Below are 144,179 nucleotides of genomic sequence, written 5' to 3' on the forward strand. Positions count from 1 at the left end.
CATCAAAAGGACATTCACAGAGATAAAGGCTAGAAATGATCCACTGAGGCTGCAGATTTACAATAAATATCTTAAAATGGCCCCCGCAAAACAGCAAAGATTGATGTTTGCCTATGACATTAAAGAAGGGAAGATGATCATGAATTATTTCAAGCCCAAGGTGTAGCAACCACAATCAGCAGCTGATTATATCAGGACAAATCTGGAGGTCTTGGCCAAAGACATTCATCCAATAGACCAGATTGAGGTGCACAAACAGACTAGAGAGATGGTATATTCCACGCTAGCTGATAAAGCTATGTTAGCTCATAAATTGAAAAACTCCTTGAATAATATCTCTGCTTAGTTAGATTTGGAGAAAGCTTCTTCTCTAGCAAAGGACGACATGATCAAATCCTTGGAAGAAATTATCATTAAGCTAGGACATGATCCCAAAGATGCCAAAGGCATAAAACCATTAATGAAGAAAAAGGAAGAGGACATTGCTACCCTCAAAAAGCAGCTTAAAATACCTCCTTCTATGCATCCATAGACAATAGATGTTGTACAATAGAAATCATAAGAAGACATGATGGACCTGCTCATGAGACTAAATGAAAGATTAAGTGAGACAGAGAAGGCATTGGAGAAAGCTATACAAGAGAAGCAGGGAGAGTTGACCTCCTAGCCACTTGAAGTAGCTCCAACAGTAACTACTGCCCCCTCCACACTTATAACAACATTGCCTCCCACAGTCCCGACATCAACAATAGAGGTCATCATAGGAGCAACATCAACAACAACAACATCAGGTAGCAGTACAGGTCTGAGCACAGAGCAATTAATAAAAGCCATGGAGGAATTGAAACTCCAAGTGTCAGAGCTGAAGCAAGTCAAAGAAAAATTGGCAAAAGTTGAACAGAGTTATGATAAATTCAAGATGAATGTGGCAAAGAAAACAAGGGAGATCAAAACTTTGGAGAACAAGGTGAGAGCATTAGAAAAGGACCTCTATCTGCATAAACCTCTAGCAGAAATCAGGGGAATTTTGTGGACCAACATTACTCATTGTTGAGGTCTATCCAAACTATTTATGAGTAGATTGACTTGATAAGAGTGGCCCATTTAGAGATTCAAAAAACAAGAGCCTTGTTGGGACAGATGCCTGAGCAAGCTAACTGGCTAATACATTTTTTTAACACCAAGACCAGATGTTGTAGACATTTTTGTGCCTTAAAGCATGAAGCATGAAATGTCCATAATCTAAGGGATCCAAAGTCCCTAAACATGTTGTTCCTACCCCTAGAGGAACAAGGTCAGCAAACCACAGCACTGAATATCAGTTCTCCACCTGAAAACACTCAAAAACAAGGCAATTCTGGATCATGTCAACTGCTCCACTGAGCATCTGCGCTGAATGTCAACTGCTCCACTGTCTACCTGCACTGAATGTCAACTGCAAAGAAGGCTACCTACGCTAGGCGAGTTGGGACATGTGGCACAATCATTCCTCAAGGTGTCAATGCCCAGGAAGCTTCCAAAATGACACTTGGATCAAGGAATTCGACTGGTGATGAGTAAGAGGGTCTAGATCTCCAAGTGGAAGCAAGAACCTCCAAGTGGACTCAAGAACTGAAGAATAACTGAAGTGAGAGAGGACACTAGTCAGCTTCATGCCAGCCTCAAGCTGACTCATCCTTTCTCCAAAACTCCTATATATAGAGCTCTCTCATGAGGTCTAGGGAGGCTGGAATCTTGTGAATGTAAGGAAGTGCTGTTGGTTTGAGTTTAGAACTATTGGGTGATTTGCTTTGAAGGAGGTGAAGAGGAGATTTCTTTCTGCTGGGAGGTGATGCTGGATTGGGCCTCTTATGGTTGTATCACTTCCTGAACTTTACTTCTTCCATTAATAAAGCATTTGATGTTCTTCTATATACATGTGTCTCAATGATGTGTTGCTATACTTGTTTATTTGATTTATTCTAATCCTTGAATCAATTATGAATGTATGCTTCTTGTAGTTTCCCTCTCTTGCCATTTTACAGGATCTTGTTGTAGCTGGGCCAGTGAAAGAGCAAGGAGCTGGGAGCAAGCAGCAAGGAGAGAAGATTGGATCAATCATTAGCGGAAGACATCGGTTAGTGGATCTCTTTCTCCCCTCTTTTACATCTCATAAAGAAGTAATCTCAAATAGCTTTGCTTTGATTGTTGCTGAGGTACTATCACCCTTAGAGTGGGATAGGGTCATTCCGTATTGGATACTTTTCCCAACAACAAATTGGCGACTCCGCTGGGGATCGTATCTTGTTGGTTGTTTGTGTTTTTGCTATTCATTTCCTAAACAAAGGGAGTACCGAATCGAACTGCATTTGAATCTTTCAAATGCAAAGTAGAAGGCAGCTACTCTAGCTCAGTTTCTGGGCAAGTTTATGATTTGAAGAGCTGATCCACAAGGACTCTGAATAGCTCTTAGTGATAGCTTTTCATCCTCCTAATTACCCTTTAGTGTGTACTTGATTGATAGCTTCTGATTTGGCCAAAAACTGTGAATTTTTGAGCAATCTGTGACCCGGAAACTGAGAAAAACGAAAGTTTATCTCTTCATTGCAGGCACTGTGAAGGCAGTCTGCATTTCATCACAGGTCCCGAAGGGGCTACCTGCGCTGAAGGTCAAACTGGCAGTGTACTACCTGCGCTGAACCAGTTTTGCCTAGTGCTAATGGGGTTCCATCCTGTTCATTGCCCTGTTTTCATCCTTATTTTTGCAGCCTGTTATCAGTCAATGTGCCTATCTGAAACCAACTTTCCTTGCCACTATTCCGCCTCGGTTGTATAAAGAAACTGTATTTGTTCTTTGTGTATTTCTTACATCATTTGCAGTTTCCCATAACGAAAGTGAACTAGTCTTGCTGTGGCCTCTTAGATCTAGACCTATGATAAGTGTCGTTTTGATCTTAAGAGTTAGTTTGTTTGCTGTTCATAGCTGATTGAGCTTTTGCTTTCATCATATGGTTTGAATTTATGTATTTCTAGTGTCGAAACAAGTAAATCTTAAGGTGTCTTTTGATTTTGGACAAAATCTTGTTTGCTTTCACTTGAAATTGAATTCAAAGTTATACAACAGCTTTCTTTTTGTATTACATCAACATTTAGAAAGAGAAAATAAATACTTGCATTGTCCATGTGCATTTTGACAGCTTGCATGTTGATTTAGGGAAAAGTGCATTAGTGTGTGCTCTATGATCTGTGTGAAAAGATGATGTCTTTCTTTTCCCTCAGTAGTTAAGATTTTCAAAGTTGAAAGATTGAAAAGCTTGCTTATCATCTTAGACTGCATTTAGGAAGTTGTATTATACATCTCGTGGTGATCCATAAAGGCAAACTGCTAAACAAGATCAACATTAAAATAAATTGAATTTACATAACAACGCATTGAAACATAACACAAACACATAGAGGTCTAAGCTAGAGACGTGTTCCGGCGTCGTTAAACGTGATATCTTAGCGTTGAGTGGTTGGGTGATTCCTCCACGGTGAAGCGATAAGTATCAATACGGACTTGTGCTCCCATGTACCGTCGCGTATATATTGGGAGACCCCTATAGGAACAAAGCTTTTATCCATAGGAAGCCGTGTCGGCCGCCCTACTGATCGCAATGCAGTGAACACAGCATTCACGAAGATCGACCACTCGTACCGTAAAACGTATTCCGTGGTTTTGCGAAAGGTTTCACACACCCTCTACCTAGATCTCCAGAGCAGTTTCTTTTGGCCTTTTTCAAACTCTATAACTGAAAAAGTCCATCCGAGCATTTGTCACTTCGGGCTCGTTAAAACATCGAAGGAGACTAGAGTCATCTTTAGCTTTTTCTCGACTCTTAAAAAGTGAAAAAGCAAGTTGTGTCTAAAAGCGTCTAATAAAATTCATTCAATTCGGAAACACAAATTTCCCCTTTTAATATTTTGGTTGATCGAGTAATCCGCAATCGTGGAAGAAAGTCAATTGAAACCCCGTCGTTCGCGGAGGCTTACGAGTCAACCGTCTTTGTCTCCGGAATCGAAAACAGTACGGACAAAGCAGACTCGTTTAACCGGTTCAAAATCTCCTATAAAAGTTAGAACAAGTGTTCCAACTACATCTAAGGTTCCGGTTACTCCAAACATTTCTGGAAACCCTGCCTCTATAGAGGAAGTTCAATAGCCACAGAAGGACAGTAATACTGATCCTAGTGTGGGGGAAAATACTTGTATAACTGAACCAGTTCCATCTGTAACCGGTCCAGAGAGTTTTGTTCCTCAAACAACTGTCGCTGCTGAAACAACCACTTCTTCGGCACCAGAAATATTTTACGAACCTGACGGTCTTCCTCTTCCACCGGGTTTGATTGCAATAGAGGAAATTGCAGAGGATTCGCAAGCAAGTACTCCAACCCATTTTGGAGTCGGGGTCACTCTATTTCCTTCATCAGAAGTTAATCCACCACAAGTGGAGGTTCCTATAGAATCGCTAGGCAATCTATTGGATAGACTTAAAATGTCTGAACAACAGTCATCATCTAGGACTGTGTCAAACGACACAGCGACAGCAGAAGCCCCTGCCGTCACTCCAACAATGTTTGCCGGCATACCATCTGTCCCGACTAGCTCGCAACAGCTAGAAGGAGTCCACCAAGGGACTATTTCGACAGTATGGTCTGTTCCAGTTTGTTCATCCGGAGTAATATCTGGCAACTCTTATGTTGAAACTCGCCAAATTGATCCATTTGGAGGTCAATTTGGGCAATCCAGTCCCCAAGGACAATCAATCCCCTTGAGTTCCGGATTGCTACCGTATGGGGGGCAGTATGCCCTTTCATTACCCCCTCCGGGAGGGAGCCCATACGTGAGTTCACAACAGTATTCAGGTTATACTGGAATTGCATCAAGTAGTTGGGTACCTATGCTAACTCAACAACCAAGGGTTGTATATTCTATGCAACCGTGTGTACCTATGACGAACATCCCAACCACACCGGCTATTGTAATAGTGTCACAAGTTCAAGCAATGTCTGTTGCATGTCAACCTCAGATTTCTCAGGTTGTAATGCAACAACCACTTGACCATGGGTCACAACCACAATCGCCAACTGGTGGGGCGACACAGGTCCAAACGGGTACAATCACCCCACACCTTCGTCCAACGGTTAGCATAGCACAGCAGAACATGGCTTCACAACCATGGCTAGTGCAATACCAACAACCACAATTCCAGCAAGTGTACCAAGGTTCTGAACAGCAGATCTTTGCGAACAGTGGACAACCGTATATCCAAAACGGTCAAAAACAACCACTTTACAGTGGTCAAATCCACCAACCGTATCAGTCATACCAACATCAATTACATTATGCTGGTATGCAAAGGCCCACTACTCAAGCGATTCCATCGTACCTTGGTTATGCTTCGCCTAACCTGAATCAACAGTTACCATTCGTGGCAACTTTAGAGTTACCCGATTTACACCGGTTAACCAATGATCCAATTGCTTATGCCCCTTGGTGGCCAGCGATTCCCCATAAACTTCCATCTGACATTCCTAAATTCAATGGAAATCCAGGTGAAGACCCATCGAATCACGTGATGACTTTTCATCTGTGGTGTTCGTCGAACACCCTGAACGACGATTCGATAAGGCTTCGCCTTTTTCAGAGGACATTGACAGGTCCAGTGGCTAAATGGTATATTGAATTACCTAGAGCCTCTTTCGACAATTTTAGCTCCCTAGCCACGACTTTCTTTACCCATTTTCAATTACCGATAAGGTATGAAACGGGACCAGAAATATTAACCAACTTCAAGCAGACAACTGCCACCCATATATCTGATCATATACATGAGTGGCGTCGTCGTCGTAGGATGGTGAAAACATACGTTCCCGATCAGCTGTTAGCTAAATGGTTTATAAATTTGTTACTTCTGGCTATAACGGAAGATGTGGCAAAGGGGGGAGTCGTAACAGAGGAGCAAGTTATCGCTCGTGCGCAGTATTTGGACTTAGTTTATACTCAGTCCGGCACGCTCTACGACAAAATACCTGATGCCCCTAGACCAGAATTTTCAATTCCTCCTCCTCCTAAATCCAATAGTGACTCTCATGCCAGTGATGGCGTGATTGGCACGGCAAACGCGAAATCGATAAAGTCTTCGTCAAAGAAAGCCCGTAAGAATTCGGATCAAAATGCAAAAGAAGAAATTCTTGCTTCGGAAGTAAATGCCGTATCAGCAGATAAGGGCAAAGAAACCAATCAACCAGGAAGCAAGAAGAAGCAAAACAAAGGGAAGAAGAAGAAACAAGGTGAATCATCTCCTCGAAAAAATTCTTCAAACCCTCCTGGGCAAGGGAAACAAATTTATCCATGTCAAATATGTGATGAAGAGGATCATTACACAAAGAATTGCCCATTCAAAGTTGAGTTAAAGAGGTTCTTTAAAAGTTCCCAAACCTCAGCTGTGTTAACTGATCCATTTCCCAACCCAGGTCAAAATCTGGTTGATAGTGGAAATGCTTGCCCGTCGCAAGTACTTATGCTGTCGGTTTCAAAACAGCAGAATGATGCTTTGATTTCGACAAGGAACAAAGATTACGAGAATCCTCAGCTGTCGAACGAAAAAGGTAAAGATCAACCAAGTAGTTCGACAACAACTTCGACAGAAGTTGTAACGCCCACCATTCCTGAATTAACAATAAAACCGCCAAAGGGTGTAGTACACAAGTCGACATTTAATCCTCGCGCCAGAGCGGTGCAGCATTATAACATAGTGGAAGATTTGGCTCAATCGCCATCCGCTATGTCAACTCTTGAAGTATTACAAAATTGTCCATCCCAAAGGCAGGCGTTGTTATCAGCTATTGGTGGGGTTGATCCTAAGGATTCCAATCTTGTATCCTTTGATCACAAAGGATACGATCCTCAGTTGCCAGCTCAACTAGCTTTCCTTATTCAAGTGAAAGCCCTCAACAAAACTGTTCATAGAACAATTATTGATGAAGGAGCATCAACATGTATTATGTCGATGAGTTGCTGGAAAACTTTAGGATCTCCAACATTGTCACGATCTTCGACAACATTAAAAGCTTTCGACGGAAGGACTTATACCCCATACGGTATCCTTAATAACTTGAAAGTTGAACTGGGAGGAAAAACAGTAGAAATTGATGTTGAGGTCATCGATGGAAATCTTGACTACAACATCCTACTGGGTAGACCATGGATTTATGCCATGGCGGCTGTTGTGTCGACTTATTTTAGGAAGATCGCATTCCCGTTTGAAGGAAGGATTACGATCGTCGACCAATAGAACTTCCTCCCTAATGGTTCACAAGTTACAGGAAGCATTCCCATGATCCATGAGCGCAACCATTCGCTTCAAGATATCGGAGTAGGATTATTGAAAGACCCCACATTGATGGGGACTTTCGCGCTACCACCTCCTATTTACATAGGAAATGTACCGTTTGTAGCAACCTGCAACATGATATCTTCCACGAAGGTCGCAAAAGTCAATGTCAACATGGATCATACAATGGTTTTGCCCCCAAGCCCTTTAGAAATATTGTAGCAATCAATGTTTCAAGCATGGGAGGCGAACCGAAGTCAACGCTCGTCAAGCGTTTGGGTAGATAGGTCTAGAGAATATGGAACCCCATTAGATCCTTGGTTGAAAGTACATGGGACTGACGAAGGAATCTTACAATCAATGTTGATTGAGGGGGCACCATGGAATGATCACCACCATCGTTCCCTTCTTCCGGAATATGAAGAAGATACTCAAAGTGACCTTTATCACCCTTCAGTTTTTGAATTCCTAACAAATACTGTAAATACGGTGGATTCCGAGCGAAACTTATCCAATATTGAAGAGACTATAGCCATAAATATCTCGACTAAAACAGATGTTGTAGCGAATATTTATGTCGGCAAAGGTTGTTCCCCTTCAGAACTGGAAATATATAACGCTCTTTTTCGCGAATTCAGAGATGTCTTTGCTTGGTCATATGATGATATGCCAGGCATTGACTCGAGTATCGTTGAACATGAAATTAAAATGTATCCTGATGTCAAACCAGTAAGACAACGGCTTCGGCAGGTGCACCCCAAGAAAGCTGCTGCCATTAAGGCAGAAGTTGAAAAACTTCTCCATGCTGGATTCATCTACCCAGTTCCTCTAACCGATTGGGTATCGAATATTGTCCCTGTTATGAAGAAACAAGGGACGATTAGAGTGTGTGTCGATTATAGGGATGTAAACCAAGCTTGTCCGAAGGACAACTACCCTACACCCTTCATCGACCAGATAATTGATGAATGCGCCGGATGTGAAATCTTTTCATTTATGGATGGATTTTCCGGGTATAATCAAATAAATATCCGCCCACAGGACCAGTCAAAGACTGCATTTATTTGTCCGTGGGGCACATTCGCTTATCGAAAGTTACCCTTTGGTTTAAAGAACGCAGGGGCGACGTTTCAGAGGGCAATGAATTATGCCTTCAATGACATCAAGAACATTGTTCAACCTTATCTCGACGACCTTCCGGCTCATTCGCGAAAGCGGACTGATCATCTGTAGCATTTGAGAGCGATATTTCTACGTTGCCGACACTACAAGATAAGACTCAATCCACACAAATGTGTGTTTTGTGTCGGTTCTGGTCGTTTACTTGGCTTTGTAGTCTCTAAGGATGGGATTCGTCTCGACCACTGTAAGGTTCAGGCAATCATTAATTTTCCTCCACCTTCAAATTTGCTTCAGATTCAGAAACTCCAAGGGAAAGCAAACTTTCTGAGGAGGTTCATTCCAAATTACGCAGAACTTGCTAAAGGTTATACTCGTCTTTTGAAAAAGGATGTACCTTTTGTCTGGGACCAGGTGGCGCAAGCTTCCTTTGATGCTCTAAAATATTGTCTAGTAAAAGCATCATTAATGTACGCCCCAGACTATCAAAGAGATTTTAACCTGTATCTGGCTGCAGCGGATACGACCATTGCGATGGTTTTAGTTCAAGAAGTCGACAGAATTGAACATCCTATATATTATTTAAGTAAAAACTTAAATGATACTGAAAGTAAATATTCTTACGTTGAAAAACTAGCGCTTGCAGTTGTTCAAGCGATTCAAAGGTTTCGACATTATGTCCTCTTTCGGAAAACTACCATCTTGTCAGATTGCAACCCCATGACTTATATACTATCGCGACAGTTGCTGGGGGGAAAATATTCAAAATGGATAGCGATCCTTCAAGAGTTTGATCTGGAATTTGTGAAATCCAAATCAAAGAAAGCTCTAGTTTTTGCAGAATTATTGTGCGATCTCCCATCATCGTCCAACGATGAAACATCAGAAGAGTCAATCATGGACGAAAGTTTGTTTCTGATATCTGCAAGCGATGAGTGGTATGGAGATATCATAGTTTATCTCCAAACCCAAAAATTCAGGCCAAACACCTCTCACTCCGAACAAAAACGTATACGATACCAAGCAAAAGACTACATGATCGTCGGTGATACACTTTACTGTCGTGGTATCGATACAGTTCTGAGGAGGTGCCTTACCCATGAGGAGGCCGAAAAAGCCCTGAATGAGTGTCATTCAGGCGCGTGTGGGGGGCATCAATCTGGATATGCAACAGCACAAAAAATCTTACGAGCAGGATACTTCTGGCCAACCATGTTCAAAGATTGCATAATCGCAGTCAGAAGTTGCCATGCTTGTCAAATTTTTGATAGCAAAACCAGACGACCACCCGCACCTTTACAGCCGATAGTTGCTGTTGGGCCCTTCGCCAAGTGGGGCATCGATTTCATGCAATGTAACCCCACCTCGACCGGGGGGCATGGGTATATTATAGTCGTTGTTGACTATTTTACCAAATGGGTCGAGGCGATGCCTACATTGGATAACACTGGTGAAACAACTGCCCTTTTTTTTTTTAATCATGTAGTCGCCAGGTTCGGCATACCACGGGCTATAGTGACAGATCATGGGTCGCATTTTCGCAATCACATGATGGTCGAATTAGCTACCAAGCTAGGGCTATCTCACGACAGCTCTACCCCATATTATCCGCAAGCCAACGGACAAGTTGAAGCAATCAACAAGGTCCTGAAGCGTATGTTGCAAAGGATGATCGGGGTTCATAAAATAAGGTGGAACCTAATCCTATACTCAGCCTTATGGGCTTACCAAACGTCGGTAAAGAACGCAACTGGGTTCACACCTTTTCAACTTGTGTATGGCCTGGAAGCAGTCTTGCCAATCCAGTGCGAAATTTCGTCGCTTAAACTCGCAATTTATCTCCTCCCCGGAACTTCAGAAGAAGAGGCTCATTTCTTGGAATTAATCCAATTGGATGAAACCCACCGTGATGCCACTTTGGCTAATGAAGCCCATAAGAAACGATTCAAGGCTCAGTTCGACAAAAGTGTCAAACCCCGTGTCTTCTCAGAAGGTGATTTGGTCTTGCTTTATGACCAAGAATCCGATAAATTGGGAGCAGGAAAATTCAAATCCTTATGGATGGGCCCCTATATTGTTAAAAGGGTGTTAGCAAAAGGAGCCTACGAGTTAATGGATTATGACGGAATTCCGCTGGCGCAGCCCCGTAACGGGCTGTACCTCAAGCGTTACTATGCTTAAATAGTAACCTGCATGCTTTTGTTGTATTTTGTTTTCGTTAAAGTATTTGTTCTGGGCGAGTGATCCACCTTTTTCATTTGTTGCAGATGTCGAACCTTCTGGAGACATGTGTTGGATATGCCGACGAAGCGAGTCGTAGTTCGCGGAACCTATCCTCCGCAGCCTGGGCCATTTTTGATCCAAGCGGCGAGTTAGGAAGTTTCAGAGGTGTGTGTATTGGGAAATCAACGAATAACATCGCTGAGTATAGCGCGTTGATAGAACTACTCTCTGATGCCATCACACATGGCATATGCCGACTAATTGTCAGGCTAGACTCACAGCTCGTAATATTACAACTCAACGGTATATATTCCGTTCGCAATCCAGCTATTTATCGCATGTTCCTGAGGGTTAAGATTTTGGAAATACAATTTGATTCAATTAAATATCAACATATTTCCAGAAACTTAAACACATTAACTGTCTCATTAGCGAACTATGTGTTAGATAGACATTTGCAACGTTTATAAAAAGAGACACATCATCAATGATTGTACATATGGATCATATAACTCAACCAGAATAAAACTCGAAAATCAAAATATATATAAGTTGTTTATAGTTCATACATAATGTTCTGTAACCAAGACAAAATTGGTCATATGACCTAAAACTCAAAAAGATGCTAGAGGGCACCCTAGCCTAGTGGTGCTCATGATAGCACGTCACGGCCTGTGCAATCATGCGCAAGAGACGAGTCCATCATCTAGGCACGCCAGTAGTATGCCGCTGCAGCTGTAAAGGTAACTCATCAATCCTCACATCGGGAATGCCGAGAGTAAGGCTCTCAACCTGCTCCTGCACAGCTGTAAGGGTCTCAGTATCATCAAGGTCGCGAAGAATAGCTCTCCTAGCAGGCTCCACTGTCGGGGCAGCAACCGACGGTCTCGGACAAACTGTTGGACGAACAGGACCAACATTTGCATGCACCCAAGAGTATGATTAAAAGTCTTGATAGAATAAAGCACAGCAACATTATGAATAAAGAATAGTAAACAGTGATATGGTCAAAGAGTTTACCAATAGCGCCCCACTATTCGCCATCCGGTAGCACCAAATCCAGATCACCTCGGAAATCCATACCCACATATGGATACTCAGAAAAGACCATCTCCTGGCGCTCGAACCACCTGAAGAAGGCTTCAGTAAATGTGATCTGAGGCTGACCAGCATGCCTAGACATGTGATCAACCCACCTCTGCATGCGTGGCTCGGTCGGAGAAGGTAAGTCGAGTATAATGTACTGAGGCTGCATCAGTGGGATTTTCTCCAAGGCGAAGGCAGTCAGAATAGAACCAAATCCAAAATTCTTCAGCTTCCCGTCCTTCACCTTGGTCAACTGACTTTTCATCTGAACAAGTACTGCATCACACCAGTTGAATACTTTCGGTTGGAGACACTCCAAGGCGTGCTGCATATAAGATCTGTTAGCAACATGTAGAGATGCGCTACCGGCCATCCTACCAATGGTATACAGAATGGACCTGAGAGACCTATCAGTAATCTCACGGATAACAATCTTTCCGTCTCTACTCGGCTGAGAACCTTCCCTGCAATACTGGCGGACATAATCTCTCACGGAATCAGTCCCCCGGGCCGTACCTGACAAGGAAATGGGGACACCTCGCCTTGACAATCCAGTCAAGAAGTACATGTCCTCTATGGTCAAGGGGATGGACTTTCCCCTAATCTGGAATACTTGGTTAATAGGATCCCAAGAATCAAGCATATACTGCAGCAAAGTAATCTGTGCTCTCATGCTAGAGATACGGAAAAACTTCAGCAGGCCACAGTTCCGCAGCGCGTTCACCGTGACAGGGTCATGGAGGGAAATCATGTCCTCCTCTTCATGTTCTCGTTCTCGCCATGTAAGGGACATTTTGTTCAAAGTTCCCTGCAAAACAAACAAGAGAAGGAGTAAGTTCCTGATTTTGATGAGAAACTGGCGAAAATTCATCAAAAAATGAGCTGGAAACTCAGTTTTCTGAGCCCAACGCAGGCAAAGAGTGTCCCACCTGCGCTGAAGTTAGGGCGCCCTGGCAAAACCCCTGAGGCTCAGAAAGACTGAAAAACAAGCATAAAACTGGAAAAGGAAACCATGAAAAGAAAGAGCTAGGGTTTAGCTCCTACCTGGTCCAGACGGCACCGAAAATCGTCTGCAGAATCTCCCAGAATCAGCTGGTGAAAATCAAGGGGGAAGAGGCACCTCCAGAGCTCCAACAGACCAAATGCAAATGAAATGGTAAAATGAGAGGTAAAAACACCTTTTAATGGCTTTTTACGTAGTTCAAAGCGAAATATTAGGGTTATAATCTCATTTTCATGCAAATATTATTCATTTCTAACAAAGTTTGTTGCAACAATCAAGAATGCAGTACTATCTTTGAAAAGAGAAAAGCTAGTAATGGTAAAAAATCAAAATTTGACCATATAATCGAGCAGTTTTAGCACAAAGTTCATGCTCGTTAAAAAATAAACGCAAGATTTGAGCAGTTTTACCGCGGAATTTATGCTCGTTAAAAAATAGAAAAGCGAGATCCGAGCAGTTTTAGCACATAGTTCATGCTCGTTAAAAAATAAACATAAGATTGAGCAGTGTTTTGGTGCATTCAAGCTCGTTAAAAAATGAACCTATCCCGGTAAATAACCACTGTGATCGTAAATTTATCAGCCATAAAAGCCTTGGTCGTGTTTGCACCTGCCACCTCCACCGTCATTTGGCCGATCGTTCACCTCCATATGATTGTTTACCCATTTTGAGGAACAGCTGCGAAGAGTGATTTCACCTAGCCATCCTTGTGACACTGTCGTGATTGGAAAATTCCAACCTGTACCTGGAATCTGCTGCTATCCCTGTTTACCACTCGTTCCTCAAAAGACGAGTCTTCTTTGAGCTCTTTTCAACTGACTCGTAAAATATGAAAAGTTTGCCGAGTTTTGGCCTTCCAGCTCGTTAAAAGGACTGGAAGAGCTATCCCTCCTCTAGATTTTAATCTTTTTGGACCTAAGGGATTATTGCACAAAAAGGTCGAGCGCTTGTTTTAATTCAGCTCGTTAAAGTTATCGAAAACTCATCCCTTCTGTATTGTTTTATACTTTTTCGGACTTAAGGGATTAGATGACGAAAAAGGAATTTTGGAGTTAACTTTCTGTACCTTTTCAGACTCTCTAAAAATGAAAAGGACCGAGTTTTCCTTGTCGTTAGACTAGTCAAAATGATTAAATAGCGACAAACTTGTCTTTAGACGAGAACGAGTTTCCCTATCGCTAGGCTCGTTAAAACATAGCGATGGGCTTGCCCGAAGGGCAGGTTATAGAACAAGCATATGTTATCCTCCTCAAGCTTGACAAAAATAAAGAGGTACTGGTCAGAAATGACTGGGGAAAAATTGGGAGAACCTCAAAGCTTTAATGGTAGCAAGTCACTCTTGAACATGACACTTTTCCTCCGTACCACATCGGGTTGGGTTGTTTCATTCACCGATCTCATCACCATGGTCTTGCCAAACCATCCACATTTGGGGTAATGCTACCGATCCATCGCATCAGTGTCATTATATGTTCAAGAGATGTTGTTCAAAAAGAGTCAACCGTGTCCCATCCACTGCCATACATTATCCTTCATCCATCCATGATCGCCACCCTGAATCATCTGTCACAGATTGTTTTCACCTCCACTAAAATCATTAGCTCCGTTCCGTGTCACTGATGTGGGATTCATTAAGGCCCTCCTTTGACGGATCGCTTCTTGTCGACTTCAGCTCATTATCCAAGAAGTTGATCTAGGAACAACCCCCTCAGTACTTTGAAGCTTGCATGCCTCAATGGCAAGTTTCTCACTTCCGGCGACAGGTATACATCAATGACCTTCGACCAGAAGATTTTGCGTGGTGTTCAATGCCAAGTCCTATATTCACACCATGTGAATTGTACTGCAGTACCTTGAGGGTCATTATCATTATCGGTGATTCCTCTCGCGCTTGTTAACGGTTTACATCATTGACCGGTAATCAAGCGATGTCTTTCCATGTTCGACTTCAGCGCAATTCTCACATGGATCAACTTGTACTTAGAGTGAAGATCGAACGAGTTTGAAGACCCCGGATCTAGTTTCATCCATCCGGGCTGCGATATATATTCAGGAAATATAAAGACATTTGACATGTACATCATTTCAGCAGATGATCATCCTACTCAAAGGATGATAATTTCAGCAGAGAATTATCAGTCTATCATTAGACGATCGTCTGTTCTATGTACCAAAATGAATTTATAAAGCTGAGCATGGGAATGCCCGCCTCAGCTAGATCATGAAATCAGAATGAAAAATAATGTATTGTATTGTATTTTATTTCAGGTCACCTCTCCGCGATTGAATGAACTTCGGATCCTCCTGATAAAGCATTTCACCCGATAAACGGCCTCATACTTTAGGGGGCAACTGTTATAGACATTTTTGTGCCTTACACCATGAAGCATGAAATTTCCATAATCTGAGGGATCCAAAGTCCCTAACATGTTGTTCCTACCCCTAGAGGAACAAGGTCAGCAAACCACAACACTGAATATCAGTTCTCCACCTGAAAACACTCAAAAACAAGGCAATTCTGGATCATGTCAACTGCTCCACTGAGCATCTGCGCTGAATGTCAACTGCTCCACTGTCTACCTGCGCTGAATGTCAACTGCAAAGAAGGCTACCTGCGCTGGGCGAGTTGGGACATGTGGCACAGTCATTCCTCAAGGTGTCAATGCCCAAGAAGCTTCCAAAATGACACTTGGATCAAGGAATTCGACTGGTGATGAGTAAGAGGGTCTAGATCTCCAAGTGGAAGCAAGAACCTCCAAGTGGACTCAAGAATTGAAGAATAACTGAAGTGAGAGAGGACACTAGTCAGCTTCATGCCAGCCTCAAGCTGACTCATCCTTTCTCCAAAACTCCTATATATAGAGCTCTCTCATGAGGTCTAGGGAGGCTGGAATCTTGTGAATGTAAGGAAGTGCTGTTGGTTTGAGTTTAGAACTATTGGGTGATTTTCTTTGAAGGAGGTGAAGAGGATATTTCTTTCTGCTGGGAGGTGATGCTGGATTGGGCCTCTTATGGTTGTATCACTTCTTGAACTTTACTTCTTCCATTAATAAAGCATTTGAGGTTCTTCTATATACATGTGTCTCAATGATGTGTTGCTATACTTGTGTATTTGATTTATTCTAATCCTTGAATCAATTATGAATGTATGCTTCTTGTAGTTTCCCTCTCTTGCCATTTTACAGGATCTTGTTGTAGCTGGGCCAGTGAAAGAGCAAGGAGCTGGGAGCAAGCAGCAAGGAGAGAAGATTGGATCAATCATTAGCGGAAGACATCGGTTAGTGGATCTCTTTCTCCCCTCTTTTACATCTCATAAAGAAGTAATCTCAAATAGCTTTGCTTTGATTGCTGCTGAGGTACTATCACCCTTAGAGTGGGATAGGGTCATTCCGTATTGGATACTTTTCCGAACAACACCAGTGAAGAACTGGAAGCACTGGAAATTAGTTACAGAATAGGCACCATTCTAGACACCAAGAGAGTTCTAACCATGAGAACTTTAATGCAAAATTTGGATAGAAGATGCCAGGACATGCAGGTAGAGATTGATTCTTTCATGGGAAAGTTTACAGTCCTACATCAAAATGGTTTGCCAAGTCCTTTGGGAAGTAATGATCATCTGATGAAACAGAAAGACTATGTATATAAACTGAATATATATGTTTTTGATCAACTTAATACATCATCAAGTACTTCAGGAGAGAAGGAACTTCCATCTGGCCAAGCCCTCTGTGACAGCCTGGAAAATTTGTTCTACATTGGGCACGAGGTGAAGCATCTGTTCACCATCCCAGCTAATTTCTTCAGGTACACAGACACTGATGAAACTTTGAGGAAGCTTCAGAGACATAAATTACCAGGACCAGAGTGGTGGAAAAGTATGTTAGAGATCCTAAAAACTTATCTTTTGTCAATTAAAAATTTTGGATCATCTACTATAATGCAGAGAACAGAAATGAATCATAGTCATGCGGGTCAAAGCACATCACATCAGAGTTAAAGAAAGTCCAGCCAAGGCAGAATAAGCACCACAGAGTATCAGTAGAAGACAACTGTGAACCGACTTGCAGCACCTACCTCTAGTACATCTCATAAAGACGGAACAACCATCACAACATCAAATTTATTACATCAATTTATTGATCCCCTGTTTTTGATACTGTCTGTCTCTATCTTTGTAAAACACATTAATGATCCCCATATATTATCTTCTTTAGATATTTTGTAAGATATTTTATTTTTTTGTATAAATACCCCCCAAAACGAAGTATTTGGGGTTGGTTGATTGGGAAGCATTCTTAGACTTTGCTGTAATTATGAAGTTTTTGGAATAAAAGGTTGTTCGAACCTTTTTGTGTGGCTTACTGAATGAGGAATTGCTGCTAAGGACCATGCTACAAAATTCTTGAATCATCTTATGTATCAATAAGTCCCTTCTAACGTGTGTTTTATAGTTTCTATGTTTTGTCATCTATGTTTCATGATCTGAATAATAGAGAGAAAGAATAACTCAGTATTTGCTTGATTGCACTCTGTGTTCAGTCTTTGTTATTATCAATGTTTTCTTCAAAATTAGAATAAACAGTGAATTCTTAATTGCTCCTGTTTCCCCTGATTCTTTCATCTTGAATACTTGCTAAGGAATTCTTAACTACTCCTTAACAGTACTCTGCCATTTTCCCTCTGTCAACATGATGAAGGATTCTTAATTTCCCTTCACCCATTGGCCCCATTCCATCTTATTTCAACCTACAAATTGTTCCATGTTTGAGTACCTTGCTCTATGACACCTTTCTCTGTTCAGAATCCCAATCCAGGAAGCTATCCTCCTTTGACTCCATCATGCCCAATGGACTGAAACTCTTTAGTTTTACCTCACTATTCTGTTGAATCTCCATTCCTCCAACCAAACACAAAACAAAACCCTTGTACTTCATAACTAGCCTAACACATATCAAAACAAAGCTAAATCATAAAGAGAGAGCCCTCTCTGGATGCAGATTGGCTAGAATTTGTATCTAAAAGATTGGTCTGTGGTTACCTCATTCATATTCCCTTTCTTACAACTTTGGGGAACAAACTGAGCGATAACACTCTCAATGCACAACGTAGTGTAATTTTGCACTGCTGAAACCTCCCGACGCGCAGCGCCCAGCTCAGATGCGCAGTGCCACCTCCTGAACGCACGGTGTTGCTTCAAGCTGACTTTTGACTACCTTCCCAGTGTCCAAATTAGGCGTATAATATCTCCTTCGAAATCTTGTCATGTATACTTTCCAGAAGTTATTGAATTTTTAAATTTGGAGCTGATTTTCCTTGTCAAATGCTCAATCTCCTAAGACTGGTCAAAATGTGCAAAATGAGGTTGCCAAAATGTAGAGTGTTGTTTTAGTCAACTTTTGGAGGTCTTCCTGAACTCCAAATTGATCTCATGATAGCTCATTGGAAAGATATATGTGTCTAGCTATCAGTTGACTCATCAATTAAGTCATTTGGTCATTCCAACATGGAGAAATCTGGATGTTCCCATGGTCACTCTAGAAGTGCATCAACTCTCTTGAGGCAAATGATGTTTTGGACATTTATCCAATACCATGAGACCTATGTAAAAAATGAAGGAGTATTTTATTCTGGGTTCTACAGTGGACAACAACTTCTCTCACTTTTTTCAAATTCATCTTTTCTTACTCAGAAACATTGTTTGAAAAAAAACTATCCCAATATGTGGAACAGGGGATTTGTAGAAATGAAGGGAAATGAAGCGGATGATGGGCTTCTAAATTCTTGAGAAAAGTTTTGAAAGTAGGGAGGGATATTAGGAAGCAGGGGAAAGTGGAATTTCAAGGATTGAGAGAGGGGAAGGGGTCCAAAAGGGCAAAACACAGGCCTAACCTAGAAAAGAGTCAAATTGTAGCAATATGCTAGAGTTTGTGGGAAAATGATGAATTTGAGGGATATTAGTGATGGGAAGTGTTTAAGAAGGTATATTAAGGATAGGGTAAGGTGTATGAGCATCAAGATACAAGTTTTGTTGATTATTTGACTATCGAAGAAAAATTACCTTCAAAACCCTAGGAGAGGGAAATGAACCTTACCTAAGCACAAATGAACCACAAACAAGGTGTAAAATGACCCATTGGAAGTTGAAATAATGATGAAAAATATTTTAATGATGGTACACTCAATCGAATGGTGACATAGATCAATATTTGGAAAACATAGGAAGGAGTGAAAACAATCCTAGACCTAATACCTAGTGACCAAATTTTACTTGAAGACTCACTAAAATGAAAAAAATGACTTTGACACCGTAAGACCACTTTGTAAGAGCATGTTTGATCACTGGTGGAAGGCTGCAAAGACTAACACTAACAATCTCCATATACAAACTCTATATTGAATCAACTACTGCAAACTTACTCATCATCGTAACTAGTTGACAACTGGAGGGATCTATCCAAATAATCAAATAGTTGTCTCTACCATGGAAACATAACATTCCTTCTTTCCTACAAAGTACCACAATTAAAAACAATGTTTTACATATGGATCTAATAATAATGAGTAGAAATACTTGAAAATGAATCAAATCCTACATAAATCCAATAGGGGAATCCATAGAAGCACTACAATTTTCATATCACCTAACTAATTGCAAACAATATTTTCCATAGTCTTCTAGATTGAAATTCGAGAAGCAACCAAATATTTTCCAAGGAGAATTACACTATGGAATCATACCATATATGGGAATTTATAGTGCTTCATTGTGCAAAGCTTACATTTAAATCTTTCATTATGCGGAGGAAGCTTCATTTGCACCTTTGAACTCCACATTGGTTTAACGTTGGTTCATCTAAAAACCTCCATGTCGAAATCCATTATGACTGTCATTACTAAATTCAAACAACTCCTTCTAACCTCTTGCAATTTTTTTTTCATCTGCCGCACCATCTAAGTCGGTTAACTCAAAATAAATAAGAGAAAGATTGTGTGGAGATTTCCTTGCATAGTTTTTTCCTTGTGTGGATATTTCAATGAAATATTTTCACTACATATCCAACACAAGAAGTGCTCATTCACAAGTTGAGCACAATGTCTAATAATTAAATTCTTACCACTTCCATTACATCTTGTTATCATATCCCATGTACTTTCTTTAAAGTTGTAAACAAAAGTGATAACTCTATGATCTAAGAGGTTTCACGCGAAGATGAGCTTGCGGATGCAATTGTTTATCTCCACATTTATGCATTATTATTGAGTTCATAATACCTTTAGCACCAGATTTTTTCCCTTACTATCTACATTTTCTATTACTGACATTGCTTGTGTATTGGACATAAATCTTTGCTTTCAACATGTATTTTGGTCCTGGAAAAAAAATGCTACAAACACATATTTCATTAAATTTGGAAGTATTCTATTACAAGGCCTTCAACAACATTCATTCTTTTGTAAATCACCATATTAACTTAATTCAAAATAAAAATAATTTAGTAATTTCAAACCAAGTAGAGATCATGAATAGGTTAAACATGAGCTGTTATGTACAATAATATCAATACACAATAGGAATGTGAAATCAAACTCTTAGAAGCAATTGATTCAAGCTAAATCATATTAGTATGTCTAACATCCAATAAAGATATTATAGTTATGGATAACGAACTAGATTCCTCGATGTTTGAATTTTGTGTCTGACGACTCTAAACCCCTTTCCCACAACCTATGGAGGATTTGTTGATTGAATGATGTTGATGCGAGGATCTTAGTGTAAATGGAAAGGATGTGCATCCCTTGCATTGCATTGAAACTAGTCTACTAAAAACGTAGTAAAATGTTTTTGTGCTCAATTTCCTATGGTCCCTTTGTGCCCTTATGAAGTACTAATGAGGGGGTGATCATTCGTCTTCATAGCATACAAGCATCCATTATAAAACTTATGCATTTTTGATCTAGGTATTTCAAGAAGGTTAGGCACCATTGATATATCTCCACTCAAAGCCAAGTACATCAAATGAGATTTCTTAAATGGGTATTCGAGTCATTCCATTGTGATGGAAAATTTCACAAATTGAAGTAAACAAGAATTAGCTGTCTTCTTGTAAGTAGTGGAGGCAAGGGTTTTCAAAGATTAGTATAGTTGACGGTAGTGTGGATATTTATCTCTCCTTGTCAACATTGTCAAAACCAATAATAGTCTCGATGTAATAGCACCAAGAAATTGTATGGAAAACCATGATCAATCATTACTTTCACTAAGAGGAGAAATGATAAGAATTTTTAATGAGGATGAAATAATTGTGAAACATAACTCATGGATTTTAGTTGAAATTTATATAAGTCCCCGTGTTCTTTAATTATTAAATACTTAATCTAAATACAAATAAATTATCATTAAGATATTGCTTTTGCATATTAAATATGTATTAAAAGACATTCATCTATGACACTTGATTTTTCATGCAGTTTGAATAAACCACTTAAAGGTCATTATCAATTAATTCTAATTAGTTTTGTAAAAGATATATCTTTACTTACGTTAAGAGCTTTTTTTCAAAAATAAATTACATGTATAAACTTATATTAATACATATAATTAAATGGAATTGAATAAGTAGCTTCTAAGTCTTGTTGGATTCTATGAGATTATTTTAAGTACAAATAATTTATTTTAGAATTGAAATTTACAAAGTGTTAATCTTGATGGGAAAATCATGTCATAAGGTGAAAAATTTTAAAGACATCCATTTGTGGCCCATCTCTTGAATGAGCTTAAATAGTCTCCTTAATGCTCATTGTAAATTCATTAATCCATGTTTTATTTGAAAATTCATTTTGTTTACATGGATTTTTATTCTAGAAATAACAATGTCACATTTATACATTCATATTAAACCACATGATAGTTAAATAAAAATCAATTAATGGTTTCTTGACCTATTGAATTATATGGCATGATTTCATATAGAAATAATTGATTTAAGAATGCATAGTTAGAAAAAGTCGATTCAAAATAAAATAAACGAGTTAGAACTCATTAACAATTGATTTTAAATTATTAATTTTCTAAAAAATATTTTTACTTACATTAAGAACTTGATTTCAAAAATAAATTTCATTTATACATACATACATAGTAAATAGAATTTAATACATACTTGTCTTGTTGGCTTCTATGAGATTATTTCAATTACAAATAATTTATTTAAGAATTGAAATTTACCAAATGTTAATAGGGGTGGGAAAATCAAATGTCATATGTCGCAGAAAGTTTAAATTCATTTATTTATAACTCGTATACTAAATGAAATTGAACGATATATTTAACATTCATTACCAAATAATTATTCCATGTGTTGTTTTGAAAAACATTTAATTTTACATGGAGTTTTATTTCAAAAACAAAAATGTCACATTTATACACTTATATTAAACCTCATGATAGGAAAATAAAAGTCGATAAATGGATTTATATAGGGCACTTAGAACTCATTATCAATTACTTATAATTTGCTTTATAATATATATATATATATATATATATATATATATATATATATATATATATATATATATATATATATATATATATATATATATATATATATATATATATATATATATATAGATATATATATACTTACATTAAGAGCTACATCTCAAAATTGCATCACATTTATAAACTTCTATCAATGCATATAATCAAATAGAATTCTTCAAGCCATATTGGTTTATATGAAATTATTTAAATCACAAATAAACTATTTAAGAATTGAAAACGACAAAATGTTTATATGAATGAGAAAATCAATGTCTTATGGTGAAAAAAGTTTAAATGCAACTATTTTTGACCCATATCTTTAATGGGTATAGATCATCCACTTAACACATTGTTAATTAATTATTCCATGTTTTATTAAGAATATAATTTTTCTTTCAAAGAAATACTATATGACATTAATACACTCTTAATAAATTAACTGATAATGAAATACAAGTCAATAAATCGATTCCTTATTAAATTATGTGAGATGAGATGGCTGCATATACAAATAGTCGAATTAAGAATATATAAAAAAAGTTATGGATTAAAAATCGAATTCCCAACAATTTAATGAGTAGTATTCACCTATGAGCCATCACCCATTAGCCTAAAGTGTCCACTCAATACTTATTATCAACAAATTATAAGACTTATTTTTGGAAGAAATGCATCATAGTATACGAATATTATATATCACATTTATATAATCATATTAATGGACATAGCTAAGTACAAGTCAATAATATAATTCTAGCTCAAATCATATGATTTCAATTTATTTAAAATAAAAATATACAAAAAATTAACTTTAAGTAATGAAATTAGATACGTTACAGTTCAAAGACATAAATCATCCATGATAGTGTCTAATCAAAACTTGATAGTCCACTTAACAATCATTATCATTAATTATATGTTTTTTTAAGAAAAGAAAAATTATTTACAATAGTTTTTTTTATCTCAAAAATTACAGATCACATTTATGCACTCATATTAGTGCATTTTATATGTAAACAATGAGTAACTCACTTTGTGCCTTATTGATTTTCAATATGATATGATTGCAGTCACAACCATTAATTGATTTAGGCATATAAATTTATGAAAATTATGGATTAAGAAATCACATATCTTTTGCTTCATAAATTTCAAATCGTTCACCTATGACATATTTCCCCTTGGCCTTAATAGTCAATAATGCATTGTGAATAGTGAGTAATGCACATAACATTTATCAAGTAATTATTATATTTTCTTTCGCAATAATTACACCTTTGTTTGCAAGGATTTCTATTTCAAAACTTATATTTCACATTTATATATTATGATTATTAATGCATATAAGTAAACAAACATCATTAAAAATAAAATGCCTCGATGGTTCATGCAAGATAATTTAAATGACAAACAATTCATTTAAGAACGCATGCACACATCTTAGAAAAAAATCGATACAACAAATTCATTGCAAAAGAAATTACAAATAATAAGAAATATTCATATTAATATAATTGGCAATTCCCATATATTTCAAAAAGTATAAAATCATACAAATTGATTCAACAAAAACTATGTCCAAAATGTATCAAAAATCTGGAATGTACTTTTCAACAAATTTATAAAGGAAATTATCTCCATACAATGCAATGAAGTACATGTTCTATTGAACATTCGAATGTACTAATGTTTTTTTTATTGTCAAGATGAAGTGTCTTAAGAAAGGGGAATAAAACTTGCATAAGCCAAGTATCTTGCTCTTTTCCTGTATAGGATTTTGTCAACATGTGGTTTGATCAATATCCAATGAATTAAGAAGTATGCTGTTATGAAACCAGCTCAAGAAAAGATAGAAAAGAAAGATCAACGCCTTAGAATTCAGCCTCTTCGAGGGGGCAACCTCCTTTACATTACATAAATGAACAATTCTTGGATGATACAAATGACAAAACCTCCTTTCTATATATAGGAGTCTAAGGAGTCACAATATAATCCAGTTGAGCTAACAATAATAATATAAAGCCACAAAAATAACAATAGAGGGATTCTAAGGGGCACAGAAATAACAATATGGGGGTAATAGGGGCACAACAATATAAATAAGGGGTATAACTACAATAGTAATGGGGTAATCACTAGTATTATAGGGACCCAACATGCCCCTCTCCTTCAAAAAAGTGTTGTCCTCAACGCTTGAGTAGTTCTGGATACTTCTGCATAAAATTCTCATCCTCCCATGTGGAATCTTCAGCGGATAAGTTCTTCCACTTGATAAGATACTCTGAAATTGATCGATTTCGTAGCTGTCGAGTTCTTGTTTCTGTGACTGCTTCCGGTTCCAATATAATTTTTCCTTCCTCGTCAAGTTCTGGCAATATTGTTTGAACTGGGAGCTTGTCGCCTATAACCTTCTTTAAACATGAAACATGGAAAACTGGGTGCAATCGAGAAGCTGCAGGAAGCTCCAATTTGTATGCCATAGTACCAATCTTTTCCAACACCTTGTACGGACCATAATACTTTGGTGATAATTTATTATCCTTCTTAGCTTGCTTTAGGGACATTTTCTTATATGGTTGTAGCCGTAGGAATACCCAATCACCTACATCAAAACTTCTTTCACTGCGATGTTGATCTGCCTGTTGTTTCATTCTATTTTGTGCCAACACGAGGTTATCCTTTAAGAGTTGGAGGACTTGTTGTTGATGTTCGATGTGATGTTCCACTACCTGAACCTTAGAATTTTCTCTTAAATATGATGTGATTGATGGTGGTTGGTACCCATAAAGTGCCATAAATGGGGTCATTTTTGTTGCTGTATGGAAGGAAGTGTTATACCACCATTCAGCCAGAGGCAACCATTTGACCCATTGTGTCTGTTTATCAGATACAAAACAACGAAGATATCCTTCCAAACATTTGTTTACTATCTCAGTTTGCCCATCAGATTGAGGATGATAAGATGAGCTATGAGCTAACTGAGTACCAAGACAAGAAAATAATTCTGTCCAAAAATTTCCAGTGAAAATGGGATCTCTGTCACTTACAATAATCTTTGGATTTCCATGTAGCTTTTGAACTGTTTCCATAAATGCAGTAGAAACTGTACTGGCTTTAAATGGATGTGATAATGCACAAAAGTGTGCATACTTGGTAAGTCTGTCAACTACCACCATGATGACACTCTTTCCCTCAGACTTGGGTAAACCTGTGATAAAATCCATTGAAACCTCCTCCCAACGTTGGCTTGGAATGGATAAAGGTTGTAATAGACCCGGTGTCTTAATTGTTTCAACTTTATTTTGTTGGCAAAACAAACATTCCGCCACAAACTTTTGAATATCTGATTTAAGGCCATCCCAAAAAAATTCCTTCTTAACCTGTGGTAAGTTTTTAAAAATCTTGAGTGCCCTCCTAAGGGAGAAGTGTGCAATTCCATAAGAATCTTTTGTTTTAGCTGGGAATTCTTACAGAGGTATAAGCGATCTTTGTACCATAACGAATCATTTTGCCAGCTAAATGTATCAGAAGTACTGGAATCTTGTTGTAGCTTTCGAATAAGTGCCCACACTTCTTCGTCATTCTTCCATTCCTCCTTTGCTTCATTTATCCAATCTGGTTGGATAATAGAAATGGCACACAACAATGCTTCCATATCCTCATCCTTTCTTGAGAGTGCATCTGCCACCACATTTTGCTTCCCTTTTTTGTAGATGATTTCAAAGTCATAACCCAACATCTTTGTGACCCACTTTTGTTGCTCTTCAGAGGATAATCTTTGTTCTAAAAAGTATTTAAGGCTATCATGATCCGTTTTTACCTTGAAGTGTCTTCCCATTAGGTAGGGTCGCCATTTCTTAAGTGCATGGAGTATTGCCAACATTTCCTTCTCATAAATAGCTTTGCTTAAAAGCTTTCCCTTGATTGGACGACTTTCAAAAGCAATGGGTCTTTCATCTTGCATTAGAACAGCACCAATTCCATTTCCTGAAGCATCACATTCCACAATAAAGGTTTTTGTGAAGTCCGGTGTAGCTAAGACCGGTGCTTGGCACATTGCCTCTTTAAGATGTTTAAAGGCCTTTGTTGCTTCCGGAGTCCATGAAAATGAATCTTTCTTCAATAATGTTGTTAGAGGTGCTGCTATTCTCCCATAATTCTTAACGAACTTGCGATAATACCCTGTCAACCCAAGAAATCCTCGCAGATGCTTTATGGATGTGGGGATTTTCCATTCCTTAATGGCTTTAATTTTGCTAGGGTCTACCTTAACTCCTTCATGAGATACAATATGACCCAAATATTCCACCTCCTGGACTCCAAAGAAACATTTGGATCTTTTTTCATATAATTGTTTCTCCTCCAATAGTTGTAGCACCTTGTCAACATGTTCAACATGATCCTTCCAAGACTTGTTTTAGATTAGTATATCATCAAAAAATACTAACACAAATTTTCTAAGGAATGGTTTGAAAATTGAATTCATCAAACCTTGAAATGTTGAAGGTGCATTGGTAAGGCCAAAAGGCATGACCAAAAATTCATAATGACCCTCATGAGTTCTAAATGCCGTTTTCAGAATGTCTTCAATCTTCATTCTGATTTGATGATATCCCGAATGAAGATCCAACTTGGTGAAGTAAATTGATCCATGCAATTCATCCAGTAATTCATCAATGATAGGAATGGGGAACTTATCTTTAATAGTGAGCTTGTTGAGCTCCCTATAATCTGGACACATGCACCATGATCCATCCTTCTTGTGCACCAATACTACTGGAGTTGAGAAAGAACTTTGACTCGGTTGAATTATACCAGCCTCTAGCATTTCTGCAACCATACGTTCAATTTCACTTTTTTGGACATATGGATATCTGTACGGCCTGATGTTTGGAGGAACACTTCCTGGAATCAGATGAATAGCATGATCATGATCACGCATAGGTGGGAGACCTTTGGGAGTCTCAAATACCTTGGAATGATTGTCCAGGACTTTTTGGAGATCTGGAGAAATAGATGATTCCAATGTGGAAACATCTAGCGAACATAATTGTGCAATTACACCTCTTTGCTCCTTTGTCATGCCATTAGAGCTGATTATCTTTCCTGGTTTCCCTGCAATACCCCTTAATTCAACTTCCTTTCCTTCCACAGAAAATTTCATGAAAAGTTCTTGAAAATTAAAAGCTATTGTACCCAAGGATTGTAGCCATTGGACTCCTAGTACAACATCAGCACCTCCCATTGGAATGGAAAGCATTGGGCTAGTCAATACATATTCTCCCATGGATAGCTTGATATTATGGCACTTTCCAGAACAATTTATTGTTCCTCCATTTGCAATCATCACTTGACACTCTGGTGCTGGATATAGGAAGCAATTCAATTCTTTTGCTACCCTACAATGAATAAAATTGTGGGTGCTTCCTGAATCAATCAACACTATTACCTTTTTCTTCTTGATTTGTCTTTCTATCTTGATGGTTTGAGGAGTGGTAATTCCCGCCAATGCATTACAAGATATGGTCGGATTTATTTGTTCTTCATCTAGGCTTTGTTCCTGGAATATATCCTCTTCTTTTGACCTTTCTTGCTCCTTTTCTTCTTCCTCTTCACAATCTATGTAGAATAATTTCTTCTCAGCACACTTATGACCTTTTGTGTATTTGCTATCACAATTGTAACAAAGCCCTTTTGCTCTTTTTTCTTCCAATTGTTGTGGTGTCAACCTTGTAGGTTGTGGAAGACTATGGGCAGCAACACTTCCGTCTTTATAGTTGTGAATGGTATGCTTCCTAGTTGCCATAATTTTTCTTTCCATTTTTCTTGCTAACCTGAATGCCTTCTCTAATGAATCAGGTTCCCAAAGGCGCACATCATGTTGGATATTATCCTTTAAAGACCCTATGAACACATCAATCCTATGCTCCTCTGGAATATCTTTTACCCTTATGTTCAATTTTTGGAACTCCTCAATGTGCTCCATTATTGAACCCTTTTGTTTGAGACTTATCAATTGGCTAAAAAAAGTGTTGCTTTTTGTATCCTCATAATGTGCTATCAATTCTTCCGTAAAAATTGCCCAAGTGATAAATTGTTTACGAGAGCAAATCCATTGATACCATACAAACTGATTTGGTTCCAAATATAAAGTTGCCATACGTACCTTTTGTGTGTTTTGCACATTATTGAGATCGAAGAACTGCTCTCTGTAATATCCATGTGGCGAGATCCTTGCCATCAAACTTCCTCATATCGATTTTTGGAATATGGTGGGTCTTCGATCCAACATTAGAGTCTATGGAATCATGATTAACATTTCTTTTGTTCACATCATGAGTTTCCTTTACAACCTTTTCACCATTAGTAAGTATTTCTTGTAGAAAATTTGTCAAATCTGTCTTCAAATCTACCATGTCTGTCTTCAAATCTGTCCTCAAATCTGTCTTCAGATCATCCATCTTAGATTCCATGCCCTTTATCTTAGATTCCACACCATTTATCTTAGATTCCACGCCATTTATCTTAGCATCTATTAGCTTTTGTGAGCGTGACATTTGTTACACTTGTTCTTGTAATTTTGATATATCATGTAGCATTTCTTCCTCTTCTTCATGAGTAATGCTAGAGCTTTCAGGTTCCTTACTAGGTGTTTGCATTTTCTTTCCTTGGGGCATAAGTTACTGATAATAATGCTTTACTATGCCCTTTGAATTCCTTCAAACCAAGCTTATGCAAAAATTAAAAAAAAAACTACACACTTTTTTTTTACTTTGTAGAAGCCTGATATTGAATCTGATGTATCTCTGTAATTTCGAATCATCCAGTTCTGAAACTATGATCTAAAGTAGTCTTCTACGTCCTCTTTCCAATGCCACTAGTCTGATCCAAATTAGATTCTCCAAGAAAGAGTTATGAACAATCCCCCGCAGTGGCCTGATTATAGACTAGTTCCCTAGAGCGAAATTGTATGAAGTGCCACGTGTCACTATTCAAACCTTTGACTCTGAAACATATATAAAAGAAAACTACAGTCCGTCCTCTTTCTATAACTTCTTACGAAATTTCAATCCGATGCTCAGAAAGAAAGTTATGACGATTTTCCCCAGGTCACCTGTTTTGAATGTAATTCAGGAGTCTTCAAAAAGACCAACTTCCTCAGATCATATCTCCGAAACCGTCGTGCGAAATGCTATGAAATTCGGACCCAAGGTTCCACGCGATGTCTTCTCAAATGGTTTTTTTTTGTGACTTCTGAAATGTCACAAAACAAAAGTTATAGCGAAAAGGCCACGATGACCTGTTTGGAGCAGCGAAACCCTAGAATCCAAAGCTCTGATACCAAATGTTATGAAACCAGCTCAAGAAAAGATAGAAAAGAAAGATGAACGCCTTAGAATTCAGCCTCTTCGAGGGGGCAACCTCCTTTAGATTACATAAATGAATAATTCTTGGATGATACAAATGACAAAACCTCCTTTCTATATATAGGAGTCTAAGGAGTCACAATATAATCGAGCCGACCTAACAATAATAATATAAAGCCACAAAAATAACAATAGAGGGATTCTAAGGGGCACAGAAATAACAATATGGGGGTAATAAGGGCACAACAATATAAATAAGGGGTATAACTACAATAGTAATGGGGTAATCACTAGTATTATAGGGACCCAACATATGCTTTGTTGTATCTATTAGCAATACATTTGATTCTTCATAATTATCTCCATATTGGGACCACACATCAGTCAACAATTTCTCATAAAATTGTCTTGTTCTCCCTACATCTAATTTTGTTTGAAAATGACAATGAGACATGTCCCATGAAAATTTAAAGTCTTCTATATCAATATTTGATTTTTCTAGTACTTGTTGGATGTACTTGTCAGTGAAATTTAATGTCCATATTGTGACATCATAAATTTTTAAGCAACATTTTCATACTTCACTGAAAAGGACTTAAAAAATAGGACCCATCACCAAACTGCGAATCTCGTTCTCTTTGAACATGAAAATTTAGTTCATATTTGGTGTATGATTGGAAGAATACTCCTTCCATTTCAAATCTCACCATATTTTGACTTGTAGTAATGCTCATCTGCATCTACACTGCAACCACATGTATGATATTAACACATCTCCACTTCAACACTTTATTGATTAAGGACATAAATACCTACCAATTTAAAAATGATGTTAATATTTATTATGAATTATTTCCATTTGTATGCAAAGGGAATTTTACAATGAGTTAATAGTAATCACAAAATACAAATACAATGGCCCCATTAAAATGAACAAACTAATGATATGTTTACTTTATACATACAACATAATACCTTTATTTAATTTGTATGGAATAAAAATATTCTAAGAACACATTGGCCCACCATTTAAATCATTGATTTTAATACTTATAATGATTTCTTTAATTGCAATTGAAAAATATAATTACAATGGTCTAGTGAAAGTAAACAAATAAATTATATATTAATTTCCACATACAATAAAATACAATTTTAAAATTTCAAACCTAGTTATTTATATGCTAATTTCTAGAGTCTCTACCTTAGCTTCTTTTGGTGCTTCTTTTAGTGAAAATTATATGTTTATTGTTGGTGCTGCGTACAACTTAATATAGTTTTTCAACTTATATGGATTAAAAAAATGTTATAAAAATAGAATGGGCCATCCTTCACATTACTAATTTCTAAGAGGTATGATGACAACCTAAGCCAAAATTGAAACAAATAATTGTAATGATCTAATTCAAACAAATATACCAGTTATCTATTAATTTTTACATTTAATGTAATCCATTGTAAAAAGTTCTATATCATGGGAAATTTTGATATGGAAACATTAAATGGCCATTCAAATCAATAACTATTATCAACACAAGATCTCACCACAAACAAGGAAAATAAAAGTATTTTGCTTTTAGTAATGACAAACCAAATCAAAAATTATTTTATTAGTGTTGTGAAATAAAACTAATAATTCGTGATTTCATGCATATAATAACATGAAATAGACATCGATCATATCAAGGTACTTCTAGATGTAATTGAACATCTTTAAAAGTAGCTCGCACATCTGTAACCTTCTTGAGTTTATGCAGCATTCTCCATAGCTCATCAATTAACCAATTATCCTCTTGATTTGTTCCAATGAATGGAGGGGAAAGAATCACTTTTTCTTTGGGATTATCTTTCACGCTCTCAAGTGAACAATCCACTATAATAGTATTGGTTGCATCATGTTGGGTATGCATTTCCCACACTCTTTTCAATGATTTAGTGTGTATAACTTTGCTTGGGTTGTCAATGACCTTATGTCCCTTTAGTGGTCTACAATCTTAAGAATTCCACATAAACACAAGTTTATCTTGAATGTTTCTGAAAGCAACCTTTTTAAAACTCTTGTTTTGCTTTCTTTCAAAGCTGTCATCCAAATTGCAATGTCAAGATATTCATTTTTGAAACACATTTCAAAAAATGTTTTTGCATGTGGATGAATCCAAAATAATTTTTTCTCTATTGTGTAATCAACATCAGTTCCCATTTTTCGGGAACTTTTTGAACATTGGAAGTGGTTGTTTCCCAGTGAGAAGATGAACAAGGGTTTTAGTGAGTTGTAGGAGGTGTTTCACATGGAGGGTCACAGAGGAGGGAGTGCCACTCCCTCCTACAAGGAAGTATTTTCTAGGAGAGGGAAGAAACCTGTAGAAAATGCTAAAGAAACTTTAGAGGAAAAGAAATGAAATAGGGAAGATGAGACAACATGAGCCAAAATACAGGAAAACAATGGTACAGAGAACAAGGAGGAAGAAGATAAAAAATAGGGGAATAAAGACAAAAAGCAAAAGGGACCCTGTGAACCCACAACTGAGATCACACCCAGAGTTATTTTAAATGATCATGCCCTACAAGAACATAGGGATCACATGTGGACATATGCTATTATCTGTAAGTTCATGGGACTATGGCTCACTGAAAAAGCATTAAAGAATTGGATCAAATATCAATGGAAACCTAAAGGGAGCATTGACCTACATCTTGGGTCAAAGGGATTTTTCGCTGTGGTCTTCATGAACATTGAAGACAAGGACATAGTATTTGAAGGAGGACCCTACTTCTATGCAGTAGCTGGACTCTACATGAGACAATGGATGATGAATTTTGTCTCGGAACAGGAGACTTTCACCTCAGTACTAGTGTGGGTAAGACTTTATTTTTTACCTTTGGACTACTGGAAAAATGAATCATTAACAGCCATATGCAATAAATTAGGTCATTTTGTCAAAGCTTATGAAGCCACCAGAAGAGGGAAATACAATTCCTTTGCTAGGATATGTGTGGAAATTGATATATCAGGAGCTCTCCTAGATGAAGTGATCTTAGAGGTTTTTGATGAAGAATGGGTGCAAACAGTAGACTGTGAGCATATTCCTTTCATATGTTGCAGATGTCATGAACATGGACATCTATTTAGAGACTGTCCACTAGCTAAAGTAGTAAATAATAGCAAAATAAACACAATGAAGGAAACAGACAACTTCCAGAAAGTGGGAAAGCGAGGAAAAGGCAGAAAAGTAGGACCAAAGCATCATCAAGATGAAGGGCTACAAGTTAGCCAAAATAAATTCCGATTTCTTGAGGAAAACTAAGAGACTCCTAAAGAATATCAAGCCATGGAAGAAAATTCTTAGGAAAAGAGAAAAGAAAAAGGCACTGAACAAACAAAAAAACTAATTATCAGAAAGAAACTATAATGAGTGACACAGAGCTTGAAATGGATCAGGAAATGACCCAAAGTGAAATGGACCTTGAGGAAAATGAGCTATAGGAGATTCTGGACAAAGAAAACATGGATCTGGAAGGGTTCTCGATTCAGGGAAATACAGAAGGAGTAGATTCTGTGCCTCAAGAAGAACTCAACAGAAGACAAAAGCTGTTCTTATGGAAAACACCAGAAAATAAGTTGGAGAAAGGAAAAAACATAAATAAGCAGGAAATCAAAGGGGTGAAGACAATGAAAACAACTTCGGGACTAGCCACAAGAAACCAAGGCAAGAAAAGAGGCAGGAGAAAATAGAATGAACTCTTTATGAAGTGTGGAAAGCTAATGATAGATTCAGGTAAGATGAAAGATCTAGCCAGCTACTGCTTCACAAATCTCTAATTATGAAGTTAATATCTTGGAATATCAGAGGTCTAGGGAGTAGGAGAAAGCAGAGAATTCTTAGTAATAGGATGAAAAAAGAAATGTCGAATATAATATTTATTCAAGAAACGAAATGTTCCATTCAATAATTAAGAAAAATTCATAGAAAATGGTTTAGTAGATATGAATTTCTAGAAGTCAAAGAAGAGAATATAGCAGGGGGAATTCTTACTCTTTGGAACCCTAAAATAATTAGCATAATAGATGCTGAGTCAACCAGGAACTATTTATCTGTAGTGGTCCAACCTGTAGGAGACAGGTTCACCTATCTGGTCACAAATTTATATGGCCCTCAAAGATTAGACGACAAACATAGGTTTCTAGATTCCCTGGTTAGCTTAGAAATAGACAGGCAGGAATACCTTGGATCTTGGGTGGGGACTTCAACATAATTAAATCCCTTTCGGAGAAAAAAGGAGGAATCAGAACTCTTAGTAAAGACTCTTTAGAATTTCTATCTTTCATAGATGAGATGAACCTAATAGATACTAAAACGAATTCTGGTCTCTTTACTTGGAATAACAAAAGAGGAGGCGAGTTTTAGGTAGCCTCAAATCTAGATAGATTCATTATCTCAAGGGATCTTATGCTAACAAATAAGGAAGTAACAGTGAGAGTTCTCCCCTTTGGTGGCTCATCTCACTGGTCGGTCCAATTGGAGATCAAAGGAATAGGTACTTTCAGAAACAGACCTTTTAGATTTGAAAATATCTGGCTTTCCCACCTAGATTTTTTCAACAATATTAAGAAATGGTGGTCAGAATATCTTCAGATTCAGGGAACAAGAATGTTTCTTCTCCACAAAGATTAAAGCATATCAAAATTAGACTAAAGTATTAGAACATAAATGAGTTTGAAAATATTTTTGTGGAAAAAAAATATGTTGAAAACAAAATGAAGGTTCTTAACCAAGCTCTAATCATGGATGGATTTGATAGAGATAATAGTAACCAAGTGGATAAATATCACCAAGAATGGGATAATTTGTGTAAACAAGAGGAAATTTTTTGGAGACCAAAGTCTCGAGTTCAATGGCTAAAAGAGGGAGAGAGAAACACGAAATTTTTTCACAGATCCACTATGGCAAATAGAACTCACAACAGAATATCTTCAATCAAAAATGAAGAAGGAATTCTTCTCACTGCCCATGAGAATATTGAAGCTAAGTTTGTTCAGCATTTCCAAAGAATCACACAGGAAAATATTACAGATAGGGAGCAGTCTATTAGTGAGGTAACTAGAAACATACCAAAGCTGGTAACCAAAGAGGACAATTTCAATCTAAACAGACCGAATTTCTGAAGAGGAGGTAGGGGATCTCCTCAAAGAAATGCAGAATGTAAAAGCACCAGGCCTGGATGGTTTCAATGTGGATTTTTTTAAAGCATGTTGGAATATTTTCAAATAGGATGTGTTGAATGTAGTGGAGGATTCCAGGCTGAACAGAACTATTTTGAAAGTGCTCAATACCTCCTTCATCTCCCTTATCCCTAAGAAATATTTTGCACAAACTCTAGATAAATTCAGACCCATAGCTCTCTGCAACGTGGTCTACAAGATAATATCCAAAGTAGTGGCTAATAGACTTAAACCTCTGCTTCCTACCCTAGTGTTAGGGGAACAATCAGGTTATGTGGAAGGGAGACAAATTTTAGACAACATGATTCAAGCCCAATAGGTGGTGCACTCGTTAAGTAGCAAAAGGCAGGCTGGAATGATCATGCAATTAGATATAGCCAAAGCTTATGATAAGGTCAACTGGACCTATATAAAGAGGGTCCTTATTGCTTTTGGATTTGATCATAATTGGGTCAGGTGGGTTATGGCCTTAGTGACCTCCTCCAACTTTTCAATCTTGGTGAATGGCTCTCCCTTAGAGATCTTTCATCCTTCCAGAGGTCTCAGGTTGGGAGATCCACAATCTCCTTTCCTTTTCATTCTCATGATGGAAGTACTTGGTAGATCTATCAAGCATGCTAAAGTTAGAGGTAAGATTAAAGGTCTTCAACTAACTGAGAATGGGCAGGCTCTGACTCATCCAAAATTTGTTGATGATACCATGCTACAGGGAATCCCTACAGTCAAAAAAGCTAATACCTATAAACAGTTATTGAACATCTTTGCCAAAGCCACAGGTATGGAAGTCAATCTATCCAAATCAAAAATCTTTTTCTTTAATACCAATATTGTGATTCAGAGAAATATTTCTAGAATCCTAGGCTTTCAAAGGGGCTCCCTCCACTCAAAATATTTAGGAATCCCTCTTACTACTAAACCATTGATCAAAAGCATTTGGGAACCATTAATCAATAAGCTACAGGATAAAGTTAAAAAGTGGACCATTAGATCTTTGAACCTAGCTGGTAGGCTGGTTCTCACTAAGGTAGTTCTGCAAGCTATTCCGATTTTCATGCTATCAGCCCTCCCGGCTCCCAAAGGGATCCTACAACAGTTCAGAAACATACAAAGATATTTCCTTTGGGGTAAGGAAGAAACAAGGAAAAAGTGGGCCTTAGTTTCTTAGGATAAAATCTGTAGGCCCAAGAACTATGGAGGCCTAGGCTTGGATGACCAAGAAATTCTTAACAATGTTCTAGGGGCCAAACTCTAGTGGCATTGGGTACAAAATCCAAAGGCCTAATGGGTAAATATCTGGAAGCAAAAAATATGCCAACTCATGGGACACTAGTGAACTGATAAGAATGTTTGGAAACATATGAGGCTAACATATCTGGAACAAAGCCTGGTAGAATAGGAGCCTCATACAAGAAAATAGTTTCTGGGAGATCAGAGAGGGAAACTTAGCTTTTTTCTGGGAGGACAAGTGGCAACAAGAACCAATACTGCTTAATGAGGACTTTTTAGACCTTAAGCATGAGACAGATATACAAGGACTAATTAAGGTAAAGGACTTCTGGGAGCACACTCAACATACAGAAAGTGGAGAATCTGGAAGAACATCGTTGGCAGAGAGGGGAGCCCCTTGAATAGAAAAGCAAAGATACTAAGGAAAACGTTGGAGCAAAGGAAAATCTTAGTAAGAGGAGGGCAAGATCAGCTAAGATGGGGCAATAATAATGAGGGCACCTTCAATCTTAAGGAAGCAAAAGGAATTCTACTTAAGCTAAATTCTCTTATACCAGACAAGACTTGGCCAAACCTATGGAGGCACCATGGGTGGATGAAGATCAAACTCTTCATGTGGTTAGTTCATCACAAAAAAATCTTGATGTGGGATAATATTAGGAGGAGGGGGGTTCTGGGGCCTTCTAGATGCCAGTTCTGTGAGGCTCAAGAGGAAACAATGCAACATTTACTAAATAGTTGCAGGTTTACCTCCTAGCTATGCGATTCTTTTGCTATCATTTTTCATCAATCAGATAGAGACAAAGGGAGTATAATCAAAATCCCCAATAATTGGAGAAGGAACTTTTCTGATAATGATTGGCTTAACTCGGCCTGCACCCTTATACCAAGTTTTATTATATGGAATGTTTGGAAAGAAAGGAAAAAGAAAATATTTAAAGAAGAAAAGAAATCCTCTCAACTCCTGCTTGAGTTGATTTTAAAACAGCTGAAGGAAATAGTAGGATCCACAGTGAAGAAATATCCTAATAATCCTCCTTCAGAGGTAGATTTGAAAATTCTCAGGCAATCGGGTATTCAGGGAATCATTCCTCTAAACCTGGACAGGCAAGTGATTTCTTCAAATACAGAGAAAATTGACTGGTATACCCCCCTGGCAGGGTATTTGAAATACAATATTGACGGAGCTTCCAAAGGCAACCCAGGAAGCACTGGCTATGGTGGGGTTTTAAGGGATGAAAGAGGAAGTATTATCTCCATCTTCCATGGTCATTTAGGTAAAGCTACCAATAACATGCCACAACTAATGGCTATGGAGCAATGCTTAGAGTGTCTGAAGCAGGACAACCGCTTGAATGTGATCATAGAAGCAGACTCAGAGTTAATTATTAACTCGGTAAAAAGAATTAGCTGTGGAACAGAGCCAGAGAAAGTTTCAAATCACTGGAGGCTTATCCAGGTTCTCTAGATAATTTAGGGTCATCTCCAAGGTCTTCGTACTATTAGTTTCAACCATGTTTGCAGAACGACCAACAATTTAGTGGATCTACTGGCCAACCAAGGTGTGAATTGTCCTGATAGTAGGGTTACAATGAATTCTCATTAGTGGCCTCAAAGCAGAGTGAAAACTCGGTGTCGTGAACAAGTGGAAGAGGACAGGGACTTAGCAGCTAAGTCCTAAGTTTTGCATGACTAGCCTTCTTCTTTATGGCTTGTCTGGGTATGGGTGGCAGACCCTTTTCGACCCTCACACACAAGTAAAGAATTGGTGCAGAGAGCCCAGGGGGAAACAAAAGGGGAGTATTAGTTTATCAACAGTAAGGTTGAATGGTGGTGACAGTTTCAGATACGATTTCAGGTACAGACAAGGCGGAAAGTGAAAATGCATCTGTCTCAGGTTCTGATTTTGGGCGGTATTACCCCCTGTTTTATTCCAAAAATCATCTTTCCATCTTGGGGGAGGTTTTCCAGTGATCACATGCGGTGTAAGCGGGAAGCGGTTTTACAATTTTCGAAGTGATCCCACTGAACGGATAACACGTGGCAGTGGGGCTCGAGGAATTACCACCATTCTTGCACAGTGATTTTCAGTAGGGTTACACTACGCGAAATGATCTGTAGCCATCGGATCAAAGATAGCGGATTGATGGTCAGCATGGTGTGAGCAAGTCAGTGGGACCTGCGGGTTAAATGTTGGGCTTCTTCCTATTGCGAATTCCTCTACAATTGTTGGAGTGACCACGGGGATCCAACGGTGGAGATTAAGGAAGTGAGTAGGGCGACGCAAGGTAAAGAACTATTCACGGCTTTCTGGGTCTCAGAGTCTTTACAAATTCTGATGCTTTTTGCATTGAAGGATTCCTTGATACCTAGAAAGATAACAGTTTATGATTTAGTAGTTTGGAGACCAAGTATTCCTTTTAGGAGGTATCAATGTGATATGTAAGGGGTGGGACTTCAACCTTGGGTTGGGTAATTGGGAGTCTGGGGTTTTTTTCCACATTTTTCTTAAGTTCCTAGTGAACAGTTGTACATTATGTAATGAATTTTTCACTTTAATGAAATAGAAGGTTGGACTCTTGCTTAAGCAAAAAAAAACATCAGTTGCCATTTTCTAAACATGCCCTTTGTTTGTTGCTTCATCATCGATGCTATGATTTAAAAATGTCCTTTAGTTTAAAAATAACTAATTTATTTTCAATTATTTTGGCGGCAACACAACGGCAAATAATCTAGTCAAACTGCTTGCAACTGACGTTGGAAAAGAGTGCAAAGTGTTGACAAAATATCAAAGCCCCCAAAATGACAACCAAATTCAAAATTGTTGTCAACCCATTGAACACTTGTTGATCCATTTATCATTCTGTCAAGGACTCCACATGCTTGCTGAGAAAGGGACTCTATCTTTGTATTATGTGTTCTTTTTGCATAAGTAGACCCCTCCACCATGTTGCAGAAGTTTGAAAATATAATATTTTTAATTTCATAATTCTTAAGAATGTTGAATGTGGTAAAAGTATTCTCATTCAATTTCTCATCATGAGTTTGACAATATGTAACCATTGCCTCGAATAATGTTCTGTTTGTTTTCAATTTAGAACAATAATCTTTTAATTTTGTGGCATTTGTTGGGTTATTAAGTGGAATAAAAAACCAAATGGTTTCATCCTATAGCTTATCTACTACTGAAGAAATTTCTTCCATGGTTAATCCCTGATGGGCTGAAGGGTACATGTTGCCAAATTGTGTAAACTATTTCTCTTGTATTTCTCAAAATCAGGTTGACTTGGATAACACTTTAATGTTCCTAGTTGGTAACAGTTAAAAACATTGTACCATTTATCCCAAATAGGTTGATCAAGATATAAGAGAATGTTTTTTTTAGAAAAAATTCTAATTGGACACTCGAAGAAGGTGCACAACATTTCATCATCAGCCTGATAAAATAATAAATATAAGCTAATTAACAACCATTTATTAGCATAATGTCTAACCATTGTAACAAAGTATAAACTAATTATAAAATTGTCATACCATTTAAATATTTTGGTGCCATATTTCTTGAACATCCTTTTTCCTTCGATGCTTCGTTTGAATTCTCACTAGCTTCATAATCTATGGTTTTTGATAATAATAAATAAATAAAAAAGTAAAAAATTATTAACATAGTTTCTAATTACTGAAGAAAGTATGAATTTATAAATACTATAACTAATCACATCATTATATTTGTAACAAAAATGAACAAGAAAAATAACAATTGTAAAACTCACAATAATAGTTAATCATGGTGTTGATTAGAAAAAGGGAAACCCCAAATAATTTATTATGTTCTTTTAATCATGACTATAGGCAAGTTATCACCTACTAGCTTTCCTTCTAGCACGAGCATAAACACATTTCTACAAAAAATTACATTTTGAATAAATAAATAAAACTATAGAGACTACAACAACATCATATTTACAGAAAATTTATCTTTTATAGTCATGTATATTCTTAGCTTGATTTAGAAACCATAAAATGAAAACACAATGAAAGAACATTAACTATGGCAATTATTATATTTTCTTCTAGATCTTCATCTAGCACAAAGAAAAACACATAGCAACATTGCAAGGTGAAAGAAATAGAGAATGTGATAGAATTACTTCTAGTAGAAACACAAGCATATTGCCAACAAGAATGTTGCAAAGAAAAAGAAATATTTGTATCCTAGATTTCCTTTTATCACAAACACATGGATATTGCCAATAAAAACATTGTATGGTGAAATAAATCTAGCACATGATAGAATTATTTTGAGCACAAACACATGCATATTTCCAAGAAAAACATTGCAAACCGAAAGAAATCTAGCACAAGCTAGCTTTCCTTTTAGCACAAACACAAGCACATTGTCATTAAAAACATTGCCAAGGCAATGGAAATGTAACACATGCTAGACTCTCTTCTATCTCATAAAAGATGAGTGCCAACAACAACATTGCATTGTAAAGTAAATGTAGCGCATGTTAAATTTCCTTCTATCACAAACACAAAAACATTGTCAATAAAAGCATTACAATAATAATGTTTCTTGAGACATCTCCATGCTTATGTAGTTTGACATTGCCTTTTAGAGACAATGAGATTTTAGTCCATGCCTACATAAACTATTGTTACAATATAAAAAATGTTAAACCCTCAAATGATTAGAAGGCTCTTCATATGGAATATGTGGCCTAAGAATGGGATATGGTATGAACATGTTATGAAACCAGCTCAAGAAAAGATAGAAAAGATAGATCAACGCCTTAGAATTCAGCCTCTTCGAGGGGGCAACCTCCTTTACATTACATAAATGAACAATTCTTGGATGATTCAAATAACAAAACCTCCTTTCTATATATAGGAGTCTATGGAGTCACAATATAATCCAGCCGACCTAACAATAATAATATAAAGCCACAAAAATAACAATAGAGGGATTCTATGGGCACATTAATAACAATATGGGGGTAATGGGGGCACAACAATATAAATAAGGGGTATAACTACAATAGTAATGGGGTAATCACTAGTATTACAGGTACCCAACATGCCCCTCTCCTTCAAAAAAGTGTTGTCCTCAACGCTTGAGTAGTTCAGGATACTTCTGCATAAAATTCTCATCCTCGCATGTGGAATCTTCAGCGGATAAGTTCTTCCACTTGATAAGGTACTCTGAAATTGATCGATTTCGTAGCTGTCAAGTTCTTGTTTCTATAACTGCTTCCGGTTCCAATATAATTTTTCCTTCTTCGTCAAGTTCTGGCAATATTGTTTGAACTGGGAGCTTGTCGCCTATAACCTTCTTTAAGCATGAAACATGGAAAACTGGGTGCAATCGAGAAGCTGTAGGAAGCTCCAATTTGTATGCCATAGTACCAATCTTTTGCAACACCTTGTACGGACCATAATACTTTGGTGATAATTTATTATCCTTCTTAGCTTGCTTGAGGGACATTTGCTTATATGGTTGTAGCCGTAGGAATACCCAATCACCTACATCAAAACTTCTTTCACTGCGATGTTGATCTGCCTGTTGTTTCATTCTATTTTGTGCCAACACGAGGTTATCCTTTAAGAGTTGGAGGACTTGTTGTTGATGTTCGATGTGATGTTCCACTGCCTGAACCTTAGAATTTTCTCTTAAATATGATGTGATGGATGGTGGTTGATACCCATAAAGTGCCATAAATGGGGTCATTTTTGTTGCTGTATGAAAGGAAGTGTTATACCACCATTCAGCCAGAGGCAACCATTTGACCCATTGTGTCTGTTTATCAGATACAAAGCAACGAAGATATCCTTCCAAACATTTGTTTACTATCTCAGTTTTCCCATCAGATTGAGGATGATAAGATGAGCTATGAGCTAACTGAGTACCAAGACAAGAAAATAATTGTGTCCAAAAATTTCCAGTGAAAATGGGATCTCTGTCACTTACAATAATCTTTGGGTTTCCATGTAGCTTTTGAATTGTTTCCATAAATGCAGTAGAAACTGTACTGGCTTTAAATGGATGTGATAATGCACAAAAGTGTGCATACTTGGTAAGTCTGTCAACTACCACCATGATGACACTCTTTCCCTCAGACTTGGGTAAACCTGTGATAAAATCCATTGAAACCTCCTCCCAACGTTGGCTTGGAATGGATAAAGGTTGTAATAGACCCGGTGTCTTAATTGTTTCAACTTTATTTTGTTGGCAAACCAAACATTCTGCCACAAACTTTTGAATATCTGATTTAAGGCCATCCCAAAAAAATCCTTCTTAACCCTGTGGTAAGTTTTTAAAAATCCTGAGTGCCCTCCTAAGGGAGAAGTGTGCAATTCCATAAGAATCTTTTGTTTTAGCTGGGAATTCTTACAGAGGTATAAGCGATCTTTGTACCATAATGAATCATTTTTCCAGCTAAATGTATCAGACGTACTGGAATCTTGTTGTAGCTTTCGAATAAGTGCCCACACTTCTTCGTCATTCTTCCATTCCTCCCTTGCTTCATTTATCCAATCTGGTTGGATGATAGAAATGGCGCACAACAATGCTTCCACATCCTCATCCTTTCTTGAGAGTGCATCTGCCACCACATTTTGCTTCCCTTTTTTGTAGATGATTTCAAAGTCATAACCCAACATCTTTGTGACCCACTTTTGTTGCTCTTCAGAGGATAATCTTTGTTCTAAAAAGTATTTAAGGCTATCATGATCTATTTTTACCTTGAAGTGTCTTCCCATTAGGTAGGGTCGCCATTTCTTAAGTGCATGGAGTATTGCCAACATTTCCTTCTCATAAATAGCTTTGCTTAAAAACTTTCCCTTGATTGGACGACTTTCAAAAGCAATGGGTCTTTCATCTTGCATTAGAACAGCACCAATTCCATTTCCTGAAGCATCACATTCCACAATAAAGGTTTTTGTGAAGTCCGGTGTAGCTAAGACCGATGCTTGGCACATTGCCTCTTTAAGATGTTCAAAGGCCTTTGTTGCTTCCGGAGTCCATGAAAATGCATCTTTCTTCAATAATGTCGTTAGAGGTGCTGCTATTCTCCCATAATTCTTAACAAACTTGCGATAATACCCTGTCAACCCAAGAAATCCTCGCAAATGCTTTATGGATGTGGGGATTTTCCATTCCTTAATGGCTTTAATTTTGCTAGGGTCTACCTTAACTCCTTCATGAGATACAATATGACCCAAATATTCCACCTCCTGGACTCCAAAGAAACATTTGGATCTTTTGGCATATAATTGTTTCTCTTCCAATAGTTGTAGCACCCTGTCAACATGTTCAACATGATCCTTCCAAGACTTGCTGTAGATAAGTATATCATCAAAAAATACTAACACAAATTTTCTAAGGAATGGTTTGAAAATTGAATTCATCAAACCTTGAAATGTTGAAGGTGCATTGGTAAGGCCAAAAGGCATGACCAAAAATTCATAATGACCCTCATGAGTTCTAAATGTCGTTTTCAGAATGTCTTCAATCTTCATTCTGATTTGATGATATCCTGAACGAAGATCCAACTTGGTGAAGTAAATTGATCCATGCAATTCATCCAGTAATTCATCAATGACAGGAATGGGGAACTTATCTTTAATAGTGAGCTTGTTGAGCTCCCTATAATCCTGACACATGCGCCATGATCCATCCTTCTTGTGCACCAATACTACTGGAGCAGAGAAAGAACTTTGACTCAGTTGAATTATACCAGCCTCTAGCATTTCTGCAACCATACGTTCAATTTCACGTTTTTGGACATAGGGATATCTGTACGGCCTGATGTTTGGAGGAACACTTCCTGGAATCAGATGAATAGCATGATCATGATCACGCATAGGTGGGAGACCTTTGGGAGTCTCAAATACCTTGGAATGATTGTCCAGGACTTTTTGGAGATCTGGAGAAATAGATGATTCTAATGTGGAAACATCTAGCGAACATAATTGTGCAATTACACCCCTTTGCTCCTTTTTTAGAAGCTTTGTCATACCATTAGAGCTGATTATCTTTCCTGGTTTCCCTGCAATACCCCTTAATTCAACTTCCTTTCCTTCCACAGAAAATTTCATGAAAAGTTCTTGAAAATTAAAAGCTATTGTACCCAAGGATTGTAGCCATTGGACTCCTAGTACAACATCAACACCTCCCATTGGAATGGAAAGCATTGGGCTAGTCAATACATATTCTCCCATGGATAGCTTGATATTATGGCACTTTCCAGAGCAATTTATTGTTCCTCCATTTGCAATCATCACTTGACACTCTGGTGCTGGATATAGGAAGCAATTCAATTCTTTTGCTACCCTACAATGAATAAAATTGTGGGTGCTTCCTGAATCAATCAACACTATCACCTTTTTCTTCTTGATTTGTCCTTCTATCTTGATGGTTTGAGGAGTGGTAATTCCCGCCAATGCATTACAAGATATGGTTGGATTTATTTGTTCTTCATCTAGGCTTTGTTCCTAGAGTATATCTTCTTCTTTTGACCTTTCTTGCTCCTTTTCTTCTTCCTCTTCACAATCTATGTAGAATAATTTCTTCTCAGCACACTTATGACCTTTAGTGTATTTGCTATCACAACTGTAACAAAGCCCTTTTGCTCTTTTTTCTTCCAATTGTTGTGGTGTCAACCTTATAGGTTGTGGAAGACTAGGGGCAACAACACTTCCATCTTTATAGTTGTGAGTGGTATGCTTCCTGGTTTCCATAATTTTGCTTTCCATTTTTCTTGCTAACCTGAATGCCTTCTCTAATGAATCAGGTTCCCAAAGGCGAACATCATGTTGGATATTATCCTTTAAAGACCCTATGAACACATCAATCCTATGCTGCTTTGGAATATCTTTTACCCTTATGTTCAATTTTTGGAACTCCTCAATGTGCTCCATTATTGAACCCTTTTTTTTGAGACTTATCAATTGGCTAAAAAAAGTGTTGCTTTTTGTATCCTCATAATGTGCTATCAATTCTTCCGTAAAAATTGCCCAAGTGATAAATTGTTTACGAGAGAAAAGCCATTGATACCATACAAATTGATTTGGTTCCAAATATAAAGTTGCCATACGTACCTTTTGTGTGTTTTTCACATTATTGAGATCGAAGAACTACTCCATCTGTAATATCCATGTGGCAGGATCCTTGCCATCAAACTTCCTCATATCAATTTTTGGAATATGGTGGGTCTTCGATCCAACATTAGAATCTATGGAATCATGATTAACATTAATTTTGTTCACATCATGAGTTTTCTTTACAACCTTTTCACCATTAGTAAGTATCTCTTGTAGAAAATTTGTCAAATCTGTCTTCAAATCTGCCATGTCTGTCGTCAAATCTGTCTTCAAACTTGCCATGTCTTTCTTCAAACCTGTCTTCAAATCTATCTTCAAATCGTCCATCTTAGCTTCCATGCCCTTTATCTTAGATTCCACGCCATTTATCTTAGCATCTGTTAGCTTTTGTGAGCGTGACATTTGTTGCACTTGTTCTTGTAATTTTGATATATCATGTAGCATTTCTTCCTCTTCTTCATGAGTCATGCTAGAGCTTTCAGGTTCCTTACTAGGTGTTTGCATTTTCTTTCCTCGGGGCATCAGTTACCGATAATAATGCTTTACTAGGCCCTTTGAATTCCTTCAAACCAAGCTTATGCAAAAATAAAAAATAAAAACTACACACCTTTTTTTACTTTGTAGAAGCCTGATATTGAATCTGATGTACTTCTGTAATTTCGAATAATCCAGTTCTGAAATTGTGACCTGTAGTAGCCTTCTGTGTCCTCTTTCCAATGCCACTAGTCTGAACCAAATTGGATTATCCAAGAAAGAGTTATGCACAATCTCCCGCAGTGACCTGATTATAGATTGGTTTAGTAGAGCGAACTTGTATGAAGTGCCACGTATCACTGTTCCAACCTTTGACTCTGAAAAATATATAAACAAAACTACATTCTGTCCTATTTCTGTACCTTCTTACGAAATTTCAATCTGATGCTCAGAAAGAAAGTTATGACTATTTTCCCCAGGTCACCTGTTTTGAGTGTAATTCAGGAGTCTGCAAAGAGACCAACTTCCTGAGATCATATCTCCGAACATATCTCGCAAAGAGCTCTAAAATTCGGACCGAAGCTTCAGCGCAATTTCTTCTCAAATGGGTTTTTTTTGCGAGTTTTGAAACGTCACAGAAAAAAAGTTATAGTTAAAATTCCACGATGACTTGTTTGGAGCAGCGAAACCCTAGAATCCAAAGCTCCGATACCAAATGTTATGAAACCAGCTCAAGAAAAGATAGAAAAGATAGATCAACGCCTTAGAATTCAGCCTCTTCGAGGGGGCAACCTCCTTTACATTACATAAATGAAAAATTCTTGGATGATTCAAATAACAAAACCTCCTTTCTATATATAGGAGTCTATGGAGTCACAATATAATCCAGCCGACCTAACAATAATAATATAAAGCCACAAAAATAACAATAGAGGGATTCTATGGGCACATTAATAACAATATGGGGGTAATGGGGGCACAACAATATAAATAAGGGGTATAACTACAATAGTAATGGGGTAATCACTAGTATTACAGGGACCCAATAGAACATAAGCATGTTTCCAACAACAACATTGCATTGTGAAAAAAAACATTCTATATTACCCTCTATCACAAACACAAGCACATTGCCAACAAAAACATTGCAAGGTGAAATAAATATATCATAAGTTAAATTTCATTTTAGCATAAAAACAAACACATAACAACATTGTAGGGTGAAATAGATCTAGCATGTGCTAGAATTACTTTTAGCAAAAATACAAACATGACTCCAACGACAATATTGCAAAGAAAATTAAATGTAGGACATGTGTTATAGACATTTTTGTGCCTTACAACATAGAGCATGAAATGTCAATAATCTAAGGGATCCAAAGTCCCTAAACATGTTGTTCTTACCCTTAGAGGAACAAGGTCAGCAAACCACAGCACTGCAAATCAGTTCTCCACTGAAAAACACTCAAAAACAGGTCAGTTTTGGATCATTGCAGCTGCTCCACTAGGCATCTGCGCTGCATAGCAGGTACAACAAAGGATACCTGCGTTGCATAGCAAGTAGAACAAAGGCTACCTGCGTTGGGCGTACTTGGACATGTGGAGGAATCTTTCTCTCAAAGTGCCAGTGCCCAGGAAGCTTCTAAAAAGACAATTGATGATAAGATTTGCCTAATGATGAGTTAAGAGCTTCTAAAACTCCAAGTGGAAGACAAAAACTCCAAGTGAAGAACTGAAGAACAACTGGGGTTGAAGAGGACAACAAGTCACACATCAAGCTGACTTATCTTCACTCCAAAACTCTATATAAGGATCTCATCCCATGGGATCTCAAGGGCGGAATTTAGTGCAAAGAATTGCTGTTGGTTTACGGTTGTGAGCATTGGGTGATTGCTTGAGGGAGGTGAAGAAGAGATTTCTCTCCGTCGGGAAGGTGATGCTGGATTGGACCTCTCATGGTTGTATCACCGTCTGAACCTTACTTCCATATATTAATAAAGCATTTGAGGTTCTTCTATTCGCATGTGTTTCAATGATGTATTGTCTTACTTGCGTATTTGATTTATGCTAATCCTTGAATCAGTTATGCATGCATGCTTCTTGTAGTTTCCTTTCCTTGTCTTGTTTGCAGGATCTCATGTAGCCGGGCCCGTGAAAAGACTTGGATCTGGGAGCAAGCGGCAAACAAAAGAGATCGGATCGATCATTTGCGCAAGACATCGGTAAGTGGATCTCTTCCTTCTATCTCTTGCATGTCATAAAGAAGAAACTTTAGATAGCTTTGCTTTCAGCTGTTGCTAAGGAACTGTCACCCTTAGAATGGGTTAGGGTCATTCCGAGTTGGATACTTTCCCCCACAACAGACTGGCGACTCCGCTGGGGAACGTGTCTTGTTGGTAGCTTGTGTTTCTTGCTATTCATTTCTTAAACAAAGGAGTACCGAATCGAACTGCATGCGAGTCCTTCGAATGCAATGTAGAGGGCAGCTACTCTAGCCCAGTGCTGGGCATGTTTATGATTTGAAGAGCTGATCCACAAGGATTCTTTTTAGCTCTTTGTGATAGTGTTCACCTTCCTTTAATCATCCTCTAGAGTATACTTGACTGATAGCAACTGATTTGGCCAAAAACCGTTGATTTTTGAGCAAACTGTGAGCCGGAATCTGAGAGAGACGTGACTTGTCTCATCAGTGCAGCTACCACAAAGGCTACCTGCACTGCAACGCAGGTCCCGAAGGGGCTACCTACGCTGCATCTCAGATTCACAGTGCAGCACCTGCGCTGATCCAGTTTTGCCTTGTGCAACTTGGATTCTCCACTGTCTGTTGCCCAGTTTTCAGTATTGTTTTTGCAGCCTGTTGTCAACCTGTATACCCAGCTGAAACCACTTCTCTTTGCCTTCATTCCTCCTCAGTTGTATGAAGAAACCGTGATTGTTCTTATTGTATTTCTTGCTTTCATTCACAGTTTCCCATAGTGAAAGTGAACTAGTCTTGCTATGACCTCTTGAATCTAGACCTGTGAGAAAGTGTCGTTGTGATTCTAAGAGTTAGTTTGTTGCTGTTCATAGCTGCTTGAGCATTTGCTTTCGTTATATGGTTCGAATTTCAGTATTTCTTGTGTTGAAACGAGTGAATCTTAAGGTGTTCTTTTGATTATTGGACCAAACTTGTTTGCTTACGCTTGAAATCAAATTCGAAATTATACAACAGCTTTCTTTTTGTAATACATCAACATTAAGGAAGAAGAAAAGAAATACTTGCATTGTGCATGTGCATTTTGAAAGTTTGCATGTCGATTTAGGAAAAGTGCATCAGTGTGTGCTCTATGATCTGTTTGAAAATATGATGTCTTTCTTTTCCTTCAGTAGTTAAGGTTTTCATAAGTTGAAAGAATTGAAAAAGCTTGCTTATCATTCTTAGACTGCATTTAGGAGTTGTATCATACATCACGTGGTGATCCATAAAGGCAAACTGCTAAGCAAGATCAACCTAAAAAGAACTCAATTTATCTAACAACGCTTTGAAACATAACGAAACACAGTAGAGGTCTAGGTAGAGACGTGAACCGGCGTCGTTAAACATAGTGACTGTCGATCTCTACGAAGGTGGGTGATTCCTCCTGAGGGACGATAGCACTAATACGGACTTGTGCCCCCGCGTACCGTCGCGTATATTGGGGGACCCCTATAGGAACAAAGCCTTTATCCATAGGAAGCCGTGTCGGCCGCCCTACTGATCGCGATGCAATGAACACAGCATTCACGAAGATCGACCACTCGTACCGTAAAACGTATTCTGTGGTTTCGCGAAAGGTTTGGCACACCCTTGCCTAGAACTCCAGAGTAGTTTCTTTTGGCCTTTTTCAAACTCTATAACTGAAAAAGTCCATCCGAGCATTTGTCACTTCGGGCTCGTTAATACATCGAAGGAGACTAGAGTCATATTTAGCTTTTTCTCGACTCTTAAAAAGTGAAAAAGCAAGTTGTGTCTAAAAGCGTCGTCATATAAAATTCATCTTAAACGGAACATAATCACCCCTAATTCCTACGTTGATCTTAAGGTTGAGAACATGGAACACACCAATCAAAGGATTCCACAGCATGGGACCCCTAGCCCTTTCTCCTCTTGGGGAGAAGTTGGTGCGCCCCACATGGCCACATTGTCGCTTCCAGGACTGACAATTGGCCTGCCAATTTGGCTATTCTCAACCGCTGTAGTTCAGACCACCACGGTTCCTGAACAGTTGAGTCAACAGTTAGACCAGTCAAGAGCTACCCTCCAGCCTTCCACTTCTTATGAGCCTTCCTCCGATCCTTCTTCTTCGAAAGGTCAAGCCGCCAAAAGCGGAGCTCCCATAGAGAAGAAGAAGGAAAAGGAGAAGAAAGAAAAGAAGCAGAAGGAGCCAAAGGCGCCTGGGGGCAAGCAAAAGGCATCTAACGAAAACCCACACACAGCACGGACCGGGCCCAAATCGCCATGTGTCATATGTAGAGGAGACCACCACCACCGTGATTGTCCCAGTATTCCCCGGATACTAAGGGACTGGTCCCCTCGTTTGCACGATTCGGAAGCATCAACCTCTGACAACTAGGTTGAATGCTTACCGTCGACCAACGAAAGGGAAGGTCGCAGACGACGAAGAGGGATGAGATTCCCCTGCGAACTGTGTGAAGGCGATCACACCCTTCGCCGTTGTCCCTTTTTAGACGAGGCAAAGAGAGTTTTGGAAGATCAACCGGTGGCACCGGTACTACTTCCTCTTGGATATCAAAAACTCGCACCAGGTCCTTCGTTGGTCGAAAATACAGCTGTCTTGCTCAGAGGGCTAGCTGAAGTATCAGTCACTGAAAGTGAACCTACTGAATCCGGACCGGACGAAAGTCCAAAGGTCGAAACAGCAGTTGACCCGGTTCTCCCTTCAGAAGTTTCATCTTCAAACACCACAGTCACTGAGGATTCATCTTCAGTTGACACCCCCGCCGAAGAGAATAAGGATGACACCGTCCATATTCTTTTCGTCAACACCGATTCTGATGAACATCAGGGCAATGTGCCCACTCCTTTATCGCAGGAAGGAGCGTCGTCAGGATCATATCCGGCCGTATATTCGGTCCCACCACCAAGCAACCTAGTTGTGTCCTTTGATTGGAACCAACTAGGCAGACCCCGGTTACCAGCCAGCATACCATTTAGAATTATAGTCCAAATATACAAAATGGTGATGGCTGGAACTATCATTGATGAAGGGGCATCTTTGAGTATCCTGTCCTCTATTGCTTGGAAAGCACTGGGTTGCCCGGCGCTTTCTCCCGAGACAAGGCGTCTCTTGGGTTTTGACAAAGGAACCAGTCGACCATTAGGGATTCTACCTAATGTGCCTATTACACTGAAAGGGAAGGCTGTCAAGATGAATTTGATGGTCGTCCAAGGACCCTTGGATTATAACCTACTCCTTGGATGAGACTACATATATTGCATGGAAGCAATAGTCTCCTCACTCTTTCGAATAATGTGTTTTCCATACGAAGGAAGAATGGTCAAGCTCGTAGACCAACTTTCACTTCGGGGATCACGCATCGCAAGTAGTCACATACCTATCCTCAATGGTCTTTTCGATCAAGAAAGGTCTCTTCCCCCTGTTCTTCTTCCTGATGAATGCGAGTGATTCGGGAAAGGAATGCAGGAGCCCAGGGGGCATGCATCCTGGTCTGCTCTGGAGGCAGAAAAAACCTTGGGTGTAAAGTAGAATTTTCGCGGGAGAATATGACTAGTCCGTACCCCGTCCCCTCCTTCTTCTTCTTCTTCGAAAGGAAGAGCCGGCAAAGTGCCAAGGCACCGTGAAGAAGAAGGTGTTAATTGGGAGTGGGGTTGTTCTAGAATAAGATTCTCTTGTTAAAGTTAAGTGCTTGGCGGAGCGTCGTCATTCACCTTTGTCTAAATAGGTAGGCTCTGCCAAAGAAGGGGATCCGTTTGCGGCAGCAAGTAGTAACCATCTTTGGATAAAAGGCAAGCCTCGCCCATTAAAACAAATGTTTTAAAGGATAAGTAGGGGCAGCCTCCAAAGAAAGAGATTCTATTGCTGCAACAAATTGTAACCGTCTTTGGATAACCTAATGATAGACATCGCCGAAGAAAGTTTCTGTTTAAAAGAATTAATAGAACAATCTTTGGGTAACCAGAAAGAGGTAGGCCTCTCCCGGTAAAACAAATGTTTTACCTGCAAATTGAGGGGTAACCTTGAAATTAGACTTACACCTGGGGGCATGCAAACCTCTTGGAATGCAAGCACGGGCGGCTATTTTGTTTTTTTAGTTTTCTAGGTCCTCCCTTTAAACCTGTAGGTCTAACCCATTAAACTCGTAGGATTAGCCGATACCCAGCTTGCATAAAGAGAGGATATGGAGCATAGCTTCGTGAGATAAAGCTCCATAAAAAATAGCTATCTCACACGAGACCTTCCTACTTTGTCACTGGTAAAAAACGAGCAGTTTTGGCAAAGTTCATGCTCATTAAAAAATAAACGCAGGAACCGAGCAGTTTTAGCGCATAGTTCATGCTCGTTAAAAAATAAACATAAGATTGAGCAGTGTTTTGGCGCGTTCAAGCTCTTTAAAAAATGAACCCAGTACCGGTAAATAACCATTTGAGACCGTAAATTCATCAGCCATAAAAGCCTTGGTCGTGTTTGTGCACCGTCACCTCCACTTGTCATTTGGCCGATCATTCACATCCACTTGATTGTTTACCTATTTTGAGGAACAGCTGCGAAGAGTGATTTCACCTAGCCATCCTTGTAATACTGCCGTGATTGGAAAATTCCAACCTGTACCTGGAATCTGCTGCTATCCCTGTTTATCACTCGTTCCTCAAAAGACGAGTCTTCTTTGAGCTCTTTTCAGTGACTCGTAAAATATGAAAAGTTTGCCGAGTTTTGGCCTTCCAGCTCGTTAAAAGGACCAGAAGAGCTATCCCTCTTCTAGATTTTAATCTTTTTGGACCTGAGGGATTAGTGCACAAAAAGATCGAGCACTTGTCTAGTTCGGCTCGATAAAGATATCGAACATTCATCCCTTCTGTATTGTTTTATACTTTTTCGGACTTAAGGGATTAGATGACGAAAAAGGACCCCTGGAGTCTACTTTATGTACCCTTTTCAGACTCTCTAAAAATGAAAGGGACCGAGTTGTCTTTGTCGCTGGGCTCGTTAAAAATAATTAGATAGCGACAAACTTGTCTTTAGACAAGAACGAGTTTCCCTATCGCTAGGCTCGTTAAAACATAGCGATGGGCTTGCCCGAAGGGCAGGTTATAGAACAAGCATATGTTATCCTCCTCAAGCTTGAAAAAAATAAAGAGGTACTGGTCAGAAATGAGTGGGGAAAAATTGGGAAGAACCTCAAAGCTTAATGGTAGCAGGTCGCTCTTGAACATGACACTTTTGCCTCCGTAAATATCGGGTTGGGTTATTATCATTCACCGGTCCCTTCACCATGGTCTCGCCATACCATCCATACATGGGGTAATGCTACCGATCCATCACATCAATGTCGTTATATGTTCAAGAGATGTCATTCAGAAAGTGTCAACCGGGTCCCATCCACTACCGTACCTCATCTTTCATCCTTCCATGACCGCCACCCTGAATCATATTTCACAGATCGTTTTCACCATCATCACTAGCTCCGTTCCGTGTCACTGATGTGGGATTCATTAAGGCCCTCCTTTGACAGATCACTTCTTGTCGACATCAGCTCACTATCCAAGAAGTTGATCTAGGAACACCCCCTCAGTACTTTGAAGCTTGCATGCCTCAATGGCAAGTTTCTCACTCCCGGCGATAGGTATACATTAATGACCTTCGACCAGGAGACTTTGCGTGGTGTTCGACGTCAGATCGTATATTCACACCACGTGAATTGTGCTGCAGTACCTTGAGGGTCATCATCATTATCGGTGATTCCTCTCGCGCTTGTTAACAGTTTACATTATTGACTGGTAATCAAGCGATGTCTTTCCATGTTCGACTTCAAGAAATTCTCACATGGATCGACTTGTACTAGAGTGAAGATCGGACAAGTTTGAAGACCCCGGATCTAGTTTCATCCATCCGGGCTGCGATATATATTCAGGAGATAAAAACATAGACATGTGCAGCAGATGATCATCCTACTAAAAGGATGATAATTAAAAGCAGAGAATTATCAGTCTATTATCAGACGATCGTCTGTTTATGTACAGCAAATGTATTTATAAAGCTGAGCATGGGAAATGCCCGCGTTAGCTAGATCATGAAAAGAAAGTATGAAAAGATAATGTATTGTATTGTATTTTTGTTACAGGTCACCTCCCGGCGATTGAATGAACTTCGGATCCTCCTAATAAAGCATTTCACCCAATAAACGACCTCATACTTTAGGGGGCAACTGTTATAGACATTTTTGTGCCTTACAGCATAGAGCATGAAATGTCAATAATCTAAGGGATCCAAAGTCCCTAAACATGTTGTTCTTACCCTTAGAGGAACAAGGTCAGCAAACCACAGCACTGCAAATCAGTTCTCCACTGAAAAACACTCAAAAACAGGTCAGTTTTGGATCATTGCAGCTGCTCCACTAGGCATCTGCGCTGCATAGCAGGTACAACAAAGGCTACCTGCGTTGCATAGCAAGTAGAACAAAGGCTACCTACGTTGGGCGTACTTGGACATGTGGAGGAATCTTTCTCTCAAAGTGCGAGTGCCCAGGAAGCTTCTAAAAAGACACTTGATGATAAGATTCGCCTAATGATGAGTTAAGAGCTTCTAAAACTCCAAGTGGAAGACAGAAACTCCAAGTGAAGAACTGAAGAACAACTAGGGTTGAAGAGGACAACAAGTCACACATCAAGCTGACTTATCTTCACTCCAAAACTCTATATAAGGATCTCGTCCCATGGGATCTCAAGGGCGGAATTTAGTGCAAAGAATTGTTGTTGGTTTACGGTTGTGAGCATTGGGTGATTGCTTGAGGGAGGTGAAGAAGAGATTTCTCTCTGTCGGGAAGGTGATGCTGGATTGGACCTCTCATGGTTGTATCACCGCCTGAACCTTACTTCCATATATTAATAAAGCATTTGAGGTTCTTCTATTCGCATGTGTTTCAATGATGTATTGTCTTACTTGCATATTTGATTTATGCTAATCCTTGAATCAGTTATGCATGCATGCTTCTTGTAGTTTCCTTTCCTTGTCTTGTTTGCAGGATCTCGTGTAGCTGGGCCCGTGAAAAGACTTGGATCTGGGAGCAAGCGGCAAACAAAAGAGATCGGATCGACCATTTGCGCAAGACATCGATAAGTGGATCTCTTCCTTCTATCTCTTGCATGTCATAAAGAAGAAACTTTAGATAGCTTTGCTTTCAGGTGTTGCTAAGGAACTGTCACCCTTAGAGTGGGTTAGGGTCATTCCGAGTTGGATACTTTCCCCCACAACAACATGGTACATTTATTTCTAGTACAAACACAAGCACATTTCCAATAAAAACATTGGAAAGGGACATAAATTTAAGCATTGCACACTTCGTTATGGAGGACAAAAAAAAAAACCTCATATCAGCATTGGTAGGTGAAAGAAATCTAACATGTGCTAGATTTGCTTCTAACACAAACACAAATATGTTGTGAACAACATCATTATAGCAGGGTAAAGGAAAATATAACACATGTTATATTTCCTTCTAGCACAAACCTAAGTAAATAACATTATTATATGGCTAAATAAACCTAATACATGTTGGATTTACTTCTAGCACAAACACGGAATATTACCAATAACATAATTGTAAGGCAAAAATAATCTCGTACCCACAAGATTTTCTTCCAGTAAAAACAAAAACACATTGCGAATAATAACATTGTAAGATGAAAGAAATCTAATGTGTGCTATATTTCATTCTATCATAAACACAAGAACGTAACAGCATTGCAAGGTCTCATAAATCTGCTATGTGCTAGATTTACTTTTATCATAAACACAAGCATATTGTTAGCAACAACACTGTAAGAAAAAAAGAGATCTACCGCAAGCTAAATTTCCTTCTAGCATAGACAAAAGCATATTGCAAAATATAAATATGCAAGAGGACATTCGATTTCCTTCTAGCGCAAATAACTATATTGTCAAAAATAATATTACATTGTGAAAAAAACATAACACGTACTAGATCTCCTTCTAGTGCAAATTCACAAACATATTGCCAACAACAACATTATTAGACAAAACAAATCTAACACATGTTAGATTTCCTCCTATAAAAAACACATGCACCTTGCAAATAAAAATGTTACAAGGTGAAAGAAATATAATGCATACGATATTTCCTTCTAATGCAAACATAATCACATAACAACATTGTAGGGTGAGAAAAAATTCCAATATATTTACATCTAAAACAAACATATAAATATTTCCAATGACAACATTACAGGAGAAAATATATCTAGCACAAGCTAGATTTCATTTTAGCCCAAACAAAAACATGTTAGTGATAACAACATTGCAAGGTAAAAAAAAATCTAACATGTGTTAGATTTCCTTTTAGCGCAAACACAAGAACATAGGAACATTTTAGAGTGAGAAATCTAGCATGCGTTGGATTTATGTCTACAACAAATACAAGCACATTGCTAACAACAACATTGTAGAGTATAAAAATTCTAGCCTATGCTAAATTTTCTTCCAACACAAACACAGGCACATTTCAATTTGAAAGAAATCTAACACATGCTATATTTTGTTTTTGCACAAACACAAGCACATAACAACATTGTAGGACTAAACAAGTCTAGTGCATGCTGGATTCATTCTATCAAAAACACAAGTAGATTGCAAGCTAAAGGAAACAAAACACATGCTAAATTCCTTCTAGCACACACAACCATATTTCCAACAATACCATTTCATTGTAAAGTAAATCTAGTGCATGTGAGATTTCCTTCTAGCCCAAAGATAAGCACATTGCCAATAACAACATTGCAAAGTGAAAGAAATCTAATGTGTTTTAGATTTCCTTCTTGTATAAACAGAAGCAGACAAAAACATTGTAATGTGAACGAATTATAGCACATGATAGATTTACTTCTAACACAAACACAACCATGTTGACAACAACAACATTACATGGCAAGGAAATCTAGTGCATGCTACATTTATTTCTAACACACACATGCACATTACAGGATGAAACAAATCTCCTGTGCTAGATTTCCTTCTAGCACAAGCATAGGAACATAACAACATTGTAGGGTTAAAGAAATATAACACACACTAAATTTAGTTCTAGCACAAAATGAAGTATATTGTCAATAACAAGATAGCAATAAATAAATCTAACATGTGCTAAATTTCCTTCTAACGCAATCACATGTAAAATTCCAATAACATTGCAAGGTCAAAGAATTCTATCTTGTTTCCTTCTAGCACAAACAACCAAATTTCAAACCACAACATTGCATTTTGAAAGAAATATAGTGTGTGCTAAATTTCCTTCTAGCTCAAACACAAGCACATAAAAACAATGTAAGGTGAAAAATTGTTAAGATTTGTTATATTCACTTGTAGCAAAAATACAAACATATTGCCAACAACAACATTATCAAGCAAAGGAAATCTAACACATGTTAGATTTCATTCTATAATAGACTCAAGTGTATTCCTAATAACAACATTGTAAGATGAAACAAATCTAACAAGTGTTATATTTCCTTTAGCACAAATAATAACATAACAACATTCGAGCTTCAAACATAGCTAGTGCTTGTTAGACATACTTTTAACATAAACACAAGCATGGTTCCAACAACACTGCATGGCAAAACAAATCTAGAATGTGCTATATTTTCTTCTAGCACAACCACAAGCACATAAAAAAATTGTAGGATTAAATAAATTCAGCACATGTTAGATTTACTTTTAGTACAACCACAATTATATTTCCAATAGCAACATTCCAAGGTAAAATAAATTTAACACACTAGATTTTATTCTATCGCAAATATAATCATCTTAGCAATAACAACATTGCAAGGTACAATAAATCTAATGTGTGCTAGATTTCCTTCTAGCACAAATACAAGAGCATAACAACATTGCATGCTCAAAGAATTCTAGCACATAATGAATGAAAAATATTATTTTTTCCTCCAAAAACTTATTGAGTTTCATTTTCATTTTTTATTATATTGTTGAATAGCTATCTAAGAACGTTCACTAAACAAGATCTTATAATTATTGAATTATATAACATCCTGAATGATTTTAGTGTCATGGATCTTTGAATCAGTGTAATTCTAGGAGAAAAAAATCTATATATTCCTTGAGGAAATGAAAAAATGTAGCCCTCTCAATAGGCATGTATCTAATACCTAGATTAATATTTTGTGGGTATTATTTGTTACATTTATTCATTACCTGATATTGCATTGCGTAGGTATTGGATTTATAAGTTGTTTCCCCCTTGAACTTATCTTCCAAGTCATGATACTTCTCCATTCGAACCACATATTTAAGAAATAAGTTCTCACTCTTTAGTTTTGCATCTAGAGACAATGTATTAATTTGATCACAATGTCAATTTTCATCAATGGTGATCGCCTAAAAGTATCCCCCTATGTGAGAAATTCTAAAATAGAGGAATCATCATCAAAAAATATCTAGTTTGTAATATTGTTTGGTATAGAAGGCCTAAAAAAATGTTCATTAGAAAACATGTCCATAGAAAATTTTCCCAGTGGTATAAATGTAGGAGTTGTGTTTGAAAGTAAATTTGCATTTTGGATTTTGACTTCAATGTACATAATTAATATTGAATGTATTAAAATTAGAAATAATAATCCATGCCTCATCTATATAATTCTTAAGATGATTAAAATACAGTAAATTGAATTTCCTAAATGTTTGATAACTATTCGTAAATCCCTATCAGTTGGAGCTATTTAAATTCCAAACCTATCACTTTTTTAAGACCTTGTATCAAAGCCCCATTCTTAGTGACATTATTTGTGCATGGGAAGTCCAAGCAACAAGACATCAAATATTTGTATCCTTTAAGATCTTTAAGAGTGCATCTAGACCTTTCACATGAATTCGACTTAGAGCCATGAAAAATTAAAAACCATACATTCTAATTTATATCTAAATTTACTAATTTTGAAAATAACTTTGTACATGTTCTTGCATAATATATAGATTATTTACAACAAGCTAATTTGGGTGAAAGATCTTAGATTGATTACACACAACTACAAAAGGTGAACATTCAACAATAAATTTCCAAAAAGGAGAGTCAAAATAGTAGTTAAAAAGTGTAGAATTAAAGAACACAATGAACACATTTGAATCATTCAAATCAGTGATCGTGTGCTTCATATGCCTCTTGCTTGTTATTTTAATTTGATTAGTATTGTCGTTATATGGAAGCTAATGATGTGACCATTGTATTAAAAAAATATCCGTTTATTTTTTCAAACCAACCGTCGCCTTAGTAATAAAGCATATGACTCAATCACTATTTTGGATTAGAAAAAGTTTGAGAAGTACACACTTTAATTCACTATGCACTTTAACATTTGAGCATTCTAGTTGAACTTTGGGTGGGTTGCAATAACTGGTAAAATTTTGCGACTGGATCTATGAATTTTTCTACTAGGTTTACACAAATTGAAAGGTGTAAAGTCGTGTTGTTCACAACTTTACAAAATAACAATGACTGGAACCTATACATCCAATGTTCACATTACACGAGCAAGGGTTGCAAAGTCCACATTGAACAATCCCCTTCGACCTCTTCCACCAGCCCAAAGTAAACCAAAAGGAAAGCATGTAGGAATGGAGTCAAATATCTATGGATCCAGTGTTGTTGTTGAACCCCTTAAACAATGTGCAATGTTATCAGATGTGTCTAATATATGTAAGGAAGCACCCTTGATTGATTACTTGAAGAAAACAAAAGTAATTAAGGATGTATCTCATAATTCTAATGTGAAGGGGACAGGTCGAGGATTTCCTTGGAATAACAAGAAGATTACTCGAGAGGAAAAGATTAAAAAATAGACTTCACCAGCTATTTGTAATGTTGATGATGCATCTGTTCGTAATGCAATCAGTGTTGATAAGGAAAATCTTATATCTCTCTCAAGAAAGGAAATCATTTTCCTTTTCTATAGGGAAATCCCTTTACTAGTTAGGGAAGGATATTCCTTTCCTCTAACTCAAGGAATCACCTATCCTGTATAAAATAAAAGACATTTTCTTACAAAAGATTAGAGAAGTATAAATCTCAAAAATAAATATAAAAGTAATTTGAAGAATGAACTTGAGAATTGGTTGAAACATGTGCTTGAGAGGATATCCTAGAAAGAAGCAAAGCATAGTTAATCATTGAAAAAGAATGACTTCTGGAGACAAAAATTATAACTACCACTACTACAAAAAAAAAAATTGTGGGGGGGGGGGGGGGTCATAATCTGCCTCTAAAAGTCATAATTAAAAGCAATATTAACAATAGCTACAATTTTTAAAAACCTCCATCACACCTCCTGCCCCCTGCCCCTAAAAGCATCACCTCTAAAATTCAAGCCTTTTAGGGGCGATTTTTTGAGAGATATGAACTGTCCGCAAATGTGTCACTTTTCAAGGGGGGTTCCAAACTTGAAAAGTGAGTTTTGGGTGGAATTTTTTAGAACCCCCTCCCTTTGAAGCATCATCTCTAAATGTCAAGCCTTTTAGGGCAGGTTTTTGAAGAGATAGCGTTGATGGGTAGCCCAAATGGTTGGTTGAAGCCTATCTTCCAAGTCATTGGCCCTCTATTATGAGGCGTTGGTTCAGTTCTCCTTGGCCTCGTCAGGGACAAGCCCCAAAATTTGGGTCGAATAGGCATGAGGGCCCTTCACGTGGGCTAGACTAAGGGCATTGTGAGGACAAACAAAAAGGTTTTTTAAGAGATATAAACCAACCACAAAAGTGACTTTTAGGGGTGATTGAAATTTCCCTCAAAATTCATCCTTCAATGTTGGTTGTAAATCACCTAAAAAAAGTCACTCTTGGGGATGATTTGAAACCCCCTCAAAAATTGACCTATGTGGGTAGTTTAAAATCCCCCTCATAGCAACGTACAAGGGCAGCTTACAACCCCGCTTGTAGCAAACTTATGAGGGTGGTTTAAAACAACATTGTTGCAAAGTTTTGGGGACGTTGGACGCCCACCTAGTGCTAACTTTTGGGGTCGTTAAGAGCCCCCCTCGTGGCAACTTGTGGGGGCATTAGAAGGCCCCCTTATAGTGGACTTTACATACTTTCACATTTAGATAGGGCCCCTTATATTAGACTTTACATACTTTCACATTTTTAGATAGGCCCCCTTATAGTAGACTTTACATACCTTCACATTTTTAGATTGTGATACTTTCAAACTGTTATGTTGGGCATGAGTGAAGAGGATAAAAGAGTTGGGTAGTTGTATCCGTTTGAGGTTGGCTTACATGATGTGTCACTGAGTTCATCAAATCAAGGAGAGTTTGCAAATCGCATTGAATCAGCAATGCACAAACCTTCATTCAAGCATACAATCATCTTTTTTCATTCACTCCATAATGAAAGAACTGAAGAAAATCGATGATGTCATTGAATATAGTGTTGATCCTGATGTATTCTATGGGAATTTTAGGAGGTGTTTGGGAATGTTCTTTCTACTTTTTTTTTGTTTGCACTAAAGGGCATGGAATTATCAAAGCATGAAGGGGAAAATCTTTGCATATTTCCCAATAACAACCAAGCAATTTGGAGGACCAATCCCTCCTAGCCTCATCCCTTTACCTCTTTGTGTTATGTTTCCTTGCCAAAAAACCCCTATGCTTTATTTTGAAATCCTTTAGCAGGGTATCACTGGTAGTAGAGTTTGTTTAATTCTCAAGGAGCTTTCTCTCCTTATCACAAAGACACTCAGGTATATTTCCATATAATGAATTTTCATTTAGTATCCCACAATTTTTTTGGTCTCTAACTCTTTAAGTTTGTAGTCTATTGGATTGTTAGTCCATTTATCATATTTACTTTCCCTCCAAGTGCAGCCCTCAAGTCCAATATTTTCCCTAATGTTTTTTCTCCTCACTCTTTCGTCCCGAGGGAGAAATGCAAGGGGTGGTCAAGGTCATAGCCATGGCTAGGTTTGTGGTCATGGAATAACTCAAGCTCAACCTTGGACTACCCGGAATCAAGGTCACAAAAATAACAATGATTTAAACTTGGAAGAAACTCTGTCTTAGCAAACTAATGCACACCCACATGCTCATTACATTATTTTGGGTTGGGAGAATGAATTGAAGCAAGAAACATATAATGAATTGTAGCTAAATGAATGGCAGGACTACATCCGTAACCCAAGCCATAGCAAAGGCCGATACACCCAGTTCCGCAGACCCTTTACCATTTCTGGATGATGAAAAATCTCTTGGCAAAAGATTTAACATCCAGCTTTGAAGGAATTTCATAGTTAGCAACAAAAATAAAGGAAATCGACAAGGAATTCCAACTCATTCAATGCCAAATTCAACAACAAAATGCTCGTTTAAGTTGTATTGAGAATCATATTCCCTGCCTTCCACAAACTAAACTATCGGGCTCCAGTGCCAAAGACATGACACCAATTGAATCTCTTGATGATTATCATTTTTCATAGCATAGTTTTGACTCTTAATTTTTCTATGTATAAATGAATAGTATGCATTTTTTATCTTTCAGTTATAGACATAGAGTAAATAGGAGATGCATAGACACTCAGGTTTATATAGCCTTGCTTAATATTCTCAGGCTTTTCAGATTTTGGATGGCATAAAATGTTGTCAGATGGCCAACATACATGGTTTCCCAATGAGAAAGTTGAGGCCATCTAATTATGGATGATGTTTATGTAATTCCTGCCTACTTTCTAAAATGGAATAGAAAGGATCTGCCAAGCTTAGTAAAATTATTTATTAAAAAAAAAACTATTTTTTTTAAAATAAAATATTTAAAATTATAATAACTTTAATAATATAATTGAATTATAAATTTCCAAAAAAATAATAAATTACTTGCAAGTAACACCACAACCTCCAAAAATTAAAAATTAAACCTACCTAACAAGGATCACAACATATAGAATAGGAAAAATACCCACAACCATAGGTAATGCACTGCAAAATTTTCTATCCTCTCTCCAACTACATGGACGTTTTCATGGCAATGTCACATGTCAAATTTTTGCAAGTCACCAAACACATAAATTGTTGGTTGGTTAATGGATGGATGCTATGAATGACAAGAACATAAGAAAATGATATGTTAAGGCACATACAACACAACTATAGAAGAGTCACATTGTAATATATTGAGATAAGCAAACAAAGAACCAAATGAAAAAATAATTGCATTCAAAGAGGCCAAGTGTGTTTACAGTCCGATGTGCATTTTTATAGGTCATAGTGTATGTTTTTGAAAAATTTTGGCTATATTTGTTTGGTCAAATTTGCCTACGCAATTTGTTCGCAAGTCATTGGAATCAAAATTTTGATTTGTGAATTTTGTATAATAATGATTGTTTTTTAAGAGCTAAATTCAAAAACAAAAAACAAGATTTCACCCAAAAATGAATGTTTCCAGACAAAAATTCCAAAGAAATAAAATAGAATAAGGACATAATATCCCTTTTATAAAGTAATAAGGAAAAAATGGAAATTATTTTATTATTATTAAATTGATAACTAATTGACTTTGTCTTGAATAATTGGGATTTTTTTGTCATAATGACTTGGAACCTTGTTATTAAAACTAAACATAAACATTCTCGATATACGTGATAACATTTCTATGGTTTTGAACTATAAATATATTTTTTCTGCACAACCAAAAAGGACCATCTTTCCTACATTAATGTTCATAATGATAAACCTTGTGACTTATTTAGCTAAAAGTCTAAAACATTGCTCAAGCAGCCTACTCCCAACAACTAATTTTAATTTGTTGATCATAACATGATTGTTTCTCATTAATTATCACTTCCCAATTTTCTTTGGAGATTGAACAAATACAAATGGAATACAAGACCATAGCAATCTCAATTCTAGATTTCAGCATTTAGAACTTACTCTTTGTGTTTGTTTCTCACCAATTATTCCAATGCCATTAGATTTCTATGCTAAAGTTTTAAATATCCATAGCTTGAACGAGAGAAAATAGATTTATGCACTGAATTTTCCTATGGATTTTAAAAATTGAAGTTTCCTCATCTTATCAGGCAACCTAGTCACATCTGTTGGCATTATGATACAAGTGTTGTCCTTGATGCAACTCACATAGATGACAGATCATAGTGTAGCAGGTCAGTAGCAAAGAATTGATGATCAGACTACAAAGAATCAAGAAAGAAAATTATATATGCAGGTTCACTATATACCAAGTCGTGTACACACGCATGTTCACTATATACCAAGTCGCATATATACATAGGTTCGCTATATACCAAGTAGTGTATACACGTAGGTTCACTATATACAAAGGCGCTTATACACGCAGGATTGTCGATCAAAAGTCACATATGTGTATGCACGCACTTTTATGCACAGAAAAGCGAGTACATGTGGGAAAGCTTATTTTTGGGTCCATGGTATTTAGACCTATGGTTTTGGACCTCGGTATAGCGTCCGAACTGTTGAACCCAGGTATTGGGTCCCTAGTATTGGTTCTAAATGGTTTTGGAACATGGTATTGAGTAAGGTCTAAGACTATAAAAGGAGAACAAGATCATTAGCCAAAGGCATTCAGAAAGTCTTGAATATCTGATGATGTATGAGATCTAGTATGCAGGTTATGGGTTCATGATGCTTTGCTTGATCTGAGCTAAGGAAGAATCTCATAAGTTGATGGAGAACAAGGTCTAAGGATAGATCGAGATCAAATGGTTTGGAATGATCATCTCTATATGGTTTGATCATGCTTGTTCTAGATCTGTATACTAACGCATGTAATGTTCTGATCTGGGTATAACTTAAGATTGAAATAGCTGCAAAACATGAATGAATATTTACAGATGTATACGCTGGTTGACTTTGATAAAAGTACATACATACGCAGGTTAGATACATCTAAGTAGCATATACAATATGAACTATGATGTTTGAAGTTACAGGTTGCTCTGGTTTTTTATGAAAAGTCTGAGTTCTGGTGATTGTTTACTGGTGTCAGTATTTTGCATATTCAGTTTGGTTGATTGTGTTTAGCTTCAGTGTTGATGAATGAGATCTATAATGGATCAAGATCATAACGACTTATCTTTGTGTGATCTGATGGACTAGATATAGTTGCTAACATATGTAATGATCTGGGTATGTTTGAAGTCAGGAAGTGCAGTGAAGTTATTAGTAAGTAATTGTTGACATATATGCTACTTCACTTTGGTGAAGTTGCTTATACACGCTGGTTTGGATCTTCCAAGTAGCGTATGCATGATTTCTGATGATACAGTTGATTCTTAATATTGTTGCAGAGTTCTGTGTTTTGGTGATTGCAGTTTGTTGATTGGGTTCCAGCGATTCAGTATTGGGTGATTTAGAGATTGATGATGCTAGTGTTGATTTATTTTGTTCTTCAATGATATTGATGGGTCCAGTATGAAAATTGGATGAAATGTGGCCTTTCAGATTATGGTGTTGTGCTTCAAGAGTATCCAGTCTGAAAATTTATGAAACGTGGTACCTGGAGGATGAAAGAGAAGGTTGTAGCCTTCTGTAGGTTGGCACCTACATACTAGTACATCAGCTAGTACAAGAGCTAAAGGGGTGGTAGCGCCCTTCCAGTAACAACTGGAAAACGAGTGAAGGTTGGAGCATTTAGTAGGCTGGCACCTACGTACTAGTACATCAGCTAGTACGAGAGCTAAAGGGGTTGTGGGTCCCTTCTAGGAGAAGCTGGAGAATGAGAGAAGGTTGTAGCCTTCTGCAGGTAGAAGCCTGTGTACTCGTATAAGACTACACCAGTACAGAAATATTGTAAAAAGAAGTCTCTTATTAAAAGAAGTTTCCACCTTAGATCATGGTGTTCATGTGTGCTTCTTGTGTGTGATGATCTGTTCTGTTTTACTACACCTGTTTACTATTCATATGGTTAATAAAAGTTATGATGCACTAAGTAAAGATAAAATTTTTATGGATTAACTGAATCATAAGTTTACTGAATATACACTAGTTGCATTAGACACAGTTTTGTGTACACGCAAGTTCCCTTCACTGAAGTAGCATATATGAATCTGAGTATGGAAATGAAAAAGTGTTTGATTTGATAATACTAATTCACCCCCCCTCTTAGTGTTATTTCCAACAATATCTTCCACCTCATCCCCTTCTCAGGTAAGACTCAATTTAGGCAATCTCCTTAGTCTCATAATGTAGCAACAAATGTATCTCTCTTCTCAGGAAACACAAACTTGATTTAGTTAATTTCGTGAGTCTCATAATGCAGCAATAGAAATAAATGTCTCTCTTTCACCAAGCTAAATTAATAAAGAGGTAATCCAATTTGTCGAAATGTCTAACCTCAAACTTCAAGGATTAACTCATAGTGTGTCATCCTTATCTCTTCACATACCCTTCGTTGCAGTTAAATCATACGAATCTCAAGCCATCTAGGAGATCCTGGAGACACACCTCCACTCACTGATCCCTTTGGAATTCAACATGCTTTGCAAAAGAAAAAGTGTTTCCTCCATCCACTATCATCATTCATGGGTTTTGGCAAGCAGGCACCTAGGAGAGGACATATGTAATAACAACCCATTTACCACACAATAAAGCATGGAAAGAGTACTATGTTCAAGCTTCATAGTTTTTGGGTGCTAGTAGAGGAGGTTTCCCATAGTCTACTACAACTCAAAGTGCATCAGAAAATTTGATATATGAATGAACCTATGCTTTATAAATTTGCATACATACATAATCAATTATAGTAATGAGGTATACAAATCAATTTACAACAACTCAATTTTGGATACATAATTTATTATCTTTGGATATTCAAACGAATTTATAATTCCTTGTGTATAGGTTTTCATAGTTATTCATGTTCTTACTTCAAATTTTTGAAATATTTCTGGATGTTCCAACGAAGTTACAATGTAAGTTTTCACAATTATTCATATTGTTACTTAGGCTTTCTCAAAACAAACTATATAAAAAAAATTGAAACATCAATATTGATAGTGAACACTCCACTTAGTGAAAAACAAATAAACAAAATATCTTACCCTTTCCTACAAGATTGAAGGGTGGGGTACATTCAATCTTTGTTACATGGGAAAAAATGACATCATACTGCACATTGGTGCATATTCAATTTAAACCTGGGTAGTTATTCACATCACCCTGGTTAAATGCAAAGCCTAATTAATAAGAAATGTTGCATCAAAAGTAAGTTCAAAAACCCAATCCATATTCTATTATATGAGGAGAGACATAATCGTTCTAGGTTAGGATTAAATGATAGCATCATTGATCCAACAAGTGGTAGACTAAGCCCAAGATAAATAACATTACTTGGAAATTGATGGCGACCATAAACTTCAAAGGGGGAGGTTTAAATCTCTAAGATCAAGTTCAAAGATTTGCATTACAAAGGAAGCTACAGTACAAGACATTGTGACCTTGGGGTTCAGTTTACAAGTTGTATAAACTAGATTTTGAAAAAAACATAGTCATGTAGGGTGTTACTGCAGTTTTGGAGAGTAAATTTTTGAAGGTACAAGGTGATGGTTTGCAAGTGGAAAATGTGTGATTTGTTTCAACTATTGCAGAAGGGTTTCTTGCAAATCTTTTGCATATTCTCAACTTCTTTGCATTCAATTTCATCTTCACATATATGATATGTCCATATAAACAACCTCAAAACCTTGTGAAAATGTTCATACTAATGGTGAATATCATATTTAAAAGCATGTTACAAGTTTAGGATCCATTGCATGAGGAGATAGTGGGGATTTGGACTGCAATAAGTATAACGATGTCTACTAAGGGCTTTACACCGGCACAAGGGAAAATTGTTTGCATGTACAAGGTAATTGTGTAAATATGTGAATCACATTTGACCCCCATGTCCCCCTATTGTGTAACACAACCCTCCCCCCACCCCCATTTTTTTTTGTAGTTTGACCAAGTAAAAATGATTTGAGGACAGGATAAGATAAGACATTAAAACATCTCTACCACACTGGTCTAAAGAGTGGCTCTTAAAGCAACTAGAAATATCAGGGTTCATGTGAAGCACATCTTAGAAAAAATAGGGCTTTCCCAAAACCCAACTTCCCAATCCCATACATTTACAACGAATATCCAAATTTTCCTATACATTTCACACACATATATTCCCATCAAAAGTTATGGCATTCTTATGTAGACCTTGCACATATATAACAACAATGTACTTTCTATATCTAAGATTTCTACTCTGACTTCTCTGTAATTTCAACCTATAACAATCTAACTTTCCCCTTCCCGAACGTAACAAGTATCCCCTTATTTGGATCTACTAGCGGAGGTATGCTCAATTTGTCAAGCCCTGTTGCTTTTAGTCTCTCCTAGCAGAGGGAATTTGCATTGGCCGAATCTCTGTGAATTTTGCATCAACTGAAATGAAAATTGGACCCATAATCATCCCAAAGGTCTAATTTGCTATGGACTAGGTTCACTTTAATTTTATCTTGGCATCCCCTAATAGTTTTAGCACGAGGTACTAAAACTAACTTGTATTGATTGTACCTCCATTGTTCTTATGCCAACTCAGAAGAAAGTTTAACCAAATATTGTCACAAGTATCTTCTATCCAAAATTGTAAGCAACACCTAAAACTGGAGGTGGTCCCTATAAAAAGTTCACTTATTGCTTAAAGGTGTCAAAACAAGGAAGCCTTGCCACAAATTATCAAAAATGGAGCACGCATTGATAGAACAACATAATAAACCCAACATAACATATATATTTATGAAATAACAATAAAATGTCATTATTCGTGAAAGAAAAAGTGAGATAAATAATGATTACATAAACAGTGGGAGGCACCACTTCCAAAAGAGATGGGTTGCACGCTACTTGCCTTGGGAATGTAATGAGGCACCCTACCATAGAAAATAGGTGTGATCCTCTGATAACAATTTTCAAGAAACTAAAGCATCAGTGTCCATCATTTTATTGCACATATGATGGCACTCAATGTACAAAACGGGTTTCCCTGTCCCAACAATTTGGATAACCACATATAAAAAACTCTAAATAAACCTGTCGAAACAGTACCCGTGTATAACACATATCATGGATAGTTTGATTAATGCCCAAGATTCGCCATGTTGATGTCAGGAGTTCAAGGATTGCAATTAGACAACTTTTAAGCAAACTAGAAAGAGAGACTGATCAAATACAATTCATCATATGTAATGTCTATTAAGAGAGATTGTTGAACAATGTATGCGATTTCAAAAAACATATGTTTATATCACATCCAATAGCATGCCAAGTATTGGCATAATACAAAATAAATATAAAGCATCGAACACAATATGGTGCCTAGGTCAACAGGAGTTGGACAAGAACTCACATCATCTTTACCGGTACTAATAAACTACTAAGATTTATTGACATTCTCTAGCTTATATATATACATATATGGGACCTAACAAGCCCTGTAAGTAGTTACTAATATGTAGAACATGATTCTCCATAGAATCATGAGTTCTAGATCTCACAGGAAAACAACCAATCATTTCATAGTAGTGACCCAAAACATTTGTCAGAAAAGTATGTATGTGTAACCTCAACTACCTTAAAAGTTAAAACCATCTGGTATGGGTTATATGTTATCAAGCTTGTCATGAGTAATATTACACCAATTTGTCACTACCATAACAACAAAGGTCATACTTCTTGCTAATATGAAGCAGAGTTTTGAGAATTCACAACAACAAGATAGAGCAAAGCACACACTCAGAGATATATTTTCACCAACATACACATCAATACAACAACACTCATAGATGTATTCATATATGCTATATCACATATTTGTACACAGTGTTTTTAGAAATCTAAGGGTCATCAAGACGTGATCATCCTCACACCTTAAGAAGATGTGTCTCATGCAGTCATTGGAAATAGTAACAATTTCAGGAATTATAACATAAGGTCAGCTACGGTGATAGACACGTATCTCTGGGTGGCTGAGCTGGAGACTGCAACACTCCTCCCAACCTTAGATTGGACTACATAGTGGTCCTCCTTGCAGTCCAATAACCCCCAATCCATATTCTAGTGCATTGTGAGAAACCTGTTGTTGGTTTGCTTGGCTAGAACCAGGTCTCGATAGGGCTGACCCCCTCCACCCTCCAATTACATCACGACACTTAATTTATTAGATCTCACATCCATTTTTGAGACCTTATAAAAGCTTTTACCGTCCAAAGAGCTATATGTCTAAGTGTCATCCAAACCAAGCTTGGATATACTATCATGTCAAGATGAATGGGCTTGCCATTGTATTTTCTATTAATTTTTGTTACATTAGCTCTGCATTCAAATACTTGCTAGTGAAAGTAACGTGGGTTGACTGCAATTTTAACCTGTACTAGGAAAATGGCTACAAGGCTGCATTTATTTTCCATATTCGAGTACATGGAGGCATGGCTTCACCCTACCCTCCTCCTTCAAGGCTCCTGATATTTCTCAACAAAATATAGCAGTGAAATTTTGCTACTTGTGAAAAATGAATGAGACCAATATCTAGTGGTAACAACAACCTCCAAACACGTTAGAAGGCAGTGAAGTTACAGGGCTAACTTGGTCATCACAAGGGTCTCTAAGATGCATTCGGTGTGGTGAGATTCCCACAACACGTGGAGATATTTCCTTAATAGAGATTGATCATGATGCTAGCTTGGTTCAAGGTTCATATACTTACTCTTTTTGTTCTGCTGCTAGGTATGCATATATATATGCTCTTAGGTATACTACTAAATATACTACTGGAACTAGAATTGCTAGTGATGCTTAAAAAAAAATAGTGAATTAGCAATAACATAGTAGTGAGTTGGAGTGGACCCTCAAGGGGACTCTACACCAGCTAGGATCCGTCCAAGTTAGATATCAATCACACTTTCACAACCCAACACTAGATACTCTACACCAACTAGGATTTGTCCAAGTTAGATATCAAGCACACTTTCGCAACCCAACACTGGATGCTCTACACCTGCTAGGATCCGTCCAAGATAGATATCAAGCACACTTTCACAACCCAACACTCGCTATTCACTGAGTTTGGAAGGAAATAAACTTTAAATAGATTGCAGATCTATTTGATTGAGAAATATTCGGAACAGCATGCAGATTTAATTACACTACAAAACATTCCTTTCTAAAAAATGATACTTCAAATATAATGTAGATCTATCTTATTCCCCGCTATTTTCACCATCTTCCCATACACTATCAACAACTTGCAAAACAACAAGGAGATCAATACTTTTCATTTCTAGAGAAATACCACCTACCACGTTGTCAATAGTTTCAAAAGGGAATCAGTTTCTTTATACCACAGATGGCAAAGTTCCTTTAAGGGGTACTCCTTTGGGGATCCTATTATTAGATTTTGTGGGCGGTGCATTTATTGGAAACAACAAATGAACCCTAGCAAACTTGAAATCTGTGCCTCCTCCTTGTATAGTCATATAAAGTGTTGTAGAACCTTTCTCATAATTCAACCTAGCTAGTTGTCTGCCACTGCATTTTTACCTCAAGATATCACTTCTTTGGAAATGGCTCTAAGGTTTGCATAAAATTATGAACCCATAGTTAAATAGCAACCTCCTATATCTCCTAATGACTTGGTAGTAATACATGTATCCCATTGGATTGGAAGTACCACCAAATTGTAGGGGTTGGTTGACAGAACTGGATTCCAAAATGTCATTACCTAGTGGAGCCCCAATTTCTGGTAGGCATTTTTCATTAAGTACCTCTATCATATCATGCCATGATTGAAGCTTGATTTGATGTGCTTACCCACCATTACATGGGGGCCTTTTCCAAATTCATATACATTATTGCAACCCTTTGCTTAGGCACAATCTACTCCAGCACTTCCTCCAAAGATTCTTTCATGGTGTCAATTGTGCCATTAAACTCAATATCTTCTTAATCTCTGCACTAATCCACCTAACTATTTTCAACATCATGCAATGCCAATAATTTTTTAGAGTCTATTCAAGAGTGATTAAAATGTATATTTATCTTTTTCCATAGATCAGACATTGACACACAAGATAGAGTTCTGAGTCATCATTATGCTCATACACAATAAAAATACAACCTTTCTTAGACAAAGGCACAAAAAGAGTTGACAATCACAGGAATAGTAGAAAACATTTTCACATTTAGGATCACTTTTGACAAATGAGGTCCATTTACAGAGTTTAGTTACTATCCATAAAGGAGTACACTGGTGATAAAGCTCGGTATAAGGTCATACTGAGTCGTTAGCAAAAGCCTAATGGCTATCTCTCTGGAAGGAAGTACTTTTTACATCATCCTTACCAGCACTAGAAACGTTTGCATCATATGTAGGTCCATATTTTATAAGTGCCTTTATACTTTTTCTAGATGGATAGAAACAATTTGAAATTCAAGGCTATGTGCTAGTTTGTGCATTTTTTGTGGAAAAGGTATTAGGATCATTGTCATAGTGACAAGGGCATTACAAACAACACCAGTTAGCTTCACGGGCTAAAGCAATATTAACAACTATTATATACAAGAATAGATTGTTGCTCGCCAATCAGTTAAGACAAAAGCATACACGTGGACAAATTGTAAACTACAAAGTACAGATGTTCAAAATGTTGGAGATTTTTGTTGGCATATGCATGGTATTTGGATTTTACCTCTTCAAGTTCTGATGGCCTTCATTATTCTACATCAGAACTTGGGCTTGAATTTTTTTTTAGGGTTGGCAGCCTCATTGGCAGTTATGTTGCCACATTTCCGAGTTACAAAATTGCAACAAAAATTTCAAAATAGAATCATGGAATAAAAGTACAAAAGTATGAAGGCCACATCGAAGACATTAAAAATTAGGAGGATCTTAAAATTGCAGTCTTGGGAGACAAGATTTCTTTGGAATCTTGAAATTTGGAGCCAAGCATAATGCAGTTGGCTATAAAAATACATTTATACATCAACTATCACAACATTTCTTTTCTCTGTTACACCCACATTTGTCTTTGTTTCAACTTTTGGTATATGTATGCTTATAGGAGTTCCTTTGATAGTAGGGAGAATTCTTTCTGCACTTCAAACCTTTGAGAATTATTGAGTTGACTTATATGTATACAAGATATAATTAGATATTTATACTTCAAAAAACTACAAAAATAAATATACTTCCAAAATCTACAAAAAGTTCTCCCTGCTAAACTTACTGATACGTATACTAGATCTACTCTCCACAATGTTGGTGCCTATGAGTGGCTTGCTATTCGGATAGATTTTCTACAAATCTACAAGTCAAGAGAATTCATGTTCTAAATGCTAATAAACCTAATAGCATCGAAGGGGCTAGTGAACCAGGCAGAGAGTAAACCCCGTAGGTCGAATGTTAAATGTTTGGTATGTTCTATGCTTAAGAGCAATTTACTTCAATTTTCTTGTTAGCCCAATATCAATATCCAGTTTAGCAATCACATCAGCATGATAGTAAAATGCATATAGAACATAAACACAAACATTAGAATACAAGCCAAGACAATAGGACACAAGATGTGGCACCAACCAGGGACAAACCCCAATGTGGGGAAACCCTTGATCAATTTTTCTTATATTCTTCAATGGTTCAGCACAGAGAGAGATAGTACTAATATACAAATTTGATATTTTATGACAACAACAGTAAATCCTTGACCAAGGAAGTCAATGTTGGTCAAACAGGACATAATCTTCCTCTGAAGATCATTCATATGGCACCAATAGGATTCACATTAAACTAAGCCTAACATGGTCAAACCTTGACCCAATACATCTCCCGTAATGTTGTTGTATTCGTGATTCACTTTCTATCACTTCTTCAAGAGTTAGAAATTCAACCTTCAGTGCTCATTCTCGACACAATCAATAATGCAGGCCTTCTTAGGTTGCAGTGTATCAAGGTGAAAATACACCATTGCCACGTTGTCCAAGTATGGTTTGATTACCCTTAATGCAACCCTTAGAACAATATTTCTTGCTGGCTATGGCATGTGGCCTAGCCTAGTAGCAAGTTAGGCCTACATTCCTCCATCAAACAACTTACAAACACCATCAATGTAGTAGTATCCAGCCTACAAGAACTCGACTTACTGTCAACACATTCTAGCACCCAATCCGCATATGTATATAGCCCTATGTTGATCTATTCTGAACCTATAGAGAGGATCCCTTCAACGTACTACCATGCGTAATCCTTGAAGCTCCCATACCTTGTAAACAATCTTGAAACCATGTGTAGGAACAACCTATATCACTATGTTGTAACTTGAAATTCTCATGCTTCTTTCAGGCTTCTTCCTGCTGCGACTAGGGTCTCTCCTTTTGTTGCATCTAGGGCTCCTTCTCTCGCTGCAACTATGACTCCTTTTGTTGTAGCTTAGGGCTCCTCCTCTAGCTTCATGTTAGGGCTCCTTAGATCTATGGCTAGGGCTTCTCTTCAACTGTAGCTAGATCTCCTTCATGACTGAGGTTAGGGCTCTCTTAGATGACTCTTTCCACTATGTTCTCCTTGATAGAAGACAAACCCAAACAAGTGGAGAGAGATCATGAGATGATGTGTGCCTCAGATGACTCGAGGTCTCCTCTATTTAAATGCAACGTTGAGGTTGAGCTGGGGGTAATTTGCTTGCTGGCAGACCTTGACAAATTGTCAATAATACAAATAAATTCATATCTCCATAAATACATGTCGGAATTGGATGATCTTTAGATCAACCATACACCTCTCGTTGAGACAAATCCAAGAAAAAATATCAACTGCCATAAATAAGGTGACCCACATGGAGTTTGGCCCTAGTTTCCAATTTTTAACACTCCCTCTCATCTAGGGGAAAGTCCATTTGCTAATCCATCTCTCAATCAGTATTATCTTTTCCATCAATGCACTCCACTACACTGCTCTGCTCTTTTGAACTATGAACAAGAAGTAGTGATTGAGAATGTATGATTCCATTCTATACTAACCTGAAGTCAGTCGCATATAAAGAGAGTGTCTCATACCACTCTTATTGACCCGAAGTCAGTCCCAAATAAAAGAGAGTGTCTCATACCACTATTACTGACTTGAAGTCAGTTCCAATTGATCACAGATCAATATAGGTCATCCTAGCATATGGAGTATGGTAGTACACAATGCTTCCATCGATAGTACTATGCTCCCTATCCTCATTTCCCTACTCATTGGCAAGATGAGAGGTACTTCCCATCAGTCCCAGACTGCATGGGTAGGATGTTGTTATAGGGAAAAGTGTCTATATAGAACTTCTCTATCCCACTAAGGTGTGACAGTTGCCTTATAAACAAACAGAGAAAAGCTACTTATGTTTTTCCTTTATGAATTATAGATAGAGAGGAACAGAAAGACCAACCTTTGTCTTGCGCTAATCCCTTGATTCGATCCCTCTCTTCTTTGATAGTCCTCAGCTACCTGCTCCCTTGCACGCCTAGCTTCACAAAGTACCTGTAAGATCATAGAAGCATAGCACTATACAAAGACATGGATCTATAATCATAAACAGTCTAGGATCAAATATAAATTGACCATACAAATGTAACAAGCATCAATGATACAAGAGCATGGAGGAAAACTCAAATAGCTTTTATTGATAAACAAGAAAAGAGCCAGGAGGAGCTACAACTAGTTTTTCTGACACAGCATCAACCTCCCATCAAAGAAGCCCCTCTTCACCTCAAAAAAAGCTTAGATCACCCAACAATCTGATGTTTGTCTCTAGAAACCAACAACAATTCCTTACAATATGCAAAATTTCCTCCTCTGGATCTCTGGGATGAGGGATCCATATATAGATATCGGTAAGGGGGATGAGTCAACTTGTGATTTGATTAGTGTCCTCTCTGACAGTTCTTGCTTCCACTTGGAGACTGAGGGCCTCTTACTCATCCTTGGTCGAATTCAGTGAGGCAAAGTCACAAGAGAAGATTCTGGAAGCTTCCATTGCCTCTCCACCTCGCGGAATGACACTTCCATTTGTCATTTCTCTCCCATCGCACCCCACAGAAGGGACTTTTGAAATGAAATGCACCCTCACAGTGTATTTAGGTGAGATGCAACGCACTTAGCCAATAGAGCAGCTGCAATGATCCTGTTTTGACCAATTCTGAGTAGTTTCTCATGGAGAACTTCTGGACAAGCTGTAATCTGTTGACCTTGTTACTTTAGGGGTTAGACCAACACTTTTAGGGACTTAGGAGCCCTTGGTTTATGGACATTTCATGCTTGGGGTTGTAGGGTCCAAAAATGTCTATAACAGTTGCACCCTAAAGTATGAGGTCGTTAACCTTTTGGTGTCGGGTGAAATGCTTTATTATGAGGATCCAAAGTTCTTTCAATGCTGGGAGGAGACATATAATAAGATACAATACAATACATTATCTTCATAATATTTTCATGATCTAGCTGAGGCGGGCATTCCCATGCTCAGCTTTATAAATTCATTTTCATGTACATAGGACAGACAATCGTCTGAGTGTAGACGGATGATTCTGATAGAGCCATCATCCTTTTGAGTGGATGATTATCTGTGTAGCAATGATGTACATTTAATGTCTTTATTTCCCTGAATATATATCACAGCCCGGATGGATGAAACTAGATCCGGGGTCTTCAATCTCGTCTGATCTTCACTCGAAGTACAAGTTGATCCATGTGAGAAATGTTCTGAAGTCGAACATGGAAAGACATCACTTGATTACCAGTCAATGATGTAAATTGTTAACAAGCGCGAGAGGAATCACTGATAATGATAATGACCCCCAAGGTACTGCAGTACAATTCACGTGGTGTGAATAAAGGACTTGGCGTCGAAAACCACGCAAAATCTTTTGGTCGAAGGCCATTGATGTAAACCTGTCGCCAGAAGTGAGAAACTTGCCATTGAGGCATGCAAGCTTCAAAGTACTGAATGGGGTGTTCCTAGATCAACTTCTTGGATAATGAGCTGATGTCGACAAGAAGTGATCCGTCACAGGAGGGCCTTAATGAATCCCACATCAATGACACAGAACGGAGTAAATGATTTTAATGGAGGTGAAAACGATCTAGTGATATAAAGTTTAGGGTGGCGGTCATGAAAGAATGGAGTATAATGTATGGTAGTGGGTGAGACACAGGTGAATTCTCTGAATGACTTCTCTTGAACATATCGGCGACACTGATGTGATGGATTGGTAGCATTAACCCCAAATGTGGATGGTATGGCGTGACCATGGTGATGTGACCGGTGAATGAAACAACCCAACCCGACTCGGACACGGAGCGGAAGTGTCATGTTCAAGAGCGACTTGCTACCAACAAAGTTTCTTTGAGTTTTCTTCCCAATTTTTCCCCAGTCATTGCTGACCAGTACCTCTTTATTTTTGTCAAGCTTGAGGAGGATAACATATGCTTGTTCTATAATTTTCCCTTCGGGCAAACCCATCGCTATGTTTTAGTGAGCCTAGCGATAGTGAAACTCGTTCTCGTCTATAGACAAGTTTGTCGCTATTAATATTTTTAACGAGTTTAACGACATAGATAACTCGGTCCTTTTCAATTTTAGAGAGTCTGAAAAGGAACGTAAAGGTAACTCCAAAATTCCTTTTTCGTCATCTAATCCCTTAAGTTCGAAAAAGTATAAAACAATGCAGAAGGGATGGATTTTCGATACTTTTAACGAGCCGAACAAAACAAGCGCTCGATCTTTTTGTGTAATAATCCCTCAGGTCCAAAAAGATTAAAATCTAGAGGAGGGATAGCACTTCCTGTCCCTTTAACGAGCTGGAGAGGCCAATGGCTCGGCAATCTTTTCATATTTCACGAGTCAGTTGAAAAGAGCTTAAAGGAGACTCGTCTTTTGAGGAACGAGTGATAAAACGGGTAGCAGCTGATTCCAGGTAAGGTTTGGAATTTTCCAATCACGACAGTGTCACAAGGATGGCTAGTGAAATCACTCTTCACAGCTGTTCCTCAAAATGGGTAAACAATCAAATGGAGGTGAATGATCGGCCTATGGAAAAAGTGGAGGTGACGGTGCAAACACGACCAAGGTTTTAATGGCTGAAGTACTACATTCACGATGGTTATTTACCGGGGGAATAGTTCATTTTTCAACGAGCTTAAACGCGGGTGGAAACATTTGCTCATGTCTTATGTTTATTTTTTAACGAGCTTGAACTATGTGCTAAAACTGCTCGATTGAATGGTCCCATTTTGATTTTACCATAAATGGCTTTGTTCTTTCAAAGATTGTACTGTATTTTCAACTGCTTCATCAAACTAGTCAGAAATGAACAATATATGCTTGCAAACGAGTTAGAACACTAATATTTTACTTCGAACTACGTAAAAAGTAATTAAAAAGTATTTTTACCTCTCATTTTACCATTTCATTTGAACTTTGGTTTGTTGGAGCTTTGGAGGTGCTTTGCCCCCTTGATTTTCATCAGCTAACTTCGGGAGATCCTATGGACAATTCTCGCCGCCGTCTGGACTAGGTAGGAGCTAAACCTGAGCTCTTTCATTTCATGGTTTCCATTTTGCATTTTGAGCTTGATTCCTAGCTTTTCTGAGCCCCTAGGGTTTGAAGAACTCGTTCTGCCTTCAGCACACCCTCTTTGTATTGAAAGGTGCGTTGAATGTTGACCTGTATAAAGGCTATTTGACATTCAACGCACCTAGAACACTGCTGCAGGTGCGTTGGCCGCAGAAAAGGAATTTAATGCACAATTTTTGATGGAAAATTTTGCCTGTTTCTTACCAAAATCAGGATCTAACTGTTCTCTTGTTTGCTTTTCAGAGATTTTTGGAGTAAGATGACCATTACATGGCGAGAAGGTGAGCATGAAGAAGAGGACATGCTTGCCCTACATGATCCAGTTACAGTAAACGCATTGCGGAACTGTGGTTTGCTGAAGTTCTTCCGCATTTCTAGCATGAGACAATAGATCAACTTACCGCAGTATTTGCTCGATGCTTGGGATCCTACCAACCAGGTTTTCCAGATCAGGGGAAAATCTATCCCCTTGACTGTAGTAGACATCTATTTCTTGACTGGCTTGTTGAGGCGGGGTGCCCCCATCTCTTTATCAGGTTCGGCCCGAGGAGGCGACTCTGTGAGAGATTATGTTCACCGGTACTGTAGAGAAGGATCTCAGCCGAGTAAAGACAGCAAGATCATCATCCGTGATGTCACTGACAAGTCCCTTAGGACTATTTTGTTTACTTTTGGTAGGATGGTTAGTGGTGCGGCTCTTCAGGTAGCCAACCGATCTTATATGCAGTATGCCTTGGAATGCCTCCAACCGAAGGTGTTCAACTGGTGTGATGCAGTACTTCTTGTGATGAAAGAACAGTTGACTAAGATAAAGAGCGGGAGGTTGAAGAACTTTGGGTATGGTTCTATTTTGACCGCCTTTGCCTTGGAGAAGATACCACTGATGCAGTCGCAGTATATTGCACTCAATTTACCTTCTCCTACTGAACCACGTATGCAGAGATGGGTTGACCATATGTCTAGGCATGCTGGCCAGTCTCAGATTTCATTTTCTGATACCTTCTTCAAGTGGTTTGATCGTCAGGAGATGGTTTATTCCGAGTATCCATACGCTGGCATGGACTTCTGGGGTGATCCAGATTTAGTACTGCCGGATGGCGAGCAGTGGGGCGCCATTGGTAAAATCTTTGACCATATCCCTATTTATCGTTTTTTGTTTATAATGTCCTGGTGCTTTATTCTATCAAGACTTTAATCAAACTCATGTGTACATGCAGATGTTGGTCCTATTTGTCCAGTAGTTCGCCTGAGAGTACCAGCGGCTGCCCCAGCAGGAGAGGCCGTCGGAAGGGCTATCCTTCGCGACCTCGATGTGGCCGAGACTCTCACAGCATTACAGGAGCAGATTGAGGGCCTCACTCTTGGTATTCCAGATGTGAGGACTGACGAGCTACCTTTGTAGTTACAGCGACATACTACTGGTGTGCCCAGACGATGGACTCGTCTCTTACGCATGATTGCACAGGCCGTGACTTGCTATCATGAGCATCATTAGACTAGGGTACCCCCTAGCATTTTGAGTTTTTGGGTCATTTGACTGATTTCGTCTTGGTTACAGAACATTATGTGTAAACCATAAACAGTTATATATATTTTTGATTTTTGGAGTTTTACTTTGGTTAAGTTACATGATCCAAGTGAAAACATTGATGGTATGTTTCTTTTTATAAATGTTGCAAATGTCTATCTAACACATAATTTGCTAATGAGTCAGTTAATGTGTTTAAGTTTCTAGAAATATGTTGATATTGAATAAAATCAAATTGTCTTTCCAAAATCTTAACCCTTAGGAACATGCGATAAATAGTTGGGTTTCGGACGGAATATATACCATTGAGTTGTAGTATTACGAGCTGTGAGTCTAGCCTGACAATTAGTCGGCGTATACCATGTGTGATGGCATCAGAGAGAAGTTCTATCAACGCGCTATATTCAGCGATGTTATTTGTTGATCGACCAATACATACCCCTCTGAAACTTACTAACTCGCCGCTTGGATCAAAAATAGCCCAGGCTGCGGAAGATAGGTTCTGCGAACTACGACTTGCTCCGTCGGCATATCCAACACATGACTCCAATAGGTTTGACATCTGCAATAAATGTAAAAAGTGGATTACTTGACCAAAATAAACATTTTAGTGAAAACAAAAACATAACAAAAGCATACAGGTTACCATTACGCATAGTAACGATTGAGGTACAACCCATTACTAGGTTGTGCCAGTGGAATTCTGTCATAATCCATTAACTCGTAGGCTCCTTTTGCTAACACTCGTTTAACAATATAGGGGCCCATCCATAAAGACTTAGATTTACCTGCTCCCAATTTATCGGATTCTTGGTCATAAGGCAAGACCAAGTCACCTTCTGAGAAGACACGGGGTTTGACATTTTTGTCGAACTGCGCCTTGACTCGTTTCTTATGGGATTCATTAGCCAAAGAGGCATCACGACGGGTTTCATCCAATTGGATTAATTCCAAGAAACGAGCTTCTTCTTCTGAAGTTTCGGGGAGGAGATCAATTGCGAGTTTGAGAGACAAGCTTTCACACTAGATTGGTAAGACTGCTTCCAGGCCATATACCAGTTGGAAAGGTGTAAACCCGGTTGCATTTCTTACCGATATTCGGTAAGCCCACAAAGTTGAGTACAGGATTAGGTGCCATTTTCTCTGGTGAACTCCAATCATCCTTTGCAGCATGCGCTTTAGGACCTTGTTGATTGCTTCGACTTGTCCGTTGGCTTGCGGATAATATGGAGTGGAGCTGTCGTGAGACAACCCTAGTTTGGCAGCTAATTCGACCATCATGTGATTGCGAAAATGCGATCCATGATCTGTGACTATAGCCTGTGGTACGCCGAATCTAGCGACTACATGATTGAAAAAGAAGAGGGAAGTTGTTTCACCAGTATTATCTAATGTAGGTATCGCCTCGGCCCATTTGGTAAAATAGTCAACTGCAACTATGATATACCCATGCCCCCCAGTCGAGGTGGGGTTACATGTCATGAAATCGATGCCCCATTTGGCGAATGGCCCAACAGCAACTATTGGCTGCAGAGGTGCGGGTGGTCTTCTGGTTTTGCTATCAAAAATTTGACAAGCATGGCAACTTCTGACTGCGGTTATGCAATCTTGGAATATTGTTGGCCAGAAGTATCCTTCTCGTAAGATTTTTTGCGCTATAGCATATCCAGATTGATGCCCCCCACACGTGCCTGAATGAAAATCATTCAGAACTTTTTCGGCCTCGTCATGGGTGAGGCACCTTCTCAGAACTATATCGATACCACGATGGTAAAGCGTGTCACCTATGATCATGTAGTCTTTTGCTTGGTATCGAATACGTTTTTGTTCAGAGTGTGAGGTGTTTGGCCTGTATTTTTGGGTTTTGGGATAAATTATTACATCCCCATACCACTCATTGCTTAAAGATATCAGAAACAAACTTTCGTCCACGATTGTTTCTTCGGACGTTTCATCGTTGGAAGACGATGGGAGATCGCAAAATAATTTTGCGAAGACTAGAGCTTTCTTTGATTTGGATTTTACAAATTCCAGATCGAACTCTTGTAGGATTGCTATCCATTTTGAATATTTGCCCCCCAGCAACTGTCACGACAATATATAAGTCATTAGGTTTCAATCTGACAGAATGGTAGTTTTCCGAAACAGGACATAGTGTCGAAATATCTGTATCGCTTGAACAGCTGCGAGTGCTAGCTTTTCAACGTAAGAATATTTGCTTTCTGTATCATTTAGGTTTTTACTTAAATAATATATGGGATGTTCTATTCCATCAACTTCTTGAACTAGAACCATTGCGATGGTCGTATCCGCTGCAGCCAGATATAGTTAAAATCTTTTTGATAGTCAGGAGCGTACATTAATGATGCTTTCATTAGTGATTCTTTTAAAGCATTAAAGGAAGCTTGTGCAACCTGATCCCAAACAAAGGGCACTTCCTTTTTCAAAAGACGTGTATAACCTTTAGCAAGTTTGGTGTAATTTGGAATGAACCTCCTCAGAAAGTTTGCTTTCCCTTGGAGTTTCTGAATCTGAAGCAAATTCGAAGGTGGAGGCAAATTTATGATTGCCTAGACCTTACACAGGTCGAGACGAATCCCGTCCTTCGAGACTACAAAGCCAAGCAAATGACCAGAACTGATGCAAAATACACATTTGTGTGGATTGAGTCGTATCTTGTAGTGTTGGCAACGTAGAAATATCGCTCTTAAATATTGTGGGTGATTAGTCTGCTTTTGCGAATGAGCCGGAAGGTCGTCGAGGTATGGGTGAACGATGTTTTTGATGTCATGGAAGGCATAATTCATTGCCCTCTGAAACGTCACCCCTGCATTCTTTAAATCGAAGGGTAATTTTCGATATGCGAATGTGCCCCACGGACAAATAAATGCAGTCTTTGACTGGTCCATTGGGCGGATATTTGATTATACCCGGAGAATCCATCCATGAAGGAAAAGATTTTGCATCCAGCGCATTCATCAATTATCTGGTCAATGAAGGGTGTAGGGTAGTTGTCTTTTGGACAAGCCTGATTCACATCCCTATAATCGATGCACACTCTAATTATTCCTTGTTTTTTCATAACGGGGACAATATTCGATACCCAATCTTAGAGGAACCAGGTAGATGAAACCAGCATGGAGAAGTTTTTCCACTTCTGCCTTAATGGCAGCGTCTTTCTTGGGGTGCACCTGCCTTAGCCGTTGTCGTACTGGTTTGACATCTGGATACATCTTAATTTCATGTTCAATGATACTCGAGTTAATGCATGGCATTTCATTGTATGACCAAGCAAAGACATCTCTGAATTTGCGAAAAAGAGCATTATATATTTCCAGTTTTGAAGGAGAACAACATTTGCCAACATAAATATTCTCTACAACATCTGCTTTGGTCGAGATATTTATGGCGATAGTCTCTTCAATGTTGGACAAGTTTCGCTCGGAATCCACCGTGTTTACAGTATTTGATAGGAAATCAAAGACTGAAGGATGATAAAGGTCATCTTCTCCACAATCCGGAAGAAGGGAACGATGGTGGGAATCATTCCATGGTGCTCCTTCAATTGCCATTGATTAGATAATTCCTTCGTCGGTGACATGCACTTGCGACCAAGGATCTGAAGGGGTACCAGATTCTTTAGACCTATCTATCGAAACGCTTGATGAGCATTGATTTGGGTTTGCCTCCCATGCTAGGAACATTGATTGCTACAATACTTCCGTTGGGCTTGGGGGAAAAACCATTGCATGATCCATGTCGATATCGTTTTCTGAGATCTTTTTAGAAGATATCATATTGCAGGTCCCTATCGATGCCACTTCCGCCAGGTTGATTGGAGGTGGAAAGGCAAAAGTTCCCATTAGTATAGGATCTTTTAGTAGGCCTACTCCGATATTTTGAAGCGAATGGGGGCTTCCATGGATCATAGGAATGCTTCCTATAACTTGAGAACCATTTGGGAGGAAGTTTTGTTGATCGACGATTGTAATCCCTCCTTGAAAGGGAAATGCAATCTTCCTAAAATAGGTCGACACAACATCTGCCATAGCATATATCCATGGTCTTCCTAGTAGAATGTTGTAATCAAGATTCCCATCGATGACTTCAACATCTATTTCTACCGTTTTCCCTCCTAGTTCAACTTTCAAGTTACTTAGGATACCATATGGGGTATATGTCCTTCCGTCGAATTCTTTTAATGTTGTTGAAGATCTCAACAAGGTTGGAGATCCTAAAGTTTTCCAGCAACTCATCGACATAATGCATGTGGATGCTCCCTCATCAATAATTGTTCGATGAACCATTTTGTTGAGGGCTTTCACTTGAACAAGGAAAGCTAGTTGAGCTGGTAATTGAGGATCATATCCTTTATGGTTGAAGGATACAAGATTGGAATCCTTTGGGTCTATCCCACCAATGGCTGATCATAAAGCTTGCCTTTGTGATGGGCAATTCTGTAGTACTTCAACAGTCGACATAGCGGATGGCGATTGGGCCAAATCTTCCACTATATTATAATTTTGTGTCGCTCTAGCGCGGGGATTAAACGTCGACTTGTGTACTACTCCCTTTGGCAGTTTTATTTTCAATTCAGGGATGATGGGTGGCGCAACTTCTGTCGAAGTTGTTGTCGAACTACTAAGTTGATCTTTATCCTTGTTGTTTGACAGCTATGGATTCCCATAATCTTTGTTCCTTGTCGCTATCAAAGCATCATTTTGTTGTTTTGAAACCGACAACATTAGCACTTGACACCGGGAAGCATCTTCAGTTTCAACCATATTCGTTCCTGGAGTTGGAAACAGATCAATTAACACTGTGGAGGTTTTTGAATTCTTGAAGAATTTTTTAAGCTCAGCTCTGTGTGGACAATCTGTGGTCCGATGATCCTCATCGCATATGAGACATGGATTTTTTAGTTTCCTATCTCCAGGAGGGTTTGAAGAAGATTTTTCAGGTGATGATTCCTCCTGTTTCTTCTTCTTCCCTTTGCCTTTCTTCTTGCTCCCTGGTTGTTTGGTTTCTTTGCCTTTATCTGTTGATATGACATTCACTTCCGAAGCAAGAAGTTCATCTTGTGCATTTTGACTTGAAATCTTACCGACCTTTTTGGATGTAGCCTTTGTCGATTTCGTGTCTCTTATGCCAATCACGCCATCGCCAGCATGAGAGTCATTGTTCGATTTAGGAGGAGGAGGAATTGAGAATCCCGGTTTAGGGGCGTCAGGTATTTTATCATAGAGCATGCCGGACTGAGTGTAAATCAAGTCCAGATATTGCGCACAAGCGATAACATGCTCTTCTGTTACGACTCCCCCCTTTGCCACATCTTCCATGATGGAAGGTAGTAATGACTTGATAAACCATTCAGCTAAGAGCTGATCAGGGACATACGTCTTTACCATTCTACGACGACGTCACCACTCATGTATATGATCAGATATGTGAGTGGCCATCGTCTATTTGAAATTGGTAAGAAGTTCTGTTCCCATTTCGTACCTTATTGGTAACTGAAAATGGGTTAAAAAGGTTGTGGCTAAGGTACTGAAGTTGTCGAACGAAGCTCTAGGCAATTCGATGTACCATTTTGCCACCAGACCCGTTAACGTCCTCTGAAAGAGGTGAAATCTTATCGAATCATCATTTAAGGTGTTTGATGAACACCATAGATGAAAGGTCATCATGTGATTCGATTTATCTTCACCCGGATTGCCATTAAATTTAGGAATATCTGATGGAAGTTTATGTGGAATCGCTAGCCACCAAGGGGCGTAAGCGATTGGATCGTTTCTTAACCAGTTTAAATCAGGTAACTCCAAAGTTGCCACAAAGGGTAACTGTTGATTTAGGTTATGTGAAGCATACCCAGGATAAGATGGGATTGCCTGAGCAGTTGGTCTTTGCATACCGGCATAATGCATTTGATGCTGGTATGTTTGGTAAGGTTGGTGGGCATGACCATTGTAAAATGGTTGATTTTGACCGTTTTGAATGTACGGCTGTCCACTGTTAGCAAAGATTTGTTGCTCAGAACCTTGGTATACTTGTTGGAATTGCGGTTGTTGGTATTGCACCAGCCATGGTTGTGAAGCCATGAGCTGTTGCCCAATACTAACAGTTTGACCAAGATGAGGGGTAATTGTACCCGTCTGAACCTGTGTCATTCCACCGGCCGGCGATTGTGGTTGAGTCGCGGGGTCAAGGGCTGTTGCATTACAACCTGAGAAACCTGAGGTTGGCATATAACAGGCAGCACTTGAACTTGCGACACTGTCACAATAGCTGGCGTAGTTGGGATATTTGACATAGGTAAGCATTGTTGCATCTAATATACAACTCTTGGTTGTTGAGGTAGCATTGGTACCCGACCGCTTGAGGTAATTCCAGTATAACCTGAATGTTGTTGTGAACTCCCGTATGGATATCCTCCCAGAGGGGATAATGAAAGGGTATACTGCCCCCCATACGGTGGTAATCCAGAACTCAAGGGAATTGTTTGCCTTTGGGGACTGGACTGCCCAAATTGACCTCCAAATGGATCAATTTGTTGAGACTCAACATAAGAGTTTCTGGATGTTATTCCAGATGAACAAACAGGAACCGACCATACTGTCGAAATGCCCCCTGAGTGGGCTCCTTCTAGCGGTTGAGAGCTAGTCGGGACAGACGGTATACCGGCGAACATCGTCGGACTGATAGCAGGGAGTTTTGCCGTCGCTGTGTCAGACGACACAGTCTTAGATGTTGACGGTTGTTCAGACATTTGTAGTCTATCCAAAAGATTACCTAGCGATTCTACAGGAGCTTCTGCTGGTGGTAGACTAACTTCTGACGAAGAAGGATATAGAGTGATCCTGACTCCAAATTGCGATGGAGTACTTGTTGGAGGATCTTCTACAATTTATTCTATGGCAATCAAACCAGTTGGAAGGGGAAGACCGTCAGGTCCGTAGAATATTTCTAGTGCCGAAGAAGGTATGGAATCGACAGCGACAGATGTTTGAAGAGCAAGACTCTCCGAACCGATCGAAAGTGGAACTGGTTCGGTAACACAAGTGTTTACTCTCAGACTAGGATCAGTATCATTGTCCTTCTGTGGCTGTTGAACTTCTTCTGTAGAGGCAGGGATTCCAGAAATGTTTGGAGTAACCGGAGTCTCTGATGTCATTGGAACACTTGTTCTAACTTTAATAGGAGATTTGGAACCAGTTAAACGAGTTCGCTTTGTCCGTACTGGTTTCGATTCCAGAGACAAAGGTGGTTGACTCGTAAGCCTTCGGAAACGACAGGGCTTCAATTGACTTTCTTCCACGATTGCGGATTACTCGATCAACTAAAATAAAGGGGAAGTATGTTTCCGAATTAAATGAATTTTAGACGCTTTGACACAACTTGTTTTTTCAGTTTTTAAGAGTCGAGAAAAAACAAAAGATGACTCTAGTCTCCTTCGATTTTTTAATGAGCCTGAAGTGACAAGTGCTCAGATGGACCTTTTCTGTTAAGGAGTCTGAAAAGGAACAAAAGGGACTGCTCTGGAAATCTAGGTAGAGGGAGTACCAAACTAATCGCAAAACTGCAGAATACTTTTTACGGTATGGCAGTCAATCTTCCCAAATGCTGTGTTCAGTGCATCGTGATCGATAGGGCGCCAGACATGGCTTCCTATGGATAAAGGATTAAGCCTATTTGGGTCTCCCAAAATATACTCGACGGTACATGGGAGCACAAGTCCGTACTGGCACTTATCGTCTCAAAGTGGAGGAATCACCCAACCATCAGTGAGAACAACAGTTACCAGGTTTTACAACACCGGAATACGTCTCTAGCCTAGACTTCTAAATGTTGCGCGTTAAGTTCCAAAGCGTTGTTAGATTCATTGAATTTATTTTAAGTTGATTTTGTTTATGAAGTTTGCCTTTCGGGTTCACCACGAGATGTAGATGTAATTCCTAAAATGCAGTCTAAGATGATAAACAAATTTTTTATCTCTTTTATGTAATGAAAGTCCTAGCTACTAGGGAAAAGAAAGACAGAATCTTTTCACAAGGAGCAAAGAGCACACTCTAAATGCACTTTTACTAAATCAAGCCAATCAGAGTGTCTATATGCAAATGCACATGCATGTGTTTTTTTTTTCAACTTTCTTAGTATATGGATGCTAAAAAGAAAGCTGATGCACAAATCTGAATTTCTTTTCAAGCGACAAATATAAACAAGTTTCTTTTCGAAATAAAAAATGGACACGATCACAACACCTTACGATTTTGAAATGAATACTCGTTCTTGACACTAGAAGATTACAAATTCAAACCAAAAGCAACAGTAACAGGATAATCGACCATCAACAGCAATCAAACTCTTCCCTAGGACTGAAATCGACACTTGTGACAGTTTCAAATCAAAGGGCGATAGTACGATTATGCTACTTTTGCAAAGGAGAACTGTAAACGACTCAACAAACACGCAAAAACATCTACAGTTATTTTGTACAAAGGAGGCGGAATAACGGTAAGGAAAATGGGTTTCAAACAGACATATATTGATCATGGGCAACAAAATTCAGGAATAGAACTGGAAAGAATGATCCACAGAAACCACAACTGCACAGAGCTAGTCTGATCAGTGCACCTGTAACAGAGAGAATCTGAAATGCAACGCAGGTTGTCCACTCGGGAAGTGCGCTGAAATTCAGAATATTTGAACAGTACCTGCACTGGGCCAGAAACGAGATCTTCGGGTCACAGTTTGCAGTTCAGTTCTTGGTTTTTGGCCAAGTAAAAAGCAATCCGTAATGCAACAATCAGGGGTAGATCTAAGGAGGATCTAAGAGCTATCACAAGGGCAATTAGCTAGTTTATAAATCAGTTGTTTAAATCATAAACAGATCCAGTAGATGGATTGAAGTAGCAGTTGTCTACTTTGCATTTGTTATGGCAAATGCAATTCGAATGCTACTTGTAAGTTTATGAAATAGACAACAAAGAATGATAAACAAACAAACTAATTAGCTCCCCAACGGAGTCGCCATTTTGTTACAGGGAAAAGTGTCTATATAGAACTGCTCTATCCCACTAAGGTGTGACAGCTACCTTAGAAACAAACAGAGAAAAGCTACTTATGTTCTTCCTTTATGAATTATAGATAGAGAGGAACAGAAAGACCAACCTCTGTCTTGCGCTAATCCCTTGATTCGATCCCTCTCTTCTTTGATAGTCCTCAGCTACATGCTCCCTTGCACGCCCAGCTTCACAAAGTACCTACAAGATCACAAAAGCATAGCACTATACAAAGACATGGATCTATAATCATAAACAATCTAGGATCAGATCTAAATTGACCATACAAATGTAACAAGCATCAATGATACAAGAGCATGGAGGAAAACTCAAATAGCTTTTATTGATAAACAAGAAAAGAGCCAGGAGGAGTTACACCTAGTTGTTCTGACCCAGCATCAACCTCCCAGCAAAGAAGCCCCTCTTCACCTCAAACAAAGCTTAGATCACCCAACAATCTGATGTTTGTCTCTAGAAACCAACAACAATTCCTTATAATATGCAAAATTCCCTCCTCTGGATCTCTGGGATGAGGGATCCATATATAGATATTTGTAAGGGGGATGAGTCAGCTTTTGATTTGATTAGTGTCTTCTCTCTGATAGTTCTTGCTTCCACTTGGAGACTGAGGGCCTCTTACTCATCCTTGGTCGAATTCAGTGAGGCAAGTGTCACAGGAGAAGATTCTGGAAGCTTCCATTGCCTCTCCACCTCGCGGAATGAAAATGCCATTTGTCATTTCTCACCCATCGCACCCCACAGAAGGGACTTTTGAAATGCAACACACCCTCACAGTGTATTTAGGTGAGATGCAATGCACTTAGCCGGTGGAGCAGCTGCAATGATCCTGTTTTGACCAATTCTGAGTAGTTTCTCATGGAGAACTTCTGGGAGAAGTTGTAATCTGTTGACCTTGTTCCTTTAGGGGTTAGAACAACACTTTTAGGGACTTAGGAGCCCTTGGTTTATGGACATTTCATGCTTGGGGATGTAGGGCCCAAAAATGTCTATAACAGATGTCTTAGCAGGAGAAGGATGAACCACTCATCCTGGCTACATGTCGCCATGGGGTATCATAGGGGAAGGCTGAACCAGTCACCCTATACAGAAAAAATCACTAGGGGAAGGCTATACCACTCACCCTATGATTGTTTCTCAGCAGGAGAAGGATGAACCACTAATATACAAATATAATATTTTATGACAACAATAGTAAAACCTTGACCAGAGAAGTCAATGCCGGTCAAACAGGAGAGAATATTTCTCTGAAGATAATTCATATGGCACCAATAGGATGCTCATTAAACTAAGCCAAACATGGTCAAACCTTGACAATACATCTCCCAAAATGTTGTTGTCCTGTTCTTTCACTTGTTGTCATTGCTTCAAGAGTTAGGGCATCAACCTTCAACCCTCATTCCCCACACAGTCAATAATGCACACCTTCTTAGGCTGCGGTTGATGAACACCAGTATTGCAGCAAGAATGTTGCAACTCCTGGGGCTACCAACTATACTTTATCAACCCGGGGTTTGTACAAAATTGGAGGTGATAGTGTTGTATACAGAAGTAGATGCGATGGGTCCACTCTTTGTCACTGTTGAGTTGGTGATAGACCACTATGGTTTCTCAAACCAGCCTTATATTGATTCAAAATGAGTTTGATTACTAATGAAGAAAAGGGAAATTTGCACTAATTGGGAGAACTGAAATATTGTCTACTACAGTAAGGAAAGATTGAAATAATTGCTTTAAACACACCATTCATCTAACTAATTGCTAAGAGATCTTGCTTCATAATAATTCTAAGCTAATATGTGTGTAATCATAATTGTCCTAGGCATGCAATCTAAAATTACCAACATTCTACTATTGTGCATATGAATGAACACAATAACTCTTTTTTCCTTTTTGTCCCTTTTTGTGAAAATGTCAATGTTGAATTTTCTTGGTGATGTGGCAGGTAGGTTAGAGATGGTGATTGAAGGTCATATGGCTTTGGAGGTAAGTGGGGGTCTTTTCCTATCTTCTTGGATGTTTTTTTCCACAAATCGACCTCAAAACAAGCCACTATAGGTCGTCCTCCATGATGTCCTAATGCTCCTACAAAATCCCTTGTATTCCTACAAGATCTAGCTGAGAGAAATATGGGTGACATGGAAGATGGTATAGAGCTTAGGGAAAGTGAACGATGGACGAAACAAGGCAAGGGAGTGGCTAGGACTTCCTCAAAGCGCAACCCAAAGTTTGTAAGATGGTTGGATTTGCTCAACAGACTTGGGAAGTTGTTCTTACGGAATGATGAATTGTTTGAGCGACTTGGTGGCTTTTGGTGATCATGGATGGATGAGGTTAGGCTATGGTTGCTGGCATGAGATCTTTCGACACTATTGAAACTCCTGAAATACATACACTACTGGAATTTATCCATAAACATATCAAACAAGGAGGATTTCTAATCAAGTTAAGAAAACAAAATTTCATTATTTAGTTGCCTAATTCATGCATGGAAATACTTGCAGAATATTGTGAAACACCATGATATCTAACACAAAGATGAAGATATCAGAAATGAAAATTGAAACCTATTCCTGAAAATTGAGAAGATGTTGGCCTAAGTAGCAGAAAACCCTAAATTCCATAAGAAATCAGAATTCTGTCTTTTTGGGGCTGAATAGGAGTTTTTCCTCAAACAATGGTCCCTGAAGGGAGGAGTGTTATAATTCCTTTTGGTATTCCTTTATCTTTCTAAAGCTACCGCTAAAGCAATGCACAAATGGAAGCAAACAAATCAAATTCACCAATACCTACAATGAAACAATGCTAAAACCAATTCAACACTTGATCTATGAAATTACCTAAACATACAAGTAGAAGAAGAGGAACCTTTGTTACTAGGTTTGATCCCTAACCCATGAGCTTCAACCCTCAGAGTCAACTCAATGTTGGATCAAAGAAATGCTCATTCTCATTATCATATTAGAAAAATTACATAACAATGTTTTTCCACAAAGTTTGAGCTCAAAAATGCTTAATGCTCTTACATAAAAAATCTGAATCCTAATGAGGCTTTAGGCCTTGCTATTTATAAAAATGAAGTCCCCAACAACTTCCTTAAATCTATGGTGGCTTGGCTCCCAAACTTATGGTGAACTGGCTCTTAACTGTTATTGGCTCGACTGCTCATGATCTCCATGACTCGACTGCTTGCAACTTCGACCTAGTGTGCTTTGATTGAGGAATATTTGAATGAGTGAAGATTTAATGAGGAGGATCTATCTCCTATAATCTCTCGTCCTTGACTCATTCGAGTTTCTGCCCTTAATTAGCTAAAATTGCCATGATTTTCTCTCAAAAACCTCCAATCAATGCACATTAGACCACTAGACATACATCTTACTTATACTCATCTCATTAAGAAAAGTATAATTAAAACATGTAAGGAATTATGAGAAGAGTTTATTTTAATAATCTTGGAGGTGTATTAAGGCCCACATCATTACCCAATGATGAGGCTCATGAGTGGTGTACTAAGGCGAGACTCCACCACTACCAAACTGTCCAAGTTTGGTTTGATTACCCTTAATGCAACCCTTATAACAACCTTCGTTGTTGGCTATGGCCTACGACCTAGCCAAGCAGCAAGTTAGGCCTACATTCCTCCATCAAACAACTTACAAACACCATCAATGGAGTAATATCTAGCCGACAAGAACTCGCCTTGCTATCAACACTTTCTAGCACCCAATCCGCATATGTATCTAGCACTACGTTGATTGGTTTTGAGCCTATAGGACAGATATCTTCAACGTACCGCCTCACCTTATTGTTGCGGCTCCCCCGCCTTTCAAACTGTCCTTAACCCATTCCTAGGAACAACCTCTATCAGTGTATTGTAACCTGAAATTCTCATGCTTATTTCAGGTGTCTTATTACTGCATTAGGGATCCCTTTACTGCAACTCAGGTCTTCTCTTGTTGTGGCTAGGGCTTCTTTTCATGTGGCTTATGGCTCCTCCTCTCGCTGTGCATTAGTGCTCCTTAGATCTACGGCTAGGGCTTCTCTTCAACTATGACTAGATATCCTTCATGACTGAGGTTAGGACTCTCTTAGATGACTATTTCCACAACGTCCTCCTTGATAGAAGATAAACCCAAGCAAATGGAGAGAGATCATGAGATCATGTGTGCCTAAACTGACTTGAGGTATCCTATATTTAAATGCAACGTTGAGGTTGAGCTGGGGGTAATTTTCTTGCTGGCCGACCTTAAAATATTGTTAATAATACAAATGAATTCATATCTCCATAAATACATGTCTCAAACTGTTAATTTTAGGTATGTTCTATGCTAAAAGAAAATTTACTTCAATTTTTGATATTAGTTCAATATCAATTCCAGATTAGCAATCACATGTATCATGATGGTAAAATTCAGATAGAACATAAACATAAATCGTAGAAGATAAGAAAAGACAAGAGGACACAAGATGTGGTGTCAGCCAGGGACAAACCCCAATGTCAGGAAACCCTTGATCAATTCTTCTTATATGTTCTTCAATAATTCACCAAAGAGAGAGATAGTACATATACATCAGAAGTCAACATTTTGACTTGTCAAAATAAGAGCAGAGATCTTCTCAAAGAAGATGTCACATGAGGTAGCTGATTTGGACTCAGGTGAAGGCATACTGCTTCAACTAATCCTCCAAGGTGACTTCATCACCATGTTCCACCTCATTGTGATGCACCTCATCATCATGTTGCACCTCTCACTGTGATGCACCCATTCACTAAGTTGCTGTTATCACTAAGCTCCACTGAATCACAGTTATACCCATCACTGTGCACTATGCTACACCACTCCATCATTGTGCACTATGTTGCACCACTCCATCATTGTTGTACTCATCACTATGCACTATGTTGCACAATTCCATCACTGTGCACTATGATGCACCACTCCATCGCTGTTGTACCCATCACTATGCACTATGATACACCATTCCATCACTGTGCACTATGCTACACCACTCCATCACTGTTGTACCCATCAATGTGCACTATGTTGCACCATTCCATCGTTGTGCACTATGTTGCACCACTCCATCGCTGTTGTACCCATCAGTGTGCACTATGTTGCACCATTCCATCACTGTGCACTGTGTTGCACCACTCCATCACTATTGTACCCATCACTGTGCACTATGCTGCACCATTTACACTCACCAGCCTTGTCTACTTGCTATGGGTTGCAGCATAGCAGAGCAGCTAGGCTATAATTGTAAATCCCTTCAACTAGTTGGTGCAGGTCACTACCATCGTGAGCATAGGTTTCTCCTCTAGGAGGACATAACTTTTTCAGATGGCATTAGAAACCATTGATGAGTTAGTAGAATATTCACTAGATCATATAGAGGAACATGACAAAATAAAAACTATTTATGATCGCTCTAATTCCATTTTCGTTTTAAATGTATCTTGCTATATATTTTCATATACATTCACATTTTTAGATTGAGATACTTGCATGCTTCCTTGTTTTAAATGGATCTTTTTTCTTAATAGACACAATGCCTATGTTTTTAACTATAATAAATCATGTTGATATAGGTCACTACAATTGTGATCATAGGTTTCTCCTCTAGAATGAGATAATTTTTTCAGATGGCATTAGAAATCATTGGTGAGTGTTAAAATTGGCAACTAGGGCCAAACTCCATAGGGGTCACCTTATTTATGACAACTGATATTTTTATTGGATTCCTCTCTCTTAGAGGTATAGGATTGATCTAAAGATCATTCGAATTCGACATGTAAAAATGAAAATATGAATTTATTTGTATTGTTGACAAGTAGCCAAGGTCGGCTAACAAACAAAATAAGCACTTTTACCCCCATTTCATCCTCAATGTTGAATATAAAAGGAGGAGACCTCAAGGAATTATTTCATCATCTCATCTCATCACATCTCTCTCTCCTCACTTGACTGGGTACGCTAATCTAGGCAGCGATCTCTCACACATGCAAAGGAAGGACACTTTTTGTTTGACTACATTGACTGAATTTCAGAAGGTTGTTTTTTGGGCTGCATTGAACAATTTTGACCTCCCTTTGACTTCTCTTTTGGTGAGGCATCTCCTCCTTGGCAGGCTGCAGATCTAGGCATGAAAACCAAGCTGGTATGACCTCTGGTTTGACCTATGTTGACTGCCCTAGTTGCTGGTTGCAGTTTGACTTTAGTTGACCAGATTATGACTGAGTTTTTCAAACTGTTTTGGAATTTTTAGGTTTGTTGTTGGAAGCTGAAGTTGACTGGTTTTGATTGAGCTGCTTAGAGGAAGAATTCTACATTGTTTAACCAACGTTAACCTCTCTGGTTAGGCCTTTTCTGCTGCTATCATAAAATATCAAATTTATAAATTTGTACTATATCTCTTTGCTGAACTATTGAAGAATATAAGAAGAATTGATCAAGAGTTTCCCCACATTAGGGTTTGTCCCTGGTTGGTGCCACATCTTGTGTCCTCTTGTCTTGGCTTGTCTTCTTCTGTTTATGTTTATTCTCTATCTGCAATTCACTATCATGATGATATGATTGCTAAACTGGATATTGATATTTGGCTAATAAGGAAATTGTAGTAAATTGCTCTTAATCAAAGAACATACCAAAAATTAACATGATACCAAAGTTGAGGTGATGACAAAGCCCAAGCAAGAGTGAAAGAGAAATCACCAAAGCTAGTTGGACAAGGACCAAAGGCTGAATGGGTTCCTCATCCCACTTCCCGGCTGAAGAAAAGCTCCGTGAAAAGTCTGACTATCATGGATGGAAGATGTCTCTTGGTTTGACATTGGAAGAACAAGAAGTGTTGGATTATGTGAAGGGGAAAATCCCTAAGCCTTATTCAAATGCATCATTTGATGCAAAGAACAAATACAATAAGGTTGAAGTCAAAGTGAAGAATATTATCAAAGATTCCATTGATAAACATTTGGTTGCCTAAATATCTGATTTGAACACCTCCAAGGAGATCTACAATAGGTTGGTCAACATGTTCAAGGTTAGTGATGCAAATCAAAATTTATTTCTCAAGAATAAGTTGAAGGATATTAACAAGGTCAAGGACAAGGATATTCAATCCTACTTCTTAAGGATCACTAAGATCAAGAATGATCCTCTGTCGATTGGAGAGGTCATTCCTGGCAGTGAACTTACTATCACTACCCTTGGAGGACTCCCACCCGAGTGGTATATATTTAGAACCACTATTCTCAATAATCATCAAATTCCAGGGTTTAAAGAATTAATGTCAGGATGCATTCAAGAAGAAATAATAATTTTGGAGCAAGATATTCCTTCTAGTAGGGGCAACCCCATTGCTTTCTCTTCTCATTCCAAAAGGAGAAATAATGTAGGGTCTAAAGGTAATTTCAATGGAAAACCTAGATCTAAGGGTGGAAGGAAGGGCAGGTGCTTTGTTTGTAATAAGTTTGGCCACTATGCAAGGGAATGTCGAAATAGAAGGGACACATCACATGATGATGATCACAACCATTCCAGGGGAAGCTTCAACAACAACAATCAAAGGAATGGTAGGTTTGAATTGAAAAATCAATGCAAGACATCAAGGCAATAGTCAACCCTCCAAGAAAGCAAGGAACTCTAGGTATGAGGAATCAAATGTTGTTAACAATAAGGAAAAGGAATACTATCTTATATCAGCCCTATCCACTACTTGTCCTCCAGACTCTTTGGGGAATTGGCTAATTGATAGTGGTACCTTAAGGCACTTCACCAGATACAAGGAAGCTCTTTCTAATCTGATAGAGAATAAGACAAACTTGGAAATTATTCTTGGAGACGATGCCACCTATTCCCTGAAGGGAGTAGGAAATGTTACACTTCAATTGAATCAAGGTAACATGATTCATTTAGAAGAAGTTCTATATGTACCTGATCTCAAGAAGAACCTTGTGTCCATTTCGACAATGGAGGACAAAGGATACAAGGTGGCATTCATCGATGGAAAAGTATGCATTTTGAAAATGAATTTTAAATATTCTTTTACTCTTGGGTTCCAGGTTGACACTTCATATCAAGTTGGAGGAAGTCCATTGGGAGCCATGTCTTGCGACACATCTCTATAATCTGAACTATGGCACCAAAGGTTTGGCCATCTTCATTATAAGGCTCTACCTGATGTGAGACAGATGGTGACAAGTATGCATGAGTTCAAAGTAGAGAATGAAGGATGCTTGACATATATCTAGATGAGGTTTTAGCACTCAATTTTTTATTCCAACTGCATCACATGTCCGACGAAAGTGTGTCTACAAAGAACCCACATGACCAACTTCTTAGGATGGTGAAGTGTCTTAACCATAAAGAACAAGAGATTAACATTAATACTACACCTTTCTTGTTAATAATAGTAGAACAATATATGAACACTAATAGTATACATTGCTTGTTCTGGTTCATGGAAGAATTAAACTGTTACTCATCAGTGTTTGAGTCTCTAGATGCTACACTTAAAAGGAATATCATAGATCGTATGAATATTGAAAAATATTACCTTGCCCGAGACATAGTGAACATAATTTCTGGTGAGGGGGAAGAAAGTATTGAGAGGTATGAAGCCGCCTGAAAACTGGGCGCTAGAATGACTATGGCAGGCTTTAGTTTGTATCCTCTTAGTGCTAATGTTAAGGACACAGTTAAATCTTTGCTCCATCAATCATACTGCAATAGCTAAAAGACTAAGGAAGAAGGAACTATGTATTTTGGATGGTTGGAAATCTACTTGGAATTGAGAAGAAAGGACTGTAAGAAGGTTATTATACAATAGTTTCTTACAATTTGTCAATACCATTGTAGAAACTGCATATGAATTTCATGTGTGTCAAGGAAGAGTTATGAAATTTGCTTCCTTATGAAGGTAGAGAGGAAAATACTAAGGCTTGCTAAAATCAACGATATGCCTATATGCATAATGGGAAATAGGATAGAGACAGTTACTATTTAACTTTCAGGAACTTATGCTTGACTAGCTAAAAATTATTGGATTTTTTTTCTCATGATCTTCAGTATAGACTCTCATAATCAACTAGATGAAAAATCAAGTCTATCTTTCAGATGTTTGAACCAAGAATGTATCTCTGATATTACAACAATAAAATAAATAATTTTAGTTTATAGAAAGGTATCACAGTGGCAACATACTTGAATTTTTGGGGTGCTTCGAACAATGTTGTCCTAAAGATATGATTCCAGGTTGTTTTCAATTTTCAATTGGTGCGGTTAGCTCTAATTTTGAAACTTTTTCGGCTCTGTTGCAGGTATCATTTTGCATCAGTTCTTCGCCAAGCATTTTTCTTAGACTCGCTAAAGGAGTCTCATTTTCTACATCCTTCATACATTGAGTAAACCTTTGATCCAGCACTGGTTTTCCATGCAAACTTTCAAAGAGAGAAACTAGATGTTCAAAGCAGGTTACAAGACCTCCTTATATAACAGACATAAGTGATCTTGGAATGTGGCAAAAGTTCTGAACTTCAACTGATGCTAAAGAAAACAAAGAGCTTATGCTTGAAATATCTAAGGCGTGCTTGGATAGCCTATTCCTCTACGTTGCTTGTGAAGGATAGTGTTTCCCTCCATTACTGACCGTTCTGATAGCCCCTGCTTCCTGGTCCATTTGTTTTGGCTTCTCTAGACACTAAAGAGCATTAGAGATTGAATTCCATTGTGCAAAGATGTTTTGAAAGGGAAAATCTGCTAGAGCATAGTATTTCATGTTGAGGTCTCAAATTCCTTGGTTTATACAAATAGAAACTGTTGAAAGATATCTATGAACCAGTTGAACATTACAAATTTTCAGTCTCAGAACGTTGAAGTAAATCTGTAAAGAATGTGGCATTAGGTTTCTTATATTAGTGAAAGCCCTAATGCTTTATCGTATTTGTCAGTGATAAAAATCTCACAGAAACCTATAAAGTTTGTGCCATTGTGTATGCTTAGCCTCTAAAATCCCTAGATTTCTATCTTCTTCTGTGTAATTTGAACATAACAGTATCAAATACCAGAATAATCAATGTCCATTCTCAAATAACTTTGAAATTTGGATAACTGAGACATAAATGATTCAATCAAATTACAAAATCATGATCCTTAACTCTTAAACAAAATTGAGCACAACCTCCTCTAGTCTGTTTATAGAGAGCCTTAATTTATGAAATCTTTCCTGTAAGCCAAAATAGAGTCAAACATCTCCATTGAAAGCTCAGAATAAATGAACTGGAAAGAACCCTTGAATATCTCTTAATGATATTTTTTATCTCTGATTCTTCCGCTTAAAACACTGTTTTGAGCATGGCCTCTTTCGACAGATTTGGTTCAGAGAATACAATGGATTATTTAATGAAATATTTCCAGAAATCTGAAACATAGCCAATTTTTCCAATCAAGAACTCAAAATAATTGCATTAGGAGAATGCTTATACGATTCATGACGAGTGACAGGAAAAATAATGGCACTTTGCAATTTTAGCACCCTTTTGCAAAAAATTACCTTTTTTGAATTTGTTTTGACTGTGAAGAAACACAAATGAATTGTTGGAAGCCATGCACGAAGAGATCTAATGGATCAGGGATCGATTCTAGGAAATGCTTATGCGATTGCAAACCAATATTGTTCAGATGCGGGCTTGCGAGGTCGAGGGATACATGCAATGGTAGAAAACTACCAAGAGGCTTTGAATCTAAGGGTAGGATGGGATGTTTACTATCCAATCATGTCATCGATGACCATAGATTTGTCTTTTAATAAAATGGTTTTCCAAAGAATTTGGAATATTTTACAAATTTTATTATTTAAGTGGAATAATTTATTTAGATGGATGTTTTTTGTTGGGGCCTTGGACATTGCACATTATCTAAGGAGAAAGACCATTGCCATCCTAGGGTTTACAAGTGGTTTTTAAGGCTCAGTAATAATATAGACTATGAAAATGTACAAAACCACCACCAAGTGCTTCTAAGGTGAATAGTTGGCTTAGTGATGCTCATGAAGACCATTTAAGGGATGATTTTTAGGGCCTTAAACATTGTTCAAGGATGAAAACTGGTTCATGAGGGCTCAAAAGAGGTGTAACATAATGTTCATGGTCCATGTATAAGTTCTGAAGCCACTTCAATACAACCCCTAAAAAGAACATATTTTTCCTAGATATGTTGTATGGAAAATTTTCCTTAGTGACTAATTCATATTGACTGCTACTATAGATTTTGGAATATCTAGCATGAAAAAGTGTTCAAAAAATTTAATGTTATATGTTGATGCCTATTGCTACACTTTTTATCTTTCAACCTTCATTCTTCTAGAAACATATATTTTTCTCATATAAAACCTCAAGCCATAGGCTTGGTAACACGCTTCAAATAATCTTTACTCTCATTTATTAAATATTTTGTATTTCCACTTTTCTACTTCATTCACAAAGAAATAAAAATCTAGTTAACAATGAGTAAAATCCATCGAAAGTGCTACCTAAAATCGTGGTTATTTTATCTATTATATATGATGAAACTATTTATGAAATAGAAGATATCAATATGTGACATAGTAATCATGACCATTTATGGGAATTATTACCTATAATTATTCATCTAATACATTAGTTTGTTTCAATTACAAGAGATATTGAATATGCAACCCATGTTCATTTACCAATGACATAAAAAATAAGATGAGATTCTAGTTTCTTCTTTAGAAATTCTCATTTTGGATAGTCTAAGTGGTGGCGTTTTATTTGAACTTTGGTATTGTTTAATTTTATATTGTAACTTCTCTCCTATACATATTTATTTCTCCTAAAATTGCAAAGTTGATCTTTGGACTACATGCACATATAATTGAAATGGATAAAGGTGTCAACTGGGAGGCTGGTGAAGAACTTGCACTTGAAACTCTAATAATGGATATTAACCATGCAAGATTGAGTGGTTAATATGTTGAGGAGTATCTTTTGTCATTGGAATTTAATCTTCAAGTCAGAGGGCTATATAAGATCTCTACCATTTTCTATTGCACATGTTTAAAGATATTAAATTCTACATGAATTGAAAATTTTAAAGATTTGCGTCCAAGAGATCTTCAAATAAAAGAAAACGATATAGTTTCTTTGCAATGTGAGCATTTATTCATCTATAATTAGGCTAGGTTGGCATAAGATTTGTAGGGAGGATATCACAGAGGAGAATGTTGTCAAAAAGGTCTATAAAGAACTTCAAAACAAGGTTTTGTTAAGCTTATGGATCCCAAACTTCAAACCCCCCAAAGAGAAATTTTAATCTCCCTCGAAAGTTGTGTGACCCAAGTGAATGGAGGGAATCTTTACAAAAGAGAGCTATAAATATTATCTATTCAAGTAACGCTTGTAAAGGTTTAATCAACAGAAAGACATGTCCAAGACCTTAGATTAAATATCAACAAAGATTCCTGAGTGAATAGACTAATCATTTTTTAGGCTAATGAAACCAACATTTCATCCGATGACAAGGCCCCCTAAATGTCCAATAACATCATTAGATAAAAACTCCAAATGAGAGAGAGAATTATATAGTAACTGGATCCCCTTTTCCCGATCTGCCATTGATTCTTATATAATGACAATATGAGGGTAGTGAACTTGATTAAACTATTTATAGCTAAGTTTTTTATAGTGTTGGCTAATGCCTTGCAATTCAAGGATAAGATTTTCAATTTGAAAGAGATTCAACGCTTGAAGATCTAAGGGAAAAGATAATATATATATATATATATATATATATATATATATATATATATATATATATATATATATATATATATATATATATATATATATATATATATCTTATATATATATGGAGCAAATTTCAAAGTTCTCATATTTATGTTCCATTGACAAAAAGGATTTTCCCCTTCTCTTGGGGACATTTAGATGATAATCACTTTGAGGCCCCAACCCTCTACCAGAGTCTAAAAAAAGAATTTTTGATGAGTCAAAAAAGGGGGAAACAAAAAGGAGAGTAGAGCATCATAGACTGTAACAAGGGGGGAGTCTAAAGAGGAGGAGATTAGGAAGGAAACAAAAGTAATAGGGGGAGAAGGGGGAATATAGGGGAGGGAAGGGATGAAGGAGAACATCAAGGAGGAAGTCAAAAAGAAGAGTCCTGGGATAAAAATTAGGTTGTCCCTAAGATCCAAGGGGGGGAAAGTGATTCATGGAAGGACACTAAAGCATAGAAACACAATAAGAGATAGACAATGAACTAGAAGAAGGAGGTTGTTGCTTGGGGAGGGAGGGCCCTACTATGAGGTTGGAGGAGCTTGTATGATAGTGTATAGCAAAATTGATTGAAGTTGAAGATTAGGAGCAATCTTCCGTTCATGACACATGGGAAAAAAAGAGGCTCGAGATTATGATATTCGAGGAGTCGCTTGAATGTGTGGAGTGTTGAGAGGTTTTTCATTGATGCGAAAGAAAGGGCCATTGATGAATTAGAAGTAACCCTTAATATGTTGCATGTCTCATGAGTCTTCTTGAGAAATGTTCAAGTATTCTTAAAATACTTCCACCAAGGAATTCATTATCCCTTGAAGTTGGCTATAATCCCTTGCCTAAAAGAATTCAGCATCACATAGTGTGCTGAGCAAAAGCTTCAAGGCTCTCATAATTTGTACCTTATATGAGTCATCTAGAAATTTGTGAGCATACTTTTCAGATTTATGCATAAATCATGTGAGGGACATTGGTTTTCTGCAAAAAGGGTCATGAGATACTTAATGGGGACTCAAGATTATGGGCTTAAGTACACCAAGGTGGATGACTTTTGTGTTATTGCACATTCTAATTCATACTTCAATGGGGACAAGGAAAACATAGTATCAACTTCAGTATATCTCATGAGTCTTAGATCAACAATGGTCTCCTGCACGGGGCTTCACTCAATGAACATCTCACATATCACATGCGTTCGTGGCATACTAAAAGATACCCCTAATTTGATTACATATTGAAAAAAAACTCTATAAATCATATTATATAACCCCATTATGAATGAACGTGGTATGGTATTGCTCCCCAAATGAAGCCCTCGTGGTATCCTAGAGGTCATGCAAACAATCAATTTCGATAGATTCAACAACAAAAGCAGAATATGTGGTAATTCGCAGAAGCGACAAAGGAAATTGTGTGGATCAAGAAAATAATTGAAGGCTTGCAAGAGAAACAAGTGAACTCAACTCCTTTACGTTTAGATAATACTTTTGCAATCAAGTTGGCCAAGAACCCAAGATTTTGATCGAACCAAGCACATCAATATGAAATATCATTTGATTTGATATCATGTAGTGGCCAAAACTATTCATCCAATACATTTTTCTATGACTAAGAAAATTGTAGACATATTCACCAAAGCTCTAGGAAGAGAAAAATTCGAATAGTTCAAAATGATGCTTGGGCTAACAAAAAATCCTTCAAATTAAAGGGGAGAATGTTAGGCATTGGAATCCTTGGAGATTATAGTTTAAATTAATTAGATGTAAAATTAGGTGAGGTAATGAATAATGGGTTGGGTTTTAATAATTGTCTTTTTATGTGATAAATTTGTTTTCATTTCTCAATGAATGACCATTAGAGCTATTCGATCCTCAAAGAGTACAACCTTTCAAACCCAGTTCCTTTTTATCTTTCCTAAAAAAATTATCCTTGATTAAATGACAATGAGCTTGAAAATAAACAAATAAAAAATAAAGCACTCTTTAATTGTCAAAAACTTCAGAAAATAAACAAAAAATACACATAATTTTTCCAAAATTCAAATTTTAAAATTTTACATTCTCTTGCACCTTCCTTGTGTGACCACAATATCTTGACAATTTGTGTAAAAGAAAAATAAAATCTATTTATGCAAAATAAAGAGTATAATGATTCTAAATTATTTCCTTCAAATTTACTAATTTGAATTATTGCCTCCAAATTTATGAATTTGGTCAAATTTTCACAAATCACTAAATCACTATGCAATTTGAATTAAACCATGTAAAGAGTTTCATATTTTTCCCCAATGAGGGAGAGAATTATATAGTAATTGGATCCCCTTTTCCCTCTTCGCCATTGATTCTTGTATAATCACAATATCAGGGTAGTGAACTTGACTAATCTATTTATAGCTAAGTTTTTTAGAGGGTTGGCTAAGGACTTGAAATTCAAGGATACGACTTTCACTTTGAAAGAGATTCAACGTTTGAAGCTGTAAGGTGCAAAATGATATATATATATATATATATATATATATATTTCTTCATGGAAAAAATTTCAAAATTTTCATATTTATGTTCCATTGAAAAAAAGATTTCCCCCTCCCTTGGGGACATTTAGATGATCATTGCTATGAGGCCCCAACCCTCTACCAGAGTCTAAAAAAGGGATGTTCAATGAGTCAAAGAAGGGGGAAACAAAAAGGCGAGCAGATCATCATAAACTGTAACAAGGGGGGAGGCTAAAGAGGAGGAGGGTAGCAGGGAAGCAAAAGTAATAGGGAGAGAAGGGAGAATAGAGGGGAGGGAAGTGACAAAGGAGAACATCAAGGAGGAAATAGAAAAGCAGAGTCTTGGGAGAAAAATTAGGTTGTCCCTAAGATCCAAGGGGCAGGAAGTGATTCATGGAAGGACACTAAAGCACAAAAACACAATAAGAGATAGGCAAGGAACTAGAAAAAGGAGGTTGTTGCTTGGGGAGGGAGGGCCCTACTATGAGGTTGGAGGAGCTTGTCTGATAGTGTCTAGCAAACTTGATTGAAGTTGAAGATTAGGAGCACTCTTCCATGCATGACAAAAGGGAGAAAATGAGGCTCTAGATTATGATATTCAAGGAGAAACTTGAATGTGTGGAGTTTTGAGAGGTTTTCCGTTGATGCCAAAGAAAGGTTCACTGTTGAATTGGAGGTAACCCTTAATATGTTGCATGCTTTATGAGTCTTATTGAGAAATGTTCAAGCCTTCTTAAAAGACTGCCACCAAGGAATTCGCTATCCCCTGAATTTGACTATAATCCCTTGCCTAAAAGAATTTAGGATCACACAATGTGATAAGCAAAAGCTTCAAGGCTCTCATAATGCGAGGAAGCAATTTCATAGTAAAAATGAAATAGTGTATGAATAGTGTAAACATGTGTGTAGATAAATAAATAATAAACATATGTATGTTTATGTGTTGATTGTATGCATATGGTATCACAATCTCAAAGATGTGTATGGTGAACTCTTATCTAGTGGGTATTTGATCTGACCTAGTGAAGGCAGAGGAGTGTTAGTCATCATGGTTGATCACATGACTGAGAGGCTTCAAGTGTCCTTGAAACACTTTGTACCTTACACAAGTCATCTACATTCTTTGCATAGAAGATGACAATTGAGGTAGTGAACACATTATCTGATGATGGTTGGATGTGATTGTCCAAACATGGGTTGGGGGATGTCACTATTTGTATAAAGTCTTTGTCGAATTACATAAACCATATATCATCATTAAATAGCCTATGTTCAATAGATATGAGCATATTGATTGTAAAATCTTCCCTGCTTTTACAATAGGTTTATATGGTAGAAATATTGAAGGAATGATTTCGAAGTATTTTGATAAAGTTTTTTTTTTAAGTATAGTTAAAAGCTTCAACCTATGAGGATTGATGTCCTCATATTGACGAGACTGGTGCCTGGATTGGCCTAAGAGGCTTTTTGCCCTCATTCAAGGTTGGCGCCTCGAAGAATTAAAGAAATTATATTACAAGTTGGAGCCCATATTTATAAATGAGAATCAAATTCCTCACTATATTTAATCAAATTAATATTTTTGTTCTACTTCTTATGTTTTGGCTTAACCTTTTAACTGACATAATATAACAATTGTAAGAAGTATCAATTCACCCCCCCCCAGTATTTCCAACAAGGGTTGAGACATATTTGGATATACCGAAGCCCATGATTATGTTGTTTATGTGATAGATAAGTATTTTCCACTTGCGTGTCCACTGAGACCCTCTCTCTGACACTGTAATTCTATAATGGTTAGAAATGGCAGCAAAGCTACATGTAAAAACTACTTGCAATATGTTTCAACATATAATTTTTCAAGTTGATATTCAAATATGTAATTAGGTAATGGAGAGATTTTGCACTAATATTTTCAAACTATTTATCATTCATAATTTCAAACCCTCATCATATAGCCTATATCAACAAGCTCATCTTCTCTCCAAGGTCACCATCAAATAATTAGGAGTTTGAGAGTAAGGGAGTGTTCTCCAAATAGATTTGTTGACCTTAGAGTGTAATGTACCAATTGTGCTTTCCACATACTCTTGAGGTGGGACATTCCTTCAACCAATCTAACAAACTCTTCAAAATAGAAACATGTGCCAAGATGGTAGCTCTCATTTAATGAATCCATATCTATTTATAATGAAGTCATGATAAGCTCATAAGATTCTACTTATAATGGTTGTTCCAACTTACACCTCAAGCCTTGAAAATGCTCTTTCCAAATTCAACTCAACTCGTAATCGTCTCAACATTGCCTCAACTATTGTGGATGTTTAAGGGTTTAAAACAGGTCTAGATTGGTGCATTTCTATTCTCAAACCGCTTGATTCATCTTCCAACTTATGTTGAATCCAATGATAAATATTAGCATAAATGATTCCCTCCAAGAGACTCCCATAAAAGCACTTAAAGTTGGGCTAGTACTTTCATTCCCTCCAAAAATCTAACAATTTTGAAAATACATCTCAATTTTTTAATTTATATATTTTACTAAAAATATATTTATATTATCAAGATAATTTTTTTTAAATATATATAATTAATATATATTGAATCAATAAATTTTGATTAACACATTAAATTAAACAAAATGAAATAATTAATAAATATTAAATCAATAGATCCTAATTAACACATTAAAATTATGTAATTATTACATAAATCAAAATCGATCGAGCACTTTTCAAACAATTTGGTGGGAAATTTTCAAATTTCAAGTGCTTCTAGAACAATTTGGTGTTGAAACATTTTGGGAAACTTTTCAGAAAACAGATAAACCATTCGAGGAGCATTAGCTGGTTTACACATTTACAGATAGATGATTAACTCCACTATCCTCAGGGAGTATCGTGGAGCATTAACAGGTGAGGTGCTTCTGGAAATAACCCTTCCACACTGTAAGATATGTTTACAAGCTATGCAGTTACAACCATTCCTTCTGTGAGGCCCAATCTTCCATGGATTTTGCAAGGCCCGATCTTCCATGGTTTTTGCCTAAAATATGTAATTTTTTCTTCTTCTATAAAATTATCTCTTTGAATAAATTATCATCTCCAGTAGGTGAAAATGGAAAATGCTTCTCCGGTCTCTCCTTGATAAGGATTACTCTTTTTCCCTGCATAAAAGATAAGCGGTAGAACTACAGGGAACCTTAATCGACAAGTTTTCCTTTAAGTTAGATTGAATACACAAGCAATTGCTCCCAGTAATGGGAAATGTAATGCTTGAGACAATAACAAGGGTCAAACTAATTGACCCAAAGTATAACCTTCAAAACTAGGACAACAGAAAACCTGAACTTTAACCCTAATTTTGGAACAGGACACCACGCAGAAGGCACACCAGTCTAGATATGCTCTATAGTAGTCCATGCCACCCATACCGTCTCTCATACCTGGGACTTCCTTCTAATCCTTTAGAATCACAACAATGATGCACTCTGTTGTGGTTAACGATGAAGACACACTTGCAGCATCAACCAAAATAGCTCTGATCACTTTCAGGGGATCTATAATCCTTGCCTTCACCTTATCAATGTATTCACCTTAGTCAGCATCATAACCAAGGTCAAGATTATATTGCTCAGTAATTTCCCAACAACCACTGCACCTTCCACACCAGCATTTACAACAATTGTAGATGAAAACATCTTCAATCATATATGCAGTTTGACCTTCCTGAGGCAGAGCTCGTCATTTTTCTTAAGCCAAGCAGTAACTCCATTAATTGAAAAACTGATTCGTATTTCCTATTCCATCAGGTAGGTCTGTTATATACATGAGGGAGAGACTATTCAGTTCATCTCCTAATGACTGTTAACATTTCTCATTTATTTATTTACATATATTTACCCAATCACAAGGATTAGGTGTCAACATTCCCCCACTTAATCAGAAGGGATGTTGGTGAGTCCAAGCATCGTTCTGAATCATTCAATCTTTTCTCTTCCAAGTGCTTTGGTGAAGATGTCTGCAATTTTCTCATTTGTGGAACAATGACAAAGATGGATTGTTTTGGTCTCAACATGATGTCGAATCAGATGATATTTAGTATTGATGTGCCTTGTTCGCTCATGGAACTTTAGGTTCTTGGCAAACTTTATTGTAGAGGTAGTGTCAATCATGAGTGGAGTTGATTGTACTTGTTTTACCTACAAATCTTCAAGAATTTTCCTGAGCCACACAATTTATTTTGTTACTTTAGCTGCTGCCATGTATTCTTCTTCTATTATGGAATCTACTGGAACGGATTGTTTGCGTGATCTCCAGGAGACAACTCCTGATCCAAGACTCATAGCATATCCTGAAGTTGATACCCTGGTTTATTTGTCTCCATCGAAGTCTGAATCAGAGTATCCAATCAAGCTGAAGTCGTCCACCTGTGTATACTTGATTCCAAAGTCTTGAGTTCCCTTCAATACCTTAAAACTCTTTTTACAGCAGACCAATGTCCCTCACAAGGCTTTTGCATAAATCTGGAGAGGACCCCAACAACAAATGAAATGTCCGGTCTGGTGGTAGTTAGGTAGTTGGGACTTCCTACAAGCTCTCTATACTTTGTTGCATCCTCAAATTCTTTTCCTTCAATAGATGTGAGCTTTGAGTTTTGTTCCATTGGAGTAGTACGAGGATTGCACTCTGTCATGCCAAACCTATTCAACAAATCTCTAATGTATTTATTTTGAGAAAGAAATATGGACTTTGGATGTTGAGTTACTTCAATGCCAAGATAGTAATGAACATAGCCCAAATCAGTCATTTCAAAACTTTTCCCCAATTCCTTATTTATGGATGCAATGTAGCTTTCATTGTTCCCTATCATCAAAAGATCATCTACATATACCACAAGATATAAAACTATTTTTCCAACTTTCTTGACAAATAAAGTTGCATCATCAAGATCAAAATGTTTGAAATTGAGTTTCAAAAGATGCTCAGTCAATTTTTCATACCAGGCTCGCGGTTCTTGTTTTAGGCCATACAAGGAATTCACAAGTTTGTATACTTTATGTTCATGTCCTTTCACAACAAATCCTTCAGGTTGGGACATAAAAACATTCTCTTTTAGATATCCATTCAAGAAAGCAGTTTTTACATCCATTTGATGGACTTTCCAACCGTTCTGAGCTGCTAGTGCAAAGAGTGTCCGGATGGTAGCCCATTTTGCTGTGGGGGAAAAAGTCTCCTCATAATCGACCCCTTCCTTCTGTTGAAAACCTTTTGCCACAATCCTAGCTTTGTGCTTGTCAAGTGAATCATCAGCTTTATACTTGTTCTTGTAGACCCACTTGCAGCCAATTGGTTTGGTTCTTAATGGAGGATCAACCAGCTTCCAAGTGTCGTTCTTTATGAGGGAATCATACTTCTTTTGCATCGATTCTTTCCATTCATCATGAGAAGTAGCTTCTTTGAAGGAAGTTGGTTCAAAATCTGTAGACAAGTTCAATTCACAATCATGAGAAACATCCATATCAACAGGTGAATTAGAGTGATATACATCACCTCCATTTTTCCTGTTTGAAGTTCTGGTTCCTGTCCTTCCAACTTCATCAGGATGAACACTTTCAAGTGTCTTTGTTGCCCACTTTGGGGGACATTTCTGATATGGTCCAGGCTGCTCCGTTGATTGATTTGGGATTGAATCAAGATTGAGTCTCCCAATTCTATCAATTACATCACTTAAAATGTCATCCATTGTTGGAGTTTCATGCAGGGGAGAGTGTTCTTCAGAAGAAGATTCCACATGTTGATCTAGTATAGGAATCCCCCCTTCAAGATGTGGAATCTGATTATCAAATTCTTGAAATTATTTTGCTTTTGTGAATCTATCCAAGTGATCAAGTTGGCGCTCAACAACATTGTCAGTTTTGGATGATTCAAGGAAAAATACATCTCTAGATACAACAAATTTCTTATTTACTTCATCATAGGGGCGGTATGCTTTGGAGGTGTTTGAATATCCCAGAGAGATAAACTTACGACTTCTAGCACCAAGTTTGTTTCTATGTACCTTTGGCATCAAGGCATAACAGGTGGAACCAAAGACCTTGAGAAGCTTTACCGAAGGAACATGTTCATACAACACTTCATATGGAGTCTTGTTTCTAATAGCATTAGATGGACATATATTCTTTATATATGCAGCACATAGAGTAGCATCAGCCCAAAACATTATCTTTACATTCTTGAAAAAGAGCATGGATCGTACCATATTTAAGATTGTCCTATTCATTCTTTCAGCTACACCATTCTGTTGGGGATTATAAGGCACGGTTGTTTGATGTTTGATCCCATGTTGGCGAAGATAGTTTTCAAATTCATTTGATGTGTATTCTTTTCCATTATTAGTGTGAATAGACCCAATATGAGATTGTGCATCATTTTCAATTCATTTATGAAAATTCTTGAATGTTTGAAAAGCATCAGATTTGTTCTTCAAAAAATAAACCCAACATATTTTGGTGTAGTCATCAATAAATGTCATGATATACTTATCTCCATTTGTAGAAGGAATAGGCATTGGAACACATAAATCTGAATGAATGAGTTCAAGTTTCCTATGTGCTCTTGAATGTGAATCATAAAACACTGTTTGCTATGCTTTCCTAGAATGTAAGAATCATATTGCTTAAGTTTCCTAGGAATTGTAGGCAAACCAACAACACCATTTTTCTTCAACAAGCAGAGACTGTCATAGTTCAAATGTCCAAATCTAGCATGCCATAATAAACTTGATGGAAGTGTACCTTCTTCATGATGAGAAATATATGAGAAATTTTGTGCATGAGCAGTGGTTCCTTGCAGCTTGATAATCCTTTCTTCTTCTATTCCACTCATGACAAGTGAGTGGTCAGATACTTTTCTTACCTCAAGCTTGCCATCAAACATATGAATGGAGTGACCTTGCTGGCAGATGTGGACCAAGGAAAACAAGTTTCTCTTGAGTTGTGGGAGATATAGAACATGATGCAAAAGGATGTCTGGAAGACTAGGCAGTTTAAGCCTGATTGTGCCAAGCCCTGATGGCTTGATTTTTGATTGATCTACAAATTATACTGCTCCATCAACATTGTGAGTGAAATATTCAAAAAAATATTTTCTGTGAGTCAGGTGGCAGGTTGCTCCTAAATCAAGCAACCAATCATTTTTCCAAGAAGCAAGTGAAGCATTAAATAAATCTTCATTTACTCCAATGTTACATTGTGCCACAACATACTGAGCGGATTCAGGTGCTTTACCTTTGTCTGTATCATCAGTTTTACCTTTCTGTTGGTTTCTTTTTTGTTCAATTTTGACCCATGGTAGCTTGCATGTAGAGGCAACATGTGATCCATTTATTTTGCAGTGTATGCAGTGCAAATCTGCCTTTTCTCCTTGAGAATGTCTGCCCCCCTACCTCTGAAATATCTTTCTCTTCCTCTTCGTCCACCTCTTCCTCTTGTAGAATCTTGAGCAGGATGCTTTTCTTTATGAGCAAGGCACACAACCTCTTCAGAAGATTCAGGGGTTGTCCTTTTTCCAAAAGCTTTCTCTCTTTCAACAAACTTTTTCACAAGAGAGTCAAAGGTTATATCTTTGAGATTTCCATTTGCTTGCAATGACTCAAGATAAATGGAGTAAGTAGGGTAAAGTGCCTTTAGAAAAGAAATAAGAGGAATATCCAATTCAACCTTTGTAGATTTGATATCATGCATTATAGACTTTACTTCAGATGCAAGAGCAAGAGGATCATTATTTTTCAGTTCAAGAGTGAAGAGTTTAATCATGAATTGGACAACTTCAAGTGCAGAATGTGAGTCGTAGAGTTCTTTCAGCTTTTGTAAGGCTTCAAAGGTAGTTGAATATGACGAAATATAGTGACTGACCTCTTCATTTATAGATGCTGTGATTAATTCATAAGCTTTGTTTTTCTTGTTTTCCCAAATGACGAGCTCTTTGTCTAAGGTAGGCTATACTGGGTCATTGTCTCCTTCTCTGGCACACATTCCTTTCCACAACTCATTTAAAATGAGGGTGTGTTTTAGCATCTGAGACCATTCAGGATAGTTCTCCTTGCCAGTGAGAACTATTCCCACTGTAGACATGATTGAATGCATTGTAAAATCTGAGAGCTGTAAAAATACTTCTGCTGGCAAAAAATGTGCTTTTGTGGAGAAAAAAAAACTTCTACCGCTAAAAGAAAACTGATTCTGGTATCAAAATGTATTATGGCCCAAAAAATATATTAAACGCAGTCAAACGCAAGAACGTTAACTATGTTAGTCACTTTGAAAACGGCTTTATGAAAACAATATTATGGTAGCCCAACAACGTGGTATATATGGGATATAGTCTATATGAAAACAGTAGCCACATCAAACATTTTATAGCAGCGTATGTATGAAAGCAACAATGTATCAAAACCATCCAAAACCGGAGCAGGAATAGAATTCAGCTATGCCATTCATATACCATTGACCATAACTATGCTACCACTGTCATAAAAACTTCACCACATATAAAATTGTGTGTGTCGTGCGCTCTCTCCACTTATGCGCGCTTCAATGCATGTGCTTCTATTCTTGCTATCAGAAATAGAAATAAAGTAGGTTAAGTGGAAATTCAAACAACCCAACACCTCAATATTACATGGCATATGCCATCAATGGCTCTCTACAATACGTTGTCCATACAACAACACTACAATCATATAAGCTACAAGCATATGATATTGATACGCTATTGAGACAACACAATCAATAGCAGCCCCTGCAGGACACTTGTTAGTGCATAAATACAATTATGTCTCTGTCCTCCTTTGATCCATACGCAGGTCAATTATCTAATTATCTCTCTCCATACGCTCTGTCATTTCTCTGCTACAGGTATGCACTAAACCATTCATGCACAATGTGTATACCAATTGACACTCTGCTATAGGTATATTGCATTGCTCTATGTACACAACTACTTCAAATCACATCCTATAGCTCTATTATCCACGCAGATAAGAGAACAATTTCTCTGTTACATGTCTATCAAAAGCAAGGGCACTCTGATTTCCTCATGCTCTCTACCTTAGATCCATCGAGTTATAACCATGCACAGGTAACTCGAGCTCTTGTTAGGCGCAGGTCTTATAAATGGAATATGGCAAAACAACAAATGTTTATGGATTCAATCAATGTATTCAGATGAACAACGTAAACGTTACTTTATCAGGTGAATGTCAGGCGCAGGTCTTATAAATGGAATATGGCAGAACAACAAATGTTTATGGATAGATGCCTTCTCGTAGACAGAGAGCACAGGTAAAGGAATATGGCAGACAGATAGAGGAGTTACAAGGAGCAGGAGAGCTAGAAAAGGAGCAAGCTCTGATACCATGTCAGGCTAGGCAGTAACTCCATTAATTGAAAAACTGATTCGTATTTCCTATTCCATCAGGTAGGTCTATTATATACATGACGGAGAGACTGTTCAGTTCATGTCCCGATGAGTGTTCACATTTCTCATTTATTTATTTACATATATTGACCGAATCACAAGGATTAGGTGTCAACAATTTTATCTTGAGGTAGGGTTTGGACCCTTTCCTGAAGTAATTTGGGCCTTCACTTCCTTATTTTTATGTGATGCCAATTCATGTAGATCTATAGATTGAATTATAACATCCTTGACAATATCTTAGAGATCGTTTTCTTTCAAAAACAATGTTACCTTAGCTTTTGATGACACTTATCTGGAGGAACCATCTAATTTGTCCTCAAATCTGAGACTTGATGCTGCCATCTCTGAGATCTATTTTACAAAATTTTCAAATATGAAAATAAAACAAAAAAAATATACCCACAAGAGTAGTTAGTCCTTCAAGCAACAATAATGAAACCCTCTAACTGCTAGTCTTTGATTTTGGTAGTCAATGTATTGTTGTAAACCCTTGAGGATCTCAATTAGGGATGATCGTCTTATGCCATGTCAAATTTTTCTAATTCAATGGGACAATTGTCCTATGTTTCTTTCTCAAATAACTTATATCTTGAATTACTTTAATAACTGAATAAAATTCTTAACATACAACAGTCACAGATATAATTGGAAAACCTAAACAATGGACTCAGAATAGCTTTTCAAGTACACACATAATTTTTTCCTTCAAATCAACTTATCATTAATGATCGAAATTTATAAGGAAACATCAAAACTGATGTTTTTAGCTTCCTAGAAACTCATATATGCTTTATCTCCTTGTTGGATACTCAAACCCACACTTCACTAAATTGTTGTACAACACTGTTCAATATGGATTCTGATCTGACCTTGGATCCTCTCCTGTGCTTTGAATCTGCTCAACTAATCTTTCTCTAATCTCTTGTATTTTTTATGTCCAAAAATGTTTGAATACAACTTCTCTCATATTTTCCTATTTATGCGCTCAAACTCTAATTGAGAAAATTAATCTCCCTTATCTTAGCAACTAATCTCTTTAATCTGAGCAACCACCTTTTCTAAACAATTATGTGTACAAATAAGATTAGATCAAATATGAATCACTAATATTTCAAAAATATCTAGAATATTTCATTTACATTTTTAAGAGTTAGGAGACCTAGTGAAATTGATCGTTCACTTTTATTTACTATCTGAAATTACAAGATGGTATTATTTCATAGTTTTACTAGGTGGTCACCAAAAGTTGTCTTCAACCACTTCTCACACATTCACACCTTACATGTGTAAGAAGTTCCTACATGAGTTACACTTATCGACATACCTTGTATACCTTGTACCTAGTTCCAAATCAAAGCAAAGGTCTTAGCAGAATGCCATTTCTCACATGTTGTTGGTTACACTGGCTTCTTCAAGACATATAACAACAAAAGTAATTTATTTTAGAATGGACTCTAATAAGAAGTGAAACATATTTGTTTCTTCATGTGAGACTTATTAGAGGAACAAAATAGAGAATGTGAGAAGTCTAAGACTAATGTATGCCTTGCCTATTCTGAATAAAAGGTGATAATCCATTAACATTGTCTTTAGAAGTTTGCCGCAAGCCAGAGGCAGAATCTCCATCTTTGTTATTTCTAGGGTGCTACTCACAAATTATCACAGGTTTTTGAACTATTCATGCCACATGTTTATAGGCTTCATGGATTTAAAAAAAATTAGTTTGGAGTGAGAAGAGCCAACTAGGTTTAAAGAGAAATTTAACGCTGAATGGAAGCTTTAGGGTAACAAAAATTAGTGGTATATATTTGAAATTTTAACAAAATAAAGTTTATTGTGTCAAATTGGTTATCCCACATGCAAGAGATAAGTTACCTTACCTGAAGGCTTTAGACGGGGTCTTAAGCTTGATACAAAAGTATATTTGGGAATGTTTTCATGCGGGTAATTTGTGAGAAACAAATTCCTAGGCCAACTGTAGTGTCCATATTCCTCTTGGACAGGCATGGATTCACATCTAAACCTATTTAGGAAAGCATTTTGGGGTAATGCTTCAAAAAATGTGCCTCGAGTGGCTACACCATGGAGCAAACTTTCATTGGCGTAAGGTGTGAATTTTGAGGGGTATTTATTGGTGCAAGGTGTGAAATCTGAGGGGTATTTATTCTGTGAACTCTGAGGGGTATTTATTCTGCCAAAATTCCTCAGGACATGCACCATGGAGCAGAGTTTCATTGGGATAAGGTGTGAACTTGATGGGTATTTATTCTGCCAAAATTGCTCAAGACATACACCAAATCTAATCCCTTTAGATCAAAGTGAGAAAGGAAACCTGGTGGACAGCAAAACACTTGTTCACCTCACGAGTGAGTCAATCGTCCATTGCCAGGAAAAGCCATTTTATCCTATATATTGTTGAAGCATTTTCTTTTTCATATTAATAAAGGCTCTATTTTGAGGGTTTACCACACATAGTTGAATGTTTTTCTTCTTTATTGTCAAATATTCAACGTTTTATTCCAAAATTCAGAATTTGTTTCAAATTTCAGGTATTTCAAAACATTTTGTTTCTCAGGGAAAAAGTATCATAATTTTCATTATCAAGGAAAATTACATGTTGTAAATGCCATAGGCATATAGAAAAAGGTGACCGTGGTAATCTAAGAACTATTTTGTATTGTAGAAATCAATACGAAAAAACCAGAGAAGGTGTGCTGATAGTATCTGATCATATACATTATTATTTACATATTCAATTTTTTTTCAAAATTTCACCCATGGTGATTACTGTTCTGTAGACAAAAAATAAATAACAGAAATAGATACGTTAGGGTTTGTCAACCCTTTGAATTTCTTGATCCATGTATGGTTTATGGAAACACTGGTAGATCTATTCTGATGTGTGCTCCATGATCAACCATTCCCCTCTAGGATGATGTGTTTCTGCTTTTGAAAGCCAATCCACGGGTTCATTGCGCTCCCTGTAGATATGAGCACATGGAACATGATTAAAATGTGTTTTTAAAAAAAAACATCATCCTATATAGTTCTTAGTGTATATGCATGGCATGTAGAAATGTAGTTGAACTAGTTAATAACAATCTTGGAGTCCCCATAAACTTGTAAATATCTACATTTTTTTGTTTATAGCAAAATATAAAAGATGACGAAGTGTAAGGAGCTCCGCAAAGTTATTTGTGCCATCTCCCAACCCCATAAAAATATGGGAATAATGTGTCTCAGATATATGGAGGATAATTCCACTGCCACAACCCTGTTCCCGTGCTGATCCGTTGAAATAGGTCCAAGGGTACACTTTGTCTATGACCTACGGGGTGATGGTTTGAATCTTGGCAACCTGTTCATCAACCGAAATTTCCATATAATTGTTACAAATCTTAAGAATAATTAAAGGCCAGACTATATGCTTCCCATGAAATATGTTGTTGTTCCTGCTCAGCCATATGTTCCAGCACACAATTAATGGAAGATTTCGGGATCTTGTGTTTGGAGCTTCTGCCCACCACCGGTTCCAGACATTTATTATACCATCACCAGCCCAAGTAAGTGATAAATTAAGAGTATCCAAACCTATTGTGTTTTAGGGTAGGAGAGAAAGAGATGGTGATTTGATTCCTCCTCCTCACGACATAATACACACCATGTAGGTCCCTTAAAAGATCGGTTTCTGAGATTAGTTCTGGTCGTGGTTTTGTCCATAATGATGTTCCACATCAAAAGACGAGTACCTAGTGAGCCTTCTACCTTCCATATGCTGCTCCACCAGTTATCTAAAAATTCAATTTTATGGCTAGCATGGATAATAGGATATCCATCCTTTGGAGTATAGATCCCCTTCTGTACAAAACCCCAAAGCGGTTTGCCATCCTCATCCCTTAGTCTCACATGGGATTCAATTAAAGCCACTGAGTATCTCCTCCACTCCATATGCCACTGGCCTGGTATATCTACGGCCTCCACTGGTATATGTAGTGTTGTTGTATAGGTCCCTGATCTGTGTGATGTTTTCCACACCATTATGATTTAGGAAGGCAATCAAGCCAGGAGGGAGATCGTGTGAGTTGCCGCAACCAATCCATGTATCAGTCCCAATGCGAAAAGACATGCCATTGCCGATCCACCAAGTAAGACCCCTTCCTATGATGGGAAGGGTATTTATAACGTCCCTCCAAATCCCTGATATTCCTTTCCTGTTCCAAGTAGGAAATATTAACTAGTCCATGACTATACACAACCATATGTATTTATAGGTAACCACCTTTGACCAAATTCTCTTGTGCTTCAGGAGAAGCCATCATAATTTGGTTGCAACTACTTGAGCAAAGGCAGAGAGGTTCTTGAGGCCCCAACCTCCCCATTTTTTGGGAGTTTCAAATCTACTCCATTTGACCCACACATAGGGTTTTCCCTCCTTGTGACCCTTCCATAAGAAGTGGCAGCAAACTTGTTGAACCCTTTGTAATATACCTAGGGGATCTAGGCCAGAGACATCTAGAAGACTAGTGTTGCTTCCAGAACTGATTTAATGAGCACCAGTCTACCTGCTCTAGATAGTAGATGAAGGCTCCAAATATTTACTCTTCTTTCCACATTGGAAATCAACTAGGTCCAATCTACAATTTTGTATCCATCTACTTTTATCTTGAAACCCAATTACTTCAATACATCCTCCATCATCAGGTTTTGGAAGGGGAAGTTTTGGAGTGCATGATAGGTCTCCTGTTGAGTACAAGTTGAGAGACATATAGTTGATTTGGCCCCATTTATTTCCATCATTGTTGTGGCACAAAAAACATTCGTCACTTCAGAGAGAGTGTTGCTGTACTGAATGACTCCATCTAAGAAGATGAGCATGTCATCCACAAAGATCAGATGTGTTAGAGTGCATTTCTCCATGACCTTGAGACCCTTGAGCCTCCGGGCTCTTTTTTCTGATGCAATCAGCCTGCTTAAGTCTTCAATCACAATAAGAAAAAGCAATGGGGAGAAGAGGACACCCCTGCATAATTCCTCGCTCTGCCTGAAAGGAATGGGAGACTGATCCATTGATTAAGGTTCCAAAGGATACGAATGTAATGCAACACATTATCCATTTGATAAAAACTACTGGAAAGCCTAGGTGAGTAAGGATCATCCTTAAGAATAACTAGCTAACCTTGTCAAAGGCTTTTGAGAGGTCAATCTTGAGCACCGCCCCTTTAAGCTTCTTCTGTTTGATGGAGTGTAAGACCTCTTACGTTGTGCCGATGGCCTCAAGGATTTGTCGATTGTGTAGGAAAGCAAACTATTCCAAGGAGATGTTGCCTAATAGGATCAACTTGATGTGGTTAGCAATAATCTTTGAAATAATTTTGTATAGGCAGTTACATAGGGATATAAGCCTGAAGTCATTGAAGGATGGTAGGGAGTACATCTTTGGAATGAGGGCTATATAGGTGGAATTTATAGGTTCATACATTCTGCCCGATGAATGACATTCCTCGATCACATCAGGTAGATCTAGTCTAATAATGTCAAATAACGTAAGATAGAATTCAATGAACCAACCATCTGGCCCCAGACTTTTGTCCATCTTAAACCAATTCAGGTTTCCCTCCAGTTCCCCCATAGTAACAGGTTTTATGAGATCCTCCACCAAGTCAGGTTCCACAAATCTGGGAAAATTCCCTGCAATGCGAATGATATCAGCTAGAGGTGTGCCTAGTGGGGCTTTGAACAACTACTTGAAGTGAGTGTTACCCATTTGTGCTAGTTGATTATAAGTTTTAGCAATCAGACCCTATTCTGTACGCATTTTCTAGATAATATTACTAGATTTCCTTCCATTTGCCCCTTTAGATTTCCATCCCCCGCTTGTAACCAAATTTCCTTGCTTCCGAGTCTCCAAGTTTCTTCCTGATCCAGAAAAATCTTTGATCTCTGGGTTTCCAAGTTCACAAGGTGTAGTTTTGTTGTTATAGAGGTGTACCCTCTTCCCTGTTCATCCATTAGAGTGGCCAGATGATTTTCAATGTCACCAAGGGTATGTTCCTCCTTGGCCTTTTTCCTTCTGGCCCAATCTATGGATAATCACTTGAGTTTGATCAGGTTACTATAGAAACCCTCAACCTTCCTCTGGACATTTGGTAAGAGATGGGCCTTCCAAAATTCTAAAACCAGCCTGAGATATTTAGGGTCCTTTAACTAGGTTGAATTAAACTTAAAAGGAGCCCTAGTTTTTTTGAAGGAGCCTGCCACTTCCAGATAAATAGGGAAATGATATGATATTCCTCTAGTGCCCACCCACTGTTTGTAATTTGTGAGGAAAGTAAGCAAATCTTCATGAATGAGATACCTATCTAGTCTCCTCCCTAGAGCTATATCTCCAGTCCTTCTGTTCTTCAACGTTGGCAGCTTCTTGTTCATAGGGAGATCTATAAGACCATGTTGCTCCAAGAGGATGCCGAGCTGATCCGAGAGTGGATCTAGCCGTGAGTGGTGTCCCTATAATTCTTCATGTCTAATGGAGAAATTAAGATCTCCCCCTAGAATAGTGGATTGGTCTGTTTGGGGATTTTCAAGGAGCTGCTGCCAGAAATCCAATATACTATGACTGGGTGCATAAATGTTCATAATACAGAGATTTTTTCCAAATTTAGCTGAAAATATATTGATACCCAGGAAACCTTGCCGTCCCCAAGCCGATGTAACCTTAATGGTTTGAGGGTTTATCCTGAGAGCTAGACCCTTGGATCTCTCAACAACATCCAGGGCTTGAAAGTGCCACCCTGGCATGATAGTTAGAAGGGTCCTAAGAATCAGCTCAACGCTACCTAGGGTTTCTTGAAGAAAAATAATGTCACAAGGCTCGCAACTCAAGAGTCTCTTAAGGGATGATTTTTTGGAGGGACTAGCTAATCCCCTACAGTTGAAGGAGAGCCTCTTCATGCGGGAACATTACCAAGGGTGTCTAGTGCTCTAAGTACCCTTTCAATGGTGTTCTGATTACCCAGAGCTACATCAACCCCAACAACCTTAACGGCTTTGGACATCTTAGAAGGCCCCCACCGGGTGGGTTTATGCTCAACATTAGAGGGTGTGATACCCAATCCAAGCGAGTAAGGGATTGCCTGGTGGCAGGAATGGAGGTCGTAGGAATGTGAACTTGAAGCAGAAGGGGAAATAAGATTATGTTGGAGCCCCTGTCCAAGGATAGCTGGGGGGTTGTGGAAAAGATAGAAACTGGGTGATCAAGTGCATAGGTAATGGGAGAGGTAGCCAAACAAGGTGAAGATGTAGATGATGTCGATGAGAAAAAAATATTGATTAAAATTTAGTGCAGAGGATAATGGAGAAGAAACTGTACTCGATGTAGGATTAGTCTCCACAGCAGACTGAGATCTAGTCATAGGAGGGCAGATTGGTGACATCTGGGAAGCATTGGATGGCTGAGCAGTGACCCCAACCACATCCTTTAGACTATCTAGACCAGCGGGCTGCTTGTCCACAGTCGGGTCTTCCGTCTGGCGATGTTTGGTTCCCTTTGTAGCAGCCAAAGTAGTAGGCATGAGCAGTGGGCATTCTTTGAAAAGATGTCCAACCTTATAGCATCGTCTACACCTGAATGGAATGCCTTCATAACCAAGATTTTATCAACGACAGAAATGCCTCCAATCTAGGGTAATCTTTTCCTCCAGGACTTCTCTGGTGTCGAAATGAAGTAGGATGTGAGCCATAGTCATATTCCCTGAAGTTTCATAGGACTGATCATGTTCCAAATAGGTACCTAGTGCATTGCTTATGCACTTAAAAATGAATGGAGTCTAGTATTGCATCGGAAGGCCTAGTAATTGAGCCCAAATCGGCCTAGCTCCCATCTGTTCCCTCTTAGGATCAAATAAGGGATCCCATATTTTCAGCAGAACAAGGGCTAATTCTATATGCCAGAATCTAGAGAGTATCCAGTCTATGTACTCTTCCCTATGGAAACAAAGGGCAAACCATCCTCATGCAAGTACCCGAATGGTGGGTAATTCTTTGAGTAAAGAACCCCAAATCTCGGAGGTCTAGAGACGAAGTCTCTCCCCAGTATAGTTCCACGCCTGAACTTGGCCCACCAAGACCTTCTTGGTTGTATTAGCAACTTCCCCCATCGAGAGGTCTTCGCCCAAGGATAGGTTGATGTCCATATCAAAAGCTTTTAGGCACCTTCCTTTCTTTAGCTTACCGATCTGTGAGCCATCAGATAGTCCCAAAGATATCCCCGTATGCCCTAGTTAACCATGTATGGGGTGGATGGGTCGATTTAGGGTTTGGGAACAGGGAGCTGAAGCATCCAGAATGGATAGGGGTGCTGGGAGATGGGCCATTAGGGTTAAGGGTGCTACCAGATAGTGCAGGGACAGGGTAGGTAGCAGTCCCAGGAGGGGGGATGCTAGAGGAGGAAGGGTTGTAGGGTGGGGTAGAGATGCAGAGTAAATGGGGTAGCGGCACATCAGAACTGGGAAATGGTTGTAGGAAGGTACTAAGGAGATTCAAGGTAGCTGGGGAAAGTGGTGGGTAGTCCAAGCTGGAGGTGTCTTCGATGTTGATATAGGGTGGAGGATGGGGCACAAATGGCCCAGGTCAGTCCAATATAGAGCTAGGATCTGACAAAGGTCATAGAGATGCAGCAAAGGGACTAGAGCCTGACACGGCGTGATGGCGAGACCAAATGACCTCGTGGGGATTGGGGTCCTTGGTATAGTCCACCTCATTTAGGTCCATTGTAACGACAGGAAAACGGTCGATGGTGGTTATGGACTACGAGGAAGGTGGGAGGACCACATGAAAGGAAAATGCCAGAGAGCCCGCGAGAAGGAGGTAAGGTTGGATGGAGTTTGGCAAGCTGTGGAGGTTAACCCTGACCGTCAGGTGCCTGGTAGTAGTGACACATTAACTCCATTATCGCCGACCATCAGAGCTCCGCTAGGTTTTCTTTCCTCTTCATTTTCTGCCATCTTCAAAAAAATTATTTGTTTGTGTTCTTGTCTATATTTTTGTTTGGAATAATTTATAAAGATATAACAGTCAGGTGGTTTCAGATTTTAGTTGTTTCATCAAGTATATTCTAGTATAATATTATACTCCAGCTTTGTTTATTAGACAATATTTGTTCAGGAACCTAGCATGTCATATTTGGCCATGATATAACTGTTTACTATTTCAGTATTATAGTGACTTGATCAATGGACATAGGGTGTTTGTAAGAGATTAACTCCATACATGAGATACATTTTGGGCCTGTTTGGGTACACCAAACTTTATTTATAAGATATTCAATACCTGTTCAAGTACACCAAAGTTTGTGTGTAAGATCTGCAATAAAGAGAGTTACTTTACTTCGTTGTAACTCCAGAATGAAGTCTTTTCTCTTAACCTATCATTAACTCTGTCAGTATTAACTATTTAACATGTTATTTAATTTGTTTAAACCATCAACAGATTGTTGTTGTAGTTGGTGCATTTTTAGTGGGAAGATACCATTTTGTGTGAACGCTTTATTTAGTTTATTTTTTACAAAAATGTTCTTATGAACAATATTTCTATGGATGTCACTGTTTGTTAAAAGTGGGGACTCATAAATAGTGAGCACCTTATTCACATCCACCTACTCATTCTTTAAACTTTATATTGAATCACAATTCAAGAAATTCTAGGGATGCTCCTTGCTTTTGTGCTCTATTCTGATTACCGAAAGAACAAGGATCTTGGTGATGATACAAAATTTCCTATTATGAGGGGCTACAAGTATTTTTTGCATGCACTTTCAGGATATATGACTGGTTTGATTGTTGCTCTTGCTGCAGGAATCTTGAAATGATTAGCACAACTTGCACTTCTGTATTTGGTATTGATTAGCATCATGCACTTTAAACTGGATAACTTGCAAGTTAAAAATATATTTCTTTGGGATCTTCATTGTGCTCTGGTATTCCTTAGTTACAAACTAGAAAGTTTTCATGTCATTGTCTACTTTGAGAATATGAACGAACTTGCATAGATTCCCCTTGAGAATATCTTATTGGGAACATGTTTTAATTTTTTCTTGTCAGTTCACTCACTTATTTCTTCCATTTTCCTTTTAGTGTCCTTAGATGAAATGGCATTTTTTTAATTTCTGGAATGGGTTATGGTTGTTAGGAAGTATTGAATAGTTCAAAGAGTTCCTTCTTTCATGTATGAATGTAGTTGTTTACCTTTGGACACATATTAATAGAAAGTATATTCTATCTCCAATTAAGAGAGTTTTTGAATTGCCTTGCACTATATTATAATCAGTATTTTGACCTTTAATAAAAATGAACGAGTACGTCTTCCATAATTTTCCAGGGTTCTAACATTAGAAAATACTCTGACTGCATTTGATTTCATGTATAAAACGTATTTTCCCACTGGATGTTACATGGTATTTATGATGCCCGTCTCTAGTATTGTTGTTGTTTGGAGTCAATGAGTTTACACCAGATTCTTTATTTAGAGACTTGAGGTGTTTGGATGTTTCTAATATTGTGTAATTTTAGTGATGAATGGACCGATAAGTTTGACCCAAGTAATGGTAAAAAACTTTTGTTTAAGGTCCATTTTTTTCGCTTTAACTTCATCCGATTTCCATTGAAAAATTAGATCCTTCAAGGTCATGCACATTTGATCCAGAAGACCAATTATACCCACAAATGGTCATTTCTCATTCAAAAATTGAACACACAGTGAAGGGAATTAGAAAGATGGAACCTGATTGTTTTATAGTAGTCCACTATAAGTAACGTCTCAGAGTCTGTTTATGAAATATAATGCCCAGAAATTGATACATAGGCACAACACTTCGTAATGGTGCTTATATCACCATCAAATGCTAAACCCCATAAGCTGAGTGGTCAGAGTAGCCAGATCTTGTTTATGACTAGGTTGAGAAAGCATCCTCTTGCTGGTTTCAAGATCATTTAGATCTATATCATCGATCATTCCAAAGTGCACCTTTTCCAAGCCCCAAAATTGTCCCTCAACGTTGACTTCATGTGGATTTGTTAGAGGTTCATTGTCTACAGTTCCTTTTAAAAATCTAATGCATGAATGTTTGTCCACATGTTCATGAAGAAGAGAACATCTTTGCATTTTATGTGGTCCAAAAGAGAAATTTTTTATTTGGTCAAGTCTGTATCCTTCATCAATTATTTTCTTGACATCATTTTCATTCTCGGCATTGTTGTTGTATATGTCATCAAGGGTTTCATTACAGGTTTCATCAATCTTCTAGGTTGTCCAACTTTTTTATTGTCAACAATAGAGCCATCTAGAGGTGGAAATGGATCTGTATGACTGAAAGCTTCAATAATTGCATGTTTATAACATACCCTTTGTTCGTCTACCAAGGACTATCCAATGGGTCTGTATGACTGAAAGCTTCAATAATTGTGTGTTTATAACATACCCTTTGTTTTTCTACCAAGGAATATCCATCACATATGTCAATAAGATTTTCTTCCAAATGCGTATTGACAGTAAAAGGAAGAGACTTCCCTATCCCATCAGGCTTGAGGAATAAATTTAGATTGTAGGCATAAAAAATAGTAGGACTGTCAGATTCCATGATATAGGATCTTTGAGCATTGAACTATAATATCAATTGTTTCTTCACTCAGATAATAATAATGGTCACATTATTACTTTGCTAGCTTTGAAAAACCTTTTGAGTTTATTGACCTAAAACTATAGGGAATGAGGATTACTTCCATTTATTTCTTACACGATCACGATTAACATCAAAGTGCAATGTGGCGGTTACATTACTCCTCAAAATCACAATGAAATGTTGAGGTGCCAAGTATATTACCATGAAAGTCTACAGCTCCCTTAATTTCAGTGTGTATGAAAATAGGATTAGTGTGATTGAACTATATTTCTGTGACCTCAAAAGTGTTTTCAGGATTTAAATTATCAACAAGGGAAGCATGATCTTCATTATCCTTTTCATATGGTTGATCTTTTGGGGTAGAAACATGGTTTCTACCTGTCTAGAACTACATATGGCTTGTATCATTGGTGGAAATATTAAAAAATTCTTCATTTCCTCTGTTTATCACTTTGTCATGTAGGAAATCATGACTAGCATCCTCACAATGGTGAAAATTTTTATCATGCTCCTTGTTTTCATGCAAATCATTCAGAGAATCTAGGACAGAGACATCAACACATAGTTGTTATTTGATGAGGATGGGGTTTAATGTGGGGCCAAATTGGTCATAAGTATCCTGTCCATCAAGAACTAACTTGTGAATTTGGAGGGTATTTTTCAGTGATATTGTTATCAACTTCAAGAGAGGTGGGAGCTTCTTCCTCTTATATGTCTACCACAAGGTCTTGAAAGGTATTTCATATCATCAGAACCCAGGGCCCCAATGCTCGAGAAAGCCCTGAATTAGACTAGCAATAGAAGATATTCCCTTTGGACTACCGGATCTAACCCAAGCTTTTTGTTTTTCCTCAAGATAGTATAGAATTAACTTCATGCATAACGTATATATATCTTTTGAGAAGAGTATATATACTATTTTCAATCCATGTCCTTGCATTGCAGGATCTTGAGAGGGGTATATAGATTCCTCTCAATGGAAAAATATTTCCATTTGTATGATTTTTTATGATCTAATCATCTGTAGAATATCATAGTGCAAGGATTGTTAGGGGATCTATATTCAAAAGAAGGCTTGAATATAATATCCACTATCAAATGAACAAAGGGTAGGCTTAAAAGATGAAATTGAAAAACATTTTTCTTCTTAATTCTCCTTGCAAAAGAATTTTCAAATACAAAGACTAAGCACAAAGAATATTGTGTGACTAGTCTTTGACCTTGGGTAAGCTAGCTGCTATCCTCTCAAACATGATCAATGATGATGGTAAGTCTTGGGATTAGATAAATTCTAGTGTGAATTCTATAACACTACCTAGTACTTTGCCAATCCAAACATTTTGTATAGGTTTACAATGAATCCATCACAAGAGCAATCATTGAGAATGAATAATTTAAGTTATTGATGTTATGCATAACAATTATTTTTATATTCAATATTCTGCCAACATGCCATGCAGATTTTGTTTCTCAATATGTATTCATGTATTAATTCAATTGTTTTCAAACTATTTTATGTGATCAATGATATGCAGAAGCACTTTCATGGGTGCTTCAGATCCTGTTAGCTACCTATACCAATAGGTTTCATTTTTCATGATTTGCAGGGGAAGTGCCAAATATGCTCTACTTTGGTGATGCAAAGATCTCATATTTTTGTGGAAAACACCTATCTACAGTTGATTGATACTGTCCTACTTCTGAATGGGTGATCCAACAGTCTAGACTGGGTCATGCCATGTTTCAATTTTTGTTGTAGATTAGAGAAATAAATTTGTCCAAACTGTTTAATCTTGGCAGATTAGTAGTTAGGTAGAGAATGAAGGTTCGCAACTTCTTAATCTGGGGCCTTGGAAGTAATAAGGCTAGCCTTAGATAGAAAATCAAAAGGAAATGCAAAAAGAAAAGGAAAGAGCACATGAGGGTTTGCAAGTCTAAGTGCACCCTCCCTAAAGTAATAAAAAATGCTAGGCAATAGAATGGGTAGGTAGATGGGGTTGCAGAAGCATGATTTCTTTCATATTGCTGGCCTAAACAGAGAAAACATATATTGGCTAGAGCAGATCCACCTATCCAGCATTTTGGTGACAGTAAAGTGAAGCATGTCTAATTTCCCAATCATTCCCCATCAAACTCCTTTCTAACATCCCACTATCACCTTGGTTCATGAGAGAAATCAAACTCATTTGTTGATCCTTGTTGTATAGAAGAGCCACATTTCTTGTGTAAATATATTTTCATTTTGATCTACTCTCGTAACTAAGTTTGTTCCCTGAAAACTTAGTGTTTGCTTCCTCTCTTCCATATCTCCCATCCAATACTAGCTACTAACTCTATTATTACTTAACTCCCTATCTTCCCCTTTTCCCTATTACTATATCACTGTTGTATATAGAAAACCCCAAAAAATATATATTCCCCCTTCCCCTAGGCAATATAGCCTTAAGTCCCAAAGGGTCGGAGCACAAAGAAGTTTAGCGCTAAGGCAAAAGCGTGCTAAATGGTCTATTTTGGGATTAAATCAACATCTGGTTGATTTAACAGCCCAAGCGCATTTCACCAACAATTACATGAAAACCCATTTGTTCTAAAAACATTGCAAAACCCGCAAATCCGTCGTTGTCCTAAGTTTTGTTCCTGGCGCGCCTTTCCAGAAATATCATTTGTTTATTCTTCGGGCCCCGCCATATTGTCCGATCACGTCTGCTCCCCGTCGACCGTCGGATCTGGGCCCTCCCATCCGACGGTCCTCTGCAATATGGGGCTGCCTCTGGTGGCGGTACTTTAGCACCCGAAAATGTCAGAATGATGACGTAGGGCGCTAGACACGTGTCGCAATTCAATTACATCGGGCGGCCTCCTGCCAAAACCGCGCCCGTACCTTAAGCGGTCTGATATTACCGCTTACCGCCTTCTGTTTACCGCCTGCCGAGTCAACCCTACATCACCTCCACGCCACTGCCGAGTAAGCGCCACATCAGCACCCGACCTGCCATCGCTCCGAGCTGTCTGCCACATCCCCCGTCCACGTGGACCCCTCACAGACTGCCACGTCATCATTCCGTACCATGACCCCACCTATGACATCATGCTGACGTCATCCGACAAAAGCGCGCCAAAGGCCAAATTTTCTATATTTTTGCCCAAAATCACGTTTTTTCGCGTTTTTTGACAAAAAAGTCTACTGTGCCTCCTGCATGAAATTTCACGACGTTCTCGCCGCCAACCTGTAGAAATTGATTCAAAGCCGTGGCCGCCCACAATTCAGCTTGGATAAGCCTCCACCCATCGCGCCGTGACCAGGTATTTACCAATTCTTCCTGCACCTGGTTCTGTTGGTTCTTCGCTGTAAAAAACGCCCGGAACTACCATTTTCTCCTGAAATTCAAGCTTCCTTGTCCTGCAAGTGACTCAATTTCTCCCAAGAGTGACCAATTACGCCCCTTTTTACACCAGAACTGCCCTGTTTTCATTGAAAATCCTTTTTACCTCAATTCGTAGCGCAAGGTCGCATTTGCCTCCATTCCTAAGTGAAATTCTGCGTGAAAAGCACCAAACACATGGAGACACCGGTAGCTCTACACATTCCACCTTTAAATTTCCCACACAGAGAGCTAGAATGGCAGCCCCTAGCTGATAGAGACTACCAGATGGCAGAAGTAATCCCATATTACAACAAATACCATATTCATTTAATCAATGAGCTAAAAGCCAAACATCTCAATGGAACTGATATTCTAGGGATTTGGGACTCCTATTTTCCCATTTTCAATCTTCCTCAAGTCAATGTACTCCCAGATTTAATCCATCGATGCAGTGCCAACTATGATCCATGTCAGAGGGCTGTCCTCAGTCCCTCAGGCTCAGTCTTGTTCTATGTCACCCCTGAGGCTATAAATCAAATGATGCACTTTCATACTACTAAGCCATTGACTCCTCTATCCATAATGCACTTATTAGACCAAGGAGGCAAGTTGTCCAATGCCCAAATCGTAAAGATTAATCAACTATTCATTCAATCAGGCTCTCAAACTGTGAGGTCTCCTCCTATTGGAAATGTATATCTCAATGAGTTGGGCAAGATTCTTGTGGATATGATCAATTATATCCTGGATTACAGGTCATCTGAGGATGTTGATGAAACCATTCTGGCTATGATGTCTGTCTTCTCCCCTGGAAAGCCTCCTTCGGTTCACTATGATTATGCTACATTCATTGCCAACAAAATTCATGAGCAATTGATGAATTTAGAGAGGGAAAGGATATTTAGATACACTTCTTACATCTATCACTTGTTCCTATTTAATCAGCCTGGCAGCTTCCCTATTACTCTCAAGAAGTTTGATGCCCAGGGGAACCAAAGGTCTGTGGTATTTTGGTCTTCAATCTTTCATCACACATCTTTTTCACCATATAGCTACTGTGAATTCATAGACCATTTCATCCATCCAACCATGTCCTTGCTGTTGAGTTATCCTCCTCCAAGATTGACAGATGAGATGCAAAGAATCCTCCAGCTCTCAAAGGCCTCCAGCATTGGGGATTGGTACTTTTACCAACACCATACAGTGATCAGGATATATGGTTGTGAGTTAGCCCCATACAGGCTACCAAGATATGTCCCTATGAGACTTTTTGCTTTAGAATATTTCAGACAATTTGGAAATGCAGATATGATCCATTTCCACAGCAAAAATAGAAAGGCATAGCTCAAAGTCAAAAACCAGCTAGGCCCATTTATTTATAACAAAAGAGAAGAGGCATGGCAAGACGCAGATAAGATCCTGAAGTGCCTCGAGTTGCAAACCAGTTTCCTCTGGTTACCCTATGACCCCAATCACTTCATAAGTCTTCGAAGGGTCAAATATAAATTGGCTAGCTATGATCATATCAGGTTACCACATATTGAAAAATATGCAAATCAATTAGAATGGAAAGAGGGCACCCTAGAAGAGGCAAGTTCTAAAGAGGAAATAACACAAAAAGCAGCAAAGAAACTTGAGAAGGAGGTTGACTTGGAATGTTTTGGGTAGGTTTTTTCTCTTCATCATACTCAACTTGGAGCAGCTGCCTCATCTTCTAAAGCTCCCCGGCAAGCAGCCCAAACCACTACTGTAGCAGTTGGCACAGATAAGGGGAAAGAAATGGAGCAGGATTAGACACTCCTAACAGCAGAACAGCAGAAAGAACAGACAGAACATCAAGAAGAAATGGCTGAGGCCCCTGTATCCACAGAGCAACAGGTTCAAGAAAATGTGCCTCCAAGGCAGGAAATAGTAGTGGAGACCTCGGTGCTCCAAACCCCGATGAATGAAGAGAGAGCCAGGAAGAGGGACAGACAACAAGAAACCCCCCTTACTACATCAGCAAGTCAACAAGGGGCGAAAAGGCAAAGACTAAACCCTTTTTCTGAAGAAGAGATGCCTATGGGACCATCCATGGGTATGGGCCCCCCTAGTATGGAAGCATCAGCCAGTTCCTTCCAGCAGGAACAAGAGAGACCAATTGGAGGAGAGGTCAGCTCCTCAAGCCAGCAAAGAAGGGCAAAGTCTGGAATCAAAAAACAATTCATGGATATAAAAGCCAGGAATGAGCCAGTCAGAATCCAGCTTTATAATCATTTGCTCAAGATGGCTCCCACTAATCAACAGAGGCTCATGTCATCATATGACATTGCAGAAGGGAAGATGACTATGAGATATTTTATGCCTGCCATGCTGCAGCCACAGTCAGCTGCAGATTACAACAGAACCAACCTAGAAGTGTTTGCAAAAGGCATCCACCCAATGGACCAAATAGAGCTACATAAGCAAACGGGTGAGATGGTCTACTCTAATCTTGCAGATAAAACACTTCTAGCACATAAACTGCAAAATTCTCTCCATAATACTACTGCCCAACTAGAATTGGAGAAAGCTTCTTCTCAAGCCAAAGACAATAGGATTAAGTCTTTGGAAGATATCATCATAGAGCTTGGGCATGACCCAAGTAATCCCAAAGCTGTGCAGGCGCTGATGAAGAAAAAAGATGAAGATATATCAGCTTTGAGGAAGATGGTCAAACTTCCAGCAACCCTTCACCCCCAAACAGAAGATGTTGCTCAGCAGAGAAAGGATCAAGATGTAGTGGCCATGCTGTTGACACTACACAAACAATTGGTAGAAACAGAAGGACGATTGGTAGCAACAGAGGGTGCATTAGAGGCAGCCCTGAAACAAAAACAAGGAGAGCAGATACCTCAGCCCTCTCAGCCAGTAATAAATCTTGAGGAGCCTCCTCAAATTATAAGTCCTCCCCTGGTGCAAACAATAGAAGCAAGTGCCTCAATTGCTGGGCCTCAAGCCTCAGAAAAGGATGCAGCAGCAGAGCAAGTCCCAGGCCTCGGTATGTGAGATATGATGAAGGATCTGCAAGCTCTTGAAACCCAAATGATTGAGCTGAAGGATGCCAAAGAAAAGCTGGCCCAGTTGGACGAGAAATATGACAAATCTAAGCAGGAAGTGGCAGAAAAGACCAGAGAAGTTAGGACACTAGAAAGAAGGATAAAAGAGCTTGAAAAGGAGCTCACCATGAGCAAGGTCATAACTGAGGTCAAAAAGATCCTATGGGCTAAGATTGGCCAGACAATCATAGATGAGTGGCAATACATAGAGACAATTCATGAGCAAATGGATCTGCTGAACAAGGCTCATGCTGAAAGTCAAAGGGCCAGAGCCTCTCTGGGAAGTATGCCTGATATTGTTACCAGGATGATCAATGTCCTGAATAATAGAATTGGCCTTCAATTGGAAACAATGGGTATCATGGATAGGACTGATACAATTTTGTTAATCAAAAGGGTGGTTACCCTCTGGAACTATTTGCAGACATTAGAGAGAAAGTGCCAAGATATTCAAGTAGAGGTCAATGCTTTTGCCACCAAAATCACAGCATTACATGGCAGAGGGCTTGCCAGCCTAGTGACCACTGCGGGAAGACTGTTGTCCCATGAACAGTATGCTAAAAGGGTCAACAATTATGCAGCTAATCAGTTGACAACTACAACAAGCAGCCCAGAAGGAGTTGGGCCACCATAAGGGCAAGAGATTTATTATAAATTGGAGAATTTATTCTTCATTGAACATGAAATTAAGCACCTTTTTGAAGTGCCCCCTAATTATTATAAGTATACAGAGGCAGATGAGACCCTAATGGAGATGCAGAGACATCAAATGCCCACTGAAGAATGGTGGACGAATATGATTAAAACTTTTCTTTAAATCAAGTCTAAATTTTGGTCTAAAATTTTTTCACAGCAACAGGAAAGCAGTTGGATGAGGAGGACAGTGGTTATGCACAGCTTGAGCATCACAGATGAGCTGTCCAAATACAGCAGTGCCTGGACGCGGTAGCATAAAGGCAAAGGCAATCGAAATCGCTGCAAGGGGCTCCGATGGCCCATAAACCCAAAAGTCAAGAATTTCTGACAAACAGCAAGCAACTGTTGTATATTCATTTAAGTAACTCTTAGTTTTGTAAGAAATATCTTAGAAAGTTGGTAAGAGCAGTTATTATGCAATAACTCATTGCTGAGATATTTTTGTGATATTTTGTATATATGCACCCCCGCATAGCTTATTGGGGGTTGTTGTTGCTCAGTTGTTGAAGAGAACTCGACTGTATATCCTCTGAAAGATATAATGCAAAGGAGCTGTTGGTTTCCAAAAGAATGAGTTTGGCTAGGACATGATGTGATGAAACTATTGACTGCTGCAGGATTCTCGTGTTATGGCGTGATACAATAAGTGTTTTCTATCCGTATTTATGTTTTCATTTCTTGCATAATCCATCTGTGATGTATGGTGATTAGTCTTGGTAGAAAAGAAAAAGAATAGTTCAGGATTTGTCCACTAAAGACACCCTAAACTCAATCTTTACTACTAAATATGTTTTCTCCAGGGTTAGCTGCAACTATGGAATTCTTAAATGCTCCTATTTGCTCTAATCACATGATAAGTCTTTATTCAGTAATTCTCACTTGCTACTGATTAGGATTTGTCCGTTATTCCCTGTTGCACTGTGAAAGAACTCTTAACTGCCTTTTACTGGTGTAATTTATACTGTTTCTTTTCTAAAAAATCAAAGTTTGTATCATGAATACCCATCTGGCCCTGCAGTGAACCTCTCTTTATCACAGATATCAAATGCTATTCATTTCTGGACTCCACATGCCCAATGGATTGAACTCTCCTTGATACTTGCTTGCCCTTCTTGGAACAATAGACTACAACCAAAATTCAAGCAAAACTCTCACCTCATAACTAGCCTAAAATCTTCAAAAAACAAAGTTAAAACTAAAATAGAGAGCCCTCTCTGATTACAGGTAGGCTAGAACCTGTAATCTAAAGTTTGGTTAGTGGTTACCCTGGCCGTATTCCCTTAGGAGTCAAAGGGAACAACCTGGGTGTTAACAGATCCTAAAAGGCTGAACATGCATACACAGGAGTTTATATATAAAAGTGAAGATATGATAGGAAATAAATTCTATCATGCTCTAATAACCAACTAGGGTTTTGGTGAACAACCTATTGAAAATATAGTATTATGGTTCTTATGTGTATTTGTATTCCTGTAGCATGATAGTTCCAACAAGATTTGATTTAGACAACTTCCAAGAAAGACATTAAGGTAATTTTTACGTGTATTAGTGACAACTACAAACTATTTTAGCACACTTTTTCTTGATGATCTTTTTTTGTCACTAGGGATTACTGAGGATCACTATTTCATTGATAGCTTTGTGCACAAACATTAATGATTAAATAGGTTATTTTAATGATACCACAGTTGCACATATTTGTTTTGATTACCTTTTTGTTCCCAAAATTGGTTAGATCTCATCGAAATCATCCTACACCTTATTCATATTTCTAGTTTATTTTCCCCAGCAAACAATTCCCTATATAATGCATAAGGCTTATGGTGGGTCACACCATCTTTAATGACGTGAATTTGTGTCATACATTATGAAAATACTATTTCTTGTGTCACTTTAGTATAGGTGACATATCTGTCAGAAGTTGACTGCAACCAAGAAAATCCATTTTGGGATCTTGTGATTTGATGTGAGCTATTATAGGAAATGTCTTGAAAGCCTTGCCTTGGTTCTGTTGTTAACACGTTAGGCCATTAAAGTAATGGTCAAATTTTGAAATTACTGTACATGAAACAATTGTATGTGTTGTAAGTTGAGGGTCTGTAAAATGGAAAGTCAATAATAGGACAAACTTGGCTACATATGTGGTGAGAGAGAGATTATAGGAAGTGAAAGGTTATTGGGAAAACAAAGAGCCATAGGAATTGGAATGTTTAGTGTTAAACGCTCTATTATGTGTTCATGTGCTTCCAAATCCATTTTCTTTTGCTTTGTATTTGTAATAAAATTGTCACTGTCTCATTTCATAGTATTTTTGTCTTATTGAATGATCTACGTGATCCAGTTCCAGTGATAACATGATGCTAATTTGCTTCAATTTTGACATGGCGTCAGAGCTGAAGCATGTGTTTCTGGAAAGCAGAAGATGGATAGCTTTGAAATATCTAAATTGAGAGCAACACAAACCATGATTTAATTCATAGTGACATTTGTGGTCCTATCAAAACAAAATCACTTTGAGGATCAATCTACTTAAGCATCTCTACCATGTGAGCCCTAGAACTCTTGTCTCTAGGAAAAATCTAACTGTAAAAAATAATAGTTTCTGGGAATCTATTGAAACTGACATTGTAGCAATCCATGATCACTATAATGACCTAGATACACCTATCATCAAATATAAACCCTGAGATATATTGACTGATCAACAGATTATGAATCTCAACAATAGATTTTATTCAAGGTTGAATATGCCAGATGAACGGATTGTACTTCTTGAAAACTAAAGTCCATACATCATCAAGATGTACCTTGACTGTCATGCATAATCATACTAATAGTAACATATTCTGACTTCCTGGGATATCAAAGAAACTTCTTTAATATTCTATACAGTTGTAGACATATGGCAAATACTTTAAAAACCTTGGTAGCTAAGCTATTAAGCAAGCCTTCGAACCTCTGATCAGCAAGTCTTCCATCTTTCATCTTCTTCCACATGCATCTTATCATATGAGTTATCAATATTGTAAATCAGCGATATAGAATTTTGACAAATCTCACTCAAAGACAAACCCTACACACCACTAAGAACATCGACTCTCAATCTTGATGTGCATTGTACTACCCTACAATCGTTATTTCACAATTGTTTATGCAGTAGTACTGAATCATGTATAGTGATCTCAATGTCAATACTTTCACATTTCTTAGCCTTTTCAAAATGCATACAACACCTACTCTCAACAAATGTAACTATCTGAAAGTATTGTCAATAGAATATTTGGAGAAGAAATTTAAGTGACCTTTCGAGCTATTGCTTTAGAGAAAATGACTTGATATTTCAATCTCTAGAAGGGATATAGCAATATTCGATAGTAGTAAGCCACCAATCAATTATGATCAAGTGAACATGGTAATCATCATAGTGTTCCAAGGGTGATCTTCACAAGATGAAAAGATGGGGACATGCTACTTCAAATTATATTCTTCAGATTTTAGCCACAGAGGTATTTCAACAAATAAAATTAGATCTTCAAAGATTAACACAATACAAGGGTGTGATCAACTTGAACCCCATATGGTGCTTCTATCATTTATCTTCATCCTCAGGATTGTGCCATTTATATTTATATCATATACCATCAGCTACAGGGTTTACTGTGCTAAAGACTTAACCTTGTCAATGTTACTTCTATGCAAGGTTCTTCTCAATTTATAACCATCATCTAAGGAGATATATCATAGATACTCATTTTAGGGCACTGAAATAAGGTCGTATTACAGGAGCAAGCTATCTTTGGCTAGGTTATAGCTCAGACTGCTTCAAATAATAATCACGGGTGTAAGCTTGATTAGTACGAAGTTAATGAAATCTAAATTATGTTATACTACGAGGTTAAAACAGTACAAATATGTTATAGATGAGAATTGTAGTCACTATCATGGGATTTGCAGAGTATCAATTTCCATGTGTCATACTTTATCCATTGTATCATGGCCAATATGTAGTTTGAACAACCTATTTTACATATCAAGGTGTTGTGTAGATATAATGAGTCATTATCATGCGACTGGAGAGATTTGTAGTGATTCTTATGAACACCAGGTGTGCCAGAGTTTATAGAATTCAAATCATAAAATGTGAGTCATAGAAAAAATGCAGGTCAAGGATCTTAAAGAGTTGAAACGCTTCTGTAATGATGAACCAAGATAATTCCAATTATTGAGAAGGTTTGATGGAAAACTGCTAAAACCTTTTTTATTTAATCTTGGAACCCTACCTGACTGTGGCCTTCCTCCAAACACCTCTATTCCATTTTGTTGTCCATTTGGACTATGATTCAAACAAAAGATAAGAGTCACAGTCTCTCATCCAAGAGATCCAAGGCTTGCGACCTCCTGCCAGCATTTCAGCCTCCCGTCCAAGGCTGCCAACACCTGCGACCTACTTGTAAAAGCTAGGGCTATGGCTTGCTATAGGAGAGAAAAATCCAACTATGACAAGCCCAAACATCATGTAAAACTCCCTCTCATATGCATCTTTGTCCTTGCTGCAGTTTGGACCTATGAGAGATTACAAAGAAGTCCAAAACACATGGAAGAGTGCTTGACCTAGCTACGCTCTAGCCTGGGCATATGTGGCCTAGAGAGAAGGATTTTACACCCTCCAAACTACTTACAGATAATTTGTTGTAGCAACCCTCTTTCTGTGGCTTGTAATAGAGATTGAACACACCAAATGGCACAGAAAAATACCCAATGTGCATACCTCTGACTACAGCCCTATCCAACAAGAAACTCACTCTCATAATCAAGAGTTAAACTTCCCAGACAATCCCCTAGCCTACACCCATGGTGCCTTAGACCTACGACTCTCTCCCAAAGAAACTGCACACTAAATAGAGATAAAAATCTTCCTAAACTTGACTCTTGACACCTGCGTCCTTGCCTTAAATGTCCACCTTTTTCAGAGGCGTGGATGATTCACTTGTATGTGTCGAAATGTGGTGAGAGGACACCTCTATATATACAACTCAATGGGGGCTCATGGGACGTGACCATTAGGCTTGATGAGTCGACATAATGATGAGGCCAACCTTATAAATTTACTTGAGAACATAAATTCAAAAACCCATTTTCCTTATCCTAATTTGGTGATATTTAGATCAATTTTGGTCTTATCGAAGAGAGGAATTTAATGTTGCAATAATCTTTCCCATAGGAGCTATCCAAAGTGGACTTTGACCCTATTTGACAATTTTAACAAACCAACATGATGGAGTCTAGCTAGATTAACCATCCATTTGTGCAATGAAATTTTGGGTTGACAGACTTACCTTTTATAGAACCTAGTTCATTCTAACAAACAGAAATGCTTGAGAATTAGTGCCCTGTGTCATGTTCAAATGCTGCAATGGATTATGAGTTCTCCGGCAATTCTCTCTAGGCAACTGTTACAAAAATAACAAAAAATTATCTTTGGTTATTTCACAGAGATTGTTTTCCTTTAGAAACAGAGATAGATTATTTTTACAATACCTTCTTTTGTTTGTGGCATGTAAGTATATCTTGAGAGTAATATATAATAGGAAAACCAGTTGGTTAGCTTGTGATAAAGGTGAGTAATTGCTTGGACACCAACTTCTAATCCTGCCACATTCTTCTAAGAACACTGGATCCAAAAATCTTGAAGGCTTCAACTACACTGATTATTTCATGAAAGTTGGAAGAACCAGAGATGCCATGGATGTGTAACTGTTAACATTTTGAAGATGATAGCACGTGTGTCTTTCAAGGTTCATCACCAATCATGGTGAAAACAACAAATTTACCACTAATATAATTCCTTTGTCATGGATATCAATCAAGCCTAGTTAGCCTTACTTGCTTGGTTAGGAGATGAGGCTTCATGTTTTCCATCATGTTTTCCCAAAATAAAGTTATTCTGCCAGTTTAAATTATTCATTACTTTCCCCTTTTACAAGCAAACACTTGGCAAAAAAAGGATTTCACACCTGGGAGTGTTTTGTAGGATAAAGGGAAAGGTGAGTGGGTATCCTAGTAGTAGTTGCATTGGTCTTATCATCATTATACCACTTTTCATATGGGTCTTCACAACAGAGAATCACCATTACACTTTGTTGATTTATAAGCAATGATTTGGATGAGTGACTTGCTGCAAAGTCACTACGATATATGTCATTTATAGATCAAGAAATGTCAAAAGATTTGCCTTGTATGGATCATACTAGAATAACTGAATTGTTTCAGAGATATGGGAATGATGACCTTATATTGTTTGACCTGTCAGAGATAGCAGACCAATTCCAAGCAAGGAGATTACACATTATATATGATAAGTGGGATCACCCATGAAAATCTTTACTTCAACCTAATCTAGGTGAATTTGAGGGGCCCGCTCTCATAATTACTTTTGAAGAGACTGTGCTAAGTATGGAGGAAATATGCATTCTCCATCTTAATCCTCCATGGAAAATTCGAGTTAAAACCCTTAGCTATGGCTCAGGCTTACTGAGTTGTTACCTGCTATGTGACCTTACATTGATAGTTTCTGATAAATTTCTTTATTTATTTGATCCTTCAGGTTTGGTCCTTAATACGTCTTTGAACCCTGGTCATTTTATACCTTCAAGATCACCAAGTGCAAAATGTGTTATTTACGAGGTAAAAATTTTCTTGGGAGGTTCCAAGATCAATTTTTTCCACTTTCTATTAGCAAACTCTTTCTTTGGGTTCATCTGATTCTACAATTATTTGTATGCCTTCCAAGTTTAACTCTACAAAAGACGTTGTTGAAAGTGGTTATCAGAGAATCAAATGATTATTTAACAAATTTAAAGATCATGGTTTTGTTGTATTGTTAGTTTTTATGTCAGTTGAATAGGTGTTATTGTTAACTTGGGAAATAAGATTATCGTTTCCATGCCAGAAATATGTTGTCTCTGTGGGTCCCATATTTTCCATTCCAAGGAGTTTATTTCCAGAAACAAAAGTGGAGAAAATTTCAAATTTCAAATCTATTTAGTAGCTCAAGTGTTGTGACAAAATTGCGTACAATAGATGTATGCATAGTTGAAGATGGGAGTGAAATTACTGACAAATGGCTTGTTGCAATTACCCTTGGCTCTGGATAGACAAGTGTGGCATTGGACAGGAGGTATATGTCTTACAACTTGGCTCAAATTGCTGGTGTTGCTACAAGTGTGTCCCAGAATGGAAAATCTATGAGGTTTTGTTTAGATAATTGCATCTTATCCCCCCTTCCATTGAATTTCTCAGTCAGCATGCTAGTGACAATCATTGTATGTTTTCTTATATGCCACAATGTGGGGTGATATCTATTTGAAAATGAAGCCTTCGTAACTGCTTTAAAAAATAAGCATGACACACACAATCAACTTATTGCCTCTTGGAATAAGGAATTGATGGCTTTTGCTCACAATTCCTATGTGGAATTAATGGTGGAATTTAAAAGACTTAGAAAGGATCCTTTAACTTCACGTGTGGACTTATCTGTTGCTCAAGTTGCGAGTGGGATCTTGTAGATCTCTACTGACAAAGTTTATTCATTTTGGCCACAGGAAGCCTAAAAGACTATCTCCTAATCAACTTCAATCTATTGAAGGTTTTATGAGTACTTCGAAAATTCCAGATGTTGAGTGGCAATGTCTGATAAAGGGAGTTATAAGGCCTTTTTACTCACGTCTTGTTGAAGTACTTGTTTGGGAAAAATGTTGTTGTTTGGTTGTGTTTTTGCTATGCGGTAAATCTTACACGTGTTAGATTTTTTTCACCTTGCAATGTTGTTATTGACAACATGCTTCTATTTTGGCTCGAAGAAATCTAACATGCATTAGATTTTTTTTCACTACAATTTGGTTGTTGGCAATATGCTTTTGTTTGTGCTAGAAGTAAATATTACCATGTGCTAGATTTCTTTTATCTAGAAATGCTATAATGTGTTTGTGTTTGTGCTAGAAGGAAATCTAGCATACATTAGATTCCTTTCACCCTTCTATGAGTTTATTGACAATGTGGTTGTATATGCATTAGAAGGAAATCTAGTGTGCACTAGATTTCTTTCGCATTGAAATGTTGTTCTTTGTAATTCAATTGTTTGTGCTAGAATGAAATATAGTATGCATCACATTTCCCTCACCTTACAATGATTTTATTGGCAATGTGCTTGTGATTGTGCTAAAAGGAAATCTAGTATGTGTTAGATTTCTTTTGCCCTAGACAGTTGTTGGTAATATGTTTGTGTTCTTGCTATAACAAAATCTAGCATGTGATAGATTCTTTAGCCCTACATTATTATGTGTTTGTGTTTGTGATAGAAGGAAATCTATCACACATCAGATGTATTTTGTCTTGCAATGGTGTTTTTGGCAATATGCCTATTTGAGCTAGAAGTAAATCTAATATGTGGTATGTTTCTTTCAGCCTACAATATTGTTATGTGCTTGTGTTTATGAGAGAAGGAAATCTAGCATGTGTTAGATTTCATTCACCTTGCAATGTTGTTATTGGTGACATGTTTGTGTTTTAGATATAAGTACAAATAGCATGTTAGATGTAATTCACCTTGATATATTGTTATTTGAAATATGCTTATGTTGGTGATAGAAGAAAATATAGCATGAGATAAATTTCTTTTACCCTACAATATTGATGTTGGTAATATGTTTGTGTATGGTGGAAGGAATTCTAACATGTACTAAATTTGTTCTGCAATGCACCATTGGTGTTAGAAACGTACTTGTGTTTGTAATAGAATAAAATCTAGTATGCAATAGATTTCTTTTGCAATGGAATATTGTTGTTGGCAACGTGCTTGTATTTGTGCTAGAATGAAATATAACTTGCATTGAATTTCTTTCTCAATGCAATATTGTTGGTAATGTACTTGTGTTTGTGGTAGAAGGAATTCTATGACGCGTTGGATTTCGTTTGCCCTACAATGTTATTGTTGGCAATTTGCTTGTGTTTATTCTGGAAATAAATCAAGCGTATGCTAGATATCTTCCACCCTGCAATGTTGTTTTTGACAATGTGATTGTGTTTGTGCTAGAAGCAACTCTAGAATGTGTAAGATTTCTTTTACTTTACAGTGTTTTTGTGAGTAATATGCTTCTATTTACGTTATAAGGAAATTTAGCATGTGGTGGATTTCGTTCAACTTATAATATTGTTATTGGCAACGTGCTTGTGTTTGTGCTAGAAGGAAATCTACCATGTGCTAGATTTATGTGACCATGTAATGTTGCTTCTAGCAATATTCTTATGTTTGTAGTAGAAGGAATGATATTGGTTGTTAGCTTTCATTTGAGGTGCAATGTTGTTGTTTGAACTGGGCTTCTACTTGTGATAGAAGGAAATCTAGCACATTATATTTCCTTCATAATGCAATGTTGTTATTAGAAATATGTTTGTCGTTATGCTAGAAGGAAGGTTAGAATGTGTTAATTTTCCTTCATCTTGCAGTTGAAAATTGTTGGCATTATGATGCAAATGTTGTACTTGATGGCAACACTCTCATAGAAGATCATCTCACTTATATACATTCAGATGAATCTACAGAAGAGATATCAGATGTGACATACTACAGGATAGCTCAAAGGAATCAAATGGCAAGCTCTTTGTAAGCAGAGGTTAAAATATTGTTGAAATTATGAAGGACGCAGGTACACCTTACAGTAAGTGCGTCCCCACAGGTAATCCATGCAGAACCCGCGTCCAGAGACGCAGGCCAGCCGTTCAGGGGGTGCGTCCACTCAGTGCACACACATCAAGGCAGAGGAAAGCACGTGGGGGTTTCTTGTGTGGTATCTAGCCGACGGTTTTGCGTTTCTATGGTGTCGGCTCGTGGTATTGTTCCATGTTTTGGGGAGAAGCTTGCCTATATAAAGCAAAGGAGTTCATTTGGATTACGCACCATCTTTGTTGAATATCTTTTGGTGAGATCTAGTCCAGATCTATGAAGGCGAATCTTCTAATGGACTATGATCGCTATGGCGCACGATCAGATCTATAGATCTGACTGTTTGGGTTAGTCTTGAAGTCTTTATATCTTTCATATCTAAAGAGACGCAGGTACAGTAAGGGTTCAGGTGCGTCCGGGACGCAGGAGCGAACCGGTTCAGGTGCACCGGACGCAGGCGCAGAAGGGTTCAGGTGCGCCGAGACGCAGGCAGTTCAAAAGACTCAGAGCGAGGGACGCAGGCTAGCAGTTGAGCAGAGTGCGTCCGGGACGCGGGCTAGCAGTTGAACAGGGTGCGTCCAAGGACTCAGGCCAGCAGTTGAGCAGGGTGAGTCCGGGACTCAGGCTAGCAGTTGAGCAGGGTGAGTCCGGACTCAGGCTAGCAAGTTGAGCAGGGTGCTTCCTTCTCTTAAAATCTTTGTTTATCATTGTTGCATCCTGGGTTTGGTCCTATTATTGTTGATCTAGTTACTACAGTTGATTGGGTGTTTCAGAAGGTTGTTTGAGCTTCAATGTTGTTGTTGGGTCCAGTGTGAAAATTGGATGAAATGTGGCCTTTCAAGATTATGAGTTGTGCCTCAATGTATCCAGTATGAAAATTGATGAAACGTGGTACTTAGAGGGAGAAGATTGTAGGCCGGCGCCTACGTACTAGTATCTAAGCTAGTACAAGAGCTAAAAGAAATCTTTGGAGCATTGTAGCAGGTAGTAGCCTGCGTACTAGTAAATGGATCGGCTAGTACAAGAGCAAAGGGGGTTGTAGCTCCCGTACTGGTATAAGGCTGCACCAGTACAAATATTGTAAAAGAATTTTCTTATTAAGAAGAAGATTGAGATGACTTGCAGCAGGTGGTTTTCTCCCGCATTGGGTTTCCACCTTATATCATTGTGATCATATGTGTGCCTTATGTGTGATGATCTACTTTATGTTAGTGCATCTGTTAACTGATAATATGGTTGATAATGTCCTAATGCACTCATTGAAGATCGATTAACTTAATCTTAAGAAGTTGTGGAAGTAGCATATATGAATCTGATTATGGAATTGAAAAAGTTTTATTAATGTGATAATACTGATTCACCCCCCCTCTCAGTATTATTTCCAACAATTGGTATCAGAGCAGGTCCTTTGATAGAAGCTTGATCGCTTGAAGGAGATCCGTGGAACAATGGGAAAGAAGCTTAAGAAGAAAGCTAATAAGAAAAAGAAGTCATCTCAGAAGAACTATGACAGTGGAAGAATCGATTGGGGATTAGGCATAAGAAGCTCTTCAGATTCAGAATCAGATTCAGAGTCATTATCAGGTATGAATGTGTTATCCTCTGATGTTCCAGCTATATTTCCTTGTGAAAGAGATGAAAGTGATAG

This window comes from Pinus tabuliformis, chromosome 8 (assembly GCF_031772625.1).
Source record: "Pinus tabuliformis cultivar Carrire ecotype Pingquan chromosome 8, CPIR1, whole genome shotgun sequence".
NCBI classification, from domain to species: domain Eukaryota; kingdom Viridiplantae; phylum Streptophyta; class Pinopsida; order Pinales; family Pinaceae; genus Pinus; species Pinus tabuliformis.